We start from the raw sequence: 117,694 nt of genomic DNA, 5'->3' as shown, positions 1-117,694 counted from the left end.
CATATTCTTGAGAGAAATTCCAGTCTGGATTTAAGAAAGACTAAATGCAATCCTGCAGCCTAACACTGACAGTTCAGGAAGGGGGACTAAGTTTAACTCTAGCAGAGCAAGAAGTGAAAGCCCAGATATCTGCTTTAAGAAGGGCAAGGGGCTGGGGCAAAGGGGTGCTTGACCACTTGATCCTAAAAACCAAGCCACTGCTTCAGCCTGAAATGAGAACAGCTACCACAACCACTATGGAAGGAGTTGCACACCAAGTTAAAAGCATTTGATATAAGAACCACCTTCTGATCTCCTACATCCTTGACCTTGCCTGTAGTGGTGTGACAGTAAGGGGGGGATATTATTGAGGGCTCTGTATGTGGCTGAGCTACACAAGATTAAGTTCAGACACTTTTATTTCTGGCTGTTGAAAACAGACCTTCAATAGGAAAAATAACAATCCACCCTCCTTGGAAATCAGTACTAGATTTGGAGCTCCAAGCTTGTGTCACTCCACATCTTTGAAGCAGGTGCAGCTTTCCTGCAACAAAGAGTGTGTCCAGGAAACAAGCTCCACTCTATCCCATCTAGTCCCTCAAAGCCTTAAAGCCACCTAACAATCCTCTGGTTTCCCATGTCTTGTTTTAGGATCACCTTACACCATCTCCATAGCTCTCCACCTCCTATGCAGTCAGTCAGTAGACACAGTGGTCTGAGTTCCCCAAGATCACTATCCCAAGGGAAAAAGTTCAGCCCTTCCAATATTATGCACAATTTTAGCCCCTTGTAGGCTAAATCTCAGGCACTGAAGCACAGCTCCTGCTCTCTTCATGGGGTTAGAACACAAATGTGTCACAGGCAACTAAATCACTATTTAATCCATGACTCAGTTTGGTAAAGAGTAGTCTTGAAACTGTCATATCCAGTTATTCCATCCAAGTTTTACTTCTCAAGGACACCTCCCCAGCCAATTCTTTCTGGCTTACTGCAAGTTTGCAGAAAAGGACAATGAAGTCACTCCATCAGCATCTGCTTATCCAGCAGTAGCCAGGAGCGGATACACCAAACCATTCATGATCTACAAAGATGTTCCCAGATAAATTATCTTTCCCCTTTTCTGTATTCTTGGCACTTGGCTAATTAATTAATCTGCTTGTTATTTTCCCACTAAGCTGTGGCAAACTGGAAGCAATTAACAGAGGGATCTATTTAGTATCAGGACAAGACACAGCAGGAGCACACAGCTTGTTCTGTACCCATTCGCCTCCAGCATCCTCCTTCCTGCAGCCCACATCCTTCAAGCCAAACACAGATTTTGGATTAAAGGACACAATGAAAATTCATCAGTTTATTTTACAAGAGCTGGAGAAAAGTGACAATTCTCCCTCTTAACCTGGAAGAATTGGCCCTTCACTGCAGAACTCACTCTAAGGTTCCACTAGCAGAAAGACCAAGCTAGGCTTTGAATGGATGGAAGAAACCATAAATTTTTAGAGTGGTCCTTATTTCTATTGCCATGTGCTTGCATCCAATGTCCTACCAACACAAGGCAGCTCCAGTCTAGCACCAAATACCAGTCTTTGTTAAAAGGTGTGTTGTACAGCTGGGATAATACAAAATTTCCCATGCTGGCCTGGCTCCAAACTTCAGCTGAGCAGCTTTTTCCGTGAGTATGTCCTGCTGAGGCGAGGCCTCCTGGAAATCATGATGTGGAATGGAGACAGCTCCTGGTTGGCAGTAATTTGGACAGCATCAGATTCCTCTTCTACAAAAACAGAAAGAATACATTTAAGACACAGTTTACCAGAATTCACTGGTGATTCCAAGAGGCCAAATACCAAGTGGAAGTTGCACTTCCCATGTAGCTACTCTCTCATCATTCTTCAGCAACTTTTCTCTCCTTCCAAACTTCCCAGTTCATGCCAAGTTTCTTGTAAGCATGTCAGATTGAGACACTGAACACACAGCAGTGGCAGACAGAGGTTTTCTGCCAAAAGCCCAAGCCCCAGCACAGCATGATTTTGTTCTTAGCTGGAAGCAGAGAGCACAGGCAGTGTGCCTGAGCCCAGCCTTTGCTCTCCTGTGCTTACCTTGAACACGCTTCCTCTGAGCTGGCGGTGGGGACAGCAGGGGAGACTGGGTCAGGGCTCGAAGGCTGCTGGCACAAAGTCCACTCTTCAAGGGTGGGGTGGAGCCTGGAGAACCACAGTGAGATGCTGCAGTAAAAATACTCAACAACTCAAATGTTAAGTCTCACCACAGCCTTTATGCTACCTCAAAACTGGTATCAGTGTAAGTGATACTTTGAGTTTATCTGAAATAAACTCTAGGCTGTCACAGTGGTGTTTTAGCATTTGAGAAAGGTAAATGGCAGTCTGGAATCAGCACATTTAATTTTCTTAGCTGGTTTAGCAGAAAATCACTTCACTTGTATTAAACACAGGTAATTCACATTTCCTGGAAGAAAACTATTACAGCCACAATGATATAGAAATACAAACACAAGTCTGTAGGCACAGAAAGTCTCTCACAGGACAATCTTAAGTCTATTATTTCATGTCCTGAATATGGATTAATGTTGCTTCAAGGTCTGACCTTTTTTCTGTGATAATGTTGAGTAAGACACTGCCTCTGTACACAAATCTTTCCTTGCAAGAGAAAACACACACCAAAGCTTAGTGCAATGACTACAGAACAACACCTGCCACAGCCCCCTGTAATTTCTACAACAACACTGGATTAAGTATTTGAAATTCACAAGGCCTTGTTTACAGAGCTGAACAGCCTGTTTCACCAAGGTTAGTATCATCTGTACCAACAGCAAAAGCAGAGAGGCAGCTTAAACCTATACACCTCCTGATACATTATTGCTAGCAAGGGAATAATTTCTGGTAGCACTTTCAAGTGGCCCATCTCCACGGGACAGACACCTGGAGCAGCAATAAACACCAACATCCACAGGACTAACTCCACCAAGACTCCAGTCTGAAGCACTGAAACAGCCAAGCTTTATACTTAAGACTGTTGGCTCGTTGGCTTCAGAGCCAAATGCTGGGCAGAAACAGGCAGTGGCATCAACACAAACCTGAACAAATCACCAGCTGGATGCAACTGGGATCCTCTCCTCAAGTTCTCAAACTTGCCTTTCAGTTCCTCCAGCTTTCTGCTCTTTCATATTTCTCTGATCTCTCTTCCATCGTTAATACTCCTCATATCCAGTCTGCCTCTCCACATAATTATCTTCCATGTCATCTACAAGTCATTCCCCTTTCACCTCACTCTCCCTCAGATAATTACATGGGAAACAACTGTGCTCTTGTTTTAGTCTAACCCCTATTTTTAACCACATCTGAATTTCAGTGGAGTGTCTTTCGTGCCATTTAATTACCTGACAAAAGGAAGACATCATCATCCCCTAGACAACTGTGCTGCTCCAGTGTTTTGAGGGCACATGCTCCTGCTTTCTCAGGAAGTACAGAGTCTGTCCTTGATTTACTTCTGTTGCCCTCATCTGTGGAAAAGCCAGTGAGATCCAAGCTGCCCCTATCAGGACATGATCTCTTGGCACTGTGGTTCTCCTCCTTTTCTGGTGACAGGTAAGTAAAGACCCGCTTCCGAGATTTCAAGCCAAAAGTTCCCGTGGCAGAGTCCTCATCAGCCTTCAGTTCAGAGTCACTGGGAGATGCCTGATCCTGGAGCCTGCAAATCCCTTCCAGTTCAAATTCCCCAAGAGGATTTGTCACTTTGCTGCTGCAGTGTTCTGAGGTCCTCATTGTTCTCTCTCTGCCTGCTGAGGCCCGTGCCCAATCATCAGCACTCCTCTCGCTCTGACCACAGCTCACACCAGCAGTGCTGCCTGCTGCTCTCTTCCTCCGGGGCCAGTCATTGATGGCATCAGGAGTAGTCTTCCCCTTCTGCTTTGGAGAAGGTGTCTGGAGAACTGCTTCCAGTGGGAATGGGGAGGTGACAGTAGAGGCACAGCTTGTTGGGGTGTATGACTGGCATATGTAGGTTTGTCCTGCACCTTTCCCAGGCGTACTATGGAAAGAACGGCAGCAGGATGGGGAGACACAGGCAGCTGCTAGTTTTCCTGGGTGCTTGCTGCACCAGGTCATAGCAAAATCACTGAAGGGGCTTTCTCCTCCCTTGGCTTTGCTGGCACTTGCTTCAGGTTGAACTTCCAAGGATGAGCAAGAGCCAATTCTCTTAATGCGAAGCTTGGGCAGGCCTGAAGCTTGCATTTCAATTTCCACCTCGTAGGTGGGTGGGCTGGCAGAAGGAAGTTTGCCACGACTTTCAGGAGTGGAGAACCTGCCTGCAAGCTGAGGCTCCCCCATGCGTGCTGCAGCCTCCCGCTGCCTCCTGTCTGCAGTGCAGCGTAAGGAGTAGGCAGGAGGAGACTTCTGCACAGGAGGGGAAGGGGTCAGGGCAAATCTGGAGCGTCTCTTGAGACTTGGAGCCTTCACTCCCACGCATTCTTCCCTCAGCACAGTTCTTGCTTCCAAGTCATCACTAACTGTTGGCAAATGGCTTAGGAAGGACTCACAGGTGTTTGCACGGCAGTTCTCGCCCTTAACTGATGGCTCACAGTCTCTCTCAGCATTCTGTGCATGTTCCTGCCCTCCAGCAAAAGGCTTTGGAGACAAATGGTTTTCCAAGTTTTCCAAGTCCCCCCTTGAAGGAGACTTTTGAGACACTCTATCCATCTGTTTATTTTTCTCCAATACAGAAGTATTGGGACTGTATTCAGCAGCTTGGGACTGATGAAGCTGAAGGCTTTCCACAGAACAGTTACCACCACTATCATGACGACTGTCCTCATTTTCTCTAGGTGTTGCACATGTGAGGCTCTCTCCTCTAGAACCTGGTTCACGTTTGGCCTGCTTGGGTGTGTGAAGCAGGGACCTTAGTGGCGTGCCAGTAATACCAGGAGTCTTTTGAGAAGATGGTTTAGATGCAGCAGATTCCCAGTCAGACTCCCCAGGCTGCACGTGGGAAGCAGAGCAGCTTGTCACAGTGTTTGTGGAACTTTCATGGAGTGGAGAACTGCAGAGAGGCTCTGGCCTCACAGCAAGTTGAGGTATTTCTGTACTCAGTGAGCTGGTACATAACTTTGAACCTGGATCTTCAAGTTTCCTGGGTGTCCTTTTAGGTGCTCGAGATAACTGATCTGACTGCTCCTGAATTTCCTTTGTGAGGATTTGCCTCTGAGCACTAACTGGAGATGCTAATTTTGAGAGGTATCTCAAGGAACGTCTTGGAGTCTGAAGTTCTGTTAAACACCTTTCTTGGGTGGCAGAGGGGGAAGAAGAAGAAGAAGCAGGATTTGGATCTGTTGGAGGTAATACAGAGGCTGTGAACCCTTCACGTTTTGGTGTTTGCCAGCCAGGCTCTTTGCAAGGAGGGGAAAGTGTTAGAGCTACACAGCAGTCCTCAGCAGTTACTTGCACTGAGTGAACCCTCTTGCTGTCAGTTAGCACAGATGGAGACTTGACCCTTTGTGCAGGAAGAGAAAAGCACTTCCCCAAACATTTAGCTACATTCTGTTTAGCTGCTGGACTTCTGCCAGGTGTCTTTTCCAGCTTCTGAGGTGTCCTGTGGACAATGCGAGGCGATCTCCTTGGGAGCTTACTGGCAGAATTCAGTGGCTTCTGGGCAAATTTATGAGGTGTTTTTCTAGGAGTCTGCAGGGGAAAAATAATATATTAAAGAATCATGCTTGTTCTACTCCAGGAGTATTATCTATCCATCTTCATATTTACTTCCCAAGATTTGAAACATAAAAAACCCATTGGATGAGACTTAACAAACACTAAATCTAAGATGCTGATGAATGGATGATGATGCTGGAGAAGAAAACAAGGGTGGGAAGAAAGAGAAAGGGAGGTAGGTAACTGTTTCTACCTGACATGAGGTGAGCTCCTCTAAGTGTAAGGAATCTTTTCTTGTTCTCTTCCTTCCAGGTGAATGCTTCCCTGCAGGACTACCCATGTCAATGACTGCACCAAAGAAAAACCTCTTGGGACTCTGGATGGGGGGGCTCTCTGAATGCTGGTTAAGGCCTACAAAATGGAACAGTACAATTTAACTAACACAAAGTAACGTGCCACAATTGTTTGAGTCACGTCAGATGTGTGGAAAAGTAGTGTAAAAAGCTCATATCCCTGGCATGTTCTTTTCTAACCAAGAGTTAAAGCTTCACCAGAATTATTGTTATTTCCCATTATGAAATTAATACCCATCTTTAGAAAGAGTGCTCCAATGGTAAAAAAAGGTATAAAATACTTCAGCCTCTTATTCTATTTATAGCTTGTAGCTTTAGATAGTTCTGGTTCATGACTAAGGATTCTAATAAGTAGAATATAAAGAACTATGTGTCACCATTTTTAGGTGATAATCCTACTGAGAAAGCCTCCAAAGAAGATCCCATCAGTCATTGCTTTATGCTGCTACAGAGTAAGCTATAGGATTTCTGTCCCATATTTTACAAGGATTTCACTGTTTTTAAGGAATGCAGACTGACAATCAGTGGTATTCTGTTAGATGGGCCTGACTGGTTTGTTAAGTTGGCAGTGAATTCATCATAGAAATAGCTGCCTTACCATCCTCAAAATTCAGATTACCAATTAAAAAATAATTACTGAGGATGAATTTCTGTCTAGGGAAGATATTACATGACAGCTCTTAGCTTCTTACAGCCTCTTGTAGAGCCAAATCAAATCAAACTCAGAGCTATCCATGTCAGCTTTTCAGATCAGCAGTATCAGTCTGCTCAAATCCCACTCAGTACCTTCTACATGCTGCAGTTTACAGCTCTCCTTTTCTTGTCCCTGGTGGAGGTGCTGTGAATTTTTTGAGCTGGGCTGTGTAGTGGAATAGAAAGCACCAGAGCAGGTCCTATTCAAAGCCAGCTGTTTGATGCGTGGGCTTCTTCTCAAACCTGCTTCTGAAAAGGCAAGGACATTGGAGACTGAGCCTTCCTTCCCCCTCAGCAATGGGCACATCATCAGGAACAGTTCACAACTGCAAGGAACAGACCCTCAGAAGAAACTTCTCTATAGATAATCTGTCTCACCCAGGAAGGCAAGCAGGTGAAGCAAAGGTTCAGTTTTCTTGAGGATTTTGGAATATTTACACATCCAAATCTCCTAAAGTATGATGTCCCTCCTCATGATTACTCTCATTTCTCTTCAGCAATTATATGGAAAGGAATGCTAGAAAAAGCATGTTCAATGCAAGTTACATCCAAGTTATAAGATGGGTTAATGCTCTTGTCTCTTCTTGCTAGCAATTTCATATCCCTGCTTGCCCAGACATGCTGCTTTTTTCTTCCCTTCTGGGGAAAAAGAACAGCAGTAGCCAAAATAAAAGACACTCCCCAGAGCCAGGTGGCTGTCTGTTACAGCAGAAATCAGAGCAGGGTCACAGCACAACATGGTGAAGTTACATTAAAAACAAGCACGTGCTGGTTTGACAGTAATTATAGCAGCTCAGAATCTTATTCATCCCTCAAGTCCTTCACGTTTTTTTCATTTAAAAGGCTTACTATCTACCTCTCTTTCTTTACTTAAACTGTACAGAGCTGTTAAAGCAGTGAGCAGCAACTGGTTCTGTCAGAACAGAACAGTACAACACTTTTGGACTGACTTCTAATGAATTAGCCAAATCAAAGCACACTCATCTTATGAGCTACAACAAAGCCACCTTTAATGAAAAATCAGTGCTTACCATATATGGCCTTCTCTGGAGATTCTTCTACAACACCAGTGTCACAACCTGGATCAGAAGACCTTGAGAAACAACAGACATTTTGGGCTTAGCATACTGAGCACATGTACAGGAACAGAACTTGCCACAGAGACTGAGAAGCAGTGCTTTATTCTACACCAATATATTGCTTTGTGGGCTACTCTAAGTGAGTGACCAGTAAGCACTCTGCCTCCTATTGGCATGTAATTAAGTATGGGTAGCTCCCTAGATGTACAGGTAACAGCTCTACATGAAAGAAAATGCTACAATTCAGCCTGGAGCCCACAAAATACAGCAGGAGCCTTTTCTTCATAAGCCCTTGAGTCAGCAGCTGAACCTAAGCAGACATTAGCTGCAGGAATGAAAGCAGCCTGACTTACATGATGAAGCAAGCAGTATTTCCCCCCACTTAAGCAATGGCATTTAGCCTCCACTGTTTCTCTTACTGCCTCAAGTGAAGATCATCTTTGACTGCAGTGATACCTGGCAATTCTGCTCATAGCCATTAATTAGTTACTGAAGAAATTCAGAAAGAACTCACCGGCCTTTGATCTGTTTGTGCAGGAGTCTCCTGGACACCTGCTTGTGCAGTGGTGTTTCTGCAACTCTCTTGGTCAATAACTTGCGATGATCTAAAAATTATGCAAGAGCTGTAAAATCACACCATTATAATGCACTTGGAACAAATAAATAAATACAGTTTTGTACAGGCTTCAGCTTAAGAATGACAATAGTTATTCTTAAGTCAATACAGAACCATTGTGCTGTCTCCCAGCACTCACAAGCTATCATTATTTCAGTCCAGTGTCTACACCTCCCTCCCACTCCCTCAATATTGTACCATGTCAGACATAGTTAACCTACTGAGATAACTTTCATTATTTGTCTTTATTTCACAGGTCCTTTTTAACCAAGCATTTTTAACTTTTAATTTTCTTTATGAGATGTAAAGAGTTCAGTAAAAATAGGTTTCAGTTTTAACATCATCATTATTCACCCTCCAAACAACACAGCAATGACCTCCTTTTATCATTCAATAAAACCAGATCATAGTTGTTTCATAGAATTGAGAACACAAAAATAGGAATTTTAGCAAAAGCTCTTTCACAACAATCCTACATGTGCAAGTCATATCCTACCTTTGTTGCCCTCACTGGTGCATTTGTATTTTAGGCCTTCCACAGCAGATACTGACTGGCTTCTAAGCATCTTTTTCAGAGATCTTTTTGATGGTGAAAGTATCTCTTCATTGAAGAGATTCCTCCTTACCTTTGTAACCTCTGTGAGACAAGAAAAACAAGAAAAGATCAGATTACTAGGAAAAGAGAATAAAAAAAAAAGAAAGGAAAAAAATACAAAGGTAATTTTGTTAGGTGACTAGGGACAGAACAATATACCAGCATGGAAAGACAACGTTTTAGAGGCTAAAAAACCCTGAAAAGTTGTTTTTCCTCCTACTGGAACATGTCCTCCTCTAAATCCATTCCAGCCTTCTCTTCTGAATTTGTTATTATTTGCATTATTCCAGCAATAAGCTACAAGCAGATGCCATAGCAGAAAAAGCAGATAGTCAGTGTCCCATGTGGAACATTAGGTGCACTACAAAATCTCAACCAAAGCACATCTTGGTTCGGAGAACTAACGTGAGATTTATTTTTATGAAGTATTTGTGGGGATATATCCTATTTTTAGATATAGTTTATTCTTGCCCCCATTTTATTTTCAGGACAGAGAAGTTGGAAATAATTTCAAGAGTCAAGGTTTTCTTTTGAGGACACGAAATTTAAGTTTTCTGTGTATGAGTACACAGAATACCACATATTTTTTTCCCCTTAAAGTTTATGCACAACTCAGCAAAACTTCCTTCAGATTTCCAGCATGCCTCAGCATAATTTCATCATGGCTCAGTAAAATTTACAGGGACAACATGTGCTGAAGATGCACCTTTCCATGAACAAGCCAAAAGTCAATATACCTTGCACTGCCTCTTTCTGCAGCAAAGGCATCTGCTGGGACTTCTCAGTAGCAAGGTAAGAATGTGAGTTCTCCTGAAACAAATGAGAAATCAGCCTCAGCTGCAGTGCAATGCTATGTTTGAGTATTAACTACAAGCTCTGAACACATTATTTCAGTTTTTCCTTCAGAACAATTTGATCTCTGTACAGGTGATACAAGGCACACTTACTAAGGGAATACAGAGCAAGAGTTTTTGCAGTCAAGCATCACAACTCACAGAAAATCCTTCTGGAAGAGTTTTACCTTTCTGATGGGGTTCTTGGCTACCTTGGGAATCTCAATTTGACGCAAGTTCTGTGGTGCTTCTGTCATGCTCCTATGTCTGGCTAACACATTATTCCTTCAGAAAACACATAAAAATTAAGTTAAAATAAGATCAACAGCACAGTTATCAACCTACTGACAATTAAACTTAGGTGTGACTCAAGAGATAGGAAGTGTTTACCTAAATTCAAATTGCAAACTACACTGACACCTCACTTACTACAACACTGGATTATGATTTGCAATATAAAAAGCTATTCCTAAGGCTGGTATTGGAATTCATCACTCACAATTTGCTGATATGAACACAGAACCCCCAACACAGAGATCTCCAGTAAATCACTTTTAACTTTAAGAATATAGGTCAGCTACTGCACAGCATAGCATGCTTTTCCTCTCATGGAAGATGCTCCTGAAATCTACTTTTGCATAAGATAAAAATACAGAATCAAGACTGTATTTTTTATAGTCAACAAAAAGCTGCCTCCCGTTTGGAGTTACTACCTTCTCTTTTTGGCAGATCTGGTGCGCAGCTCCTCCAGCTGATCACCCTCAGTGCAAACAGCACTGGGAGTTAAGACAGATGATAAAGAGGGAGGAAGGCCTGGAGATTTGCTATCCAGAGTCATGGAGTCATCACTGAAGAAGTCTGAAGGCAGAACAGATGCCAGCTTCGGAGGTATTTGTGTACCCAGACCATAATAAATATCTCCAAGGGTCTTCGGTATAGAATTCATATACCTGAAGCACCAGAGAGAATACACATGAAATACACCCTTCCTCAAAACTTTGGTATTTCAGACCCAAGGTGTGAACTAAATCCTTATCCTTACATGTCCATTTAAAAACAACAAACTGAATATCAACTGAGTTTTTTAATTAGTTTACTTGCTTATCAGCTACTTTTTCTTTAACCAAAATATAAGCGTAATAAAGAGAACACGTCTAAATTTCTGAGAATTACAAAGACGCAGTAAATCAAAGCTGCTGATTGCTCTCTACTCACAGACAACATCTGACCCAAACCATAGTCCCCAGCAATACATAAGTCATGCCAAATAACTTACACTTCTAATATTTCCTCCAGAAACTTTGTGAGATAGGCTGGGTCTTCAGTCAGACATAAGATGCGCAGCATATCTGTCACCTGGAAGAGAATGTCAGCAGCAAAATGGATTAAGGTGTGCCAGCTGCAGCACCAGGTATTTTAGTAAGGAATATGAAGTGTTAGTGTAAAATCAAAGGAAAAGCAGGTTCCAGGTCCACATTTCTAGTGCCATGCAGAAACACAGCCTGGTTTATACTTTACTTGCCTCTTCTAACAGCTGCTCCATTTCCTCAGCGCTGCTTTGCAGCGAAGGGCACTGGAGGCACAACTCAAGGCGCAAAAATACCTGAAGTCGGCACCTAAGGAAACAAGTAATTATCCACCACCTCTTTTTCTACTGGAAACAGCAGATTTACTGCAAAAGGTGTGCTCAAAAAAGCAATGGGAAGGGAAGTGGTTCCTTTTGACAGCAATATTTAGTTAGCATTTCATTTGGGTGGCAAGGGAGATACCTCACTCCAGATATTGGCTGCAGTGCTTATCACACAGCACGGGTACATTTGCATTTAATGAAATGGTTTTACTGCAACCAGAGATTATCCTTGAAATATTTGTCCCAGGTAAATACTTTCCAGTTGTACAAAAAAGCCACCATTAAAAACTGCTAACCAACTCCACAGTATCTCAGAGGCTGAAGTAAATACAGTGTCTCATACTCTCTGACTTTGGTCTCCTTCTGTGAGCCATGCTGTTGTCTGAGCATTTTGCTGGTCTTGAGGAGATGGTTTCTGACTCTTCCCACACAGGCCACCTGCAGACACATAATGACAGCAAGAACTTCAAAACTGTTTCCTATCTGCAGGGCAGGTTCCTCCCTTGTCCCCCAGTTACCCCCTTAATGTATTCTTTTGGAAGTACAGGTTTTTTTTCCTTTTCTTTCAAGGAAAGGAATTACTTTTCCTTTAAGTAGCAGAGTTATAAAATAAAACAACTTAAAGCTTGAAATCACAGAGGTCTCTTGCTCACAGCTCCAGGCCTTCTTCACTTTGGATTTGTCTCTCACAGTGTTTTATTAAATTAATCACAGATTTACCAGTTTTGGTTTAAGATTACTGTAAGTCTATAAATAGTGGTAAAGATTGTAAGAAATACCGTGAACAGTTTCTCTTCCCTAACAAAGCCAGGCCTAGATTCACCATGTAATGCCAAAACAAAAGATGCACCACCTTTAAAATACAGTTTGCAAGAATGTATTTTTTAAATACTGTCTTTGAAATCAGAATTTGTAAGAAGGTCAATGTGAAGTAAAGACATCTTGCAAAATTTAGTAAAGTTCTAAACTGATAACTGAACTCGATTTTGCTACGTAATTTACAAGCATCCAGTTTTTCACTATTGTGTCCTCACAGATAGAAGCAGTCAGTGACCGTGGTGCACCTCCACATAAAACCTCCAAGAAAATGAAGGAAAGTTAGCCCAAAATAGTAAAAATTCTAACTTCCAGATCAGTAACAACCCTGCCCACATGCTGTCACCTACCTCTTTCTCTTTGGTATCTTGTATTTTCAAGAAGCTTTTAATGGCCATGATCATATTGTGGGCACACACAGATGAGGGAATTCCCTCAGCAACAGCCTTCTGGTAGCTTGCAGTCAAGTGGGACTGCAGCTCCTCCTCTGTTTGGAAATCTGCAAGGAAATGGTCTCCATTAGCTAAATGCATGTTCACCACACCTTCCTGATAAAATCCTCACCCCAGCTGAAGCAGGGAACAGAGGAGTACACTAACAGAGGCTGTCCCAGCTTCAGGCCCATGACATATTGTAAGATAAATTAGTCCTATAATCAACAAAGTTTGCTTAAAATCAGCAAACTTTCAGGCTACTGAAGCAGTGAAGAAATGCCCTTTATTTCTGCCTAATTAATAAACAGGACTACATTTTCAGTTATACCTTGGTGAGTGCTTCCCTCTATTTCTTTTGGTTAAAAAAATTTTAAAAGTAAATCCTTATTGCTTTTTTCAGATGGATACAAGGCAAGAAACTAATCCCAGAAGCAGCTGTAACATCACTTTGTAAAGAATCAGAAACTAAATGGCAGAAGGTGGGAAAAAATATCTACTCTTGCCATGCTGAAGATACAGAAACTCAAACACTGATTTGCTCCTTGGTACTGAGTACTCCATTGTTATTGTTTGTTCTCCCTTCCATAAAAATCCTCTATGACTCCTATATCAGGATATCAAGAGTTCATATGGGATGTATCAAGACAAAAAGATAACAGGACTTAACACACACCAAATGATATTTTAAGTGCTTTTGCCTTTCCTTCCACCTTTTCATCCAATCTTTTTGCTGAATGCTTCTGTGGAACCTTCTCATTCACTGCTGGTGCCACAGCATCAGGTTGAAACTTCTGAGCTTTTACATTCAGTCTTGCCACATTGAGCATCTGCAGGGATCTGGGCATGGTCTTCATCTTCTGCCTGACTGGAGTTCGGGGAACCCCACCTGCAATGCCACAAGAGAGAGTTCTAGCATCAGGCACACTGGGGCAGGAGCTCCATCCAAGGTAGAGAACAGCACTAAATTCTGGATTATGTGACCTTAGTAACCTCCTAGAGGAGAACATGGCCCAAAAGGTTGGTGTTTCTTTGTGAAATAGGCAGCATAGCAGGCAGCTACTTCTCCAAATAAAAACCCAGGCGCATATTGCCCTGCATAAGAACTTACACAGGTTTAATCAGAAGTTATATATATAGGCAGCAATCTTATGTCACAGAAATAGAAACAGCTGACAGCAGGACTTGCAGATACATGAGGCTAAGGTAAAGTCAACTGTAGTTAGTGTAGAGAAATGCAATGATTAAACTTTTCTACAAAAAAAAAGTTTTATTTCTCTAATTAGAACAAAATTGAAATATTTACTAGTAGTTGAAGGAATCCTTGTTTCAACAGCTTATTAAACTGCAGAGCTCTGCATGCTGCTTTTAACAGCTTTGTCACTCACTGCACAGCCCTGAATAACAATAATTTGGGCTCTACTACAGGACTAACCTAATACTAATAAGCAAATGAGACTGTCCCTAAATAAAAAAAAATATCTAAAGCATGGTACTACTTAAGAGTAGTACTTAAGATCTCTGGAGCTCATGCATCATCTTTTATTGACAGCACACACATAAAACCCCAAACTATACATACGTCTTTTTTTGTTATTTCCTGGTCCAGCTGCAGCAGAGGTTTCACTGAATTTTCTCTGGTACAGCTCAGACAGACTTTCTGAGAGCTCCACATCAGATTGGTCTGTACCATCCTTCCTGTTAGCACAAGGAACCTGCAGGAGCCTGTATGAAAGAACAATACAATTATCAAAAGAAGGTGGGAGTAGGAGGCATATCCCTTCCTTCCTGTGCACAGGAACAAGGTTCTCTAGATTCCAGTCTGCAGCAACATAGTGCAAGTAGCACACACTAGTAATTCTTCCAGCAGCTGTTTCCCAACACACATAGGAAATGCAGAAAACCCAAACCCTCTGAAAAGGCTGGAAACAAGCATTACATGAATGTACAATGGATATGGCACTGACCTGTAGCACAAAACTCAATGAGCAGCTTTGTGCTTTCTAAACTACCCTGCATTAGGCTCTTTTGTTTCACTCAGCAAGCTCTTTGAAGAAAGCAAGCATATTCATTCTAAATAAACACCAACTCTGAGAATACAATCACATCTTCACTATCTTGCACTGGATCTTAGCATCCCATAAAAGCTGAAATTTGTCATTTCCCAAGTAGCTTAAGGTCATTTTAAGTGACCTTTATAACTCCTTAAACTACCAAGACTTTAATCCATGCATATTGATACCCAAATATCCTGTTCCCAGTTTCTTTTGTCTATATACCCCACCATGAGATAAGCCACCAATAAACTGAGTACAGAAATAAAAGCAGCAGAATTCTAAAACTCTAAGCAATGCTACAGCCATACTCCCTTAACAGGAAGCAGAAATCCTTGATTATTGCTCAGAGACATTCAGAAAAATACCTGAATGACTCCATCAGATCTGAGCTTGCTCCACAAGCATTGGATGCAGGATACCATGCTTCCAGCACTGAAGGATGCCAGCCCCCTGTATGGGACAGCTCCCGTTGGACCCACTCTGCCACTGGAGCTTCTTCTCCTGTAAGCAAACACACATACCCAAAAATGAGAAAAGCTGATTTCTTTCTGCATCACATCACAAGGCCTTAGCTACAGATGACACAATGAACAAGTCCCAAAACTGAGACTCCTCAAGGAGAAAATCATTAACTTTATATTTTTCCTACTGCAGATCTGGAGATGATCAAAAGATGGTGAGTTTTGCATTTCCTGACACCTACCCAGACTGGCCAGAGAATCTTCCACTGACATGTCAATTTTACTCAACACACTATTCACAATCTCTGGCAGGTGAGTAGCAGAGTCCTGGGAAGAGTCTTCCACTACAGCTCCTTCAAGGCTGCATCCCTGAATTTCAGCAGTCTTCTCAGGACCAAGCACAGTCAGAACTGCAGTATCCCCAGAAAGAGGTGACAGAACAGCAGTGGAGGGGCACCACGTCTTAGACAGAGATACTTCAGCAATCTGTATTTTAAATGGAAAAAAAAGGAAAAAGAGTTTACATTATCTTGAAATACAGAGACCTAAGGAGCACAGATACTTTACAAGCAGGTTATAGAGTTACATGATTTTAAAAAAAGTGTTCTGAATTTGGCTTCAAATGAGTAATTTGCAGTGCAGTGTCTATTACTGTCTTCACAAAGTGATACTGCCAGCCCTTCTGTCACAGTTCATTTCAGAGCAGGTATCAGTTTAAGGCAAAGAGGAAGATTTACCACGTGCAGTCCTTCAGCCACCAGACTCCTCAACAGCTGATGAAACAAGGACCTGCTATATTCTCCCTGCTCAGGCTGTGAGCTCTGCAGGATCCAGCTCTCTGTGAAGAAGTGGCCAGCCTGTGCCAAGCTCCAGCCTGCCAAGCTTCCTTTCACAACAATGCTGACTGGACACTGCAGCTGTCTTTGGCTCATGGCAAGAGGTTCCAGGATCACAGCACAGCTTTCCTGCTTCTTCCCTCCTGTGCAAGGATAAAGAAAAAGTCTGAAAGCAATCCTTTTCCATCATGGTGAAGAGACAACTTCAATGTAAAAAAAGTGAGTTCCAAGATTAAAGAGGGAATATACTCTAGAGTAAGTGTGTTGCAGAACTGACCTCCTCCCCATGCTCCCAAGGAGCTGAGTGCATGGAAGCACCACTAAAGAAAGACCCCATGCATCCTGCATGCTGCTTTACAGCTGATCTGTTTTCTTTGGAAGGGGTTTTTAATCTGTGTTCTTATTTTAGCTAAATCAAATAATTGTATGAGAAAAGGGAGTACACCTCTACAAGGTGGGACCAGCAAAGAGCTCTTCATCCAAACATCTAGGAGCATGGCAAACTGAAAGGCTAAATCAGAAACATGGGCTCACAGTCCTCATATCAGAAATAGAGCACAAGCAGAACTTTAAAAGAAAAACACCTAGACTCTGAAATATGTGAAATTACTTCTACACACATTATTCACAAGGGAAGCTCATCAAGGACCCTGCATGAGATATCAGTTACTACCATGCACATCTATATTTTTCTTTTTATTACCAGGCATGCTAAGAAACAATGTTCCTTCTTGCTGGGGAAACACTGATCGATAGAGGGATGGCCTGGAGAACAAACAGTTCAAAGTCCCATCCAGGGGCAGAAGCCTGGTCCAAGGCACAGCCTGTGGCTCTGGGAACCTGGAGTCTCCAAGAAAGCCAGAAGCAGCATCTGTCCTGGGGTGACTCAAACAGTGCACCAAGGTTTCAGCTGGCAAAATGGTGCCTCCCATCTGATGAATCACTTCACACATTGTCCAGTAGCCATCATGATCCGGGCATTCAATCAGCTGAAATAAAAGTAACAGAGAGGTCTCAGGTTAAGGTTGGCAGTGAGAGAGCTTTCATGCAAACAAATAGAGATTGCACTTTTTCAGAAAACCTGGCATTTGAAACATGATCCACAGCATCTACACACGGTGCCTTCTGAGTGTTTTTATGGACTTTATCAGTCTTCATTGGAACCTAACAAAGTAAATACTATTCCCAGTGAATTAAAAGCTAGCAATATTTTCAAGCCAATTTTTTTAAAAATCTGGTATCTACACACCTGAACTATCAGGCTGCTTATCTGCAATTCTGAACAGCTGTAACACCCCTCTAAGTCAAAGCACAAGACATCCCATCAAGAAACACTGTACAGCTACTCCACTACAGATGTATCTCAGTCTCCACGTGGACGATTCCACTCCAGATTTCAGTCCCTTGCTGAAGATTATGCGGCAGTGAGCGAACCTTGGCGTGGTTCCCTCCCACCCAAAGATTACTCATGCCAGAAAGCAGCGTGGCAGATGTCCCGCTAGTGCCCACGGCTGAAAGCTGCGCCGTTTGACCCCGTTACCTGAGCCCAGTCGGCAGTGTCCACCCAGAACAGGGAGATTTTCTGTTCCACGAGCAACTCCTGCACACTCTTGGGCAGGAGCTTCTCCGCCAGCTCCTGCGCCGAGGGCGGCTCTCCAGGGGAGGAGGGGGCGTCATTCCCCGACACGAACTGCCGGAGCTCCCTCCGCGAGTGCGGGCAGGGCGAGAACAGGAACACGGCGTTCACGAAGCCCTCGGGCGGCGCCTCCGGGGGCTCTCGAGCGGCCAGCCCCGTCCTGCGGCTCCTGCGGGGCGGCTTGGCGGGGGACGCGATCTCCGGCCGGTCCCACTGGAAGTCGAGCAGCGTCTCCTTGATCCCGCTGTGCGTGAGGGCGGCGCGGGGCGCGGGGCCGGGCAGGGCGGCGGGAGCCCGTGCCCCGAGCCGCTCCGCCAGCTCCTCCTCGAACCGCTGCCAGGCGCGGGGCCCCGGCGGGCGGAACCCACCGCCCCGCGAGGCGCCGCCGCGGCCGCCGAGCGAGTCGAAGAAGCGGAAGGCCCAGCGGAGGCGGGAGAGGCCGAAGCGGCAGCCCAGGAGGGTGAGCAGGCGGAGGGCGCCGCGCTGGAGGCGCTGGCGGCGCGCGGGGCCGGCGGTGTCCAGCAGGAACACGGCGCTGTGCGAGCACGACATGGCGCGGGCCCCTCACGCCGCCGCCGCCATCGCCCGCCGGTACGGCCACTCGCGCCCTCGCCTAGCGCGGGCCCCCATTGGCTGCCGCCGAGCGCCGGCCACGTCCACTCCTCGCATCTCCCTCTCCCATTGGCGGAGAACGGGGAGCGGGAGGGCGGAGCGGTGGGGCGGCCGGAGGGCCGCCCGCTGCTGATTGGCCAGCCGCGCGGAGAGCGCTGCCATCCCATTGGCGGGAGGCCGTGACGGAGAGGGCGTGGCCAGCGCGAAGACCGAACCGATTGGGCGCCGCCACCGGTTTAAAATTTAAAGCCGGCGGGGCGCGCGTCGCGGTGACGTCACTCAGTGTGCGGTGTGACGTCACTCAGTGTGCGGTGTGACGTCAGCAGGGCAGGGCGGCGGTGCTCGCCGGGTACAGCGGGGTCCCCGAGCGGGACCCGGGGCTGAGCAGCGACTCCGACCTGGCCCTGCCCGCCCCACACCCGGCAGGCTCCTCCGGTGCCGCTAGAGGACCGCGGCTGCCCGCGGACCGGCACCTCCCCATCCCCGCCACCGCCCGCGGGCAGCAGGGACGGGGACAGCGCTGGCAGAGCCTGCCCGGAGGGTGCTGCCGACGCGGCATCCTCCTTCCCGAGCCTCCCTGGGACAGCCCAGGGCTCGTTCGGGTAAAATTCAGATTCAAATTCAGATTATATATTAAAAAAAATATAATTACTGTTCGGGTGGTCAGGCATTGAAACAGATTGGGCAGGGAAGTGGTGGAGTCACCATCCCTGGAGGTGTCCAGGAGGCATCTGGATGTGGCGCTGGGTGACGTGGTTTAGGGGTTACAGTGATAATGCTCTTTTGATGGCTAGACTTGATTGGAAAGGCCTCTTCCAACCTTGACGATTCTATGCAAAGGTGTAGGGTCAGGGCACCTGGACAGGATGCTGGCGGAGGACAAAGACCCTGGACTGCCATCAGCTGCCTTGCCCAGGAGCAGCCCCTCCCTGCAGGGCTTGAAGCGTGTCTGTCCCCGTGGTGTCAGTGGTCACAGTGGGTAACAGCAGAGGAATCCCCACAGAGCATCCCCAAACCAGTGTGTGCTCCACCCTCGCCTCCAGAGCCTGAACAGCCCAGCCCAAACCAGTGTCACCAGAACCAGTGGTATTTATAGAGCAACAAAGACAAGGGGCACGAAAGGGCCCGTTTGGCTCTGTGGTGATTGTGAACATAAGTGGCTTTAATGAGCTGGAACCAGGAGCGGATGCACTCGGCTGGGCAGGAGTAACCTGCCACCAAGAGCAAGAGAAGGACACCAGGTGTCCCTGGGAAAGTGCAGAGGGCAGCCTGCAGCCTCGGGGATGTGGGCTCCCTTCTCCTGGCCAGGGCTGGCATCTCTTGGCATCTCTCTGCTGTTTGAGCCCTGAGAAGAAGCCAGCCACACCATGTCACTGCTGTTGTCCAGCCACTGGCATCTGTCCCAGCAGTCTGCTGAGGACACTTAGCAGAGTGTGACCAAAACCTGCCTTATCACAGTCCCCCTGGACCCGAAACAAACCCAGGGCAAAGGGCAGTTTCCCAGGAAAGCCTGACAGCTTCCAACACAGGAACTGCTGCTAGCTACTCAAACCCCTTCTCCTTTCCTGCCCACCTCAGTGGATTTGCTCTGCAAGCCTATCCAGCAGAGGTGGATAGGCCAGCAGAGGTGTTGGCTGAGCCCAGGTGACACTGTTTCCCAGTGTGACAGCCAGAGTTGCTCACACCCCTGCTTCTTGTGCTGTCCCATGTTCGTGCTGCTTTCACAGACATTTGCCCTCTCTGCCTGCGCCACAAGGACACCGACTTCCCTCTCAAACAGTCCTTGGGTGCTTTCTGGACAATCATTTACTTGCTGGTAAATGCTGTTTCTTGGGAGGAAGGAGAGAGTGCAAGAAAAATTTGTGAATTTGGCTCATGTGTGGTTGTCACTTTGATCCAGATAAATTTTCTTATTTAGCTTAAAAAAGTCTTGCTTTATTTTGTCCTGTTCCCAACATTTATCTCCAAGGGATACTTAATGGTGGGGGCTGAAAAAAAATGATGAGAAAGCCCAGACCTAAGTGAACTGTTTGATCTCCCCTCATAGCACCACTCTGTCCTGCCCCGGTGGAAAGTTTGTTTGCCTTTCTGCTGAGCCAGCCTGGAAAAAAGTTTTGTTTTGTATTGACTCAGATGCTTTGCTTTCAGGTCACTCCTCAAGGACCTGCACAAGCAACAAGTCACCTTTGATATTGGGCAATGCCCAGAGTCTCACTTGTGCTACATCAAGGCTTCCAGGACTCCCCAAATCCTCATTTTCCAGTGCCTTCTCCACCCCATGTGCCCAAAGGCTCCTGGTAGTGGCTGCTTTGAGCACTGATTCTGGGGAGCACCCATTCCCTCCTATCCAGGGTGAAGCTGCCCCAAGGCCTCCAGGCAAGAGGGAGGGATTTCTGTGCTTTAGATTTTGTCTCTACATCTTTCAAACATATTTAGTGCTCATAAAAGTGAGAAACTGGGAGAGACCCAGCTGGGACCAGTACTGAACAACCCTCACCCAAGGTAACTGAGGTCTGGACACTGCCAGACCTGGTCCCACATCTCTTGAGCAGAAAGACAAATGTTCCTTCTCCCCCAGCATCATCCCAGAGATTTTCTGGAGAAACCTTGCAGCTCTTATGGGTGCTGGACATGATGGGTGAAATTCTGTGGTGGAGCAAGAGGACACCAGCCTGAAGTTTCCAACAGGACATTTAAGCACCCTGATATTTGTGACTGAGGCATGGTGACACCTGCCCTGTGTGTCCTACCAGCCTTGTAGGGTGGGTACAGTGGTGGTCTAACCCATCACAGGATGTGCCCTGCCAGCACTGCTGCAGACACATGTGTTGGCACAACCCCCTCAGCCTTCCCAGTGCTATCCTGGCCCTGGAAAGGAGCCTGGAGAGAAACTGGTCCTTTAATGGGCTCTCAACACACGGACAGCCAGTGGAGCATGCCAGCCCTGATGGGGCTGCAGTGACAAAGTGCTGATCTGCAGGTTGATAAGGAGGGGCAGTGCAGCAAGGTGAGACTATCAGGCCAGCAGAAAAGCCATTAGCCTTTGTTCCTGGCCTCCACACGTGGGAAGAGGGGCTAGGGACAGCAAGTGGGACAAAACTGCTGCCTCTGGGGTCTGCACAAGGGCTTTGCAAGCTGCTTTTCTGGAAACCCTGCCATTTCAGTGATGGCATAGATTAGAAAAGCTCTGCAGTTACTCTTTTGCTGGAGCAATCACAAAGTGTAGCTGCTGGTGGCTACAATCCCTAAGCAAGTTCCCTTTTGTTTTAAAATGCTCCTCTGTGCTGCCTTTTTGAGGTGTCTAAAGGCTGCTCTAGGGCAGGGCACAATACCAGTCCTACCACGTAGCTGGCACCAGAACAGGCAACTGTCAACAGTGTTCCAGCAATTAGAGATCGAGTATTGTCTGGGGATTTCAGCTTCCTTCTAGCTGGAGATCCTTTGTATCCTGGTGTGCACAGCCCTGCAGACACCCTGTGTAATGGGAGACCCAAAACCACACCCTGAGCAGCATTGCTCGAGGGGGAGCTCGTCCTTCAGACAACAGCAAAATCCCTTTGCTTTAGGTGTCCCCAGAAAGTGACCCCAGTCACATGGAGCTCTGCTCGTGCAGGGTGAGGGCTAAGGCAGATGGGCTTCTCTCTTTTTTCAGCGCTGTCTCTATCCTGCTGCCTGCACGGGTTCAAATGAGGTTGGAGGATGATTTTGTGTGGCCGTCAGTCTCTTCAAGACCATCCACAGCATTTTTCTGCCATCTGTCATTTTGAGAAGAAAAGCACACAAGAAAAAATAATAAACTCAAATTATTGCCTAATCAACACCAAAATCAGTGCTGCTTGCTCAGCCTGCGGGCCACAATTAGATGCCATCAGCAAATTTGGGCAGCTTGCCTGGGCTGCAGTCTTTCATCTCTGGAAGACTGACAGGCAAACCAGGGATCTGCAGGCAGAGGAAGGAGCTGGGATCCGTTTGAAGGACGTGCCTGGCTCTTTGGGGAAAGAGCACATAATTCAAAACAGTAGGAAAAATGGACTTTTGTGCTTATGTTTGTTAATTAAAGGAAAACCATACCAGAGGAGGGGCTGTTTAGGCCTCCAGCACCATCTCACAGTACTGCCCTGGTTCTGCAGCCCCAGCTCAGTTTGCCTTGCCAGGAGGATGCTCTGGGTAAATCACTTTGGGAAATGATGGAACACGTGTCACTTGAACATCCTTACAGCCTTGGCAGGGCCATCACGTGTCTCTGCATTCATGGAGGATCTCAGTACCTGGTTTGAAGCCTGCAACTTCCTCTTCTTCCTGTTCTGCACCTCAGCTGCTTTTCCAAAAGCCAAGAGCTGGAGCAAAGGGCAGTGCCTTCACCCACAGTGCCAGCTGGGGAAGGGGATCTCAGAGCTGGGGAGGGGGTGAGGGGAGCACCCAGAGCCGGGAGGGAGGGGACAGTGGAATGAAGGTGCTCCTGGCAGGGGCAGGGAAGGGGTGTGGGACTGGGCAGAGCAGGGGGCTGGACACTCTGAGTCACACTGGCCTCCACCTCTGCTGGTCCCCGTGGAGGCAGGGCTCAGAGGTGCTCGGAGCAGCTCAGAGGAAAGGTGCTGAGGCTGTCCCTCCTCCCAGGGAGGAAGGTGGGTTAGAGGAACAACCCTGCTGAAGCTCCAGTGCTCTGAAACGTGATCCTGCCGGAGGCACCTCCCTGGGCCCCACCTCGCCCTCCCTGACCTATATATGTGCCCGGCCCTGGGCGGCGCGGGGGCCGCGGCTCGCTCAGCCCCGGGAGCCCCTGCGCAGGGACAGGGAGCGCCAGGGCATGGCCAAGAACACCAACATGCGCTGGCGGCTGCCGCTGGTGTGCCTGCTCTGGGAGCTGGCCATGATTGTCCTCTTCGGGGTCTTCGTGCGCTTCGGCGCCGAAGCTGATGCGCACTGGGAGGAGGAGAAACAGGGCATGAACCTGACCAGTGACATGGAGAACGACTTCTACTTCCGATACCCCTGTGAGTATTCTGGGAGCCTAATCCTTGTGCTGGCTGCTCCCCATCCCATCCCATCCTATCCCATCCCATCCCATCCCATCCCATCCCATCCCATCCCATCCCATCCCATCCCTTCCCATCCCACCCATCCCGTTCTGTCCCATCCATCCTATCCTGTGCTGTGGCAGAGCCTGTCAGAGGTGCTGTCTCCATCAATTGCTAACAGGTTGTGCTCTTGCCTCGAGGCTGGCTTGGGGTTCACCAAAGAACCAGAGAAAAGCCTCATGGCCCTCTGGTGCCCTGGGGCTCTGTCAGCAGGGTACTGTGACGTCTTTTCTCCAGGAATAGGGCTGACGTGTTCCCAACACTCTGCAAGTTTCAGCTCTCTGCCCCCTCCCTCAGCTTTGGATCAGAGCAAGCCTTTCTGTGCACACTGAGGAACGGCTGTCGAGATCCTGTGACATCTTCCTCCTCTTCCTCTGTCCACCCCCTCACTTGTGAATTACCCTTTAGCTACTGGCATTTCAGTGCCAGAGTCCTCCTGAGCTGCCAGGTTCTCAGGGTTCTTGGGTTCTGCATCACAGTGACACAGAAATTATTCAGAAGGTTAAAGCTCTTCTGGCCAGCCAGTGCCTCTGGGTGGCTTTGATCTCCAGGGCTGGTCATCTTTGTGAGCTTTTCAGAACATGCTGCTTCTGTAGGCAATTGTTTCCAAGGAAGCAACAGGCCTGAGTCATGCATCTATTTAGAACATTTCCATTAAAAACACCTGCTAAATCAAAGGAGCTATAGCAACCTGTGGCTGCTGAGGATTAGCTAGTGGAGAGAAGGATTTGCTTACAGAAACCCGCTGCTCAGTCAGCCTCCAGGTTCATGTACGGTCGTGGCTGCCCTGGGCTCTCCCTGGGCATCTGCCCTTGGGACCAGCCCCACACAGGTTGGTGTGAAGCAGCAGCAGTGCCTGAGGGCTGCTCTTGTCACTGGTGTGCTGGGAGGACATCAGGAAAGAGTGTGTAGGAGCTAAGGAAGTGACATCTCTTCTGTCCTCATATCCCACTCCTGCTCTGCAGTGCCAAATATTCCCCCTCAAATGGCAAGATGGATTCAACACAACTAAATCAAGCTAAGGGCAGCTGCTCAGTTTAGCTTTGAATTACGTTTCTGTTTCAGGCCTGAGGAAGAGCTCACGTGCCCAAAAGCACAGCTGTTCTTTCTCCCTTATCTAATCAGAAATTTTCTCTCTCTGCAAAGATGGACAAACATGACAAGGTGGCCAAGCCCTGGAATTTTAATCCTTGTGTCCATCCAGTGCTGCTCAGAAGACTGTGGTGGTTGATCACCCGAAGATCATTTGCACCAACATATCTGTGACCACTGCTGTCCCCAGCACATGTCTGCAGTGGCAGAGGGATGAGTGACAAATGAACAGGTCCTTCAAGCCAGCAAAGATTGGGAAGGCAGGCAGAGGGAAGCTGCCCTGGTTTCAGGAAGCCAATATGTGGTTGTGTCAATGGTGCCCATTGCCAGGTCCAGTCAGTGAGACAATTCCTTCTCATTTTGGATTGCACATGGATATTTTGTAATCAGTGACTCATCTGCTCTCTAGAGGAAAAGAAATGAGATTTGTTTGTCCCCAAGAGCATTCCCAAAACCCAAACACTTATTCTTGATAGTTATGGCTATTGTCCTGCCACAAAAGCAGGCTTACAAAATCTGTAGGGCATGGCAATGCCTGTATTGCCTCTGAATGATAACAATGTTATTCTTACTAAGAGAAAACAAAGGCAAGGGTTAGAAAAAGGTCTTAGATTGGGTGTGGTTTAAAGAAAGATCTGCTCTTCCTCCTGAGTTCATACAGGGTATAACACACAATGGGATCCTCTGGGTTTTGGGAAGGCACGCAGTCCACAGCTTTAACTCTGACCTGTGTATTTCTGCTTTTAGGATGAGAGGATGAATGTATGATGCAAATGGCAGCAGATAAATCTAGCTGTGTATTGTGCTGCTTACACTGAAAAGAGAGAGAGGAAACAAATACAGCTGCAGAGGGAAGGTCTATGGGATTGTGTGGTAAAACCACAGTAACTAAGATTGGTTCTTAGGACATGTGGAGAAGTGCTTTGGAAGTGACCTCTGCTGAACAGTGCCAGCTGCAGATCTCGTCTCCTTCCTATTTAAAGAGTGATTTCATAGGGGGGACATCTTTTAAAAGCAATCAGATTAGCATGGCACTACATGGCGTAAGCCTGTCCAAATGCTCATCCTTAAGTTGCAAGGTCTTCTAAAGCACAAAAGGACAAAACTCCCAGCTTCTGCAGAGCTGCACTTCACACAACTCTTCACCAGGCTTCAGGGGAAGTAGCAGACACAAGCCCTGTGGAAATGCACCAGGACCTGATGGATTTCAGCACAGTTTCAGGGTAGAGCAGACTTGCAGCCCCAGAATTTCCTTTGCCCTGAGCTTACACCCTCTCTGAGTGCACAGACTTTGCTGGATGTAGTGCCTATAATGATTTCTGCACTGCAAAATGCAGAATATTCTGGTTTAGCTCCCTCAGTGCTGTATTTATCTGTTCTGCAGCATGGTTTTGCTGGCAGGAGTCTCCCAAGGGGGATCCCAGCCTTGGGTCTCCTGTTCTTTCCATTGGCTGAGTGGCCTGCAGTGTTAGGGTTTGCATGGTTCAATTTGTAAGTATGCAAGCGTTTCAGCTCACTTAATTGCAAAGGAATGCTTATCTGATAGAAAGGTGCAGCATTAAAAAGTACAGCAGGTTTACTGCACCAAGAAGGTCTTTCAAGAGGCTCACACAGATCTGGTTTCCCCCGGGGGAAGGGCATCTGAGGGGCTCAGGTGAGCAGCTCTGACCATTAGTGGGAAGAACTGGGTCTCTCTGGTTTGAGCACTAAAAATCTCACACGGTGGGGTTCTGCTCTCAAGGGTATTTTGCCGCTGATTTCCAAAGCATTTAAAAATGTATTTGTAAACTTTCCTCGTTCTTGTGCTCTCCTTGCTCTGAGCCATCACCAGGACCCTGCACTGAATGGACCTACCCAAAATGGCCATTTACGTGTTTTAACAAAACTTTACTGTTCATTTCACGTGATGGTTTTGAGTTTTTCACAAAAGGAGAAAAAACAATCTGAATAGAAAAACGTTTTCCTTTGTACACTCCATTACTCTCAGGTCTTCTTTTGCACACAGCTTTTAGTAAACATTTACTTTAAAGGCCGAGCCTTTTAACCAAAAGCCAATTTCTAAAAGCTGAGCCATTTTCAGACTTAGAAACATGGGGACATGAGGCAAACACACATTTTCTCTTGAATTTCCCCCCTACTGCTACTAATGTAATTAGTTTCTTTTCAAGACCAAATGCACGGGGCACTTGCAGTCCTGCTGTCCTGGCAGAGCTGACACTCCCTTCCCTCTGCACAGCTTTCCAGGATGTCCATGTGATGATCTTTGTGGGCTTTGGCTTCCTCATGACCTTCCTCAAGCGCTATGGATTCGGAGCTGTGGGTTTCAATTTCCTCCTTGCTGCCTTTGGGATCCAGTGGGCTCTCCTGATGCAAGGCTGGTTCCACTCTTTCAAGGATGGGAAGATCCTCATTGGAGTGGAGAAGTAAGGAGGAGTTGGGCTCTGGGATGGCACCTCTGGCCTGGCCAGTGGAAGAGCTGGAATGAGAGCCAAGCAGTTGGCAGCACCTGTATGTCAGTGCTGGGAACACATATCATCCACATTACCTGAATAATGTGGGGGTGTGAGGATGGGAGGAAGGTCAGTGGGAAATCTAGGGATGTCTCCTAATCACTTCTTTTTCCTCAGGTGGGATCTCTAGAGCTGGGGGTGGGTAAGAGTGATTTACAGAGAAGTTTTTCCTTATTAAACCACAATTTTCCTTCCCTTTTTCCAGCCTGATCAATGCTGATTTCTGCGTGGGCTCTGTGTGCATCGCCTTTGGGGCCATCCTGGGCAAAACCAGCCCCATACAGCTCCTTGTCATGACTTTGTTTCAAGTCACACTCTTTTCAGTGAATGAGTACATCCTCCTCAACCTTCTTCATGTAAGGCTTTAGGTAGTATCTGCTTTGTTCTGCTCCTCCCTCCCTGCCCCTCTCCAAACTGTCTCCCTTTACTATGGCCCCACCAAGCCACTGCCTTCATGAGCATTAAAAATGCAAGAATCCAGGCAGCAAAAGTAGGCAGATTGTGAAGGAAAGGGGCAGTGGGCTGTACTTCCCTGGCAAGGGAGATCTTCTGGGGTTTTATACATAAGCCTGACAATTCAGGAGCACTGGGTCCTCTGTCAAGTGCACAGACAAGCTGGGCATGATGCAGATCAGGCCTCAGCTCCAGAACAAGTGGTGATTGCAGAGGCAAACCTCTGTTTTCCCATGGCTGCAGGTAAAGGATGCAGGTGGCTCCATGACCATTCACACCTTCGGAGCCTACTTTGGCCTCACGGTGACACGGATCCTGTACAGACCCAACCTGGAGCAGAGCAAGGACAAGCAGGGCTCCGTGTACCACTCTGACCTCTTTGCTATGATCGGTGAGCCAGCCCTCATCCTGGGCTGCTGCTGCATGGGGAGCACTGGGCTGCACAGGGCTGGTTCCTTCTGTGTCTCTGGGGAAAAATGAAACCAGGATATGGAGTTGAGGAGCTCTGTATCCCAGAGATCTTCCACATTTCAGAGTTACTCAGCTCCCTTCATCAGTGGCTGGGCTGAGATGGTGCCTGGGAAAATAAGGATGCATTTTGATGCCCTTTCTCTGCCAGCCTTTCCTGATGCTGGTCTCATCATGTGGGGCATGGATCTGAGGAAGCAGGACTATGGGATGTAATTTCCCCCCATGCAGAAGAGTTTTGTTTTCAATCCCTGTATTCTCTCTTTTCCCTTTCTCTTCCTCATCCCATCTGCCCCATCCCACCAGGTACCCTGTACCTGTGGATGTACTGGCCCAGTTTTAACTCAGCCATTTCTGACCACGGGGATGCCCAGCACAGGTCTGCCATTAACACGTACTGCTCGCTGGCTGCCTGTGTCCTCACCACCATGGCCTTCTCCAGCATGCTGCAAAAGAAGGGCAAGCTTGACATGGTAAGATGGGAGCACAGAGCCCTGCACTGCCCCAGGGACATATAATGAGGTTGATCTAGGAAACAACTGGCACTCTTGTTTTGCTGAACAGACACAGGGTTTCCGGGGATGATGGTGAAACCAGCATCCAGGCAGAAACTCTGAGGCTATATTGAATAAGAAAGTGGGAATGGGTCCTGCAGGGCTTGAAGTGGGGGGTGATGCCCTCCCAAGTCACAGCAGGGACTGGACCTGCTCTTGGACACGTTGCAGAGCCCTTTTTGGCAGCGCTCCCCATCAAACAAGGCCTGCGCAGCAGCTCGTGAGCAATCAGGGGGCTGATTTGTACGTGTTGGATGTGTGGGTGACATGTCTCTGTGACAGCAGAGCTTGCATGACACACGGGTGAGACAATTTCCATCTCATCACAACTCCCCACCCATATCTGTGGATGCAAAGAACGTGTGTGGTACGGGGGAGTGGGAGTCTCTGTGCACCTGTGCTACAGACAGAAGCTGCCTGTTCTTTTCTTGTTTTTCACCACCAAGTAGGAAAATGGGCCCTGATATTTCCTCTGGAAACATTTTCAGAGCTGATTCTCCCGCTTTGCCATTTGCACCATCCCTGAGCAATAGCAATGTCCCTGAGATGCCAAGGCAGAGTGGTTGCCCCTGCAGGTGCACATCCAGAACGCCACGCTGGCCGGCGGCGTGGCCGTGGGCACCAGCGCCGAGATGATGCTCACCCCATATGGCTCCCTCATTGTTGGCTCCATCTCTGGCATCGTGTCCACGCTGGGCTATGTCTACTTCACGGTGAGTGCTGCTCGAGGGGCCTGCAGCCCTGCTCCTGCTGAGGAGACCAGAAATGGATTCACTTCCCTTTGACAGTTCCTGCTTTCCAGAATCCCTTGTGAGATGCACTTCTGTCTCCTTTTACTGGCCCAAAATGCTCAGGAAGTTTCAGACTCCCAACAGGAGTGTGTTTGGAGGATATGTTGTTAGTTTATCTTGAGCTTGGCTCACATCTTTGTCTACAAGCCTTTAGCTCTTTAATGGGACACAATATCTCTCCTCTTTCTCTGCTTATCCCAATCCTCCATGGAAGAAACTAATCCTTTCCAGGGCCACACTCAGTTCCCTGATCTCTCTCTACTTCCCTCCCCCTCAGCCTTTTTTGGAGTCTAGGTTGCACATTCAGGACACATGTGGCATCCACAACCTCCATGCCATGCCAGGCCTTATTGGGGGCATTGTGGGGGCCATCACAGCAGCTGCAGCCACGGAAGATGTGTACGGAAAGGAAGGGTAAGATGGCTTGAAAATCTTCCCTGAGAACAAATTTTACTTGAAGCTCTGTGGGCTGGGAGCAGGGAGCAAATAACAGCTTTTGTTAGTAGTTCAGAGTTGCCCAGAGTTATCCCTCAAAAACATGGGTTGTGCTGACTGTGTTGGGCTTACTGAATTGTAGCCTCATCTTATGCAGCTGACTCTTGGTGGCCTCATAAAGTGAGACACAGTCCTGTTGTTTGGCATTATTCTGGGCCACAGTGGGGAGGGAAGTGCTTCTCCCTCTCCCCTGCATTGTTTTGTGGGGTCAGGTAAGGCTAAAAGTCTGAATTACAAAGAGGTTGTTTGTATTTTGGGCTCCTCCTTGGTAAAGCTTTGCCAGGGGTCGGAGAAAGAAGTGAGCGGTGTTTTGGTCATTGGTCCACTGCAGAAGAGGGATGGGGCCAGGCAAGAGCTCCCAAAAGAGCAAGGCACCATGGTTCTTCCGGAGCTGGGGAATTCCTCCTGCCAGGGGCAATCATCACCATTTCTGCCCTCGGCAGGTTCATCAAGGCGTTTGACTTCACGGGCGTGTACCAGACGCGGACACCCAGCATCCAGGGAGGCTTCCAGGCAGCCGGCATTGTGGTGTCTCTGCTGATGGCATTCGCTGGGGGAGCCATCGTGGGTAAGCCGGAGGGCAGCGCGGAGAGGGGAGGATGCTGAAACAGCGGCCGGATCCATGTGCCGGATCCATCCTGGGGGGACGGCACCGAGCGCAGTGCCAGGGCTGCGTTTGCCCCCTTGGGTGGAGCATCCCGCATCCCCCCGTGCCCACCGCCCTGCCCTCCTCCTCTCAGGGGGCATCCTGAAGCTGCCCATCTGGGGGGACGCCGCGGCCGAGAACTGCTTCGAGGATGGCATTTACTGGGAGGTGAGCGGGCCGGGAGCGGGAGCGGGGCGGGGGGCACGAGATGGCGCTGTCGGCCCGCGGCCCGGCCCGGGGGGCTCAGGGGGCTCTGCCGCAGGTGCCGGAGGACGAGGAGAGCGACGTGTACCACATGCACAACCCCGACAAGCCCGCCTCGCCCTGAGCCGCGCCCCGCCGCCCGCCCGCCTTCCCCGCCGCAGCACCGCGCCCCGCTGCCGCGCCGAGGGATCGTCCGTGCCCCGTGACCGCGGGGCTCTGCCCTGCTCTGCCGCCTTTGTAACGAGCTGCTGTGGATATAATAAAGTCGTGTTCTTCTTTCCAGGCCTGTGCTGCCGTGTGTCAGCGGCCGAGCGGGGTGGGATGTGCGGCACAGGGATGGGATGTGCAGCACAGCAGCTGCCAGGAGGGCTCTTGGCTGCCCGGGGTAAAGCAGAGGCGCTGGGACACTCCTGGTGCCCTGGGGACAAAGTGGAGGCATGAACAGTGGCAGCACAAGCGGGGTGTATTAGACAATGTATTAGATAATGCAGTCTGGGGAGATACTTGGTTTGGGAGCTGGCACCTGAGATGACAGCACCCACGGTGGGAAGCACAGGCTGGGCTCGTTCTTTTTGAGGAGGGGATGCTGGGGTGCAGCAGCTGAGCCTTTACTCATCCTGCCATCCACGTGGGGGTGAGGGCCATTGTGAGTCCAGCTACACTTCTACACGATGGCCTCTGCCATCACCTTCCCTTGAACTGCCCTACTGAGGCCTCCATCAGTTCCTTGGGAACCTTGTTTGCACGTACAGCACAGGCTGGCAGCACCCTTTCCTCCTTTTTGGCTTCATCCATTTCTTTCAGTGTCATCAGATGGCTCTTTCCACTGTCTGGTGCTATTCTGATGGGAAGAAGACAGCCCCCATCTCTTAGCTGGACCATCAGGCTTCAGCCAGAGTTGGAGGACACAGGGATGAAAACCAGGCCTAAATTCCTGCATGTTTTCCAGGGTGATATAATATCAGAAGTAGGAAAGGAAAAGGGAGGGGGGAAAGGAGGTAGGAGGGCTGATAGGTCTCTTCACTGCATCTAGCTGTAATTCTTACACCTGAGGGGGGGAGTCAAAAGTAGCTATTCACATCCCCTTGGGATATGACACCCTCATTTTCCATGCTGGGTAAAGACAAAAACCCTTTACAACACATGTTTCTGGAATTTGTCAGCGGCTGCCAGCAGCAGCATGTTAATTAAATGTCGGCAAAGATGGAAGCAAGAGGCTCTGCTCTAATTGGACACTTTGCTTGGTGGAGCTGAAAAACATTGTGACAGAGGAGGAGGTGCCGAAACACTGTGTTCCCCTGCCATGGCGGGGACAGGGACAGCCAGGCACGGAGACGCTCTCTCCTGTACACACATTGCCTCCATTTGGCCTGAAACAACCTCACCATTGAAAAAAAAAGAGTAATAAAAGGCCTAAAATCCTCCACAGCATTGGTTTCCAGCACGGCAGCAGTGTGGCATGCAGGGAGAGGACTGGTTGGCTGAGGAGAAATTCAGAAATATCGTAGCTGGGCCAGCTGGAGCTCCAGCCTGCTTGCCAGCAAGTGGTGTATTGTATATTTCTTTTATGATGGCAAAGGCAGGTCTGACAGGGGTTAGAAATGGTCTCTGGAGAATGATCCCTGCAGAGGCTGAAGCGTACATTGAGCTGCATCCTTTCTCTAAGACAGGGATGGGAAAATGTAGGGCAAGTGTTTTCCCTGTGCTGGGATCTGCTGAAGGAGGGAGATCTCGTCCCAGCTTCTCTGCACTGGGAAAGGGATGTAACAGCCATTTTCTGCTCACAGCTTCATCCAGAGAGTGCATCAGAAGCCACCTCAGGGATGTTTACTGACAGGCACCACAGACAACGTCATTTCAGAAAGGGAGTCCAAAACTTTTCCCCACAAGTCTGCAAAATATAAAAGCAGAAGCAGACCTTTTGAGCACTGCATTTCCTCCTGTGTGACGGGACTGGTGTCCCTTAATCCCACACCATTTAAGTTCACCATTATCTGTGTCCCAGATAATCCGTGTGTCCAACCTTCATGGCCTCTGGTCTTTCCTCGCAGCAGCTCACCAGGGTCCATGTAATGGCAAAGACTGGGTGACCCTTATTGCTTCAGCAAGGTGGCCAACCCACATCTCTGATGACAGCTCTGTGAGCCCTGCGAGATGGTCCTGTCCCATGTGCACATGCTGGAAGAAGCAGCCCTGACCCAATTCCCCGGCCCTCTGTGCTGTGCCTCCTCCTCGTGGGAAGACCCCTAAATTGCCGGGGCTGCTGGGCAGCGAAGCGTTTTATTGCCTGTACTCTGGCGGGGCTCAGTCTGGTCTCAGTGCCTAAATCACTCGCTGGGGCTGGCCGTGCAGCTTTAATTCCCTGGCAAACAATGCCGGGAGCGGGCTGCCGTGTTTGAAGTGCGGCCGCGGCCCCAGCGGTGGACGGAGGGTTTCTCAACGGGGGAGCATGGAGAGCAGAGGATTGGGCTGCTCCAGCAGGCGGGAGAACATGTGAGAAAGGGGCTGGAGATACTCGCGGGGATTAGGTGGTACAAATTGGCTGGGAAGCACCGGAGCCATTGACCAAAGTTGTCCTGGGGCAGGTTCCCATGGGGAGGGGGGGTGGCTGAAACAACCTGCCTTCAAGGAGGCTGGAAGGCCCAGCCTGGCTGCTAATCCCCTGGGATCTCTGTGGCATGGAGCAGAAAAGAGGTTAAAAAAAAGGGAAAATCTCATGTAAAGGTGGTGGTTTCCCCAAGGGGATGATGTTAGAGAGAGAAGGGAGGAGGTGGGGGAAGGAACAGCATAGTTTAATCCCTCTTTTAATAGGCAGGTGGTGGGCTTTGCTCGCACTCCTGCTCCTGCAAGCTGCTGCAGAGATTTTGGCAGAAGGCCTTGCTCACCTCTGCTGTCCCCCACTCTTGGTGGAGAGGGGCCCCATCTGTGGATCTGCCTGGGACAAGGGGGTTTGCCTGCTTCCTGCAGCTGTGCCCATGTGTGTGCTGGTGTGCACGGGTGCACCTACATGGTGTCAACCCCAGATTTGGGCTGAAATGGGCTCATTGCACACCCCAGCCACTGGCCGCTGCGTATCTGCTGCTGGCGGTGTGCCCACATGTACAAAGCCACACATCCCCACGCCCTCCTTCACCTTGCACAGGTGGCACACTGAAAGGCACGCTGCAGGTGATGCTCACGTGCTGTTTGCTGTGGTGCCACCGTGCACATCGTCCCATCTGTGCCATGCACACCCAGCCACCTTTGGGCCAGCATGTCCAGGCCCGGCCTGCCCATGTGTACAAAGCCACACATCCCCACAGCCATGCCCTCAGCCTTTTTGACCTTGCTTGCAGAGGTGGCACACCGAAAGCCACACTGCAGGTGCTGCTGCTGATGCCCACACACTGTTGGCCCTGGTGCTACCTGTGCCACGCACACCCAGCCACCTTTGGGCTAGCTCGAGCGGCATGTCCAGGCCCGGCCTGCCCACGTGTACAGAGCCACACATCCCCACAGCCATGCCCTCAGCCTTTTTGACCTTGCACAGGTGGCACACTGAAAGCCACGCTGCAGGTGCTGCTGCTGATGTTCACACACTGTTGGCCGTGGTGTTACCTGTGCCATGCACACCCAGCCACCTTTGGGCCGGCGTGTCCAGGCCCGGCCTCGTAAGCCGCGCTCCAGCCCCTCTGAAGGAGCGCTGTAAATTGTAATCAGATTAGGGCAGCCGGTCGCTTAGGGCCCTTGAAAAGGGCATACGTCCCCTCATCAGTACCTAGCATTGAGTCGCACAAAGGGTCTAAGTAACTCGGCAGGGGTCGGGCCCTCTGGAGCGCAGGGGAGGGGGCTCGCCTTTCTTTTCTCTCTGTCCCTTGTAATTATGTCAATTTGCTAGCCAAATTGTTTGCTTGAGTGGACAGTGGGGGCTTGCCCCCCTTCACACCTCCCCCCCACCCCTAACCCCATTCATGTGCTAATGTGGGAAGGAGCACGGCCTCCTGACTTTGGGAGGTGGCCGTCAAGGAGCAAAGCACAGGGGGGCATGGGCCAGGAGCCCCCCATTTATGTGCCCATGGATGCCTTGGCCTTGCAGCCCCGATGAACAGGGCTCTCCTGGTTACTTTACCCCGTGGCAGGGCGTGCAATGGCCCAGCAGCCCCAGGCAGCCCTGGCTATCTCTGGCCACCCCTCACCTGTGCCACATGCCCTCCTGGGCCACGGCATCCCCAGGGCCAGGAGCCTTGCCCTCTGCACTGCGGTTTCCCCAGCACACCTCCCCACCCACTCACCTCCCAGCATTTGCATATATTCTGCCTGCAAATCCTTGTCAAGGGGACCCTCTTTATTGCCTGTATAGATCACAGGGTGTTAGTTAAGGGGCTTCTTTGTATTGCCTCAGACAGCTGGGGTCATCAAAAGTCCTGTGGTGGGAAGGAGAGACAGGAGGAGGGGGGAAGCTCTGACAATACAGACTGAAGGATTAAAGGAGCATATAAAGTTCCTATTGAGTGAGACAAGAGGCTGTTCACTCCCAAGATTGACAGCAACCAGGAGGCGATTCCCAACACAATGTCCAATTAATTCTCTACCCTCTTCGCTGCCGTCTCCTCCTCCCTCCTCTCCTGGGCTGGGGCATGAGCAGGGAAGGGCTGAAGCTAAGATCCTTGAGAAGGTAATTAATTATTCCTGACTAAGAGGAGCTTGCTGAGGTGATGGCCAGTCCCCAGGCTCACTGGGCATCCATCCCCCTCCTACAGGCTGCCATCAGTTTGGGCCACTTCAGGGTAGTTTTCCTCTCTATCACAGAGCTGTCCCACCTAAGGTCCATCTTCATGGTATGTGCTGGACAATAACCTGGGCTACTGCTGAGCCTGGAAGAGAAAGATTTAGGGCTAAAGCCAAGCTGACAGTGGAATGCAGTGAACAAGGCAGCAGGAGGAAAGCCAGGGAGCAGGGCAAGGTGCATGACCAAGATGTCTGGGCATGCAGAGCATCTGGGGAGAGGCAGAGCAGCATGTGCCAGGCCTGGGGATCCGATTTTACCTGTGTGTGCAGTGGCAGTGGTTAAAGTAGGTCCACCTATCCTGATTTTGTAGGGAGAAGTGGGTTTCTGGCAGTGAGGGTGCATTGCCACTGTTCCCTGGGCTAGCCACCCACACTGGCCCTAGTGCTAGCCATAGCAGGACACGTAAGAGATATTGTAGGATATTGCATCTCTTTGATGTACCCCATGTAGAGGAGCAGAATCTGGGCTATCATGTGAAATTTCTGCAAGCCCAGAGGGAGGAAAGCACCTTTCTCTGAGCTGGCCATCTTTTCCTTGGTACTCTCTGTGGCAATGAGGCTCCCACACATGAGTGACCAAAGTCCTTCAACAGTGACAAACATTTTCAAACCACCTCATTTGGGAGAAAAAGCCATGCAACCAGGACAGCCTGTTCTCACCACAGGGACATTTTGGCCAGCCCATCTTCTACTGCTCAGCACTGACCCCTTCCCCTCTGCCACCCCTGAGCATGGCACTGAGGATGATCGGGGTGTGGAACCAGTGCTGCCCTCCCTGCACACCTCAGGAGCAGGGGATGCCCTCAGGATGCCGGCCTGGGGCTGCCAGGGGCTCGGCACCTCCTGCCCGCTCCCTCCCGCCGCACACGCTCCCAGTGAAGTTGTTTGAAAGTCTTCCGGCAGTTTTCCCGGCCAGGAATAACAGATTAGCCATGATCTGATCAGCCCAGTATCTAAGCTGTATTCTCCCTGCTGACAAGTATTTGAAAGAGGGGAGGGGCCACTTTCAGCCCAACGATGAATCTTTCAGCGACAAGAAAAGACCCTTTTTTCTGCCTGCCAGCCGCGGGCTGCTCCGTGCCCTGTTGCTAAGCGAGACCCGGGGCTGCTGCTTGCACGCGGCCGGCTCCAGCCGGGCCCTCGGGTTAGCAGGATCAGGATATTCACACCAGACATCTTGGTTTTTTTAGGGAGGGTGTTTCTTTTCTCACCCACCTCTGCCTGGCAAATAACAGCTCGCCAGCGAGGCCCAGGGATGCTCCTGCTGAGGCAGCTTGCCCTGGGAGGAAAGGGAAAATGCAGAAGCTGCTGGAGGGGAGATTGGGGCATTGGGGTCAGGCACACAGCCCTAAATGTCTGGGGTTTGCTACCACACGTGGGGCTGTCCCTATCTGGGCAGCCACCCCACAGCCCCCACGTCCTGGTGTTTGTGGGCACAGTGGGACCGTGGGGACATGGATGTGGAGGATGCTTGGGGCTGGTGTCTGAGAAAAACCTGGCTTGGCCTCATGCAGGGGTGGCTCTGGGCATGGTATTACAGGGGAACATGTGACAGAGGAAATGGGAGGATAATCTCCCGTTTTGGGATGCTTTTTTAGTCCCTACAGCGTCACTCTGCTCCGGAGCACCGTCTTATCCTGTCAGCACCAGCCGTGTGACCCTGGGAGAAAGAAGGGAAAGCACTGAGACAAAGGCTTCCAGGCTATTTCTGAAGCTGCCAGCATGAGGTGCCCTCGCCTAAGACATGGTGCTCGCATCTCTCCTCTCCTGCAAGGCAGCGGTGCAGGCAGGACTGCGGGCTGCCAGGGCCGGGGCTGGCACCTCTCAGAGCCCTGCCCGCCCTGCCTGCCCTCGCTCAGGCACAGTGGGGAGAGGAAGGAGGCTCTCAGCCCTTCGTGTACCCCTCCAGTGACTCTCTGGTGCTGCTGCCGAGCCTCCCTCAGCAGCCCCGAGCAAAGGCATCCCGGTGTTACTGATGCACGGCAGCTCAGGCTCTTTGTGAGCAGCCCTGTGCAGGAAATCTCCCTCTCCACGGCTGTAGGAAGCCTGGAGAAACCCACTCACTCCTGCCTCAGCCCAGGAAGTCTTGCTTGACCCCAGACTCCTGCAAGCCCTCAATATCCTGATAGAGGTGACCAGGGTTCATTCCACTGACGTGCAGGAGTGTGGAAGAGACATGAAGAGAGGCTGTTTCCTTTTCCAGGGAAAAGATAAACCGCACTGGCACAGCATCACGAGCTGCTCCCTCTCCTCAGGCCATGCCCTGTGCCCAGCTGGTGCAGAAAGCCCCAGGGAAAGATTCCAGAGGGGATGTAAAAGTTACTGCTACTTTCAGCAGCACAAAAAGGAAAGAAACCCTGAGCCTCCCAGCATGTTTAAAACACAAAATGCTGGATCCATGGCTGTGATACAGCCCCTTTCTGGATCTTTAGCAGCACAAAGCAGCTGACAGATTGGCCTCTCTGGCCCAGTGAGCTCTTGCCCAGTTTGTGGAGGTCCCTCGATGGCTGAAGGGGCAGCACCAGTGCTGATGTCAAGGCCACCTCCAGTGCCATGGGCAATGGGATGGCTTTCCCAGGACCTGGAGGGTGTCCTGAGTCACATCAGAGGCATGATGACTTTCTCCTGTATTCCAGGACAGAGGTCCTATGTTTGGCATTCTGGAGGAAGGTGGAGTTATGGAGTTATGGGAGCAGGTGCTCTATCAGTTTGTGTTTGCCACGGGCAGCAAGGGTGGCAGGGGCTCTTTCCCGTTCTTGGCAGAGGGCACCCATCCCAAATAGATCCCTCCCAGCCAGCAGCTTCTGGGGGATATGCTCAAATCTCTCTAGGCTTGAGCCAGCAAAGCACAGGCAAGGTCTGCTGACTTTTGAGGCTCTCACACAGTCCTACCTAATTCTGTTACCCTTTTTCCTGGCTGTTGGCCATTCTGGCATGGGCAAGCTCTCAGCTTTGGGACCTTAGCAGTCCTCTGGTACTTCAGGCCAGATTTCTCACTCTTTGTGTGTGTCTCTGCCAGCCATGAGTCATGCTCTCCACTGCACAGACAGGTCTCCTGCCTTGCTCTGCAGCCAAGAATCACCTGTGTGAATGAGCAGTGAGAGAGCTGGGTGGGGGCTGGAGCACAACTCCCTTCATCCTCTCCGGGGGAGGCTGAATGACTTTTGACATATATCTTAGAGCTTCTTGGCCCATTGCTTGGTTAAACCTGCAAATGGCCTCTATTCCTCTTGGATAAGCTCTCTGACTCATTGACTTCACCATCTGCGATACAATGACCCAATGCTCACACCATGGACATGAAGACCCATTTTTGACTGCCCCCGAATTTCTCACTGTCATGGCACTGACCAGGTTTTTAGGAGCTCCATATGCTACACACAGCAAATCCACAGCATCAGAATTAATTGCTCCTGACTTTATTCCTTTTGTCTCCATTTTGTCTGCTGGCTTTGCTTCCAAGCCTTGGCTTTGCCTTGGATTGTGCTTGGCAGGTGCTGGAAGGTGCTTTGTGAATGAGAGCAGGAGCATCCCATATGGCTTCACTTTTCTCTGGGGAATCCTGAACCACTAAAACCAATTTACTCTGTAACTCTGGGTAGCCTCTACACTGGAAATGCTCTATAAAAGCCTTGTTTGGGAAGGATGTGGTCTGCAGAGAGATTTGACTGTCCTCCTGATGGTCTGATCATCTGCAGGAGACCATAAGGGCTTTTCTATGGCCAGGGCTGAGCAGCACCACGTCTTCCTGAGGAAGAAAGGAAAAATTGCCTTCAAGAACTAGCAGGTAAAACCTGATCTGAGAATTCATGTCCCAGTGATGAAATAAACCATTGTGCAGCAAAGAATAGTACACAATGTAAGCACTCAGGAAAGAAGAAAATAATTTTATCCTGATTTCTAGTGTCTTCCTGACTTGTGAGCACCCTTCCATACTCACACATGTCAGCAGAACACCACGGAGATATATTTATATGAAAATCCATTTGTCTCCACAGCTATCTCTAGCATTTCTTCCCCTGCCCTTAGCTCCTGTGGCTGTGGGTTGGGTTTGCCTGCTTGGTTCCAGTGCCTGTGCAAAGGGACAGCATCAGCACCCTGCGTCCAAGGGAAACCAAAACAAAGAGCCACCATGAGATCAGCATGGGAGCTTGGATGGTTTGGGAGCACACCTTGAGCATTGCAGCATCCTTTTGTGGGGGAAGGGGGTCCCCCCACAGGCCTCCCTGCAGACGAGGGCCCCCGCTCAGAGAGAAGTGGCGGCACATCAGTATGCAGGAGTGGTCGCTGCTCGCCAATAAATTAGCATAAACCACTCTAGGAGGTAAATAGACATACAAGGCGCCAGTGTGTGCAGCGTGGGCTGTGGCTTTGTCTCAGCCCCACTATTGTCACGGCCCCTGCTGCACACTGACCGAGTGGGGCCGGTGTGGTGGGCTCTTACACTTTTGACTGCTGGATAAAAGGGGGGAACATAAAGAGAGGGGAGAACTTTTTTTCGGGGTTTTTTATAAGTCCAGACGAAGTTACAGACGTCTGTTAAACGTCAATTACAGCTGAATAAAGACGTCTGCTTGAGGCTTAGTTATGGCTCCTTTCAGCCACCGAGATTTTTCCAGGGCTGGTCCGGGATGCCTTCGGCAACCTAATTTGGAGATTGTAACTCTATAAACAGGCTCTGGCATTAATCAAGGCTGGTGAAAATGCAAATGATGGCATGGAGGGGGCTTGGGGATGGGACGGGGTCCTGTGCCTTGCAACTCAGGGCAGGGAGTAAAAAGAGGGAAGCAAAGAGGAGGAAGAAAGGGGCCATGCAGAGGAGTAGAGATCCATAAATAGAGAGCTTGGTGGGGTTTGCTGACTTTCCTCATGGTGCCCTGGGAATCTGGTCTCATCAAGACTCATCTGTATCCGACTCTGCTTCCCTCTGATTAACCCTTGTGGTGCTTCTGGCCATATAAACCTGGCTGCCTATGTTTTTCCCATACCAAAGCCAAAACAGCAAAAAAACAGGCATTTAATGCTTTAACATCCTGGAGGATCACTGGGTGTTTTGGAGCATCCAGACTATGTGAGAGAGGGTGCCAGGACAGTTCAGAGGCTGCAAGGAATGATTCCTTTTGGAAGGGCAGGTCATGCTCTCCACGTCTCCCTGTTGCTTATTCTGTGGCCTGTTGGTGTTGTTTCGATTTTGTCATGGGAAAAAGGCCTCTGAGCTCTAGCTGGGTGAGGGGGGAATGAAGCCCCTGGTCAGTGTTGTCCATGCCACTAAAAGACATGCTGGTGACCACAGAAACCAAAACACACTTCAGATGGGACAAGGTACACAAGGACCTTCTTCCCTCTGGGATACATCCGTGTCAAGAGGCCAAGGGTGGAGGGATGGAACTTGCCTTGGCCTCATTGGCAGATTGTCTTGTGCACTGGGGTGGGTCAGTACCTGGTGGGGAGAACCCTCTCCTGTTGTACAGACATGTCCTAGCCAGATGTTGCAGCCCAGAATATGAGGAATAAGCCTGGAAGTCAGAGTGGAAGCAGTGCAGATGCTGAGGGCTTGCTGTCTGGTGTGTGCTGTGGAGGAAGCTCACTCCTCACTCCCCCAGGTCATGGAGCATCCTTCCCATGCTCTGCCCTGGGCTCAGCACTGTGCTGGCCCAATGTGCCATGCAGTGACTGTGGGATGGATGGTCCAGAGGAGCTCCAGTCTCCATCCTTCCCCCAGATCTTCTGGGAATTTTCTATTTTGGAAACATTTGAGAGGAGAGTATTTTAGAGGTGACAGTAGCATAGGAACCCTTTCCATTCCACTCCCTTGGGAAAGCATGTTCTCCTCTTGTTTCCATTCTTTGGGGAACATTCTCTCCCCATCTTAACCCCACTTCTTTTACTCTCTGCCACTCTCTCTCCCCCATCTCAAATGAACACACACTTTCCTGTCTCTTCTCTGTCTCCATATCAGAAAAATCAAACAGACAGAGAGGCACAGAAACTTCAGAGAGTCACTTCTCTGATTTCTTGGAGAAACTCTTGTCCATTTTCAGTAGATCCAGAGTACCAGGTTCTTCCTTGGCCCATGGGAATGGAGGTTGCAGTCCCATTTATCTCACAGACCTGCCATGGGACTGGCTGGAGGGGTTGACAGAAAGGGGGATTTATTACAGAGCACTGACACAGAAATGCACACCCCAGGTCCTTCCCCTTTGGGTGATGATTAGGAAGGAGCCTGCCCCTCCCAAACCATTATCCTGACACTGCTGGGGACTGAAACCTAATGCATTTTCCCCAGTTTTTTTCCATCCGTCCATGGCTTCAGAAATGGGCTGAAAAACCAGCAGCAAGCTTCTGGAAAACACTTGAAGGGTACCCTCCAACCCAAAGAGAATCTACAGGGTAGATTTAGGCCAGAAGACATTCTTTTTATTATGGGTTATACACAGCTGAGCAGTTTTCCTGGTGAAGCATCCTGAGAAATCTGTAGTTGGTCCTGGGGAAGTGTGAATGAGGTGCTGTGCCAAGGCTGTGGAAACCCCTTGCAGGAAAGTGGCACATGTTCATGGGTGTCTTTGGCAGGATTTGATTTTTTTGCAGCAGGATGTGGTTCAGAGGAAAGCCAAGGGAAGGACAGGAGGGTGTAACCTTGTAGGGCTGCAAAGACAGGCTTAGGCAGAGATGCAGAGCAGCAGGACCTGAACAGGAATCTGATTGTTATGGGCTAAACTGCAATTGCTGGTTCTCCAAGGCTTATGTTACCACGTACTCACATCCTTTCACCTGGGAAGAGGGGTACAGGCAGATTTTGGGGAGCTTACAGCACTTCCAAGGAAAGGAAGGTCAGACCTTGCAGTGACAAAGTGTCACTGAGCCCAGAAACCATGAGACAACAGAGAAAGAAGGGGTGGAGGTGGGAAGGAGGATGAAGATGAGAGGGTGATAAAGGGGGATGTGAATCAGGGCACAGAGCCAGCCTGGCGGACAACGCCCAGGGCTTCCCGAAAAAAATGGAGGATGGGGTGGACCAGCGACAGCTGGAAGATTTAATTGCTCCTCTCCACAGACCTGTTCGGCTCCCTCCCTCTCAGATCTGCATTTCAATATGAGAGCAGCAGTAAGTGGGATGCCGCTGGAAGGGGTTAGAATGATTAATCATTTAAAAAGCAAGATCTTAATTACAGGGTGCAATTTTTGCTATTTAAGGAGTCCATTAGTTTCCAGAAAGGAAAATATATATATATATACATTCACATATATATATACTGCAGGTTATTCTCCTTCTGAAGAAAATGGGAGGGGGAGAAACCGGGGGGCCACAGCACCCAGGCTGGCGTGGCCGCCCCTGCCTGGGCGAGGGCGTTGGTGTGCGAGGATGGCGAGGGGGAGGTGGTGTCATTTGTTCCCCGAGTGATATTTTTGAAGGGTGCTGGCTGCGAGCGTTCGCCGCGCTCAACCACGCGTTGGCACAATCTGTGCCGGAGCAGGCAGACGGCTTGTGCTCAGCCTCCCCCGGCACGGCTCCTCCTCCGCCGGGAGCGCTCGGCCGCTCTCAGCGCCGCTGACCCCTCGGCCGGAATAGCTCCCAAAGGATGTTTTGGGGGGTAATTGCCGTGATAACATCTTGTCTGCTGGGAGCCAGGTTGAGACCTCGGAAGGCTCATCCTGCCCGCGGCTGGGGCAGCTCCCATCGTGCTGGGGGGGCTGTGGGCCGCAGTGCCACCCCCGATGGGTGACGCGGGCTGTCGGGGCACAAGGGGACACCGGCTCAACTGGTGCCGGGACCGGCGGCTGCGGGCTCGGCCCCGTCTCACCCCGCGCCGCAGCCTGGAGGGAGGTGACGGGGGTTAATCGCCCACCGCCTCCCCTCTGACCCCTCTGTGGGTTTTTCTCTTGTATGGTCATTTAGCCGTCCCCTGACACAAAAGGGAGCGATTAAACACAGCTCAGGCCCTTCATGCTTTAGTGGATTAATTTGCTGATCCCCCACGGATTAAAGGTCTCGACAGGATCAGCGGGAGCAGCGGGGCAGACCCCGGCGGGAGGAGGCCAGTGATAGTCCCGGGCAAGCTCCAACCCGCAGCAATCCCCCTCTCCGGGGACCTCGCGGTGTCACCGAGCCGTGTCAGGGTTCAAGGCATCGGAAGCTCGCCTAAATAGCGCATCCCCAGCCCTCCTGCTCGCTCTGCCGAGAGCCGAGCGATGCAGAGCCGCCGCCGGCCCGCTCGCCCCGGGCAGCGGAGCCGGTCCCGGGCACCCGGCCGAGGTGAACGGGGCAAGCGGGAGCGGCTGTTCCGAGGGAAAGGGGGAGCAGCGCTGATTTTGGGGGGTTGCACCCCAATGAGGGGGGAGCGTGGTTACCTCCCCCAGGCCTGCGGGAAGCAGAGATTGCATCTGCCTTTAATTACTCCCTCTCTACATATCAGATGCTCGTGCACCTTCTGCACATGAATGCTGATTAATTGCAGGGTTAGGCTCCGAGGCAGGCCGGACCACATTATTTCTGATGTTTGCTCTTTTCACGAGGAGAATAAATGCCATGAATCCACAGTAATCAGTGGCTTTTAGCTTGTCACTCTTATGACACTCTTTACTTAGACCAGGAAATGGCAAATGTGGTGGAAATAAGAACTTTATTATCTTTTTTTTTTTTTTTCTCCCAAAAGGGAGGTGTCTGGTGAGGAGGGGGAAGAAGGTGGTAGGGGCATCTCGAGGGAGAGGGAGAAAGCGGCTCCATTTTCCCTGTGCTTGAGGAGCTGAGCTTCACCCTGTTCAGTGAGGGAGAGAGAAAAAGCAGCAGCGTCTTCTTTGTGAAAGGAGGAGGCTCGGGTGGCACATCACACTGGGGCTGTCCTGGAGCAGTGGTGGCATCCTGGGGAGAGCAGGGCTGGAGGGCAGCGGGATCTCTGCCACCCTCCGTAGCATCTGTGGCCTTGCCTGAAACGCTGAGCTTGGGCGTGCACGGCAGAGCCGCATCCGGGCACCGGTACCCACGTGTGCTGCATCCAGCCCCGGAGACATCCCTTAGCCTAACCGGAAAGGAACAAGGCTGGGGAGAAACCCAGAGGGATCATCGTAGAAAGGTCTGGGTTGGAAGGGACCTTAAAGATCATCTAGTCCCAAACCACCTCGTTCCAAGGATGCTGAGTCTCCTGGCAGGGATGAGCTCTGGGGGGACAAGCAGCAGCACCCACAGCATCTCCCAACCCTCACCCTCTGCCTTCCCTCGCCGGCAGGCCCCGTTCTCCTCCCAGCAGAGCCCCATCGGCTCAGGTGGGAAACCCTTTCACCGCCTCCCTCAATGCCCTGCTACCGATCTCATTGCCACCGCTTAGCTCAGTGCGAGGGCAGCCCTCGCCTTTTCAGCAGCGAACATCTGGCGTGCGGCGGGCGCCTGGCCACGGCCCCGGCCCCAGCCCCGGCCCCCTCCCCGCGCCGCCCCGCCGGGCTCGCCCGCAATTAGGCAGCCCCGAGCCCCTGGCCGCGGCCCCGCTCAGGTGAGCACCCGGTTCCGAGGATGGAGGTGTAATTAAGGTTAATCAGGGGGCCGGGGATCAGGGCGGTGGTGGGGAGACCCAGCGAGCCTAATGGCGGCCGTAATTAGGCAGCTGTGGAGAAGCGGTTAATGAAGACGGCAACCGTTAATAAAGCTCTTCCTGAGCAGCCTTCTGGCCCGGGTAATTGAGGGATTTGCAAGTGCCATCTCCCCCTTAACCCTGTAATGAGCAGACCCGCGTTAACCCTTCCGGGGACGGGGGCGGTGGCAGCGGGGCCGTTCGGCGCTCTGCGGGGCCGTGCCGGTGAGATGCGGGTTTGAGCATCTCCCCTCGCCGCCGGGTCCCCAGGGCTCCCTCTGCCCCGTGGCTTCCCCCGGAGCCCTTTGAGCCATGCTCAAAGCGGCTGGCAGAGACTTTTCTCGCAGATGCTGTGGTTTCCCACGCCTGCCTCGGCATTATGCAATCCCCCCCAGCCCTCACCGCCCCCCCGGCCCCACCACCCACCAGCGCCGGGATGTCATCATCAGCCCAGGCCCTGGGAACCCACATTGTTAGCTTAGTAAATAGAGAAATCCCCACTCAAGCATTGCAAATGAGGGCAGAGGGGGAGCCGGGGAACCGCGCCGGCGGGCCGCAGGGTCTCTCCCCTCTCTCTCTCTCTCTTTGAGTTGTCAGATGAATTCAGTGGTTAACAAAGAGCAAGGGAGGGAGCTGAGCTGCTGTCGCAGCTGGGCAGGGCGGTGAGAGGAGGCAGGACTGTAATGCCACCACTCCAGCGAGCAGCTTTGGCCCTGCAATACCTGCTGCAGGTGGGCAGGAGCCCGGAGTACCCGGAGCTGCTGAGTACCTGAGCATCAGTAACTCTGCATCCTGAGGCTTGTACTGCAACAGGGGTGACAGCCAGGGAAAAAGCAGGGAGGCTAGGGACACATCCCATCCTTGCTTTGCTTCTCTGCTGCTGGTTGTACTGGCATGAATGCAATTCTCCAGGGAATCTTGGGACCTTGCTGAGGTATGGGGACCCACCACACCAAAATGCTTGTGAGCATCCTGAATGTGTCAGTAAGGAAGTGAGGCAGATCAAAAGACACTGAAATGCTTTTATTTTCATCTGAAATAAAAAAAAGAAGCACAACAGAGCTGCTTTTACAGAGCGATGCTTCTGCTTTTCTGAGTGGGGCATGAAAATCACTGGTGAGTGGAGCTCTCAGCTCTGGTAGCAGTGATGCTACTTAGTCTGTAGCCCAGCAAAGCCTCTGTTGGCCCTACCAGGAGTTTTCCTTCACCTCTCACCAGGGTTCCTCCTGTTTCCCTCTAGTTCTGGGTTTCTGTATGCACAGAGAGGTGTTGGGGAGGGTACACAGCCCCCTCTGCAAGGTGCACAAGGCTGAGAGCTGGGTACATCCCACTTGGCACACGTGTGGAGCCAAGTTCTCCATGCTGAAACTGCTGCCTATTGACTCTGCCCTGCAACAGGCAGGGCAACTGGGAGTCTTTAAAATCTTTATTAAGATGTGGAGGTGTGGGTGCCTTGCTCTGCCAGTTGCCCTAGTCTAGAGGCAGAAAAGGTCACGGACTTTGTGACACTGTGAGCAGTGATGCTGTTCCTGATGTGAGCAGTGCCTGAGGTCTGCCTTCCTTCCAGAGTGCCCACAGAGCTGCTGTCCACAGGAACCCCAAGGTGGGCACAGCCAGAGGATCAGGAGGAGCCACGAGCCCCTGGCTGGGAGTGGGCACCCAGAGGTGAGAAGGGAGCACAGATTCAGGGCTGTTCTCTCTCCTAATAAAAAGCTTTTGCTTTTTATGCATCCACCACTGGATGGTCAGAGAAATCTGCCTGGGGGGGGGGGGCACATTTTCCCAGGCCATGGTGATTTTTAAGGGGTTGAAAGATCTCAGTCTTTGATTTCTAATGCTAACCTGGCTTCATTGAACTGTTTTGTTAAGCTCTTCAAATTGTGTGTTTCCATTGTAATAACATGTTTGGTTTAAAATAAAAAGACCTTTTTAAGATGATAGCAAAAATGTTTCACTCTGTGTCTTTGCCCCTGGTTTCAGCTGCTGCAGCTGGATTAGCAATGGATGCAGGAGGCTTGGGGAGCCCCTGAATTCCTGCCAGGGTGTTCATCAGAGCACTGGCAGCTCAGCCACCCTGGTAACTTGTGCTGTTAGCTGTTGTCAGGATCAAATCCTTACCCCAGCAGAGGGCAACTGCTATTACCATCAGGCAGTCAGAGGCAGAGCTGCTCAGACCCTGAGCTGGGAGTGAACCTCGCATTCTGCCCCATTTTGGGGACACAGCTGGCACCTGTCACCCTGTGCCTGTCCCCAGGTAGGGACAGTCTAGTGTGGAACTCCAGCCCTTGTCTCCAGGCTTTCCAGTGTGTCTCATGGTGCTGCAGCCGAGACTTGCTCACATTCTGACCTCTCCCCAGTCTCTTGCACTCTCCTCAGGTCATTCTCATAACCAGATTTACTGCTGGTTATACTGGGGGGACTGGAAGGAGCCAAAACCCAGCCCCATGAGACAAGCCCAAAGTGTGGACAGATGTTTGTCCTGCCCTGTAAGGCAGTGTGTGTGGAGGGGTGGGGAAGAAGATGCTGTGATGAGAGAGCAGCTTGGAGCAGTGGTTGTATTCAGGAAGAATGATGAAGAAACCTCTCCTTGCAGCCCTGCAGTTTGAGGGCCCAGATGCTCCAGATGCTTCCTACCCATGCCAGAAAGCAGCCATGCTGCAGGGTCAGGAGAGCTCCCAGGATGTCCCAGGCACACACCCAGGCACCTTGGGCAATCAGAGGTGGCTCAGCCTGCATCCCTTCCTCCCTCCCTGGTCCCACGGGCTGACCCTGCAGGGACACTCCCAGCCAAGCACTGCAATCCATCAGCTCCTCCAGAGCAGGGTCACCAAGCTGGAAGTCACTGGTGAAAAGTCACTTCCATGTATTTAAAATGGCTTTTCCTTTTTTTTGAGAAGAGCAAATTCCTATTAAAACATAGATAAATAAAGGGAAGAAAAAGACTCAGCAGAGACCAAGTGGTCTTCAGTAGCTGGTGGCTGCTGGTGTTGAGCATCTCCAAAACAACCTGATAACAAATATATCCTCTCAGCAGCAAACCTGCTTTGGCAGATCCCACATCAAATAAAATATGTAGATTTTTCATGAGAAGGTTTATTTTTTTTTTTTTGGCTCGTTGCTCTATAAAACACATTTACTCAGTCACATACAAAATACATTTATCCAGTTTCTTTAAAACAAACAAAATAACCTCTCCTCTCCATCTGGCCCTTCTCTCTGCTCCTTTCTAGCCTGGTCTGCTTCCCTATTCCTCGCAATATGGAACATGACAGGGTATTTTCAATGCTATTTTTGTCCGTTGTGTCATAGCTTATATTTAAAATAGCATTTAAATCTGCCAAGTAGTGCGGTGTTTTAAACTGCTGTCAGACTGAATTTCTCCTCCTACATACCACAGATTTCAGCTACGACTTAAAGACAGCTGAGGGAAGCTTTTGAGGAAGGGGGGAGGTGGAGGTGGTTGGGGACCAGATTGTCTGCAGGTGTGAGGACAGTCAAAGGATATTAATAGGGTAAAGGGATGCTGGAGAGGGGACACAGACCCAAAGAAAACCAGGGAAGGTGCATGGCAATGAAATTGCCTTCCCAAAGGAAGATCTTGCTTGGGACAAAAGGATGTGATGGTGGGACCAGGAGGCTGCACCCAGCAGCTGTGGAAACGGGAGGGTCTCTGTTCTAAGGGTGAAAAGAGAGACCCCCATAAATGCTCTGCATTTGGAGTTCACCTTTCAGTCCCAAAAATAGGATCAATTGAGCTTTTAGTAAGGGCAGCCCTAAGGCAGGGGAGGAGGTTGTGCTGCCTTGCTTGCATCGGGGTTTATTCCCCCTTTCTTCATAATTCAATTTTTTGGGACTTGGCTGACATCTGAAAAGCCCTGAGGTGAAGTAGTACAATCATTGTCCATGATCATGGGAAAGGACCCATTCCCCCTCTTTATGCTTTTGGGGATCTAAAAGTCAGCTGGTCCCTTCCTTCCCCACCACGAATAAACACTGCAGCCATCCCCAGCAGAGCTGGCTTGGTTGCAATCACTCTAGAATCACCAGCCTAACCTTCCCCAGGCAAATCCTGAGCCAGCTCAAACATTCACACCCCCTCTGAAATCATCTCCCTCTGAAGGAGATGCTCCAGGTATGGATCTTCTCTCCCATCTGAGCCCAAACCACCTTTGTTTCACACGTTCACACGTTCTGTGTGTTCACCCCTTTAGGTGCTGTTGTGTTCCCTTGATTCCCTGTTGTCCCTTTCACATTTCCCCCTCTATCCATGGGCACATCCCAGCAGCGAGGTGGGTCCTGAGTGGCACCTCCCACCCTCACTGCTGTGCTCTGCACCTTCCCCAGTGCCCATGGGGCCCATGCCAGCTCCTGATGGCTGCTTGATGCTCCCAGATGTCTGGAGGGATGGGTATTTCATAAGGTGTCCCCAGCCTGCAGGTGACCCTAGTTTCCAGAGAAGGTTTGGGTTTCTCTCCTGCAGCTGTCCAAGGCTCATTTCTTGCTCCATCTCTGTTGGTGTCTCACCCTCTCCTGGGACACGTGTGCCTGCCATTGAAATCTCCTACCCATCTTCTTCTGTCAACACCACCTAAGAAAGGGACAGATTGAAAATTTAGCAGTGTGTCCTCTGTGTCAATAACTCCCCCTCATCATCTCCTGGGTGGCACAGAGATCTGCTCAGCCATCTTCTCCCTGCTCCACACGCAGACTTCCTCTCCACCCTCTCCCCTTCACCTTCCCCTTCTGCCTGGAGTTTTCCACTGTTCACCCTTGCTCCCAGAGGGAGAGGTGACCCTTCCCAAAACGCCTTGGGTGTCACAACCCCTGACACATCCCTGTGCCGGCCACAAAACCACCTCTGTCACCGGTGTGCCAGGATGGCAGAGGCATCTCTGTCACACCCCTCAGCTTTCTGGGCTAACATCAGGATCCTTTGGGATCACCTCCTGCCTCCAGTTCGGTCCCATTCTCGAGCTCAGTTCAGAACAGGATGAGGCACCGTGAGCGGGGGTGCCTGCTTGGGTTGGGTTATTCATTCCCCCAAAAGGCAGGGCTGGGGAAGGGGTACGGCTGGCTCCACGATTACACCGCGGCGCGTTAATCAGCCGCATTAAAATTCCGAGACAGCTCCTGCCAAAGTGGCTGCGCGCCGTGCAAGGTGGCTGGGAAACGCCGGGAGCCGTGACAGGCAGGCGAAGGCAGACAAAGAGCTCGCTCCGTCACTCGGGGTCTGCTCCGGGAGGAGAAAACCAGCACACGCACACACCCCGCTCCCCATCATCACACAGCCCGGCCCCTCGGATGCCGCCAGAAAGCCCCAGGCGAGCGGCGTGCAATGGCCAGCGAGCCTGCCCGGGCTCCAGCCCCATCCCTGGGGATGGCTGGGCTGGATGACCATCCCGGCTGACCCCAGGAGATGGGTGGGACCCGCCACGGGGGATGGGATGTCCCGGTGGAGGGCACCCCCGGCTGTTCATCCCCCTGCACCCCGTCCCTGCATGTGTGTCCGCACAGGGTGCGAGCCCCCGGGGCGAGGCCCCCGGGCCGTGTCCCCCTCCGGAGCCGCTGCCAGCTGTAGTAATGCGTTTTGCCACAGGGTGCCACTATGGCAAAGCTGTAAGGCCGCCGAGCCCTCGGCCCCGTTGTGTAAGGAGGATACCTGGCGTTCCTCGCGCTACTCGTGGTTTCCTTCTTCCCCTCCGTTCCCATCTCCCCTTATCCACCCCGCAAGGAAACTGCGGCAAGAGCTCCCCAAATATTCATCCGAAGGGGACAGTGCTGCCGGGTGACCCTGGCACGGCAGGGCAGGGGAGGGGATGCTGCAACTGCCCTGAGGTGTCCTGAGGGTGACACAGTGGACACTGACATGTCATGATGGCATTGCTCTGTCTCCACCAGACCTGGCAGGGAGGAGAGCTTTTGGAGGCTTTGTGGGACCTTATGCCGTGGCAGTGAGTGAGGGGGATGCTGTGTAACACAGATGTCCAGGAACAATACTCCAACCGTGCTCCTGTCCTTCATTTGGGGTGCTGGGCTCTGGGGATGCAGCTCCCTGACAAAGGGGGTCTGGCTTCATTGCTAGGGAGCAAGCTAAGGGCCTGGCAAGGCTACAGCCACTCATCTCCTCCAGCTTTTCTCCAAGGATGGATCTGCCCAGCCCTGTCCTCCTGCAGCTGGGCCTGTGAACTGCCTGAGAGAAAGGGGATTCTACAACTGGGGCATCCTGTCCCATCCCATCCCATCCCATCCCATCCCATCCCATCCCATCCCATCCCATCCCATCCCACCCCGCTGTAGGACTGAGCAGGCTGGGTCCCACACCCTGAGTTTCTCTTTCCCTGGCACACTCCAATCCCTTCCCTGGCTCTCCCCAGAGTAGAGGATGTGCCAGGGGGCAGCTCAGACCTGCATCCAGAGCAGCACCCTGAGAGCCCCACTCTGCAGCCATGCAAGGGGAATGGCGCTGCTCACCTGGGGAATGCAGCTGATGAGAGCTAGGCAGGATCAGGCCACGAACCTGAGAATTTTTAGGGTGAAAAGTGTTCTGCAAATGGCAGGCAGTGGGATCCTGCATGCTGCATCCGCCACGGGCGGAGAGAGAAAGAAGATTCTGTTCTTCCCTCGCTAATAAAGTCTGGCTGAAATGACACAGTATAATCAGTGTTTACCTGGGAGTTTACATATGGTTTGTTGTAATTATAGTTTCAATTCCTGCTTTTGCTTTTTTTTTTTTATTTTTTTTTTCCTAACATCTATTTTTCAATCAGTAAAAGTAAATACTATTTTCAGCCCAATGTAATTCTTCCACTCCCATGGCCACAAACACAGCGAGGAGAGCGATTCCATTTGCGCGCTGTGCAATTGAGCAGAGAGAGGAGCCCGGCGGCTGCGGAGCATCAGCGGAGCCACCGCCGAGCAGGGACCTGGGGACATGGGGACGAGCCTCCCCTCCCCACCACGAGTCCCCCAGGGCCTCCACCCCACCTGGCAGGGCCACCTTTGCTGGCAAAAATCAGCACCAGGCCCAGACGTTGCTTCTCATCACGTCGGCATCGTTAAAACCCCAAAGCTGCCTGGTCGGAGGCAGTGGGGAAGGGATAAGAGCCATTAGGTGAAGCATCATTTATTTCAGGGCTGGCAAAGCTTTGTTCCAGCTTGGGGATTGAGTTGGCACTGAAAGCACTGCGATCCCCAAGATTTAATTTCCCCCCCCCAATTTTTATGTGTGTGATTTATAACAAATCAAGGATGCCGGTGTCAGGTCCCCTTCTTCACCCAACTATTGTCACACACACACACATGCTGATTAAAACCACCCGGCCCCCTCCTTGTCCATCCATCAGCTGCTCTGGGGACAAACTTAGACATCCCACTCCTAGCCCACACCTCAATCCCTGCATGTTCTGACACCCTGCCTTTACACCAATATCGGATATTAATTTGGTGTGCACATACCCACCTTTAAATATATATAAATATGCCTATTTATTTATACCATGCACCTAAATCCCTGTAAAAACAATTGGGAGCTTTGTCTAAAGGAGGGATTGGGCATTATTGGGATGCAGAACAAGCACGTTGCCCTAGAGACACACGGAGCGTTCCTGCCTCGGCCACTCCAGTTGAATGTTTGCCGTTTCAGGCACGGTTTGAACTCGGTGCCAAGGCGGGCAGCTGGGCAATGCTGTCAGGAAGGGACCCTTCTCCTGCCCAGAGGGTCTCAGCCCCTCAAGGGAATGCAGCAGAGACCAGAAGCCTTGCCTGAACCCCATCGTCATCGTCCTCATTTTGGGATTAAAAAATAGGCGATGAGGATGTGTCTCCCAGAGCTCTGTCTTTGGCCTCCGCTCTCCTACATGCCCTGCTCCCCACCAGGGGAATTACTGCAGTTTTTACCACCTTGAGAAAGGGCTTTTTTCACCCTGGATGCACATATTACCCCCGTGAATATCCCTGGGATCAAAGGGGAGCGTTGCGGAGAGGGTTTTGGGAGGGGGCCCTTGTCCCCAAGGCCCAGCAGGGCAGGCAGGGGCTGGGGCTGATGGGGGCAGAGAACCCCACAGCAGCCAGGGCTCCCTGGACCTTCGGACTGAGGCTCCACCAAAAAAATTCCCGTCCCAAATCATGGGCGGCTGTGCCCAATTTTAATTCAAGAGGTGCTGAGTTTGGGTTTTCCAAAATAGGAGGAAGAAGGGAGAATATTCTCTGGGTCAAGAAAAGCATCCCTCTCCCGCCACTGCCTGACACTAAAAAGAAAATTAAAACCCAAGCAGTTTTTTTAAAAATACAATAAAATAAAATTGTTTTATTTCTCACACAAAAAAAAAAAAAAAAGCTCTTCTCACCAATCCCAAACATGAATATATTTTCTTAGTATATTTCTTGAAAGTCTACCACAGTCAACCTTTTCCCCCCCAAATTAAGAATGAGCTGGTTTAAACTCTCACCCAAAATATTTATTGCAAGGAACAAAGATATTGGAATCGTCTCCAGTGTTGGATTTCAATTCTTCCTTTCAGGCTTTTATCTTTTCAATCCAAATTTCAGTGACAATAATCCGATTTTGATTGACATTAAAATTATTTATTGTCACATTGTAGCTGTTTAATAAATTGTGCCTGCTTTATTTTTTGGCTTATAAATACTGTATCTTTACTACCTTGGTACTTAATTCAAGGGAAGAAACCACTTCTGAAAGCAGGCAGCAATAGTCTTAGCTCAGGCAAGATATAAAAATGCCTTTTTACACACATGAACCTGAGGAAAGAGCTGATTCCACCTTTTTACTAATTTATATATTTTAAGTTTCTCTGGTTTATACTATTTTACTTTATTTTCCAATGGTAAAATATGCCTCTGTGAGCTACGTGTAAAACGAAGATTATTTTAATCTCCTTTCAGATACAGAATAATTATTTGTCAGGAACATTTAAAAAAATCAGGAAAACAATTCATTACACTTTCATGATCTAGATTTGAGAGATTTTTCACCATTCTGGGAGTGAGTTCATAAAAAAAAAAAAAAGGCAAAAAAACAAAGCCAGGCGACATCCATTTCAGAGTGCCATTTAAATCTGGGTCGCGTTGCAAATGATTTTCTTTTTTTTTTTTTTTTAATTTCCACAAATTACTGAAAGTTAAAAGAACCATCAGCCCATTTTACTATTAAAAAAAAAAAAGAGAGAGAGAGAGAAAGAGAGAGAGAAAATTAAAAAATAACATGGAAAAATGTATCCCTTGTAGAATAAACCTAAAGTGGCTCCTTTGCAGAAATATTTCCCTGAATGAAAAATTTCAAGCCTGTGTCCCATATTTTTTTTTAGCAGGGGGGTGCTGCCTTTTTGAGCTGGATGCCAGGGGGGTGCTGAGGTGTGCTGGAGGATGCCAGTGCCCCAGGGATGTTCTAGGGACACAGCATCTCATTCTCCTGCCTGCAGCGGGCAGAGAGGCTGTTTGCCCACTGCCTGAACACCCTGGAAGCCTGTCTGGGGGCAGCCTGCCAGCAGATAAAGGAGGGATCTGAGGGATATGCCAGGGGACAGTGGGTTTGTTCCCCGTGCCTGTGACTCTGAGAGTCAGGGTGGAGGGACCAGGACCCCAGCTGGGCTCGTGGGAGCAAGGGAGAGATGCAGGGCAAGGCAGGGAGCAAGGATGCGCTGCAGGGGCTCTCTGGGTCTGTGCATTGGGAAGTGGGGGTCTCCTGTGCCCCACTTCCCAAAGCACAGACCCAGTTCCACGCACCAAAACTATCCCAAAGCCCAAATCTACACCTTAAAATTACATGGGATTGGTTCCATTCCATTACTGATGCTCCTATTTCAGGGCAGTGTTAGGGTCCTGCGGAGAGACCCCAGGGAGAGGCGAAGCCTTTCCCATAGGGACACGGGGTGGCCTTGGGGACACAGACACTAACCCCGTGCCAGAAGGACAGTGGGGCTGCCCTGGGTCTCCCTGCTGATCTTCTGTGCTGCCTCTCCCAGTGCCAGGCGGCCGCAATGGCTCTGGCAGCCACATTTGTTTACGGGCTGAATGTGTATTAAAATGGTTCATTATTTTCCTGACTGGCAGGTTTCCAGGGTCTGTGCTAGTTAATAATTGCTGCCAATTAAACCTTCGCAAAATATGCATTGCAGGGACGGGGATGGGGGGAAACAACACGCGAGGATTTCTCCCGAGCCCACGGATGGCTCGTGCTGCTGCAGAGGAGCCCCATGGTGGCTTGGGGACGCAGTGTTGTATCTCTGCTCGCTGTGGGAACCTTCCAGGGATGGGGCAGCTGAGCCCCCCGAGATGGGGATCCTTGCAGAGCTCTCACTGAAAAGGGATTTGTCTCTTTATGGGGCAAAAATTTGCAGCTGGTGGAGGGAACGGTGTTGGATCCACTCCAGTGGCCCCCTTGACCTCGCAGGAACCAGCCTGCCCATCCCAAGCGCTGACCTGCCCACTCACCCTGTGCATGGGTGCTCCCAGGGTGGGCAGCCAGGGCTTGGGACATTGCCCCAACCCCGGGCATCCCGCTGCAGCTTCCAGAAGGTTTCTTTTCAAAGGACAGCTCCCTCTTTTCCTGTCTTTCCACTTGTTCCCTTCCGCTGCTGGAACACCCTCTGTCTCTGCAGGCCAGCAGAGCATCGCCTCTGAATTCCACCCCAATCCCAGCTCCAGGCACAGCCTGGAAATAAAGCTTTCCTCAGGGGTGAAACACAAGCAAACCCCCATGTTCCAAAACCCACCTGGGGCTGGGTCTGCCCAGCTCCTTCCACCTGTGACCTCGAGTGTCTTTTACAAGCCATAAAGACGTGAGCACGTTTCCCGACCACCGATTGAAAAGCAGCCAAAGAACAGGAATAAAGAATCATTATTTAGTGAACGCTCGCCCCACTCTTTGAAGCTGGGAAGCTCGGCAGAAAGGCTGGGTGTTCAGGCAGGCTGTGGCTCTGGGAAGGCTGGGGGGAATGTTTCTCAGATGCTAAAATCGCTCGGAGAGATGCGGGAGCGGGACTGCGTTCATGGGAAGGACGGCTGACGGGGAACCGCTGCCTTTCAGAAAGGCAAATAATCGCAGCCTAGGTTAGCTCTTCTGTCGAGAGAATAATTGTGCTTCTAAAGGCTCTGATATGATGAGCAGCACTGCTTTGAAATAGAAATAAATACATAAATAAATCAGAGATCTTGGACTGATTAAGGCAATTGCTTCCCTTGCTTTTGCAACCCCTTTGGGTCCTGGTTCCCAGAGCCAATTACATATTTAAAAAGTTTCTCTCTGGAAAAAAAAAAAAAAAAAAAAAGAGGACTTGCAACTCTAAAATAAAGTTTCTTTGTGGTTGCCTAATGAACAGCAACGGCCAGGACAGTTTACAGTTATTAATTGGTTTTAAATTGCTCCAGCTCTGTCTTGAACCATCTTTTTGAGCTGGCCACAATATATCTGTGCCCTCCTGACTGCCCCACATGGGGTCAGGGCATGCTGGGCACCGCTGGTCTGGGCCCCTTTGTGTGGGTAAGCAGCCAGCTCATCTCCCCGTGGCCTCTCCTCCTCCTCCACCCCATGCTCAGTCCTAAAAAAGCCCCCCAGGATCTGCTGAGCTCCTACTGCCTCACACAGGGTGAAGCCAATGGGGAGGCAAGCCAGGGAGATGCTGAGGGTGCTCAGCCATTACTTTTCCAAATGAATTCACAATTTCTCCAGCTCTCTGCTGTCTCCTGTGTGACTACGAGGGAGATTTGCTTTGCCACCCACTCCCCATTTTATCCCCCACCTTGGCACACTGCAAACCCCTCCTTGCCACCCAAACCTCAGCTTATTTCTAGGCTCCACATGGCCACGACATGTGGGAGCTCGGCAGCCGGCACGAGCCCAGGGACTGCCTAAGCTTCTCTTGGCACACCACACCTCACACCACCGAGCACCTCCAGGCACCGAGCAGGCAGAGAAAAGGCTCTATTCTTCACCCAAAAAACTCCCAGGGGGGTTAATTCCGCAAACAGCTTCCTTGCCATAAGGATAGGTGAAATAAATCTGTCTCCCAGCCCAGGGAAGTGCAGAAACGTCACCCCTAAAGGGAGGATGGGCTGGAGCCATGGGCCTCCTTGAATGTCTTCTCCCTGTAAACATGCATTATTGATAGCAGAAATTATGCTGGATTGGTTTTGGGATGTAAGGAAACGCTGGAGAATATTGATATTTTCCCGAGTTGCTTCCAAACCTATTCTTGGGCTTGAACGTGTTGCATGTGTCATCTCCAATGAACGGTTTTGAGCTTTAATTCAAAAAATAGAACGATGTTTATAATACTATATAAGGTTTTCTCCTGGCTGTACGCACGGGATTATATATGTGTCGGTGTGTGGGTGCGGATGTGTGTGCAGGGATGTAATGAGACAAACAACTCAATCTGGAGCCGGTGGGGAGGAGGAGCTGCACACGCAGCCCTGAGCAGCGGCTGGTTCCCTTTGGTACCAACTCGGTTTCTTCCCCAGCAGCCGTCAGAGTTGTCTGAACAAACACGTTATCACCGGGACCGATCCGTAGATAAACAGGCAGCGATGTTGTAGGTGCAGGAATACACCTGGGGGTGCGTGGGGAGGTTTGTTCTCCAGCTGTTGAATGCTGGAGATGGGCTGGTGCATGACAAGATGCCAGACGCTTTTCAGCACATCAAATCCACATCTCAGCACTTTGCAGGGCGTGGAGAGGAAACAGTAATTAAGCGACAGGACTTACACCACTTCCTCGCTGCATCCCTCTCAGCCCTGTGCACGTGTGTGCCGGCGGCCCCACTATTCCAGGTGCAGCCTCGCCCCTTCTTGAACACGGTTCTGATGGGGTTTTTTATAACAGATGAATTATTCCGCAGAAAAAGTGTTTCCCCCGTTCCGGGATTTTCCTGCTAACACCTTATTGGTCATTTCTGTTGTTCCCTGCCCAGCTCTACTGGTTTTATAAAATGCTTTGGAATAATACTGGGAATAGCAGTGTGTGGGAAGGAGAAAGGTTTTTATCTGCATGGGGTCTTCCATCTCCAGCTCTGTTTCTATGGATATCTGAGTGGAGTTTATATTTATCTCTCCCGTTTGAGCCGTGTGTGCAACTTTGGAGGAGAAGGAGGAGGCCAAAAGCAGAACCGCCCTGCTGCTTGCTCTGCTGAACCCTGACTCCTTTTGGTCAGTGGTGAGAGCATCACCCAGGTGGTCAAAATCAGCCAAAATGCCACTATAAGGCGTGGGGAATCTGCAGAAATACTTGAGCTAGAGCTTAACACAGCAGCAGGCACTGTGTCCAGCAGGGAAGTGGCCCCTCTGCCACCTCCAGACAGCAGTCAGGGATGGCAGGGCAGGAGCATCACTCCTGCTCCCCAGTTGCTCGTCCCCAATCCCTCATGCAGCTGCCCTGTAAATGGCCAAATTTCCTGGGAGCAAGGGATTTTCCATCTGTCACAGTGTCCTTTGCTGTCAGGAGGGAAGTCGGCACAGCCCTGGTGCCGGGGGGAGCGTGCCGGGTGCCGGAGCAGGTAGGAGTGGGAAGGCGAGCACATGACTCGGCCTGGCCCCGGCGCACCAGCTCCCAGAGCATTACCATGATGGCTCCATCATTAATTGATCAATCACTGGATGACAGTTAATTAAGTAGAAAATAAAGCTGCTCTGCCCAGCCTGGCATTAGTAGGCAGCGGCATTAAGATTTCTGGAGTACAAGGGGGAAATTAAAAAACAAAGGCACAGCTGGAGGAATAACCCCATCGCCGGTGGCTGGGGGTGGCAGCCTGGCACGATGTTCCCTGGGTCAGGATATGCAGGCAGCCCCTGCACAGCAGCAATGGCCAGTTCGTGGCTTCTCCCCTTCCCAAGAAACTGGATTTCACCTGCTACCCTCCGGGCATAACCCCCATTATCCATGTGCCCCTTTCTCCACAGCTCTGGTGCTGCTGCCCAGGCACTGGCCACTGGCCACCAGACCCTTGCCAGCATACAGATCTGCAAAGGGGCTTTTCCTCTCAATCCTGTTTTCTCATCTCTCAGTCCTGCCTTGTGAGCTAACCCACAGACAGGGTGGGGAAAGAGAAAGCCAGATAGAAAGCATCCTCCTGCCCCCCGTCTTATGCGCCCGGGATTGTCTTGATATGAAAAATTATGGTTTTTGTTAAAAACTATTACTAATGAGGCGTCTTTCCTGCCCTTAATTGTTGCCAAGGCGATGACCCCAGCCAGCCATCTTTAATTAACTTAGACTAGATCTCCTGAAATGAGTTCCTCGGGTAAATTGCTCACCACAGCTTTCAGGCACGGAGCTGTGTTTGCCAAGGCCACCCGCTCCGGCACGCTGCCACAGCCACCGGCAGAGGTGATGGCACAGCCTGGCGTCCCCACCTCTGCCTCCCCTCGCCACCGTTTGGCAATCCCAAGGCAAATCGGTAGAAATTCTGAATAATATGGGGACAAGGATGGAGTGACTGATGCCTGACCACAGGGAATGAGATGAATGTGGGCTTCTCCATAAAATGGGAATTCACCCTGGCTGCTGGCTTCTCCCATCGCAGGGGCTGTGGGACCGGCCGCACGGTGGCTGGCACCTCTCCAAGTGAAAATCACATTTCCTGCCTGACAGATAACGTCGGTCAAGAGAATGCCAAGGACGATTCCTGAAAATGCCATAATTGTTTTAATCTGATGGCGGATAAAAGATAATGATGCTAACAATATTTAAACGTAATTATAGTTTCCTGCGGCTGTTGGGCTCTCTGAATCCTCTCCACTCAAGTGGCTTTGTTTACGAGCGGCTCCAATAAGGCAGGGCCCACTTTCCTCCTCTTCACACCTGCACCTCAATCAAGGCAGAGGGTGGACACATGCCAGGGGGCTGGATCTCCTCAGGGACCAGCACTGGCCAACCCTGCAACCCCTCTGGATTCTCCTGTTTTGAGCCCACCATCATCCATCCTCTATCTCCTGGGATGTGATGCCTGTCTTGGAAAAGGGATTGGGATATTTGGATGGTGGCAACCACCAAAAGAGAGGGATCTGTGTGGGGAGTTTTAGGGACAGGTGGTAGAAGTAAATCCACCCCATCAGGGTGGGGCAGGCATATGGTGGCTTGTTTCTACCAGTCACCTGTGTAAGGGCTGTGGCCCCCTATAGCCCCCAGATCCCATCCCAAATTCCTCTCCGAGATGAACTCCCCAGCATCGACATAAAACAACAAAGTGAGACAAAGGGAATTTCTAGGAATGATTTGCTGATTACAAACAAACAAAAAGCACCAAAGGTGGATGCCTGGGGGCTTGCAAGCTGCAGGAGAAGAGAATGGAAGGAGAAGAAAATGGTATGAACCCCTACACTGAAGACCCTCCTGCACTGGATACTGTTACCTCCTCTCACAGAAAATCTCCCAGTCCTATGGGGGCCTGGATGCCCTGGTTGCAAAACAGCTTGATCGAGTGCACAGAAACAGGCAGTGAGAAAAGATGGGATTGAGGGGAGGCTTTTAGAAGAAGTTAAATATGAAATGGCTATTTCAGTAGCTGTAGTTTAGCCTCCTGTGTGAATCGGTCTTTGTAAATAGGAATGGAGGATAGCCAACTTCCCCAAAAGGGCTCTACGGGGGGTCCGGAAAACCACAACGTCCTGAGTTTAATGGGGAAAACAGATAGAAATGGTAACAAAGAATGGGGAGAAACAGCAATAAACCTGATTGTTTGGTAAATAAGGCTGAGCCTGTTGCCGAGAAGGGAAGTTTGAAAAGCAGCTGGGGAATGAATAACCGGTTAAAAGTTAGGAGACAAAGTGGCATAACAAACCCGAGGGGTTCCCAGCTCAGAGCAGCCAGTGCCGGAGCCCCCGCAGCAGACAGGAGTGAGAGCCTTCAGAAGTGCCAGGGAGGAGGGAGGAAGTAGCAACGGGACAATATCCACTGCTGCTCCAACATAAGACCTGGCACTGTGTAGAGGGCTACGGAAAGGAACTCATCGTGCTAATGAACTTGGCCTTCAAGTGGAGGAGGAATTCAGTGTTGAGCACAGAGAAAATAAATCCATCACCTACACGGCAAGGAAACAGCCACATCCGTGGAGGAAGAGCACTCCAAGACATGAGTGTTGAAAGGATTAGCCTGGGCACTGGCAAGAGCCATGTCAGAAATGACTCAGGATAGACCAGAGAAGATGGCGGGATAGGTGGGGAACAGGCTCACCTTGTGCCATGTGGGTCACTGCCTCATTGAGGGCATCCCACAGGGGCTGGAGGGGCAGCAGGGCAGGGCGAGGAGGCATCTTGGAGTTGTGCAATAGCTGCAGTCTGAGGAGGAATTAAATAGAGTCCAGCCTGCAGAAAGAGGGGCTCGGATGCTGCAGCTGGATGCCTGGCACAAGAAGCTGGTTTGGCAGCCACTTGGGGTGCTGCAGCCACCAAAAGTTTGGAGGGGTTAGAAAAGTAATTAGGGAGAGCAGAGAGGTGCCTGGCTGCTGGACAGGCAATGAACGAGCTGGGACTGAGGGCTCTGCAGAAAGTAGGGCAAGAGCAGGCAAGAAAGTGACCCCCTCCCTGTCACTGTCCTGTGCTCTGGCCTGGCCTGGGACACCTCTGGGGAGGGAGGCAGTCGTCTCCAGAGCTGACATTGGTTTGGGAGTGGCCCGGGATCCTCCACTTGTCCCTGCAGCATCTCTACCCTCCAGAGCCAGGCATGAACCTCGGTAGGGAACCTCTTTCCTATAGCACCAGGAAGGATCTCCTTCCTCCCAAAACGCACCTCCAGGTTTCCCAGCGTCTCGCCCCCACCCCGCCGGGACGGATTGTCACCAGTTTCCCGGTTCTCCGTGGAAATCCACTCGAGACACACAGGGACAGCTCTTTACACCACACACATCACAACGATGAGTACCCACCCTTTTTGTCCCTGCAAGGACCTAGACGCCGGTGGCGGGGGTGGGTCCCGGGCGAGTCCGGCCCCTGCTCTCTGCCGGTGCCGCAGCCCACGGCCGCAGCCATGAACCCGTGGCCGTGGCCACGCGTGGCCGGCGCGGCGCGTCTCCACGGGCTCGGCGCAGCCCCGATGGGGCGCGTTGACATCTGTAACCAAACTCCGGCTCCGGCAAAGGCAGGGCTGCCCGGCCAGGCGGAAAATTAACACTGACATTGAGTTTAATTAAACAAAACAACCAGGCTGCGAGCTGGAGCGGGGACGTGGCAGCAGCTGGAGGAGCCGGGCTGGGCGCGGTTCGGGACCCACACCCGCCGCCGCCCCGCCGGGACGAGCCGACATCGGCCTCTCGGAGCCCGGCATGACTCGGGAAACCGAAGCTGGATGGGCGGCCCGGCTTCCCCGCCGAGGCTGTCGGCCAGGGCCGGGAAACAGCGTTTTCCTCCCCCGTTTTGCCCATCTCTTTACAAAAAGACGCGCGGGGCACAGCACGACGGCGGAGGCCCACGCGTGTCCCTGCCCCGGCGGGGAGCAGGACGGGTGCCCGGCGGTCTGAGGTGCGGAGCGGAGGCGAGGGACGCTCCAAGGAGCGGATTTCGTTGAGTGGGATTTGGGGAGATGCTGACCGACTGACGGCCACCCCATCAGCGGCTGCGGCCCCGCGCCTGTCCCCGGCCCTAAACACAAACGGTGGGAAACGGTGTGATCCGGGCAGGGAGACCCCAGCAGAGCCTTTCCCGGCCAGCTGCTCCCCGGCGGGCACCAGTCGCACCAGTATCACCAGTGGCACTGGCGCGAGCCCTGCCTGGGCAGCGGAGCTCCGGGCAGCGCCGGCAGAGGCGAAGCCGTGCCCGGAGGGGCCGTGGTTTTACGCCGCTCGGCTCCGAGATCGGTCGTACGGGGCAGAGCCGTCCTGCCCGTTGCCCTCTGCCCGCTGCCCGCCGCCGACCGCCGCTCGCACCGCAAATTCCGCCGCGGAAGAGCTGGAAATAGCGCGCAGCCCAGCGCAAGGCGAGAATGGGGCGGCCTCCTCCGGCCCCGACAGCCGCAGCGCTGGTGTCCGGTGTTTGGGGCTGTTTCTGTCTGAACCCCCCCACAGCTCTCTGCCCCACTCCGGGAGTTCCCTCCAGCATCAAACACTTTCGTGTCCTATCAGCCCTCTGCATTCAAGTCCTGGAAGCTGAGGACTGATCCCTTTGCCGTCGGCCTCCTCCTCCCGGCTCCCATCCCGTAGCTTTGGGGCTTTTAGTCTGGTTATTTTATTTTATTTTATTTTATTTTATTTTATTTTATTTTATTTCACTTTTTTTTTTTTCTGGGGGGAGGGAGGGCGTGTGAAATGTCGGCTTTGAAGGATATTTGTAATAACATAACCAGCAAAATGAATGTCATATTTTTGCTCCAATGAATTGGATTTCCTGAAATATTGTCTCCGTAATGATGCCTTTAGGCTCCTCTGGATTAGATAACTCTCCAACCACATCAAGAAGGCTAATTATCCCAAAGCCACTTTCCCGGCGTTTCCACATCTATTTCACACACCTATGTGTATCTATATTCAGGGACACGGTGCTCTCACGGCCCAGCCGGGGCTGCCGCTCCACAGGGCCGCTCACGGGAGGGGACGGGCCCGCCGCGCCCGCCGCCCGCCGCGTCCCCGCGCCCGCGGGAGCCCCGTCGAGCGAGCAGCCGTGACGACACCAAGCCCGACCGCCCCGCCAGCCAATCCGCGGGCCCCGAGCGCACCCGTCAGCCCGCGCTGACCAATGAGGGGCGAGCGGCGCGCCCCGGCGGGATCCCCTCGACGGCTCGAGGCTCCCGGGGGGCGCTCCGGGACCCCCCGGCCGCGCTGGGGCGGCATCTCCCGGCGCGGGGAGCGGGGACACCGCGGGGCCGTGGGGGCCGGGGCAGCGCCGGGGACCGGGGCTGTCCCGTGGGGTTGGGTCACGCTGTCACAAGGGCGGCTGTGGGAGGGGGCGAGAGCCTCGCAGAGGGGTGGAGGCGCCAGAAGCAGAGCCCCAAACAAAGGACGGGCGGCTGTCCCGGTCCCAGCGAAACCGCAGCGCTCCGGGGGTGCGGGCGAGGCCACCCCTGCACACTTGCGGGCGGAGCCGAGGCTGCCCACGCGTGGGTGCCCCCGCCGCCTCCCACCGCCCTGCCCCGCCCGGCGCGGCTCTGTGTCCCGGCTCTTTGCTTGGGCCGGGGAGTCTGTACTTCGGGATTATTCAGCTCCTGCAAGTTTTTTGTTAGGCGGCCCTGAAAGGCCTCAAAGGCTGGGAACACCATTCTAATTACGGGGAAGCACAGCTTATTTAGAAGATAAAAAGAGACTTGTAGTCTCATAACAGCTTCTTATATCCGTCAAATAAGGATCTCTAATGACGGGGTGAGAGCCAGTGAATGCCTAAAACAAACTAAAAAAAAGGAGTGAAAATAAAGCAGCCAGGGGCTTAAGATATATTAAATTACCCTGATTAGGAATTTAGGCCGTGGCTCGAGTCTGCTGGAGAGGCTGGCGAGGGGGGGGGACGGAAAGTGCTGCTATTCATTTCTGGGGAGAGGGGTCAGTAGGTCGGAGGAGTTCACAGGGCCTGGCTCTATTCTTATGCTAACAGAGAATACAAGCGCTGGCCTGGAAAATAGAAATGAATTTGCAATAATCCGAGCCCCTCTGTTTGCAAGGCGAGCGGCTCTATAGCTAATTGCAGCCCGGCCTCCCCCGCCTCGCTGCGGACAGTTGTAACGATGCATGGGAGATTAGAGCCCGAGGGGCTTGGGGGGGTGGATTTAAGCCGTCTTTCCCCCTCCCTTCCCTCTGCCCGACGGTGAAATATTCCGGGGCAGGCGCTGGTGTTTGGGCTGGCTCTGCTCGGAGGGAGCGGGGCCAGGCAACTTCTTGAACTTCCCCGAAGCCGCGCAGGGGAGCGGCCGACGGGCAGAGCTCTGTGCCGGGGGGTGGGGAGGGGGGGTCGGCTCTGCGCGGCCCCGGGGCCGGCGGGGGCGGGAGAGGGGGAAGGCAGCGTAGGTCCCGGAGACGGGGGGACCCCCATTGAGCTGCCGGTGACAAGCAGTAAATCGGGGAAGAATAGCGCATGGAAACGCGCCGTCGGGGCCGCTGGCCGGCCCTACAGCTGCCGGCCCGTCTCGCCGCCGTGAGAGCCACGGTCTCCTCGGTGGCATTCCCGGCTCCCGCCCCATGCACCGACGCCTCCCGCCCCGCACCCGAGGAGTCCCACCCCGCAACACAGGGGTCCCACCCGCACCCCGCGGGGTTCCGCCGCCCCCCGCCCCGGGCCCGTCCCGTCGGCTGCTGGGCGGACTCGGCGGCCCCGGGCTGTTTCAGGACCCTGGACAGGGGCGGGGCCGCCGTCGGGGCGCGGCGCCGCTGGGTCCCCTCGCATCCTCCGGCCACGTCCCGACGGGCCGAGGGAGGAGTGGTCCTCCCTGGTCCGGCCCGGTCTGGAGCTCTCGCCTCCTTTTCCCCGCGTTACCGGGCTGGGATCACCCGCCGCAGCGGCCGGCAAGCCACGGGGCTGTACCGTGGGGACGGGCCGCGGTTTGGCACCGGTCGAAGCCCACCCCAACACAAACACACCCTCCACTGCGCGGGAATCGTGGGTGGGGGACGCCAGTGCAGCCGAGGGGCTGATTTGATGACTATCGAGCGGCTCGGTCAGCCTCCGCCGCCCTCGTCGGCATGCGGGCTGCTCCCGGGGCTGGGGACGCCGTGGACTCCCCGCCGTTCCCCGACGGTGAAACGGGGTGCCACAGACGCGGGGTCGCCCTGCCCGGTCCTAGCGACAAAGAGCCGGCCCTGCAGCCAGAAATAGAGCCCTCTTTCGTTAACCGCGCTCCCCTCCTCCTCCCCGCCCGTGGCTGCCCCAAAGCCGGAGCCAGAGATGCCCCGGGTGAGGGCTGTGCCTGGGGTGGGCGGCATGAGATGGTGACAGCCCCGCACCGAGACCGGGACCGGCTCCGCAGAGCCGGGCCGGACCCTGAGCCCCACACAGCCCGGGCAGCAATCCTGCCGAGCGCTGCCAACTTTGCCCTGCAGCTCAGGGCTGTCCCTGCCGTCCTGATCCTGGAGGAATCGGGCACAGGGGGATGGAGAGCGGGTTCGGGGGCTGCTGCGGGCCGGGGCCGGGGTTGCCGGGGCCGCCCCAGCGGCCGCAGGTCTCAAGGTCTCCATAAATCACTTTTCCAGACTCTTGGAATTCTCTTACTCGAGTCTGAAATTAAAAGGATGATTTCCGTAAGTGGCACACGCCGGACAGAGTCATCCCCGCTCGGCATTGTCCGTGCTACGGGGCTTCTCCCAGAACCTTCGCCTAACACTTTTGTCGTTTTAAAAGGCAGAAGATCCGAATTTTATCCGGGGTCCTCTTCTGAAAGGCTGCTAAAGCTTAAGAAAATTATATTTCAGGTTTATTTGAAAAAAAAAAAAACAAAAACCCAATCCTCAAACTTAAAAAACCCCACTACATACAAAACAAACCATATACATAATAATAATAAAAATAATTATTATAATAAAAATACTACTAATAATACCAAAACATCGGCGTTTCTAATTTCCAATTGTATACTTAGTCGATGAAAAAAGAGTCGGCATTATTTGTAATTATAATCTATTAACTGAGTTTGACAGGAATTTTCAGCAAAAAAAAAATCATTACGGGGCTGCTCTGTGAATTTTCGCTCTCCCGAGGACATACGGGCAAAGGATATACTCGGGGTTTTAAAAATTGTGTTAGAAAACAAATTCGCCGGCGCTTTTATCTCCTCTGTGATGGGACACGGAGATGAGCCAGGGCGATTTAATTTCTCAACGCCTGCTGGAGTTGGGGTTCTCCCCTCCCCAAAACACTGCCCGGTCCAGCCCCACGTCCTCTCCCCGCCTTGTCATTCCCGGCCAGAAATAAACCACCGGGGCGGAGAAAAGCTGGCTTATTTGCTAGAATAAAAATCGGGCTTATTTACAAGATTTTTTTTCTTTTTTAATATCGTGTTTATTTGGAGGAATGAAAAGTGTGTTCCTTTGCAAAAATAAAAATCGGGTGTACTTGCGGGACCAAAAAGCCGCTTTCTTTGCAGAGGGAGGAGCCGCTGCTCTGGGAGGTGTGGGACGGGGTTCTGTGCCGTGTCTCGGGGGCACGCAGAAGAAAAGGGGGTGCCTTCCCTGCCGAGTGGACCCTAAATGGGGCTGGGGTTCCTTTCCCAGCGGGTCCCCCCGGGGGCCCGCACCCAGCCCCGCAGCCGCGGCGCCAGGGCATTTCCTCGCTCTCTGCCCGCAGATGTGCCGGGAATTTGAGGGGGAAAGACTGAGCCACGAAGGTGCCCGGGCAGTGCCCTCCTTTTCCCGCTGAGCTTGAATTGCCACTCGGATGCGTTTTCCTCGCTCCGCGGCCCGTCGCACGCTGCTCGCCTGCCCTCCTCGCAAGGACGGCAGAGCTGTTCCCCCTTCAACGAAAACCCGGAGCGGTGACGGCGGGGCCCTCTGCGGTGCCAGCCTCGCCGCAGGACGGCGGGCACGGAGGGGAAGCGCGGCCGGGAGGGATCCCGCATCTCATCCCTTTCCTCGCACCCCCCTGGCCGTGGGCGCGGTGCTCGCCCGTGGGAGAAAGGCTCCGGAAGGGTGCCCGGGCTGTGTGCGAACACCCTGCGCCGTGGGGCACACACGGGACACGCACATGCACCCCTCGGTGTGACACACCCACCCGAGCGGGGACACGCGTGCGGCGCGGGGATGGCACACGCGTGTGCGGGCACGCACGGGGCGGCACTCGCGGGGGTCGCGGTCACAGCCGTGTCCACAGACGGACGCAGCCCCCAGGTTCGCAGCCGTCGTTCGCAAACGCGCTCCCGCAGGGCGCACCCCGGCCGCTGCCCAGCTCCGGCAGCCGTGGGGATCCCCCAGCCCGGGTACCCATTCCCCTGCACCTTCCCTCCCCAAATCCGTCGGCTTTGTCACTCCCTTTCCCCACTCCACCCAACCCACTCAATTAAGGGCGGTGGCGGGAGCGGGGCTGCAAGAGGCGGCGGCTGAGGGCTCCCCGCCCGCTTCCTTCCCTGCACAAGGTGAAAGAACACGAAAAAAGGTGAAAACACAGAAAGAGCCCCAAAAAGAGCCGCTTCCCGAGGTTTGGCTTTATTTATCGCTGCGTATCCTTGTGCCTTACAGCCCCGGGCAGGCTGGACGAGCCGGGTGCCCGGCGGGACAGCGCCGGTGTTGGCTCGGCGGGCTGGGGGGTGCCAGGGGGTGCTGGGGTCCCAGTGCCCGCGGCGGGGGGCGCGGGGAGCCGCAGGTGCTGCTGGCGGGAGAGACCCGCAATGGCTGTTTGGGTGTTGCATTAAAGCACGCTGCAGTGCGCACACTGCGGCCCCTCCCCCCACAATCTGCCTGTATGCTAATGACATGCAAAGAGACTCATTTGCATGTTTATCTCTGTCAATGGGCAAGCGTGGCGGGCGCGGTAATACGTTTCCCACCGTGGCGTGGAGGCCTCCCCCCCCCGCGCCCCTCACCGCCCCGCCGGGCCGGGGAGGGTCGGGCAGGGCTCTGCTCCGGCCCCACCGCCCAGCCCTGGCACCAAGGCAGGTACTGCCACAAAATGGCTGCTGCCGGGGGGGCCTGCAGCCTCCCGAGCACCCACCTCTGCCCCCCAGCAGTCCCCGGCCCCTCCGCGCCCCCACCCCGCAAACCCACCTCCGGATTTTGTGCTTAAGCAGCCAATCGGGGGCGCGGTACCCTTCCCCCCTCCGTCCCTCCTTTCTCCCTTCATCCTTCCTTTCTCCCTCCATCCCTCCTTTTCCATCCTCCATTCCTCCTTCTTCCCCTCCATCCCTCATTTTCCACCCTGCATTCCTCCTTCTCCCACTCTATATTCTTCCTTCTCTCGCCTCCATCCATTTCTTTATCCCACCTCTATCCCTCCTTTTACACCCATCATCCCTCCTTTTCTACCCTTCATCCCTCCTTTTTCACCGTCCATTTCTTTTCCACCTTTTATCCCTCCTTCTCCCCCTCCATCCTTCCATCTTTCCTTCTCCCCTTCCTTCCCTCTATCCTCTCCTTCAACTCTCCATTCCTTTTTCACCTCCATCCCTCCTTTCCCCCCACTTTGTCCCGCTTTCCCCAAACCCAGACCCCAATCTTCACTGTTTCCACGCACGGGGATATTTTTAATTTCCCACCAACCGGGGGAAAATCTTTTCCATCCTTCCAAGGGGTTCCGACTCTCGCCCGGGTGCTGAGCCCCCGGCAATTTGTGACCTCTGTGGGTCGGCCGGCACCGTGAGAAGTCCGCGGTGGGTGCAGAGCCGCGGGTGGGTGCCCCGAGGGTCTCGCCCCTGGTTCCTCTGCTGAGGGGGGCGAGAGGTGTCCCCAGGCACGGGTGGGGAGAAGCAGCCGTGCGTACATTCACGCTTGCGGGCCCACGGAAAGGACGGACACTGGAGGCACTGGTGCGAGTGTGGGTTTTTGAAATAGCCACCAAAAAAAAAAAAAAAAAAAAGAAAGAAAAAAAGCGCGGCCTCTCCCACGGCGCCGGGGTGCGCCCACGCCGCTATTTTCAAAGACGCACGTGAGAGAGAAGGGATGTTTTGCCGAGCGGGGAGCGCTCTGTCCCCGCTCTCCGAGCGAGGATGCGGCCACCCCAGCGCACCCTCGGCGGGGACGCGGCACAGCGCGACCTTCCCGCACCCCGCGGGGCTCTGGGACCGGGGGCGACTCCCGGCTGCACTGCAATACAGCCTTATATGCGCTCCATTCCGTACATAAATAAAGAGCACGTATGTCCTTATGTTCCGCTATCATTTATGGCGCCGTATTATACCACACGGTGCTACGTGACGCGATGCGACGTGACAGCGCTCGGCCCTGGGCACGGCACGGCCCCGCCGGTGTCCCCGGGCCCGCCCCGAGGCGCCGGGGACGGGCGCTGCGCTGGCCTCGACGACGGCTTTCGGGGGATGCCCTCCTGTCTCCCCCACCCGTTATCCCTCCTCCTCCCTGTCCCTTCTCAGCCTCTTATCCCCTCCTTTCTTTTCTCGCTCTCCCAAACCTTGCTCACTTCCCCGGTGAAGGTGTGTTCGCTCCTTCCATCCGCTATCTCTATTTTAGCCCTGGCAGGTGGAGGGGCGTGTGTGTTTATCCTCCCCTCCTTCACACGAAATTGTCTTAGAAAAAAATTAAACCAGCCGAAAACCTAAATCTGCCCGAGGCCCCCAGACTCGCCCCGTCCCGACCAATTTATCCCAGCACTACCCAGCCGCAGGTAGGGGAAGGGGTTTATTTGTGGGCTCAGTCAGCACCTCCCTCGGTTGCGCTGTGGCCTCCCCTGCCCCCTATCCTCACACCTGCGCAGAGGGAGGTGTGACCCAGCTGGGATGGTGCCGCTGACCCTCGGCGAGGGCTTTGCCCCGAAGCCCCGTCCCGGAGGGCAGCGGGTCCGGGGGTGTCGGTGCTGGGGAGCCCGGGGGGTGCCGGCCCTCAAAGGCCCCCCAGCCCCGCGTTCCGCTCCCCGGGTGGGTGTTCCCCTCTCGAGGGGGGCGGAGAGAGGCAGGCCGGGGCAGAGGCAGGTTTGGGAAGGCCACCTCCCCTGGCTTTCCGACTGCCCCCGCCAGGCAGTGTCCCCGCCGCACCCCGGCCGGGGGTGGGTCCGCACGCCCGGGGGAGGTCGGCTCGGGGCTCCTCATCAGCGTGCCCCAGGCAGGGCTGGTTTTGCCAGGAGTATGTGGGAACCCTCTACAGAGAGACGCCCTCCCATCTCTCCCCGAAACCTGCTGTGTCATCACGCCCCGAAGCAGAGGCAGCCCCCCAAAAGCGAACGGGGGGGGTGTGTTCCCTTACCTGAGCGCTAGCCCGGGGGAGCCACGCGGAGCGGGGGTTCTGTGTTCGGCTCGTGTTCTCCTGCCGTGTCCCGCAGCAGAAACTTCCTCCGGCCGGGGCCGGGGTCGGTGCGGGGGAGCCGGGCTGGGCCGGGGGGACCCCGCGGCCGGGGAGAGCCGCACACCCCGGGCCGTGTTTATATGTAGAAAGAAGGGTAATTTGAGTGCTTATACCAAGAACCGGGGTTGTTAAGTTTGCAGGCAGACAGCTAAACGGTGCCAAGTGCGGGCAGGGAGGGGGGTGCGGGGGGGAGGCTGGGGGTGTGTAAGAAATAAAGAGCAATTGTCAGAAGCGAACAAAAGGCGGAGGATGGAAAGGAGCTGGGAATCCCAGGGCAGAGCCCCTCGGCGTGGACTTGAACTTGGGCTTTGACACCGTCTGCCAGGCGGAGAGCGGCTTCGGGCCGGGCGAGGCGGGCTGCGGGGGGAGTGACAACAGCCCCGGCAACGCAGAGAGGGGGCATTACCCCCTCCAAACACCCACCTTGGACGCGGCGGGGGGGCACTCTGCTTCAGAATGCGACTGATCCGGGGAATAACCCAGACGGGCTGAGACCCGACGGGCTCAGCGCACCTCCCGGTGCAGAGCGGGGCGGCGGCGGGGGGACCCCGTCGGGGCTGGCCGGGGCCAGACGGTCGGGGGGGCCGCCCGGTTCTCACAGTCTGCGCCCGAGCCTGGATTCTCTGCACGTCCCGGCCGGTCCCCCCTTTGCTACTATTCAGCACTTAATTGAACATTAATGGCAGCTGGGGATGAGGTCATTGGAGCCGGCTTTTCTCACACATTTTTCATGCAAATCCGCTAAACTCTAAACAAATTTGAATAAAACCCCCTTTGTGCAGGCCCTCCATGGTGTTTTTCCACGGGCCGCTCCGCCTGTCTCCGCACACTTCATCCGGGGAGGGGGGAGCGGCGGGGAGATGAGGGGGTGTGGGGGGGTCTCTGCTCGGGCCTGGAGCTGCAGGCAAACCCAAAGAGGCTGCATCCTCTGCGAGGCTCTCAAGCCCAGATCGCCCCCAGGATGCCCACTGCACTAGCAGGGCCCTGCATTGTGCCCATCTCCACTTGCAGCCCCCCTACAGCACCAGTTCCCCCGGTAATATCCATTAGCAACAGCAGTTCTCCCTGAAACACCTCCATAGCACCAGTCTGCCCCCAGTAGCATCAGTTCTCCTCCAACTCACGCTAATCCCCCACAGCAATACCACCCCCCCAAGCACCATCAGCCCCCCAGCAACCCAAATTCCTCCCCGTACCACCGGTGTCCCCACCCAGCACCCCTCGCTGCACTTGGCAATCATTGCCTCTCTGTAAGGTGGTTTTTGGGTGCTCAGGGCTGCGCAGGGTAAGATCCCACAGCCCCCCCCCCGGCCCCCCTGCTCCGCAGCCCCCGCGCAGCCCCCATTAGCATCCCCGCGCCCGGCCCCCTGCCCAGCCTTGAACTTGGCCATGCCGGGCTGCGCTCCTTCTGCCTGCCTGGGCTCGCACAATGCCGGCCTTGACCCATTGTTTGCTTTTTTCGGATTTCAGCTGGGAAAGCGGCCACCTCGCGCAGCCTGCCCCGAGCACGCCAGGAGCGGGGCACAATGGGGAACCCTGCTCTGCAGGCAGAAGGGCTCCAAATCATTTGAGAGACATATTCATTATATTCTTTCACGGGGGTCTGTTTGCATTGGGTTTAGCGGTTACTTCCCAGACGGGGTTCAGACCAAATAAAGATCATTGAGCGGCGAGGGATTCGCTCGGGCTTTCAGGGAAATGTGCCTGATGCGGGGCACGGCGCAGCCCGGCTGCCTGGCTCTCGGCTGCTCCCCCTTCCCTCTTGATTTGCCTGGATTTATTTTGTGCCCATTGCCTCCTCCATCTCGAGACTGCACCAAATCACACGCTCGCTTTTGCAAAAGAGAGAGTTTATTTTCAACAGTGCATGGGGTTGGGAGGATTTGAATGGGACAGAATTACAGGCAGTACATTTCTCTTACAGGAACAGAGAGGGTACAACAGCAGCAGGGCTGCCTGGCCTGGAAAAGCTCATGGTCCTCATGGGCCCAGCACAGTGCCTTTGGGAAGGCTGCACTCCCACAGCTCCAGAGACCCAGGGATCAAGAGCAGCAAGGACCAAGCTCTGCTCCATGAGCAAAGCCAGGGGCTAAAAACTCCCTCCAAACTTCGCACACCTGGTATTTCACCAGGTGAGACAGTGACTGGCTCAGGTCTCTCTGCCTAAGCACTTTGGTCCTGCTCTGGGGTATTGAGGGCACTGAAGACAACGTACAGGAGTGGTGTGGGATCATCCCTTGGCTCCCTGTGTTGCCCTGGCTCCCTCCCCATGGCTGCACCGCTGTGTTTCAAAGTGATGCAGAAATCCACTGTGTTCACGAGACAAAGCTCTCTCCTCTCTGGGGCAGTGGAGAAGCAGGTTGGGACTCTCCTGGAGAAACTCAGAGCAGTCAGATGGCAAGTCCAGGCAGGTGGCAGTCAACTAGAAGAAGGAACTCACAGGCTTCAAAAGTTCCTTGTCCACTCACTGGGATCTAGGAAGGAAAGAAAGAAAATAGAGTGGTTATGATCTCTGTCAGAGAAATGGTCCAGTAGCGCTTGGCTGAGAACAGACCAACTTGTCCCTGGTGGAGCAGAACTCCAATCCTCTTTCCCTCCCCACCACACGTTTCTCATGGCTCTGGACCACCTTACCCTCTTCATTACTGGGAAAACTGTAGTCCCCAAGATGCCAAGCTTCCCCTGCACCCTCCTCAATCCCGTACCTCTGCCTGCCCCGCACACCGCCAGCCAGGGGAGGGCTCACGGCTTGTCCTTCCTCCCTAGGCTTTGGGGCATGGGATTACTCTGCATGTCAGAGCCACTAAAGGCACAGCCCTCTGATGTTTTAATCTTCGTGTTAACTTTCCCTGCCCTCGGCGCCCTTGCCTGACTGGAGAAAGTGATACCAAGCCACTGAGCTGGAGCCGAAGCTGTGACGCTCAGCCCAAGTCGCCTTCTCGGCTTTCCCCACGCCTCCCGTGCTTTGCCCCACACATCTCGCACCTTGCAGCACGTTCTCCTCCCTTTTTCCTGACTTTTTTTCATCTATTTCCTTTACACTTTACCCATGTTGAGTGTGTATTCCCTAGCCCCCAAACCAGTCCCATCCTTTCCCTATCTTCCCTTTGCTTTGCCCACAAACTGTTACATTGGAAGGAGTAAAGACTAATATAACAAATCCTTGAGTACACTTGCAAAAGGAACCATCAGCTGGCTAATTTATTCTTTTTATTGCACCAAATTGTAATTTTATAAAATATTGCAAATTTTATAAAATATTTGCAAGCCCATTTTAAGAGATAAATCTTCTGTGTGGCTCTCTAATGAGCCGCCCTGGGAGTAGCCAGCATGTGATCTGCTGTAGGTCGCACCGCGACGTTCCCAGGCTGTGACTGGATGAACCACCGTAACTCTTTGAACTGTGCAAATACTCTACACTCTGGGGTCCAGGCTGCAATTTTCATGGGTATTTTTTCTCTCTCTTAAAAATAGATCTTCTGTAACCCCTTTATTGCAATATTCATAAAGCACTTGATGGAAATCCAAGGAAAATCCCTTCCCTTCTGCAACTTTGAAGCAAGCCTAAAACTTAAGAGAGGCAGAGGCCAAACCCACCCCATGTGCTTGGGTTTGGTGCTGAGAGGACAGACCCCATGCTGCATGTGTTTAGGGAGACTCAGGCTGCAAAAAGCCAAGGCTCAGCACTTCTTTATCCTGTGTGAGATTAGGAGTCATCCTGAATGTTCCTCCAAGCCTGGAAAGGATGCTGAGGTCAGGACAGATCTGAGATCTGAATGATGGTGGGTGCTTTCTCAAGCCCAGGAGAGGAGGAGGCAGATGAATCCTTGTTCTCACCAGGGGAAAGCCTTTACTTGGTAGGTAAAGTCCCCTGCCCAGAGCTGGGACAGTCCTTGCCCTCTGCAGGGACAGGCTGAGCTTGCTTTGGCCTACAGAGAAACTCCTCTGTAGTGTGGATAGAGGGGATGCTCGTTGGTACCAGACATCACCCAGCCTGGAAATCACCCACTGCCTGCCTGGTGGGCTTGAAACTTCTGGCACTGAATAACTGAGGGCAGGAGGGGCTGGACCAACACAACTGACTCGACATAAGCTTCAGGAAAACTCAAATCTCCTGCATGCACTTTCTCTCTGGGCAAAGTTCAGCGTTGCACTGAGGGTGCCTGCAAAAAAAGGGCTCCACCAGGACCCAGTTCCAGCCCCAACACTGCCTTCCCTCCCCAGTGCCCTGCACAGGGAAAACATCACTCTGTGTGTGGATTTACTGTCTTTTTTTTTTTTTTTAACTGAATAAACAATTGAAATTATAGCTCAGCCTCTGCCCCAACACTTGCTCCTGTGCCTCCTTGTGCCCTTACAAAGCCAGCACTGAGGTTTATATGCTGATAAACTGCCCTGCCACAGCAATTCTGGGCGGTGGGAAGAGAAAAAAAAAACCCTCAAATAATGGTAAATGGATGCAGAACGCTCTGCCTAATCAGATTCCTGTCCCCTATTGAGGCCAGGAAGGAGGGACCCCACTCCTCCCCTGCCCTCAGCCCAGCCTCCGCTTCACCGGCTCACACGGAGAAACTTTCTGGACAATTTAATCTCGACAGGGTGTTACTTAGAAAAACCTTTTTCACTGTCAATTTTTTTCCCCCCTCCCTTCCACCCCCCCCCCTTTTTTTTTTTCTTCCCTCCCAGCCTTGATTGAATTTTGCAAGCCCCTGATATCTTTCTTTTTTGTAGGGATGCACGCTGCTTATGCAAATACCAGCCTTTCATACCAGCCTCCCTGGCTCAAGCCCTCCAACTTGAATGTGACCAAAAGCTGTGCTCTCCCCTGCTAACTCCTTAGCACAATTACACCTCCATTCTGCTCCAGGGGCCCGGGGAGGGGGAAAAAAAAATCATTTTAAACTAATAACACGTGCTGTTTGCTTTGGATAATTACAAGGGAGCTTCGGCTTCTAAGAGCTATGAAATATTCTGTTCAGCGGGGCGGGAGGGAGGCTCCGTGTTCCGCCTACGCCGCGAGTTTTATCTCCTGACGGAGATGCTCGCGCGGCCTCTCGAGGCTCCCTCCATCTCGTGCTCATCCTCTGCACCTGGGCAAGCATTTACATTTCCTACGGAGCAACTTGGCGCTGCTTTGGGCTACAGGAGAGAGGAGAAGGCGCCTGACATTTTCCTTATCTCAAGTTACAATTTCCTGCAAGCATCAAGATAATAAAACATCGGAGATGGGCAAGATGAGCGAAATGAATGCGGCGGCTGAGGCTCCCGCAGCAGCGCGGGAAGGGCCGGGCAGAAAGGACACCCGGGGGATGCGGCTGCTCCGCTGGCTCTCGTTTGCATCGCGGCCCTGACGTTATTGTCCTCCTGCCTTGTCTGCTGGGGAAGTTTATGTGGAGGGCTTTTGCTGGGGCGAGGAGGAGGAGGGGAGTTTTCCCCAAAAGCACCCAGGAATCTGTCAAAAGAGGGACAGAAAAGAGAAGAAGAAGAAGAAGAAGGGAGACAGAGAGTGGGAACGTCAAGGACCCCTGACTAATGAATAGCAAGTTTGCCCTTGAACCTCCCTGGGCTTTGCCATTCCCAGGCTCCAAACAAGGGCTGATGCATGCTTGGGCCCAGCTGCAGGGGGACCGGGCTATGGTTCATCTCAGACACTTTGACAGCCCGGGCCTTTTCCCCACATAGCTCAGACTCGCCTAACTACTCCCCTGGCAACAGCTCAGTGCAGGAACCTGCGCTGAGGCCCTGCCTGCTGCATACAGAAGTACGAGGAGGAGGAGGGGAGCCGCTGGGAGAAATTAGCTAGAGACTGGCTTAACCCATCAAATGCTGGGCAGGCGTTGCCAGCCCCAGCACCCTTTGCTCAGCCCCAGCACCCTCCAGGCACCCCTGGGTGCTCACTGGCCAGTATTTGCAGTGGAGCTGGAGAGGGGCAGGGGTGGGTTAGACGTGCAGAATCGCTGTGCATCACAAATCCCACGACCTGCTGCTTCACCACGACCCAGTGCCTTGGACCTCGTGAGTGGGAAGGTCCTCATGGTGCCAGGGATGTGGGAGGGAGCCAAAGTAGCCAGCTGGAAAAGGCCACTGGACACTGAGAGGAAAGGGCATGGCCTCTCCCCGGTGTGGTGGGACAGGGCATCCTTCCCTGCCAGCCAAAATGAGGGCAGGGGCTGGATGAGAGGCACAAACTTGCCCTGGATGCTCTTTCTGCATTGCAGATCAAAGGCTGAGGACGAGCTGGCCTTAGGGGTCTGCACTGAATGGCTGGAGAGAACAGGCACAAACACCCGGCGGCTCTAAAATGCGACCCAGAAACGTTCCCACATCCCAGCCCCATATAAATCAAGGGGGGAAAAAAGGGGGAGCTCCATCCCAGCCTCTGTTTTTACAGAGCATCTTTCATGTGCAGCCCCTGAGAGAGGGCTTTGCCGAGCTTGTTAAGGATGGCTCCTGCGCCAGGCAGAGAGGGGGACGCACCATATGGAGAGGAGAAAAAGAAAAGGGGACACTGAAAATGGAAAATTATGCAAAGCAGGAGGAGAGGCACTGGGGGAAAGGGGGGAGGGAGGCAGCAAGGAGGTGGGGGATGGGGAGACAGGAGGCTGGAAGTGAGCCCTGACTTGGGGAACACCATTAGCTGGCACTGGGGCTGCATAAGGAACAGAAGTTTCCTGTGACCAGGTGCAGGACAGCCCTTTGTACCCTTGGGTGCTGTCACTGGAGGGCATTTCTCCAGCCTAGCCTTCCCTGAGAGGGTCTGGGCTGTGCCAGGGCGATGCCCAGCTGGACTGTGGTGGGTGCACTCTGTTTCTGGAGCTGTGCTGCACTGGGAGACACAGCAAGATGGGGTCCGTGGTGACCTACTTCAGAGGTGTCCTGAGGACCTCTGTTACTATAGCAATGAGGGTGCAAGCAAACATTATGGCCTTTTGGACAAGAGTTTTGCTTGTCATCAATCACAAAAACCAGATTAATGCAAGGAGGTGCCAGGACATTGTAAGAAAAGGCTCTGATCAACAGCAATGATAGCAAGGGCCCAAACTGCCCTTGGGTCTCAGCTGCCCGTGCAGTGAAGGCGGATACTTGGGTGAGGGAAGGGAGAATCCAAATTCAGCTGCCAGAGCTCTTCCCTTCCCCTTGGACCCTGCAGAATCCTGCAGGTGCTGCAGGGTGAGCTGCAGGCCCAGTGCAGCTCAGGGATGCTGGGCAGGCATTCCTGTCCAGGCCTGTGTTACTGCCCAGCTTGTGCTCAAAATCCAGCATTGGCCTAACGTGGTGTTTGGAGAAATGACTCAGCTCTTCCCAACCCAGGTGTAGAGCTCCTTTTCCCTATCCTGGAAACACTGGCTACCTTTGGGGAAACACTCACCTTGTCACTGTGACAGCTTCTTTTTCCCAAAGCTACTCTGTGCTCCAAACTTGTGGCACTCTGCTGGCTCCCTGTCATGGGCCATGACCACCTTGCACATCCTCACTGGGAGCAAGCCCCCTTCTCCAGCCCATCTTCCACCCAGCAAGGAAAGCCACCCACGCTGGTGCTTGGTGCTGGTTGCTCTGTGACTCCTGCTTTGTCCCCTCTGTGCCATTCCCATCTCCCCATTCAGTGGCTTTTGTTCACAGCAGCCAGTGTTTTTCCTTCACTCTCCTCAGCATTGCTCAACACCCAGGAACACAAACTGCTCCTGGCTCCCACCTCTCATCGCTCTCGGCCCTGTCACAGCCTTTGATCTCACACTCCTATCCACCACACTGCTCCCTTTTCTAGCTCCTTCTGTCTGTTCCATCAGAAAACCTTCCCTTGCTGCATCCCAAATGGATCTCTCCATTAAACCCATCTACTGTGCTTCCCTCCACTTACCACTGGTTAATTTACCATCGGCCCCATGCTCCTAAACCCTCATATTTCAGGCAGGTGTGGGGAAGATTCCTGTGAGGCTGGTGCAGAGACAGACGTGGGCCTGTGCCTGCAGAGATGGGCACGCTTGCCCTGGCATACACGTGTTCCTGCCTGCACATGCCAACACCTACATGTTCCTGCCCACGTTCCCGCTGCCACATCCAAGGCTCTGGGATTTCAAGGGGAGCTCTTGTTCTCCAATGGGGCACGGGAATTATCTGCACAGCACGGCTGCAGGTGGGGATTTGGGCTGTTTGGTCTTACAGACACTGGACTAAAAAGATGCTGTACCCATTTGGTTTCCTCAAGAACCATGCCCTGGAGTAAGGCTGCATGTGTTGGCCAGATCCTCAGTAAAGCCCTGGAATGAGCTGTAGGCACTGAAGAGGATTCATCTAAGCAGTATTCAAAGAAAAATAGCAAAAAATAAAGTTCACGGGGGCACACGAAAAACAGAGCTTCCACCCACAGAGCAGCTGTGTGGGGCTCTGGAGACAGGCAGGCAACGTGGGAGATGTTTCAGAGCTTGCTCTCAAAATGATACATTTGCAACCGCTTCCCTTCTTCAGCCCCTGGAGGTACACTGAGCTACCTGCCCTGCAGAGAGACATTTCAATCTTCATGCACAGCACTTTGTCCTGGGCTGCTTTAAGGCTGGCTGGCCCTTGTGGCAGCATGATGCAAAAATGAGATGTGCCTTTGTGGGAGAGGAAGAAGAGGGATGTACTCTATCCCCTGGTATTCTGACACAGGCAAGGAACTGCCCCTCCTTGAACAAACCCAGGCAGAGGGGTAGTTTGGTGCTCTCACTGCAAATTCCCACCCACTAGGAATGGGTGGTGGTGTGGGGAGAGCAGATGGGATTCAGGGTGTCCTTTGGATCAGGCTGGCCTCAGCTGCTGTGCTGGAAGCTGAAGCGTTTCCAGGGAGGATATGGCAAGAACAGTGAGTCCTGCCCAAGTGACGGTCCAAAGCGCTGGCACTCCGTCCCGATTCAACCTCGCCCCAGATTCCCGCCCTTGGCTCACATCCAGGTTTCTTTCTCCTTGACCCATCTCCATCAAAAGCAGCGCTGTTATGAGGCTCTGCTCTGAGTTTCTAGTCTACAAATAGAAGCAAAGCAGCACCTGCTGCAGAGCTGAACATTTCCACTAAACTCTATTTTGATGCCTGTCCCGGCCAAAGAAATCTTTTGGGACCATGTCACTTGTAGGAGATGTTAAATATTTCAACCTCCAGCAATATGAGACACTGATACAATACTGAACTACACAATTGCTGTATGTCCCTGCACTTCCACCTTGGCTGCAGAGATGCCCCACAAGGGCTCATCTCCAGCAAATATTTCTCTGGACAGGGACAGGGAGTTGGCTGCCTCGAGTGCTGGGGCTGATGTGTTTATCGGGCAGCAAAGCTGGCCCTGCCATCTCTCCCGGGGAAGCTGTGCCATGGGAGCTGCTAAAACAGCATTTCATTTCCAAACAGGGCCCCAGAGACCTCTTGTGAGAAGGATTCAACAGAGCGAGGCGGGGTAGAGCAGAACAAGGAGACACAACCCCAGGCTAAAAACAAGGCAGACCCCAGGTTTGATGGACCTTATTGCTCTGCACCAGGGCTCAGGCTGGCCTGTCCCCTTGACTCAGTGCCAATCTCTCCTGGGCCACCACTGATGGGGAAACAGCGAATTGGGATTTTTTTTCACCTCCTTCTTCCCCCATTTTCCCTCCCCTAACTCCTTTTCCGCATCATAAGCAAAGTCGTAATAAAGCTCCCATCCCCACTGCCAGCCCTGCACCATGCTCCCAGCAGAAAAGAGATGCAAAGCCACGCTTGGAATCTGATTCCCCGGCTTTAAACGCTGCTCTGCCAGCAAAGTGCGACTTGAAAGCTCCCCTGTCACAGTTACAAAGCTCCGAACAGCCCTTCCTCGGATAATCACGCTTATCTCCAGATTAAGAAAGAGAGACCTGCAGCTGAGGCTGGTCACATGGGCTGGGATGTAGGCAAATCTCTTTTAAACAATCCCCATATAGCTGTGACCTCCACCGCAGCCCAAATACACCGTCCCTCGGTCCCACTCGAAAAGCAGCTCTGGAGACATGACAGAGCATGTGAGAGGAGACGGGGCCGGGGATGGGGGGGCGGAGGGAAACCACGGGGGAGGAGTGAGAAAGCAACGGAGGAGAGGAGGGTGAGAAAGACGGAAGAAGAAATAAGTGAAGGGAGGATGTGGGAGAGGAATAGGATGTGGTGGAGAGGGAGGAAAAGTGCATGAATGAAGGGGGAGGATGATGAAGGACAGGGAGGTCTCTGCTGCTCTTCCTGTTGGGGATTAGTTGTCCCTGCACTGTCCTCAGTTTAACTCTTCCCACTCTGTCCCCGACTGGCAGCCTAGCCTGATTATGTGACTCCAGCTGTGCCAAGCAGCCTTGGCAGGGAGAGCACGTTACCTACTTTGCTGCCACGGATTCATTAAGAGGCTTTGCTTGTGAGGGAATAGTCATCCCAATGGGGAAAGGGAAAAAAACCCTTTCTGCAGATCAACCTGGTGAGGAGCTCTGACAAAGCGCTTTCCACAGCCCTGCCCAGAGTTTGGGAGCAGAATTAAGGAGAGATAGGGACGTGCAAACAGGAGAGGAGGGCACAGGGGTGGCAGGTCAGCTGGAAGGGGTCTTTAGCATGGCCACTGCTCAGAGATGAGGCACCAGACAGGGAGGGAGCTGCAAGCCCTTTGCAGGATGCTGGTGCCTGGTTCTTCTTTGTGATTAAAGGCCACCTTGCATCTGGGTCAGGCATGGATGACACATTCACCCTCTGCGTAAATGAAAGGTCTGAGCAACCGCAGAGAGACTTTTTCCAACAGCAGGTTCCCCTCTTACATCCATGTGGGATTAGCACAATTACTTTGCGATGGAGGAGCCCAAACAGCTCTGAAATGGGCACAGAGTGCTGGGGCTGCACCTCTCTGAGGATGCCCACTTTCTGCTGGCACTGATGGGGGTTTCCAGCCGTGGCCACCGGCTGCAGCCCGCCGGAGGGACGGCAGTGCTGCCTCTCCAGCTGCTCATTATTCACCCTGCGCAATTAGGCACCGCTGATAAGTCACACGAAATTGCCTTTGTTCTCCAACTGGAAGACCTGCATTTCATGGGAATCCCTTTTTTCCAGCACATTACTGATGAGCTGCCCACTGTACCTGCTGCTGGAGTGGCAGTGAGGATTTTGGGGCACTCTTTGGGCTGGCCCTCATAGATATCCCGTGCAGGTCGATGGGGAGGTGTAGCCTGGCCCCGCCTGTGTTCCTGGACTTCTCTGAGCACAAAGGAGAGCTGCTCCTCCTGCAGCCCACCAGAGACTTGTCAGCTCTCCTCCAGGCAGGTGGCTTTGTTGCTTCCTGGCTAGTCTACCCTCTCTCCATGTCACTTCCCAGCTTCCCTCCCAGCAGCAGAGGAAAACCCAGTGCAACTACGAAGTCAGTGGGGGAAGAGACGTCAGCCCCACCCAACCAAATCTTGCTGATGCCAACAGCCACCTTACATTGTTCATGACCTTCCCCTTCCTCCCCAGCCAGCCCATCAGGAGTAAACCCCATGCTCTGCTGCTTGGACCAAGCATCTCTCACCCAGGTTCCCTGCAGGCCAGCCCTGCTCCATTGTGCATCAGCTCCTGCTCTTCATTCTTTCACTGTACCAGAACCCAAGTATGGAAGAGAAGGCAAAGCAAACTGGAGCTAATGTGAAGCTGGGTGCTACCAAGCTTCACAGGAGGTAAGCTGTGCTCCAGTAAACTTCCCAAAATGACCCCTGCTTCAGAGCAGCCTTGTGGCATGTAAATCGCTGCTCTTTCAGCATCTGGCAGCTGCTCAGATGGGACCACAGGGAAAAAAGACATCTTGGCCCATTCAAGAGTTTCTTCCCATTCTGCTCAAGAAATGTATGTGGGCTCTTAAGTCTTGTTGATTTAAGGGAAAGGATGCAAAATTAATTTAGACAGGAAATTAATTAGATGTGAACTGATGTTTACATCCCTACACATACAATGAATTCTTGTGTGAACCCACAGAATGCAGATGGATGGATGGATGAATGATAACAGCAGTCTAGGAATGACATTATGTGCTGGTCCATACGCTGGGGATGTAGAAAGACTTTTCTCTGCATTGCTAATTAATAACTATATCCTGAGCAAATGTTGATAAATCCTTTATAGAGCATGTTATCTCTGTCTCTCCAACTCCTGTTCTGCATTTCTATTTGCCTGTTTCCACTGCTCCACCCCTGGCACCCACACGCTTCACTTCCCTCCCATATTTTGTAACTGGTAGCAGATTTGACTCCCTTTCTGGAGAAAGAGGCGGAGGTTTTGTTACTGGGGCTTTGTGTGAGTGATTGCATGTGTATGTGTGTATACAAAGATGGATACAAATCCATTGGAAATAAACACCTTTTAAGGGACTTGAGAGAAAGACACACAGGGCAAAGGAGAAGAAAGAGCCTACAGACCCTCAGCCAGACAATCAGCCAAGATGAAGAGAAAGACCCAGTGAACCAAAAAAAGCCTCAGTTCTCTTTTAAACTCCCCATGATTTGCAAGGAAAGCAGCAGATCCCATGGCTGGGAAGCCGAGCTGCGGCGATGTAACCCTCACCCCTTCTCCCAGCCCCGCACAGCTCAATTACCCCAGGCTGCCAGGCTGCTCTGAGCACACCCCCACCACCCCGCATCTCCCCCGCCGCCGAGACAGCTTTCACCAATGGAAGGAGTACAAATATATTCATTGGCACCTTATCAGACATGCATGCAAAACTAATTAACATGGGGAGACATGCAAGCTGCCACCCAGCCACAAATACACACCCACGAGCATGCACACACACACGCACGCATGCACAAGGCAACCCTTGTCTAGGGGGGACATTCAAAAGGCTTTGTCACTAATTTAGGCATCTGTCTCAGTCTGGTCTGGTCCTCCTGGCTAGGCTGGAGTTGTGGTTTTTTTCCCACTCTGTTTGACAATGCTGGGAACATGCCCGGAGACCCCTCATTCAAATCACCCCTTGACAATGGTCTCATTGTGTGAGCATATAGAAAAGGGAAAGGATGGGGGAGAAGATGTGGAAGGGGGGGTAAGGAATTAAAATGTGAACCCAAGGAAGTGTTTACTAACACAAGCCTCGCAGCTGCCCCGTCTCTCCTCCACCCCCTTCTTCCGCCCCTGGCCGTTCCAATGGCCCAGCCTGTCCCCAGTTCGAGGCGGGCAGCAGGATGTCGGGACAGCGGAGTGGCTCCACGGAGGTGCCCAGAGAGCAGGCAGAGTGAAGGGATGAAGCCTCAGGGCATTCAAGTCTTTGGCAGCAGGGGGGCAGGTACAGGTTAGAAAAGAGAAGATAGAGCCAGAGATGCCTCGGAGAGGATTAGGGACTTAAAATGTCCTGGGAAGGACATCTTCATGGAGGAGCAAGAGATTTATTGGTATAACCACTCCAAGGCTTTTTCCAGCAGGAACAAAAAGTGCTTAAACCTGGCCTCGTGGATTTAGAGCTAGTGAGCAGCCTTGCTGCACGGTTTGGACTGCTCTCTTTGGTGCTGCAGCCAGACAGACACACCACAGCACGAGAAGAAAGGGGGGAGCAGCAGGGTGTTGGAGCTGGGGGCTCAGAGGATGGACCAGACTCCCTTCAGGACCCCTACTGCTAGTTATTAAATACCAGGAGAAAAAAAAAAATAGGGAAAAATGCCCCAATGCCCTGGCCACCCCCAGGCACGCCTGGGGAAGGAAATAGCGAAGGTGCAGATGGGGGATGTTCCCCCAGCCCCACCGCGCTTGGCTGGCCTTGGCAGGCTCCGTTCAGCTGGAAATGCCCAAGAGCCAGCAGAGCAAAGGCAACGGGAGCTGGGGAGGGGGAGAAGACGATGACAACGTTTTCCATATATGCAAATGCATCCATACAAGATACCCAGAGGGAGACAAAACAAAGAGACCTCAAAGAGGCTGGCTCTGAGACCCGCACAAAGCCAGATACCTCCGCACACCTACGGTGTTTGCACGTGAGGACCTGTGCAATGCAAGATGCAGTGTTGCCCAGAGGTTCCCCCCAAATGTGAGCAGATATCAGCCTAAAGAAAGCCTGGTGGAGGAGCCCAGTGAAAGCTGCAAAGACAAATGCCACAATCCCACATCCTCCTACACAAACAGGTGCACCTTAGGAGTACAAAACTATTCCCGTCCTTTAGCTTAGTCAGAGAAGAGAAAAGCTGTGATGCAAACCCACATGAGCCCTGCCTTGGTGGGCAGAGGTAGCTCAGCTCCCCCAACATTGCTCCCGCAGTCAGATCCACCCCCTAGACCTTTGTGTGATTTCCATAAGAGGAAAGCTAGGAAATTCCTGGACATTACTAAACAAGGCTGGCCAAAATGTCACACAGAAACCCAAGAATGTACACGAGGCAAAACAAAAGTCACCTGTGCAAACATTTCTGCTTAAAAAAGGGAAAGTACTGCAAGGTAAGCAAATCTGTGCTTTTTATCCAAACAAGTGGTTGTGAGCAGTTTTATTGCCACATTCCTGTGCCCCAATACACAGGGATAAGTACTCGACACACAGTGACACGCAGGGACTCGGGGACAGAGCTGTTGTTTTAATAGGGCAATGAAGACAGCGAATGAAATAAAACCCTACAGAGATCAGCTTGCAGAACTCAAGGCTGAGAAAATCTATTTGATGGTAAAAGGAAACAAGGACACTCATGATTCTGCTCTCATTTCCATGCTGTAAATTTGGGCAGCTTTTACTGAATGCAATTAAACCCTCGCTTAGGATTTCACCTGGCGAAGCTGAGGGCAGACCTTGCTACAAAGACCCACCTCTGAGCTCTTCCCCTCAACTTGCTCTGCAGAGGCCAGCAGGAGCTGTGAGAAAACGGAGTGAAAAAGCAAGGGAATTCATAGATCCCTGCCAGTGTGGCCATTTCAAAGCCCCCTTCAGCTCTGTCTTGCCTGTTCTCTGCTTCCCCAGTGATTTGCTGCTTTGCTCATGGAGCTTTGGCTGCAGGGAACAGTCAGCACCAGCATGGCAAGCACAGAGACTCAATGGTATTTGGGCATCTCCTTCCCTTCAGTTCCTCTAATGGGAACTGAAAACCTCAGCAAACCCCCAAAACATCCATTCCCTGCCTCTGGTGGCTGATCCTTCCTTTCCAAAACTATTAGGGTTCCGCTGGGCATCCCTTGCAAGAAACACTGCAAGACCCTCTGTTATCAACACCTCTTTGAGTATTCTTTACATTTCCCTTTATTTCAAGACAGGGCATTTCAAAGGCTTTTGCCCAACAGCACAGTTTAACACACTGAGTTTCCCAAGCAACAAGTAATACAACTCCTCACCTACTTGTACCACACAGGTAAAGTCACCTCAGGGCTGTGATCTTAAATCCATACATGCTTTTCCCCATGGACGTTGAGAGCTGTAAATCTCAACATTTCATTAAACAGATCACTCAGAACAGATTGCCTCACAACATAATTTCTCGGCTGGCCACTACCCACGAGCAGATGATTTTACATGACATTTATTCATGCAAATTGCCGAGGCTGTAGTCTAGTTACCCAGCAAGAGCATAAAAAATTACAGTTTAGATGCATAAATGCTGGCACCATGAGAGAAGACACGATGAGACTGGAAACACATCCCTGGGTTTCACATACAGTGCAACAAAACTTAGAGAGAGTCCTCATCAAATGGGGATTTATCAGGAATGACCCCCCCAAAATAATCCAGGGGAGGCAGAGAAAGGCATGTGCAAGGCTGCAAGGGCTACAGAGAAATGAACTTCTCCTGCTGCATGTGCAGAAACCTGCCATGGGGAGAGCACACGCAACATTTTACGTCACTCACAAAGCCTACTCTGTCCAATAAAGTGGGGAAGTAAAACAAAGCATGAAATCCAGGCATAAATTAGCATCCCTCTAGCCTAGCTTTATTTGTGCTGCTGCTGCTGTGGATTAGCATCTAGCTGGCTGACAGGCTGATAGGCAGACAGAAACAGGGAGAAATAAAAAAAATTAAAAAAAAATAAAAAAAATCAGTGGGTGTCTTTTTTTCTCTATGGTTCCTGGGATGTCTGCCTTCAAAGTGCAGGCAGTGTTCATCCCTTTAGGACCCAAATTTTTCCATCTTCCTGTGAGAGCAGTAGGCTCTGTAGGAAAGCAAATCCCCCTGAGATATTTGTGCCTGCACCCTGTGGAGCCGGCACCCGTCATCCAATGCAAGCCCAGTGCGAACCTGTCACATCCTCAGCCAGCAAATCCCCCCGGCATTCATCCACAGCTCCACTCTGCAGAGCCACAGGAGCAGCGATGGTGTGGGGCTGGGAGACCTTGAGGGTAGCACCTTGCCACGGGCACACACAGGGAGCAGACGCCCCGGGATTAGCTCTGGATCATGCTCACCATCGCTCGGGGCAGCTGCTTCCTTCACCGCTTGCAGCCACGGCTGGGTTTGGTACCTGATCCCAGATGACATGACCGGGATCTCACGCCGGCATCTCCTCTCAGTTTGTGTCAGAAATGTGTCACTGCCTGCTCCTCGGGCAGGAGGACCTGCAGAGAGCTTCCATCGGGCTGACACACAGCCTCCCTCTCCTCAGGGCTGCATGGCAAAATGAGTGGTCGTCACCAGAGACATCCCTCCTCTCAGGGCTTGGTGGCCTTGTGCCCACCCGCCCTTTCCAAGCACAGCCATGGAAACATAGCACTAAAGAGGTGCCAGTCTTGACAGCCACCACTCCAGTCCTTCCCAAACCAGCCCTGGCAAAGGAGCCTTTCTGCCCTAGCAACTTCAGGCAGCAGAGAGGAGCTGGGAAGCTCCTCAGTGTGGCCCTTGTGCACAAACCGGGGGAACTACAGCAGTAAACTTGACTGTGGTAAAAGCAAAGCCCATTTCCACCCTCACTGAGCCATTCAGAGTTTGACTGGGCTCTCAGGCCGCAGGAGATTTCTAGTCCTTGCCTGTCTTTTAAGGAGCCAAACACAGAGCTCAGTTTTTAGGCTATGGAAATCAAATTTTCAGCTGCTTTTCAAAGGCGGCCTAGAAAACACAGACTAATTCTGCACAGCCAAAAAGCAAGTCCCTCAGGAGTACAGCATGCAGCTCAAACACCCCCATGTCCCTCTGCCTGCCACCATGACTCCAACTGAGTGGGTCTGATCAGGAGATGGAAGTGTGAAAACTCCCCAAGATGTAGAGAATCCCTCCTTGGCAGAGCCCTTGCAGCTCTCAGCCCCTCAGTCAAGTGCACTGGCCCTGCTGATCACTGGTGCCACAATCCCAGTAGATTGGCATTGTCTTTGGGGCATGGAACAGGCAAAACCTTTCTTGCAGCAGGCATCTGTGGCCAGTTCTGCTTGCTCCATGCCCAAATGGATCAACACAGGCAGGTTTTTCCCAAAGGAGGCAGAAGGGCACTCTGCAGAGCTTCGAGACAGCTGCAGCTGGAAATAGCCCAAGCAGAAGAGATGCATCCCTGTCCCTCCAGCCACGCCTTCCCTGGAGTGCTTGATCCAAGTCTGGAATAAAGCACACCACCACCATCCTCATCCCACTGCACACAGCAAGACAGTCCCCTCCACATCCCTGCAGCCACAGAGGTATCTATGGAAACATCCCATGGCATCAGTAGGGAGGTTTCTTTTAGGGGCTAGGAAGGAAAGGAAGAAGGAAGAGAGTGTAGAAACCAGAGCCTTTGTTTCCCAGCACTCAGCCATGCTGTTAATTAGGTAGCAGAGACCAGCCACTTCCTACCACATCCTCAAGCTCTTGCAGCAACAGCAGGCACTCCTTTAGTCTCTGTCCTTTGGGGATGAGAAGCAGGCAAGGAGACAGAAGTCAGTCAGAGCCTACAGAAATGCAACAAGCTTCAGGAAGGATCTTTCCTTTGCAAGGGAACAGGAACCTGATGGGCTCCCCAGCCAGCACTTATCTATGTGAGCCATTTGTTTCCTCCCCAAGCTCTCAGCTTGCTCTGACACATCACCCATTCCCCTGATTGCAAGCAAAATGAGTCAGATGGGTCCCAGCCTTGCACCCACTCAGAAGCCCTCTATTTCTACCCTGCTCCTCAGTGCCACGCCATCAGGAAGCTCAGCCTGGGCACCATGCAGGACCACAACTGCCTTAAGAGCTTGGTACAGGTCCAGACTCACACATGCAGTTTGCCCTTCATTCTGGGGAGCTCCAGTACACTTCTGCATGAGCTGCATTAAAACTCACACTGGCAACAGCACGTTCAGACAAACAGCCACTGGGACCAGGGCAATACCTATGAAATGTATCACAAATGGACTCAAGGAGCACATTCCCTTGAGTCACTGGTCCAAGTGGCAGCTTGGGACATATCTGCAGCAGCCTGGGGAGATCCTGCACAGTACCACGAGGACACCACAGAGACAGCATCTCCTCCTCTGACTCTTAAGCAGAGTCTTCCACAGCGCTGCACACAGTACATGACCTCTCAGTTAAAGCAAGGACCAAATAAATTTTAAAAAGCTTTCTTTTTTTTCTGAGTCCTGACAGCATGGAAGTCAAACACTGTTTTTCAAGCTGTTCCCAGAATGAGACTGAGCCACATGTATCCACAGGCACAGCCAATCTGCATCTGTACAGCCTTGTTCCCACCACCTTCATTAGCACATACAGAGATGTACATCCCTCTCTTGTAGAATAGGGTGCCAGGGACCAACATCACCAATTAATACCTTCTGGACCACAGCCCTCTGTGCCCAGGGCCATACAACAGTGGCTGGGACCACTCCTGAGAGTTCTCGGTATGTCTAGGGGCTTAAATGAGACCCAAGCCGGCTGCTATCCAACCCAGTGTGATCCATGACACTTTGAGTTGTCAGTCTCTCTTTTCCTCTCTGTTCGAGTGTTACGCAGCATCCTGCACTGTCAGCCTCGAGCTTTGAGTCTTGATCCCCAAAATTGCTAAGATTCATTCCAAAAACCAACTAATTGGAGGAGTTTTCTTCAGACTGATAATGCCTAAGCCCTACAAGGTCTTTGACTTGTTTCCAGAGTTTTCCCTGCAATTAAGATGTCCCTAAATACATTTCTTGTTAGCATAATTCTATTAATTTTAAGTGAGAACTGAGACTTTTAAACAGTCCTTGATTACAGTTGCTGGAGCTTTGCAACAGACACCCCAAATCCCAAGGTTTGCTCTAAAACCCTTGTGAATTATTCTAGTCCAGCCTTGCCAGCTGCTCTTCTACCCGAAAGGCACCTTCCCTTGAGAGCAGGATAGTAGAAGAAGGGAAGAAAGCTGGAAAACAGCCATTTCTGGGACTACAAATGAAATCAGGAGGAACAGTCCCAAAAGCCTCTCTTAGCCTTGGCCACCAGCAGCAGCTACTCATGAAGCTCCCACCAAGTGAGAGCCAAAGGAAGAGACACATTGATCCTGCCTTGCTGGATTTTATGCCAGGCTTGTCAGCAAGGCACGCTCAGCTTTGGCTGCCCAGAAAATGCAAACCTCTCCTTTGTGTGGCTTTCTGGACACCTCCCGCTGCCCTCCCTAAATCCCAAAACCAGCAGCATCCCTTGCAAGGTGCACACCATGCCAGAGGCAGCAAAGACGTGCTCCTTGCAAGCCTCCCGGCCCCAGGCCTTCTGCCAACACCATCCCAACATGGGGCACGCAGGCAAAAGAGCTGCCAGAGGAATCCACACCGAGCGGCGCTGAGCACGACCTTTCTGCTTTACAATGGTAACCTGAATCCTAAATACTGGATTTCTAGGCACGCATTAAAGCCATGAGACAATGGAGACGGCGAGGCTGGGGCTGGCTGCAAGCCAGCTCCATGCCGGCCCCGCCAGCGCCCGATGTTTCCCATTTCCCTCTTTTTCACCATGGCAGATAAGCTAAGTCCCCCTAAGCCAGGAGGCAGGTGCATACAGAGCTCACCCCTGACTTGGGGACTGTGTGCGACTCACCCCCCATAGAAGGTGGATGCCCAAGAAGACCCAGAAAGGTGGTTGCCTTCCTCTCTCCCTCTCTCTCTCATATGAGCATTGCTTCTCCTTTAATTGGTTTCATTCATGGCGGCCCTTTGCTAAATGTAATTATGCCAGGCTCTCTCCATCTGTCTGCGTTCAGGAAGAGACATCGCTCTCACTGTTTTTATCTTCAATCTTTATTTCTGCATTAATCCCCGCTCTGCAGCTCACATGTACAACAATGTCCAGGACCTCCTGAGGACATACAGACACATAATGAAGAGCAGGATTTGTCCCTGGGTCTCTCCTGGCTGGAGGACATTTTTTCACAGGGAAAGCCCCATACCTCAGTCACTCTGTAACATCTACATCTCTCAATGATACCTCCACAAGCCAGACCTTTTGCAGACACTCAAGAGTTGTCTGTGAGCCCAGGCAAGTGGAGACGGTTTGATTTTGTCTGCATCACAGAGATGTCTCTGCCCTGTCTTCCCAAGCCCGGTACATAAAGATAGCAAGATGTCTGCTTAGGTTGACATGGACCGCTTTTCACATGGAGACAGCATCCAGTCCCATACTACCACACTCATTTTCCTTTCCAGGAATGCAGACAGGGTGAACACGTCTGAGCATAGGGATTAACAAACCTCAGCTCTGCAAGGGCAGCTCATAGCTGCATAGCTGAGGCTGCAAAGCGCCCAACACACCCAGAAGGGTTTCATCCCTGGGGATTCATTACCCAAGGTCCTTACACCTTCCTCAGCCAGGGTAGGTAGATCTTGGGGGAAAACACAATGCTAAAAGAGCTGTTGGTTTATCGAGAGACCCAACCCAGTGACACAGACCCTGGGCAACCAAGCACCATCTGGTGACCGCCGGCTCCCGACACAATAGCCCACGTTGGCATGTTTATGATAGAGACCAGAGGCGGATTCCCATTATCCCCATCAGATCCTGTGATGTGGTTTCAGGAGAAGGACCATGAGAAGCAGATGGGATGGCAGAAGAGAAAAGAACGCAATGAGACAGACAGACAGGAGAGATTTACATGAAGCTAAAGCGCATACCCATAAACATGGGATAAGTAAATAGCATGTAAGTATGAAATTAAATGCAGGGAATCCATGGCATCCAGTAATCAGTCAAATATCTCCTTCACCTCTTTTTCAGTTTATCATCGGCATTTTAAAATGAGATATTTATGCCAATAAGTAAGCCAGTTGTATATTGTAACCCTGCAAATATTGGCTTGGATCTGAGAGATTCGTCCCGACAGACAATTCATTTTTACAGTTATTTTTGGACTCCCGGCTTTCGTGGAACACCGGCTCTCTGTGTTGGATTTTATGCCCCTGAAATGTATTTACAATGCATGGCATCTGTATTGTGCATTACACACTTAAATCATTGCATTTCATTCATCGCTTGTAAAAAAAAATATTGCAATATCCTGAAGCTCTGAATACTCAAATTCAAAATATAACTGCTGCATTTTCAGAGTAATGCTATAAAATAATGTTGTATTTTTAGATAAAGGAGGTAAAATTGATCATGAGGAACATGGATTCCCAAGATCTGGGAAGAAGGGGAGTTTGGATTTCACACCACGATAAATGGGTAAAAAAAATAAAACTAAAAGCTGAAAAACCCACAAAGGTTTATTTTCTAAACAAGAACATAGAAACATTTTGTCACTTAAACAAAGGGAGGAGGGTGGGGGAGGCTCCGCATCCTTGGCTTGCTCTCTGCAATGGACAAATACTATCAGAAACAAAAAGCATGGCATAGTTACCAGGAGCTCAGCGCTTTACAATTAATGGTACATATTTAAGTTCCTTTTAGGGGAAACCTTCTGCAATTGGGGGTAAAAAAATTTCTTGGTTTTAAAGCCTTCTGTCATTGTTGCCCACAAACAGAAGAGAAAGGCGCTTTCTTTGTCATCCGGGGGTTTATGGCAACACCTTAATATGTCCTTTTCATAGGTGAAGCAAGGCACACAAAGCAGCCGCGTGCCAATGCGTCCCCCCCGCCACCAGCAAAATAAATAAATGGAGGAACGCGGGGACGGCGGCCGTCGTAATCCCTCGGCAAAGAGGCAGCGAGGATGGTCTGGCGGGGTAAATATCGCACGTCTCCTGCCAAACCCCGCGTGGGCTATTGTCCCGCCACCCCTTTTAGATGTCATTAAGGATTTTTCGCATACAACCAAACGAGCGGAGGGGATGAACGCGCTCGCCTCTTCCCCACCAGTTGGAGAAGCCATGACGAGGCGGCTGGGAGCCGGCGCAGGAAAAACACAGGGCAAATTAGGAAGTATGTTAATTCAGTTAATATCACAGAGGGGCTGGCGGGCGGTGGGGGGGAGGTGTGTGCGCAGATTTTCCGCCCGAGGAAGGAGGTGGCAGAGAAAGAACTGGGGCATGCCAGCTCCCGTTATTGTTCTGCCTTCATCGGTAATTAGCAAGATAAGGAGGGGACGGCGTGAGGGAGGCAGCGTGGCGAGGACAAGGCAGCGCTGCACCCCACCTCATGCCCATGCGGCCATCTTACAGGCGGCGCTCGCCTCCCGCAAAATGGCCGCCGGGGCCCACACTGCCTCAGGCCCGCAGCTGGCCCATCCCAGCGGGCTCCCCTCCACCAGCCCCGAGGCAGTGGGCACCCAGGAGCAGTGGCAGCGAGTAAAGGGGGCCCCAGGAGAAAAGGAGTTGCCATGGTGGACCAGAGTGCGCTGGCGAGCGGCCATCTTAACCCGGGCCCTTCTCACGGCGCCAAGGCGCTGGGCGCGCGGCACTCACACAGCTCTCTCCCCAGCCCTCCTGGCTGGAACAATCTTGGTACACTTCTCCTTCACCAGGCAGCACACACTGCTTGGGCCCTGCCCATGACCACAGAGGCAGCCGTGCCCTTGCCATGGCTTTACTGTTGGACACGAACGGGTGTACCCCACACAGCCTGCCTCACTGTGTCCCAGTGAGTTCTGAAGGATGCCAGGCACTGGACTGGCCCTGGAAGACACAGCCTGGACAGATAGAGCATTCCGAGAGCTACAAGGCAAAATGTCACCTGTCCAGCCATCAGAGAGTGAGTTATAGGCAAATTATGCCTTTCTCCTGGCCAAAACAAAATAAATCCCAAACTAAAACTGCAGCGATATCAGTAAAGAAGACATGAGCTTCCTAAAGCTTAATTTAACACAAATTTAAAACAAGGTCAGTTATAAAATGCATGGTTACACAGACAACACAGACAAAGCTACAGATACATTTCTCACTCCATGGGAGCTTTACAGTGGGCACATCAGTGCTGCTCAGTTTTCCAAATGAGCAACAACAAACACCAACCAAGGAACCCTCATCTCTGGTCTTGGGCTGCCCTCAGGACAAGACCAGCAATTGCTGACACTAAAGCAGAATTTGGGAAGCATTTCATGTGTCTTTAGCTATGATGGGACTACTTCAGACGGTGCAATAGGCACGTTGAAAATTCGGCTTCTGCTCCAGTACTCTGTGGAGAACCAGAGGGTGATTGCAACTGCATGCAGGCAGGGCCATGTTATACATCTCAGCTAGACAGTGAAACATAAGGGATGGCAGGCTAGCTGCTCCGCTCCAGGGTTGTCTACACGGAAAACCACACCATTATAATGACAGCACTATAGGTCAACTGCTGCTGCTCCTCGCCACGCTGGTGCACATCTTCACTCTTAAACTGGCTTTCTCCAGTTTAGCTTAAACTGCTTCCAGCGTGACATCACTGGTATACAGGAGAGTCCTGCCTTCTGCTAAAGTAAATACCCACGGAGGTTGTATGAGTACAGCTCCTTGCTTTAAAATCCGCCCCCCAACCGTACGTCTGTAGCCAGACCTGCCCTTCGGCTAACCTTTCTGTACTCCGCACACTCCTGGGCTGTTCACAGTGCCCGTGAAACACTATTACACCCTGCTTCCCTTGGGTGCTAATCCTGCTTGTCAACCCAAAGGCAGAAGCAGACGGTGGCTTGGCATTTTGATTACGTTGTGATCTGTTTGAACCTTCCAGATTCTTTTGATGTCTGTGCAAATTTGAAAGGGGGAGCCTTCATCCCCCACAATGAAACTCTGCTACCGCATGGTGAACCATCTCGGGACTCCTATGTCCATAGCCACTGCTGGATTTGAAGCGGGGAGGGGAGTTGCAGCTCCTCCAGGAAGAGTCTGAATTTCAGACTAACCAGTTCTGGCCCTGAGCAGAGAACACTACAGGGACAGCGTGTTGCTCTTCAAACAAATGCATGCGTAGGGGAGTGTGCGCATGCACAGAGACACCAGATTTATACAAATAGATGCATTCATAGGAAAATGCAAATAGCATCCTCTTCCATCCCAGGCTCCCTTCGAGCTCCTGACATCCCAAGGTTTCAGAGGAGTACAACGGAGCCTCAGATCAAACATTAGCCCTGCGGGGGTTCCCTCAGGGAAGCAGCCATGCACTGGGGTCTTTTCCCCGCTTCCATGTGAGGTTTCCCGACCCGGCCTTCCGTGGGTGCTCAGTTCTGACACGCGTACGACATGCGCGCGCGCATGCAGAGCCTTGCTAAAAGGTGCTCTGGGAATTGAGCTCCACTTCCTCTTTCTCCTGAATCAATTGTCATAAACCAGCTTTTGTTTTATTTTTAACAAAGCGACAGAAATAATCTCCACTCACAGCCCTTGACACTCCCACGGCCCTGTCCTTTAACAGAACAAGGTGTCCAGGGCCCCTGAGGACATGGGCACAGGGACACAGCAGGGTAAGAAAGACAAGGAGAGGCTGCTTTCTATGTGCACGGAAATCCCCTGCTCCTCTCTTGAGCCCTTTGCTTGGCAGGCAGAGAGGTGGTGGGATGGGAAGGGGACTGGATGGTGGGCAAGGCAACTTCCAACCTCTCCAACCCAATCTCCAACTGTTCCCTCCATCCCCTACCCACTGGAGTACCCACTTTCAACCTGCATTTTACCTTGCACTCTGTTCCTCTTGCTCTTCAGTGCCAGCAAGAGGTGACTCCTGCAGCACGCTTGCAGCAATCAATGGGCTGATGTGCAACCTGTGACAGCCTGAGCTCTGCCTGCTTGTGGCAAACCCCTGTCTCCAGCATGGCCAAGGACTCATCTCTCCTCCTCCTCCTCCCATCCCACATACCCAGGTTCAGGACTCAGACACATATGGAGACATTTCTTGATGAAACCTATCAGTGGGTGAGTGGCAGCTGAGCAGGTACTGAGCAAGACGTGGGGCCAGACAGCAGCCAGGGGGGAAGGCAGCGGGTGGAGGGAACGTGCCTCGGGAGGAATACTCACAAAGGGCTGCTTTCATTAATAAAACATTCCCCCCTCGGTTGCCTTTTGATTTGGGTGTAAGAATTAACCCCATCTGCCCAACAGCACGCTACCTACCAAGTCATCTCTGCTGAGGAAGGCTGTCTGACGTGTCTGCTCAATTGCCTGGCTTCCCACTGCCTGCACTCCTTGGCAGCCCAGACCCCTCCAAACAGCTCACCAGCCTCGCTGGGTCTGCCCTATGGAAGAGATCCTCTTCCCACAACATAGATTAGACCCAGTGAAAATAGGCTTAGTGAAAAGACCATTTCACTATTAATGCCACCCCTCCACAACCCCCCCCCCCCCACAGCTTCACACTCTCTCACAACCAGAAAGATTATAACAAATCCTGGTCACCTTTTGCCCCTGCTAACTACTGCTCCAGTCTTTGCACCGCATGCCTTCTACCACGAGTAGAGAGCTGGGCACAGGGAGTACTTATATATACACACACACATCTATCTAGTCAGCACTGGAGGTGTTCAGCTGCACAACACACATCTCCCTGCACAGCATCTCGCCTTGTCACAACACCCCAACCCATCCCTCTCTGCTGTAATTGCAGCGCCTGGTCCTTGGGCATCAGCAGAAAGTTGCAGCAAATCCTACGTTGGTTAAAGCACAATCTGTCCATTCAAAATTGGTGGGGGGTTGCTTTTAAATCACTGAGACATTCCTATTCCCTTTCTGTTTAAAGTAAAACCGAGATGCAGAGATGCCTTCGAACCGACAGCCCCTTCATTTTTCCAGAGGTGTGTTTTAATGAGTGACTCGCCTTCCAAAAAGGGGCCGGCAAAGGGGAAGGACGGCAGATTCTCCACACAAATTCAATAGCTGGTAGGTTGCCATGGGCTAAAGCATTTCTTTGCACACATGAAGGGAAGGGACTCCAGAGCACTAAGGGTTTTGCCTCCCATGAGTTATAGCTCTACCCTTCAAGAGCGGAATAAATGCTTTATCCCATTGCAGCCTGTGATGTATTCTACATAGATGGATTGATTTCCCCTATTGTTCTTAATAAATCCTGGCGCATGAAGAAACTCACTGCACAGCCATTTTTTCTGCCTTGTTCTAACTTGCAGGAGTAATAAGGGTCAGATGTGACTGCAGTGGGAAGCAAAGGCCGTACGTGAGGCAGTGCTTTGTGGGATGCAGTGGGTGTGCTTGCAGGGGCTTGGTGGGTGCAGGCAACCAACTCCCTTTTCCCTGTTTATTCCCCCTTTGAGTCAAAGCTGAGGAAAAAGGGAACCATGGCTGGGTACTGCAGCACTGGTGTGGCTCTGACAGGAGCAGCTACTGCCAAGCTGAGCCTGCACAAGCCTCCCAGATCTGCACAGGGAGAGGCAAGGCTCTGGCCCTCTCTGACTTGAGCTCTCAATTGTGAGAGATAAATACATATATTGTATTTTCTGATAAATGCAGGGCTGAGCACTGCACCACTGTAGAGCCTTCCTAAACACACCCAGCTCTCCGTTTTGCCCTGTCCATCACACCTGTCCCTTCCCATGTCCCAGCTGAGAGGAGTCCACACCAACACAGAGGCTCCTCTGGCTTTTTGTTTGTTTGGGTTTTTTTTTAAATCAAAATGCCAAACCAACTCCCTCTCAATGACTCCCAACGGCACAACTCAGAGTCCCAGACTGTTGTTAAAAGGTTCTCTCCCTTCCTACCATCTTTTCTACTCACAAGGTTGACAACCACTCTCTTTTACTGCTGCAGGAGGGTGTTTGCTGGACACAGCTTTGCTGGTGTCCAGCAAGGAGGCACTGCTGGGCTCCAAGAAGCAGGTGGCTCCGCACAATCCTGCCTTGGCCACCTGCCTCCAGCTCCATCCAGGCTCCCTGGATTATCGCTGCTGGTCTTCTCTAGCAGCAGCTAACAACTGGCCCTGTTTCAAAAGCCTGGCCGGGAATTTGGCTGTTGGAGAGAGGGAGGGATCAGGTAAAAGAGCTGGTCTCCCATGCATGAGTTGGACTCAATCCTTCAGCAAGACTTCCAGGGACTCACCTCTCCTTGCTCAGGTGGAGACGTCCCAGCCCTTCCCAAGGCATCCCACTCCAGGAACTCTCAGTCACATCTGATTAAGGAAAAGAGAATTTGTCTCAATTAGAAAGAGGTTCCCATATGCGTGGACGGATGTCAAGTAATTACCGCGTGTCACTCACGTTCGGAAAAGAGACCTTAAATTTGGGGCAGTGCAAACTTGCACACACAATTACAAGTGAGTTACAGACCTTGGCATGCTCCAGAGCATACGTTGTGTGGATGCTTTCAAGCCCATCCCTCGGCTGAAATACACCCAGCCACGTAAAATACAGCCAGACACAACCCCGTTCTCTAATAAGGAAATAAAGCCGAGTGGACCTGCATTGCCAGACCCCAGACAGCAACACTGTCTCTTTAATTTTCTCCCTGGCTATCTCATCCTTTGCACAAACTCTTTCCTCCCCGTGGCTTCTTCCAGCCTGGTGGGCAAAGTGGGAAAACATCATTAGGGAGGAAAAATAATTTAGTTTGTTAATCAGTATCCAGTGGTGGGAAACAAGAAAGACAGAGAGCTGGGCTGGCGGTTAGGGCTTAGGAAGGGCCAGCACAAAGCCCACCATTCATGACATCTGGGGCTGGGATTCTCATTGAATTAAACAGACACAAAGAGCAGAGGCATTTCATGCTCTCTTCACAAGAATTATCATATCTCCCTGGCACTAGGAAACCTTCAGCACGGGAGAGGGGGAGAGAGAGAGAGAGAGGGGAAAGCGGGCAGGCTGGGTAGAAATATGGGGCAGGGTAGAAGAGGCTTTGTTCCAGGGTTGGATTTATGGATGGGATGCGGCGCGTTGCTTTGCAGGGAGAGACAGGGCCCTGGCGCGCTGGGTCTAATAAGAATCAGCAAATGTGAAACAGGGGGCCCCTGTGTACCATGAAGCAGGGAAACCCACGTTTGACAAGCCAACAGAATAACCGCTCGCGTCTCGAGGCTGTGGAAGGATGCTGACGTTCCTACGAGATGTGTCGTCTTGTGTGTGTGTCAGCGAGGAGGGGGAGAAGGGGAGAGGCGAGGAGTATAAACAAGAGACCAGGCAGCATCGTTCAGTCATGAAAATTAATTAGCTGATGTGCAAACCATGGCTGCCTCTTCCTACTGCCCTGCAAGCATTCCCCATAAAGCTATGGTGTGTGCAGAGCCTGTGACTGGGAATGACAGGGGCAGATTAGGCAGCTCCTTGGGACACAAGCCTGGCAGCAAGAAACCCACAGCCCGTGCAGAAAAGGTGAGGAGGGGATGATTAGTGTCCTTGGGGAAGGGGCAGAGCCCAGGGACCAGAAGAAAGAGAAAAGGGAGAGACCGGGCACCAAGCTGAGACCAGGAATCATGTTGCTGCAGCAGCACAAATTGGGGTGGATCTCAAAAACCAACCATTAAAAAAACAGGGGCTGGTGGACAGCAAAACCACTTAGGGTTTAGATCACAAACTCTCTGGGGCAGGACCTGTCATCTCCTGCAGGCTCACACCATGGAGGCCTGTCCTTCTTGGTCTCTGGGCATTACCAGAAGATCTACTTTAAATACTAATTGCTCCATGATCAAGACCTGTGAGCTGCTGGGAGGCTCCCTACAGCATTACCTGTGGGAAGAGGGGATAGATCTCTGACCTCACATCCCCAGGGTAATTTGACCCCGTGCACTAGTGCCACAAGCAAATATTACTACCCAGTGATGAAGATGAGCAATTCCTGACCAACTTCATATATCCCATCCCCAAGCTTTCAGATCCTACTATAATATCATGTTTATTCTTTGGCTGGAACAACCACAGAAGAATGAGGGTGCCAGGGAAAAGAAAAAAAGGGAATGAAGGGATGCAGAAAGTGATCGGTAGGGAAAAAACAGAGAAGACTCTTTGACATGGAATGTGCACAGTGAACACAACGTGCTGGAAACAAAGGGATGCAAGGAGAGAGGAGAGGCTGGGATGGGCATCTCAGCAGACATGTAGGTAAAAGTTGAAAAGGAAGCACTAATTAGCACCCAGACCATCACTTTCCATTAATAGCTTGTCACCGTTTCCTTGATGTTGCTGAGAGCAGGGAAGTTGGTATGTGTGATGCTTACCTGTCTCTATCTCATTAACAGAAGTGAGGGTGAGAACAGATGTTTATTGCCTGCATTCAGATAGACAGGCCCTTTGCTGAACTGAGAGGCAGGAGAGAGGGGGAAAGTTATGAAAGAGATGCTCATGAAACACAAGCCAAACCCAAACAATGGAAACCCAAACGCAGGACACTTGGAAACCTGTGCCGATCCAGAAACGGCCCCAGGCAGGTATCAGGTTCCAGGAATTCTGGAAACACAAAACTGCTCAGTCAAATAATTATAACCCAGGGCAAATACACTGCCAGCTGGGGAAGAGTGCTCTGGTATTGGCACAAGGTATGTGCAAGGGGTTGTGACTGCATTAGACCTGGGAAAGTAAAACAAAGGGCTGCTTACTTTCCAGACTGATTTGCTCAAGGTGTCCACTCCACTCAAAAACAGACAGCCAAGCATCTTACTGAGAGCCAGAATGGAGATGCCCACCAGTAAACAAAGGAAAAAAAGAAAACAAAAAAGTGCTATTTCAGGCAAAGATAAATGTGCTTTGCATATAATCACCTTTGGAGTAATTCTTCCAGCAGCTAAAAAAGAGATTATCCTTCCTATGTAAAACACAAAGGCCTCTCCTTTCCCTCCAACATGTGGAATGGCTCCTGACAGTGACATGGGAAAGAGGGAGTGTGCAAGGCAAGGCAAGGCAAGGCAAGGACGCCAATCAGCAAGTACCTGCGAGCTGGTAGCACACGTCTGCTGGTGCGATGACGGGAGCGTGCGCGTGTGTGCACATTCCTAGGGACACCCCCGCTTCTACCAGCACATAAATTCACCACACAAGCCAAAGGTTCCTCTAGAGCAGGAGCCCAAACCTCCTTAGGAGGGAACGAGGGAAAACCAAAGGCAAAGAAAACATCAAGGCAGGGACTGAAGGAACAAAGGCTTCCCCCCTTTCAGCTTGGAGACATCTTCTTGGCCATTTAGCTCAGATCAAGTGTAGGCTCTGTTGACTCCCCCACCTATTCAAACGAACACTTTCAATAGTCTGATAGGTCTTTTCTGCTCTACAGCTTCTCTACCCCTGTGTTTGACGTCCCCAGCCAATGCAGTTAATGCCACATGCAGAAATACTGCCCTGAAGAGCCCTCGCTTAGATTGCATGGTCAAGCACTTCAAAGTTAGGAAGTGTCCAATTTATGGCTGTCCACGCAACCTTAATTCCACCTCGCCGTGCAGCCACTCTGGACAGGAAAAGAGGGAGTGAGCTAAAAATAGGCCATGACCGTGCCGTCAGCCTCGTAAGGGCATGGGCAGGGAGAGGCTGAATTAACGTCTCATGGTCAGAATGAAATCAGGTACCCCCCGACTTGCCAGCGCCTGCTTTGGTGCCTTCAACCATGTACATTTTTAATATACAGAAATCACGTGCATTCTAAACATACAGAAAAATGCATTATTTATAGCTAATAAATAATAGATTGTTTATATAAGCAAAAAGAAAAACAATTGTAGGCAAGTGTAACAAATTCCCCTTCCTCCACCCCGCACCCATCCCTGCTTCATCCTGTGCGGGCAGAGAGATTTTCAAGCCCCAAGCCTCGGCACAGATTTCTGCCACTATGAAATACAGGACTAATGTTATCTGGCAGTGGCAGAAGGCTGCTCTCCTGGGGCCGGCAGAGAAGGGGACTGCTGGGGCTGGCAGTGCCCAGGCCAATGCACCCACATCCCCTTCACTTTTCCCTCCTGGGAAAACGGAGGAGTTTTCTCCCAGGAGAAGGGTCTGTGCTGGAAGGATATGACCTAAAGGTGGAAAGGGGTGATGGAGCTGCCTGTGAACACCCTCCCACCTTCCCTGGCTGGTCCAGAGCTCTGCAATAAAGTGGTGGGAGTCCATGGTTTCACCCTGTTCCTAATCTGTTATTATTATTCCAGGGAAACAATAAATTTTAATTTTTTTTCTGCCCCCCCAAGAGGCAAGCGAAGGGAAATCGTGATTCTGAACAATTCATAATTCAGCTAAACCTGAAAGGAATTTAAGGGACAAAGAACAGGCATTTCTCGACTCGAAGAGCTTCCCCCAGACGAATTTCAAGGGCCCACAGCAAACAATGGGAGTGTCAGAGGTTCTCAAAAAGAAAAAAAAGTTCAAGAATCTTTACAATAAAAAGTGTTAGGCAACACAGAGGTCAGAGCCAGCTCCTCCTATAATAAATAGCACGACTACCCTACATTAACTATAGGAGACATTTTAATGCAGTGCCTCAGCTTCGTGCTAATTATACTTTTTCACCATATTTTGAACCTAAGAAAAAATGTCATCAGTTAATTATAACAGATGAGGGAGTGTGAAGACTTCCTCAATAAATAATGCCTTGATATCTCATATCCAACAAGCTGCGTGCTCTGCTCTGAAGGTGCCCAGAAATATGTCCTCTCAGGAAATATATCAAGAACTGATGGTCCCATAAGCTGGCTTTGTTTCCAAGCCTTGATTTTCAGCCCAATAATTAAGTGATTTTTATGGATTGGGGAGAGTAAAGGTCGTGGGACTGCCGGAATGATGCCAGAGAGAGTAAATGTTTAAAAATAAATAAATTCCTAAATCAAAATGAGATACAAGAGACCTCAACAAATTCCCCCATGGCTGCACAGGTAAGCACACAGACACAATTTGGTTTCTGGACCCATGTCCCATCTTTCCTGCATTCGTGGCATCTCCATGGGAGTCTGGCATGCACTGAAAAAGCCTGGTTTTAATGAAACCAGGCCACTGCTGCCAGCATGCCACCCGGAGCCAGCCACCACTGTCCACCTACCCCGAGGAGGAGGAGGAGGAGGAAGGGCACCGTACCCCGGCTGCTGTGCCACCCTGGGCACTGCCCCTATTGCACCCAACCCTGCCAAGGCTGCTGGGCATCCAGGGCCTTAGGTTCCTCAACTAAACCATCTTTCTTTCAGCTCCCTTCTCCACCTAGCACCCCTCACTTCCCCCTCTGAAGAGCCGGGATTTGGCGTGGGAAAGATGTCTTTGGGCTTTTCACAAATCCAGTATCCCCTTGAACCAAAACCAATTAGCCTGGCCCAAGGTCCTGCCATTGAAGGACTGTCCCTTCTTTTCAAACCCCCGCGGGCTCAATTGCTCTAAGGAGCCTGGATGTGAATGAGCAAAGCCCGCTTAAAGTGGTACTTAAGGCCAGACCAGGGTGAAGGAAAAGAGAAAGCCTCTATAGGAACAGCAAGCTGAGTTTCCAAGAGACAGCTAACTGCCGGAGATTGTGTTCTTTTGCTCCCCCCATTTTCTTTTTTTTACCCCCACTCCTTAGCTTTCGAGGCAAACGCTCCTAACCAAACCTGAGCCCCTGAATAAATATTAGAAAACACGAAAGCCAGAACCTCGTCCTGACTCTGTGCGGGAGCCCGCCTGTGGGAAGCGTGATGGCCCGGCCTCGTATGCCAGCTCTGGTCACAAACATGTGCACTCAGAGGGACAGAGGGATGGTGAGAAGCCCAAGATGATGTTTTTCCAGTTTGGGTGCTGGCAAACATCTTTCCAAGGCGACCAGGCTTGTGGGCACGAAACACCAAAATCCCCAACCTGGACAGGGCGACTCCCTGTACCGTGTGTTGGGGAAGCCAGCATGGGCAGCCTCATGTCCATCTTATGCTGGTGGCCCCTGGTGACACCCAGAGACTCAGGGTGACTGAGGGGCTGCAGTGTGGCAGCAGCAGTGCCAGGGTGACAGGCGGTACCCACACCATGAACAGTGTGTGTGCACCACCTCGTGCCAGGCGCCTCAGTGCTGATGCCAAACCAGCACCTTCCCTCCAGCCAGACACACGAGTGTTTCCAGCAGGCAGCTGTGATCCCTCCCTGGTGGACGAGCAGCACCCATCCATGGCCGCAGGTTGGATGGACCCTCCAAGCTCCTCGGCTCTGCCCTTTCTGCGGCGGCACAGACAAAGCCAGGGCAGAGCAGCAGGTAAGGGGAGGCTCTGTCCATTTGCATTGAGGGTGCAGGGATGGCATGGGAGCCAAGAGAGACAAAAGAAATGGCTGAACCCAGCCTCAGGAGTGGAACTGGCCATTGCCAGGCAGTTCCACAAAAATGCCCATTGATGGGATTTCATCCATAACCAAGCGTGCGCGCTCACATAGCCTGGCTTCCAGGGGAGCTCCTTCCAACAGCAGAGCCTGAACAGCCCCTTCTCCACCTGACTGCGAGCCTTGGTGAGTTTGGCTTCCCCAGGTATTTGGCATAAAGCCCCTTCATCTCATGCACCAAGCCAAACCCACTGTATGGCGATCAAGTTTTAGGAAATGTGGGAGATCCTGAGCTGGAGCACGCGATCTCCCAGAGCATCATTTCCTTGGGCTGAAACCCACAAACTGTATTTTGCATTCATCCCCCAATGGCACATGCTGATTCTTCTGTTCCTGTCTCCCTCTGCCCATCCCCAGCTCTGCCTGAAGAACAAAGACATCACAACCCAGCTCCAGGAACCTCACCCATGTCTGGCCTACGCTGCATCCTATTGCTCCACCAGGAGAGTCCCACTGAGAAGAGAAAGAACCAGGAATGCCGGGACATGGACTCTCATCTCAGCACGCCCCAAAAAGACGCCTTCCCTTCTGGGTTTTGCCTCTACAGGGGCAAAGACCCATCCAAACCAACAGCTACCCTAATGGGGCAAAAAGCAAAGCCACAAAGGGAACCATGTCCAGCCAAAATCCATCCCTGGCCCAAGGACAGACCCTTGGGGACCTCCCTTCCAATATGGCACTTTAAAAAAAAGACAGAAAGCAGAGACCTGTCGGTGGGCTGCCAGGGACTCTCTAGATGCAGCGGGTATGTCACAAGCAGAGATTTGCTGAGGGGCTTCATCCACTGCCTCACCCCCGACCCACACACACATGAGCTGGGGATTCTCATCCTGCTGTGTCCCCCATCACTCACTGCCACCTCCCTTGTTAATTGAGGGGGTGCTGCCTTCACACCTCCTCGAGGCACCCATAGGTTCATGCCAACAATAGGGGCAAGAATGAAGCATTAAAGCAGCAGAAAAAATTCAACCTCAATTTCTCTCTCCTGGACATTAAAGGCCAAATCGCTCAGTCCCTGTCTCAGTCCCCTTCAGGGGAACTGCTCTGGGGTAAGTGTACCAAGTATATGGCCTGCAAAAATACCTGAAAAATCAGCTCAGGAGAGGTGATTTTCTGGAGAAAAAAAAAAAAAAAATAGTAAAACTCAAGAATGGTTTCTGACCAGCTGATTGAATAGCAAGGTGAAAAAGCTTGCATCAATCCTTTGTAAGAGTTCTCATGTAGACACGGATTTCCACACTTCCATTTTATTTCATAAAATTATATATATATATATGTATTTATATATACACACACAAAGACATTTATTATATGTGTGTATATTTTTTTTCCTCAGATCCTCTTTTTATATTTTCACCTTTTGCAATTACAAAGGCCAGGGACAGAAATACCTCCTGGGTTCTGCCAGTGCAGAACACTCCCACCAAACAGATTTTCTCTAACATGCTGGTTGAATGATTCCTCCTGAATTACATTCATTAGGAATTTGAATGTTTCTTTCCTCCATCCCCCATCAAATCATTACTCCGGAATAAATGCATTCATCAACCACCTTGCTCAGTTCCCTCCTGCTTTGTTCAGTCTAGTTTTAAAGCATCTCCACTGAAACCGTTTGCACCTGACTCGATGCTAGCGCACGAAAGGGGGAAAAAAATAAATAGGAGAAGAATTGAGCGCCACTCACAATATTGTGAAAATAATTGGAAAATTATTTCTTAAAAATAGCCAACATAATAAAGGAGGGAAAGGACTACATTCCTTCCTCCCCACCTCCGATCTCTTCCACAATTTCTGGGATTGCATCGAGTATACATATTCCAGATGGGCTGGAGAGAAGGAGGTTGGTTCTTAATGACACGTCTTTCGCTGCCTTTGGAATGAATGATTCATTCGGATCTTGCCGAGACTCGGTGCCACAGTTGAGTTACATTTCTAGAAAATCCGTATCTTTAATTCTGGCGCTGCGTGTGGGACCCAGCAAATCATGGAATTACTGCTGTAACTTCGGATTAGTAACGCTTTCTAAATGATAGTCTAATTCCAGGCCTTCATGCTTTTCAGCGTTCACACTCACACAGCCTTTTCCCTGGGAGGCTTCCTGTGGAATAAGTGCTGGCGTCTTCGTCTTTCTCTGCCCTTTTTAATTTCTCCAATGACTTCTCATTAGAATATATAATAACAGCTCCTCAGAACTTTTCTTTCTCCCGGTATAGCCAAATTCAGGCTGAGATCCTTTTTCCTTACTGTGGTTATGGCGATGCTTTGCTGGCCCTGGAAGGGTGCACAGGCAGATTTAGCTTGGCGGGCCTACGTGCCATCTGACACCATTACCCCGTGCAAGGGAAGGTGGAAAACCTGCCTGCGAGGTGCGGGGGGCTCCCACCTCTGGCCGGGGCTCGGCCCCGCGGTGCTCCCCTCTCCCTCGGCAAGGGATGCCCGCTGCGGAGGATGGGGCAGGGTACCCGCGCTCCGCCTCGCCGAGCAGTGGGAAGGCGGCAGCGCCTTTCCCAGCCCTCCCCATCTCCCGCAGCATCTCCTGGGGGGCAGAGAGCCAGCTACGAGCCCGCTGCCACAGGAAGGTTTCTCTCTGCAGCCTTCCCGGAGCTGTCACGACCCGTGTGGGTTGGCGGCAGCGCGGGGATGAGCCCTGCGGGGTGCGAGCGGCCAGCGCCGTGCGAGGGGCTGCTGGCGATGCTCGCAGCCTGCCCCAGGGTGCCGGGGGGCCCGGGGGACCCCGGTCCCGGCCAGGGGCGCTCGCCCCACGCCAGCTGGGAAAACGTGCCGGGGAGGCTCGGCGGAGAGCACGGTGCTTTGTGTCGCCATGGGAACGGAATGCAGATGTGCCAATTGCTTTTCTTTTCTTTTCTTTCTTTCTTTTTCCTCTTTTTTTTTTTTTTTTTTTTTTTTTTTTATTTGCCAGACATTGTAATACATATTATGTTTCAACTTCTGGGGCTTGCAGCGGAGGTGAGGGAGGCTTTGTGCCTTGCCAAGCGCTCGGCTCCCAAAGAAGCCTCAGGGCCGGGCGGCTGCACGCTGGAGGGGTGCACCCAGCAGCGGGACCCCTTCCCCAGGCATCCCCCCGCAGCTACGAACAAAAGCAACAGCCACCACGCAAGAAAAGTGATCACATTCTCACCAACTTGACCTTCCAAAGGGAGGCCAGGATCAAATCCAAAGCCGAAAAAAATAGAGCAGGAGAGAGAGAGAGGGAGAGAGAGGGAGAGAGAGAGAGAGGGAGGGAGAGAAGGAAAGATATCCAAAAGCTGGGGGGTTTCGTGGTCTGACCAGTAGGCTGGGACGGGGGGAAGGTTTATTTGGGGAGGGTGCTCGCTCTCTCCATCCTCCCAGAGCCGCAACACTCCGCAGCCTAGGAGTGAATTTCGACGTGCGTTTAACCGATAATTAAACCCCGGATTTATTTGGCAAAGGAAGAATTGGCGCAGGGCTCGCCTCGCTGTCCCCGTCCCTCCCGCCTGCTGCCGCGGAGCCCCGGGCTGCCCGGAGCGGCCCGACGGGGAGGTCGCGGACCCGCAGCCCTTACCTGGAGCCCCCAGGGCGGCGAGTCGGGCCGTCTCTGCACTGCCGGTCCTGGTGCGGCCGCTTCCCCTGGGCGAGCAGGTCTGGAAGTCATTTCTACTTTCGGTTATCTAGCTTTATGATGGCTCCACAACACTCATACAGCTAGATAACCAAAGACAGAAACATCCCTCCGTCGGGGATGCCGGCCATCCGTCCGTCCGTCCTTCCGTCCGTCCGCTCCAAGGTGCGGGCACGGCCGGGGCAGGGCGGCCAGGAGCTGCCACCGGGAACCACACACACATTAAAAAAAAATTTAAAAAGAAAAAAAAAAAAAAAAAAAAGAAGAAAAAAAATTAAAAAAAAAAAAAAAAGAAAAGAGAGAGAGAGAAAAAAAGATAAATAGGAAGCAGAGATGAGGAGCCGGGGCAGAGCCACGGACGCACGGCGGGCTGCCGCGGGGGCTCGGAGCCAAACCGCGCCGTACCGAGACAGGTCGGGCTGTGCCGAGCTGAGCCGAGCCGAGCCAGGCCGGGCCGGGCCGGGCAGCGCGGGGCTGGGCCGGGCTGGGCTGGGCTGCGGGGGCCGATGCGAGGCGCTCGGTGCCCAGCCCGCCGGCCCGGCCCGGCGAGCGGCACTCGCGCTCCCGCCCCGCTGCCCAACTTCTACTCCCCTCGCATGGTAATCGCCCCCTTTGGGAAGTGACGTCACGCCGCGCCCAGCCAATCCCCGAGCCCTCATTTAAATCAGCGCCCCCTTTCCCGCGCTTTCCAGCCCGGGATGGGCTGCGCGGCGGGCCGGGATGGGACGGGGCGGGCCGGCACGGCTGGGCTCGGCACCGGGCGGCACCGGGCGGCACCGGCCCCTCCGCCGCTCCTCCCGCCCTGCCCGGCCTGTGCCGGGGCTGCACCGAGGGTCGCTCGCCTCCCCTACCCCCGCCCCGCTCCCTCCCGCCCCGACGTGCCCCCGCGGCACCGCCGCTGGGCCGGGCGAGAGGCGAGCAGCACCCCTGCACAGCCCTGCACCTGCAACTGACCTCCCTTTCCCGCTCCCCGGCGCTCCCCTCTCTCCTGTTCGCCTCTTTCCCTTTCCCCTCTCTTCCTTTTCCCGCTCCCCATCCCCTCTCCCCTTCACTCTCTCCCTTTCCCTGGCCTTTCCTTTCTCCCCACCTTTTCCCTTTCCAACCATTTTCTTTTCGTATTCCCGACTCCTTCTCCCATTTTTCCCTCTCCTCAGTGTTCCATGCACCCCCCCCCCATGCAGCGTACCTCTCTCACACCTTCTCCTCCCCCAGCAATGCCCTTCCCGTCCGGCCTCCGCACCTGGGGGCAGCCCGAAAGGCAGACCCTTTCTCCGCAGCCAAACGCGGGGCCCCCCGTCCCGAAACGTGCCCCGGGAACGCACCCGCGATCCCCCACAGATCCTCTCTGCTCCCCATTTCCCCGCACTTTTAATTATTTCCCCTCCAGGTTCTGCGATTTCCTGCACAGATGCTTAACGCGATGTACGTGTAGCGGCGAATCCGGCACATACAAATAATAACAGCAACAATAATCAGACTAAAATGCCAGGAGGTAAATATGATTATCTGGGGTGCTTAACTGACCTACTCCTCGCTAAAAAAAATTTAAAAATAAAATTCTAAAAATAAAAATTGTAATCCCTCGCCGCTTCTGAACATCGCCTTTCTTTAAATCCCAGACGAGGGTAAAATGTGACCTGCTACAAAACGAAGCGATCTCGGCGGGAGCAGCCGCGGCAGAGCGCTGCCTGCCGGTCCCGCCGCCTCCGGCTCCCGGCGAGCTCCGCTCGGATTATTTATTTCTCCCTCTCTTCGCCCTCCCCCTCTCCGCCATCCCCTTAAAAAAATTTTAGAAATTAAATAAATAAAATCTACGAGCTCAATCAGGCTAAAAGCTAAAGGACGAGGGCTGCCAGCCCTTTGCGAGCCGGCGCTGCTCCCGGCGCCCAGGCGAGCCCGGCCACCGCTGCTTGGCTCCCGGGAACTGCCCGTTCCCTCCCGCCTCCTGCCTAACGAGAAACGGGCCCGGCTGTGCTCTGGCCGCCCCGACGGGGCTGGGGATGGTGGGGAGAAATATTTTCTCCGTCCCCAGCCCTTCGGTGCCTTCCCCGCGGCCCGGAGCCGCTCGGGAGGGGACTTGGCCGGCGTTTATTTTAATCTATCCTGGAGACGTGGGGGAAAAATATTGCCATGAATGGGATCTCCTTAATTTTACGGCCTTGGATTTTCTCCTAATTTATCGGTTTCGCTGTTAGGGTGGTCGCTGCTAGAATGCTGGCGGCTGGGGCGGGGGAAGTCGCCCGCCCGCCCCGCTGCCTCGGAGGGCAGCCCGGGGCTGCGGGGACGGTGGCACCGAGCGGGCACCAGGGGCTCGCCTGGCCCGGGCACCGGCCTCGCTGCACCCGTTTTAACGGGGGAGGCCCCGTTACTCACCGCGGGGAGAAGCTTGGGGCGCCGCCGACCGCTTTCCCCGCTCCCGGGGCCGCTTCGGCGGCGATGCGGCCCCGCTCCAGCCCCGCTGTCCCTGCGGCAGCGGCGAGGGGGCCCAGCCGGGCAGAGCCAGCCCCGCTAAGGCTCAGCTCTGCCCGGCCGCTGCCGCCGTGCGAGATCTCCCGCCCGCCGTGCCGAGCCCCCGGGCCGCCGTGTCGCTCAGCCGAGGATGCTGCGGGTAAACCACCGCACCCCGCCGGGCTTCTCGGGGCTGGAGGCGGTCAAAGGAGGTGATTTTCTTGGCAGAAATATATATAATATTATTTTTCTTCCCTGCTCCTTTTCGGCAGTGTTTTGCTGTGCTCGGAGCTCTCGCCTTGACCCTCTCTCTCCGTGTAGGCAGAGCCCCAGTACGTGGGAGAGAATACCATGCGCTAGGGGTATTTTTGTTTGGTTTTAGGCTTGGTTATTGTGGGATTTTTTTTTTTTTAATTCCGGTTATTTTGGGGAGATTTTTTTGTGGCGGGTAAGGGTGGTTTGGGCTTTCTTTTTGGCGCAATTTTAGCAGGATGCGTACAAAATGGCTCCTTGGCACAGCGCAAAGCACCATCGAGAAGCCTGGGGACGGATCGGCGGGGCTGCCCTGGCTCCGGAGCTCCGATGGCATCACCCGGAGCCAGCTCGCGTCCTCCTGCTCTGGGCCGCCCCCGGGGGCAGCGGGACTCTGCTCCATCTGCACGAGAGAAAAGCCCCCACGGCGGCGGGCGGCCCGACGGGACGGGGAGGGCCGGCGGTGCCGGGGCTCTGGCCATGGTGCTGCACCGGCCCGGCCCTGCGGACCGGCCGCCCCAGCCCGGGCAGGACGGCCCCGCCGCCCGCTCCCTCCTCGGGTGACCCCGGCGCCAGGCACGGCGGGCGGCCCCGCTGGCCGCACCTCGGAAGAGCCCGGCCGCACCTCGGAAGAGCGCGGTCACCAGGCCGGCCCTGAATTATTTAACGTGATCGCCCAGGAACGAGTCCGCTGCCTTCCCCTCTTCTACGTCCTGCACGTCTGACGTCACTTTTCTTTAATTAGGAGAAGTTATTTTTAGCCAACCTGGAGTAACCCCCCACGCCTCGCAGCCTCGAGCTGCATCTTCTCCTAATTGTTTTTTTGGGTTGGTTTCTCTTTTCTTTTTTTTTTTCTTTTTTTTTTTTTGGGGGGGGGGGTTGCTTCTCCCCTCACCATCGGGGCTTGGCAAAGAAGCGGCAGCTCCCGACGGGCGTGAAGGAAACGCGTGGCTTTGTTTAGTAATTAAAAGCCGCCTCTGAGCAAGCCCCGGCGCGGAAAAGGGAAAGCGGCTGCGTCTCACCCCCGGCTCCTCTTTTCTCTCCGGCCGTCGGGGCCGGGACCCAGGTGGGGACCGGCCCGGACCCTCCTCGCTTGGCGGGGCGAGGTGCTCCCCGTCCGGGGCCGGGGGTGGAGGCACGTCGAAGGGATCCGGCCAGGTGCAGACTCTCAGGCCACCTGCACTGCTATGATTCGGGTTTCCTTAAGGCTGAGGCCTAAAATGCGTTTCACTTCCAGGGTGATACAGGGGAAATAAAAAAAAAAAAAACAACAAAACAAAACACAAAAGCCAAACAACAATCCCCGAGGAATTAAGCAGTCGCGGAAAGGCAGGGAGCAAAAAGGAAGAATGAATGGGGGGAAAATAGAAAATTTTAAAAATGAGGGTAAAAAACAGAAAGAAAAATAAATTTATAAATTTATAATAAACAAGGATGAAATAAAATAAAAATGCTTTCCCCCCTTTTCTTCCTTTTTTTTTTTTTTTTTTTTTTTTTTTTTTTTTTAGCAAAGGAAATGCATACAGCAAATGAAAAACGAAAAAAAATCCACCAGAAGCCGGTGGCAGATCAGGGCACAAGCAGCGGTAGCCTCGTTGCTGCTCCTCAGGGGTAAATCCGAGCAGGGGAGCGGGACGCCCTGATGTCCTCCCCCTCATCCCTAAAATCAGGCCCTGCAGCAGCACCCGCTGCACCGGGAGGATGAACTTCCTCGGGAGCTCGGGATTTCTCCCGCGGCCTAAAGCCTGGGTGTCCCGGGAGGCTCGGCCTCATCCGGGCGTTTTGGCCGGTGCCGCTTCTCCCACCGGCGGGAGCGGAGGTTTGGGGGATACCCGGCATCCCCCGGCAGCGCTGGCCCCAGCTCCCCGCCGTCCCGTCGGGGCTCAGCCCGCCCCGGGCCCCTCTCCCGAGCTGCAGCGTGCCGGGCATCCAGGGAGAAGCTGCCGGAGCAAACGCGTCCCCGGCAGCAGAAGGCGCCGGGTGTTTCCCACTCGTGCCCCGCCAAGGGTGAGCCGGGGCCGGGCAGCGGCGCGGGGCGGTCCCGGTCCCGCGTGGTGCCGGCACCTGCAGGAGCCCAACTTCCCGGCGGGGACCGGCCCAACTTCGTATCCCCCCTTCCTCTCTCCCTGCCTCCCTCCTCCCCCTCCGGCAGCCGGTGCGTCCCCCCCGGAGGACACTGTCCCCCCGCACCCTCCCGCCTCCCGGGGCCGCCCCGCCGAGGCGGCGATGCCCGGCCGCGACACTCACTCTGCTGCCGTGCGGAGGGCAGGACGGTGGTCCCGGGAGAAGCGGGCGGCGGGGCCATTCCCCTCCCCGGGGCGGGCGGAGGGGCGGGCTGGGCTGCCCCCGGCCGAGCGGTGGCTCCCGCAGCCCCCAGCCCCGGGCGCGGGCCGGCGGGGGCGGCGGAGGCGGCTCTGCCCCGGCTCCGTGCGTCTTCCCGGCTGCTGCCGGTGCCGGCTCTGGTCGCTGGCCGGGAGCTGCCGCCGCCGGCAGGCTCTGCCCGCACTGACGTCAGCCCGGCAGCCGCCTATTCACTCCAACCATGGCGGAGAGGAGGAGGAGGAGGGAGAGGGGGAGGGGAGGAGGCGGTGGGAGGGAGGGGGAGAGGAGGAGGACGGGAGGAAGGCGGCGGTGGCGGCGGGGGCTGGTGGCTGGCAGGCTCCGCCGAGCAGAAAGCGCAGCCCCTCCGCCTCACCCCTTAATTACCCCCCGAGGATGGGGCTGCGCGGGGGAGGGGGGCCGCGTACCCCCCTTTCCCCCCGGAGAGCCCCTCTGCCTCCCGCTCCCCCGGGGCCGCCGTCGCTCACCTGGCCGCCCCACCGGGCACCCCACTCTTCCCCCGGCCCCGGGAAGCGCTTCTTCGGGGGGACAGCGGGGCCAGCTCCCCCCACACCCCGACACCCGAGTCCCCTCTTGGCGGTGCCCCACATCCCTTGAGGAACGGACCCGGTGACGGCGGACAGCGAAAGGGCTGAGGCCGCCCCTAAACCTCCTCTGGCCCGGGCAGCTCCCACCGGCCCCCGGCCGCCTTCTCGGCCCCGCACCGCTGTCCAAATGCTGAAAGGACCCGAGACTGCCCGGTCCGGCCCGACACGGCTCGGCACGGCACGGCTCGGCACGGTACGGCCCGGCGTGGCACGGCAAGGCACGGCAAGGCACGGCAAGGCACGGCCCGCCTGCGGGGCACAGGCTGCCCCCGGGCCGAGTACCCTGCCCTGGAAAAGGGGTCTCTCCTGTAGCCGTGCCGGGCCGGGCCGGGCCGTGCCGTGCCTTCCCCGACGGACAGGCCGAGCCCGGAGCCCGGGTCACCCCGACAGCCGCAGCGCGGGGCTCGGTGGCCACAGCGAGCTGGAATGGGGTGCGGGCACCGCGCTCCTCTCCCCTCGGTCTCTACCTTCCCTCTCGTCTTTACAGAATCACACACATTCTGCACCGCCAGCAGCCTCTGCTGCAAGGCTCAAAAAGCCCTCCCCAAAAACCCACAACCCCCCCACACCCCAATCCCCTCCTGGCACACCTTTACTCCGCTTCCGACCTCTCCTCTTCCTTCCTGCGTTTAACCTGGCTCCTAATTTTTATCTCCGATTCACTCCACCGATGCCCCGGAGCGGCTCTGGGGAGTCTCTCGCCGCCCCGATGAATACACAGGGATCCCCAGACAGGTTTTCTATGTAGGAAAAAATAAACCGATCGAGCCCGAGAGATCTGCAACAGCCGAACACGCCGCCTCGCCTTTACATTCGTGTTTTTAAATTCCCCCGTTATTTTCCTTTTTTGCATCTGCGAGTTGCCACGAAAGGAAATACAACCCCAAATGCCACCGCCAGCAGAAATCGGAGCTCGTTGCCAAATTCCGTAGTATTTTATTTTAAAAGCAATTAACACCATTTAAAAAAAAAAAAAAAAAAAAAAGAAAGCGCGTCTTCTCCTCTTCCCGGGGAGTGTAAGAAATCCTTTTGCTCACCCAGAGTCGAAAACCTAATGGCATTGTCGTTAAACACGAAAAGGAGAATATTAAGAAATTGCAACACTCCCTCCCGAGCGCTCCCCCCCTCCCAGTTTATTTGCCCTAATAATTAATTCACAAGAGCTTAACTTCGGTGTAACCCCGGCGGTCTTTTCATTAAAAAATCCCCGCGTTTCCTATTGAATTAGCTCTGCTCCATTGTCGCTGAAATGAAGACGCCAAACCAACTTTTACCCTGAGCATTTTCTCACCAGCCCAAAGAAAAGTCCCTCTCCTTTTTCTTTTCTCTGATTTTTTTCTTTCTTTTTTTTTCTTTCTTTTTTTTTTTTTTTTCTTCTTCTTCTTTTTTTTTTTTTTTTTTAATTCAAGCACCCAGGCGATGGACGTGTCCTGCAATTTAACTACTTTCAAATTCTTTGTTCGGGTCCCACCGGGGCTCTATTGTCACCCTATTGAGAGAGCTTATTGCCAAGTCAAGCCTGAGCGAATTGAGACACGCACGGGAGGAGCCCCGGGGGCTGGGAGCTGGATCCGTGGGGCTGCTCGGCCCGGGGGGACCCCGGCCCAGCCCCGAGGGAGCGGGCACGGAGCGGGGCAGGAGCTGCCGGCAGCCCCGGGCCGGGATCACCGGCACCGATTCCCCAGGAGCCGCAGCCTCCAAAGCAGCCCCGGCCCCGCAGAGCCCGGTGCTTGTGATGGGGCAGCCCCGGGAAGGGGCTCCCCCCGGGATCGGGCTCCTTTGAACCCTCAAAGCGTCCCCCGCAGCAGCGCCCTGGCTCAGGTACCACCGCTGCGGGCACGAGAGGGACTTACCTGGGGTGCCCGCGGTGCCGCCAGCTTCCCTCCTCCGCTGGTTCTCCCTTAATCCCGAAAAGGAGGGTCCTCCTCTGCTGTCATCCCACCCCCGACCCCTCCAGCTCGGAGCCGGCTCCCGCCTGTCTCCTGTCGCCCTCTTCAGCGCTCACTTTGGGAGCTCCGGGGCTCGCTTCCCGAGCAGGGAAAGAGCGGGATGTTGGGGTGCTTTGCTTTTCTCTTTTCCTTCCCTCTCTCCCGACTCCTCCCCAGCCTGAAAAAGGGGTTGCGAGCTGGAATAGGGGGGTACGAGCTTCACGGAAGGGTTATTTCAGGAGAAAAAGAAGCTGAAAGAGCAGTGCTGGGCACGGATTCCCACGTAAGCCCGTACGTCACCTATAAAAATTGCCCGTTTCTCCCGTTTCTTGGCTTCGGGGGGGCAGCTGAGACATCTCTACCTGTGGAGGGAGGGGGTGAAACACCGTTTAAACCGGCACCCTGTTAAAAACGTCCTGCTCCAGCTGGGAGGGGAAAGCAGAACCGCGGGATGCTGGAAAGCAGGGGCTGCCTCTCTGCATCATCACCCGCTGCCCCGTGGTGATGTTTGGCCTCCCCCTGCTCCCCCAAAACACCCATCTGGAGCCCGTCTCAGCCTCTCGATGCCGGGGAGAGAAGGAGGTTCACGGGATCCCAGGGCGATGGCACGGGAGGGCCGCGGCGGGGACAGGGGTGCACTGCGGCCATCGCTTCCCCTCCTCGCCGCGTCCTCCTCTTGTGACCAACGGCGTCTCCGCCGTGTCCCGGGGGAAGAGGAAGCCCTTGACCCTTGGCCCCAGGGGCAACGGGGTTAAACAAAGTCCCACCGCCCCATTATCCGACAGACAGCTTTGAGCTCCCGGCGGGGAGCGGGGTCTCCAAGAAGCTGGCGAGAAGTCGCAGCTCCCACCGCCGGTACCGGACCCCGACGGGGCGCACCTGGGATGGGGATGCTTCTCTGCATGACAGACAGACATAAAAACAAAAAACCTAGGGAATGAAAAAAAAAAATTAAAAAAAAAAAAAAAGACGATACACACCCCATTCCGACTTATGCATTGCAGCCAGCTCTGCTGAAACGGCGGATTTTTGAGGTTATTTCGGGTTGTTCACAGTGGTGATTTTTTTTTTTTTTTTTTTTTAAGTGGTGCCGTGCCTTGCCGAACCTTCGTGCCCACACTCAGGTGAGGCACAGGCAGCCCCGGCCCGGTCCTGCCTGCAGACAAGGCAGTGGAGCTCGTTGTCATCAACCCTCCCCAGAGCGCTGCCGCGAGAAACACTTAGAGAATTTATTTTTGCTATTTACGCTTTGGAGAGAGGATAATTTTTTTTTTTTTTTTTTTTTTGATGGGGAGGGTTTGGAATTTTTAGAATTTAATTTTTTGCGAACACGATGAAAATAAGGAAATAAAAGACGCCAAATAAGAGAAATCGGCGTTAACACAATGCATCGGAGGGGAGAACAAGTGCACCCAGGTCCTTTCCTAAAGCCACCCGGGAGCCGGGGGTCCCTAAACCGTTCTTCCCTTTACTCCAGGGCAGCTCATGGCTCCTCCACCCCGGCCAGAGCACCCGCAGTCTTGGAGCATCTCTCCCCGCCGGCTCCGCACCCCGCGCCCCGCGGAGCTCCCGCAGAAGGAGCCAGGAACCCGGAGTCGCCGGCGTGGAGGTGGCCGAGGACAGGCAGCCCCTGCGGCTCCCGGCAGGCTCAGGCAGAGCGGGTGCCTCCCGCTGCTGGGTGAAACTGGCTGAAGCACAACCGCACATCCAACCCCAAGCTGGGGGGCGGCAGGGACTTTGCGGGGCACCGAGGGGCTGTGGAACGCGTTCCGAGCCGCAGAGCCCTGCACGGCGCCCTGTGTGCGTGTTCCTCACATCCCGCACCGCTCCACGCTGGCTCTGCCTCCTCGGAGAGCGGAGGGCAGCAGCGGCCCCTCACCTGCATCCCCCCGAGCCCGCACCCCCGTGGGAGGGTGATGAGGAGCTGGAGTGGGTGGTGAGGCGCACCCGGGCCGTGGAGTTCCGCAGGGGCCGGGAGGGCCGAAGGGGAGTCCCGGTGCCCGCTGGCCCTGCCCGGTGCCGCACGGGGAGCGGGGAGCGGGACGGGACCCGAGCGGTGTCCGCGCCCCGACGGCCCCGGGGGGCCCGGCCCGGCCCGGCCCGGCCCGGCCCGCAGCGGCGGGGCCGCAGCGCCACCTGGCGGCTCGGCACGGCCCGGCCCGGCTCGGCACGGCCCGGCTCGGCACGGCAATGTGAGCGCTCTTTGGGCTGTGCCGAGAGCCACTGTCCGGCCACAACAGCTCCTGCGGCGTCCACGCAGCCTGCACGCACCTGTCCGCACCTTGGACCTCCTGTTTCCCTTCCTTGTGAACCCACATCCCATCCCTTCCGTCCCATCCCTGGCACCCTGAATCCCC

General features: G+C 52.8%; 2 protein-coding genes and 2 long non-coding RNA genes across 13 annotated transcripts; 1 reads left to right on the top strand and 3 right to left on the bottom strand.

The window, feature by feature from the left end:
• Positions 1-1,315: 1,315 nt before the first annotated feature.
• On the bottom strand, positions 1,316-18,314 carry TICRR (TOPBP1 interacting checkpoint and replication regulator). Its single transcript, XM_054642222.2, has 22 exons — positions 17,574-18,314; positions 16,737-17,022; positions 15,935-16,176; positions 15,440-15,683; positions 15,102-15,237; positions 14,262-14,404; positions 13,356-13,568; positions 12,599-12,747; positions 11,776-11,870; positions 11,325-11,418; positions 11,079-11,158; positions 10,516-10,752; positions 9,991-10,087; positions 9,707-9,779; positions 8,871-9,011; positions 8,273-8,363; positions 7,711-7,772; positions 6,773-6,928; positions 5,887-6,044; positions 3,371-5,666; positions 2,073-2,177; positions 1,316-1,747 (listed from the first exon to the last, which is right to left on the bottom strand). Exons 1-22 carry the CDS (start codon positions 18,219-18,221, stop codon positions 1,629-1,631), a joined length of 5,865 nt encoding a protein of 1,954 aa, XP_054498197.2. The 5' UTR covers positions 18,222-18,314; the 3' UTR covers positions 1,316-1,628.
• A 4,476-nt stretch (positions 18,315-22,790) lies between these two features.
• Positions 22,791-30,852, top strand: RHCG (Rh family C glycoprotein). Its single transcript, XM_054642243.2, has 10 exons — positions 22,791-23,275; positions 26,688-26,874; positions 27,167-27,317; positions 27,658-27,805; positions 28,189-28,355; positions 29,012-29,149; positions 29,505-29,641; positions 30,166-30,290; positions 30,463-30,536; positions 30,631-30,852. Exons 1-10 carry the CDS (start codon positions 23,089-23,091, stop codon positions 30,694-30,696), a joined length of 1,380 nt encoding a protein of 459 aa, XP_054498218.1. The 5' UTR covers positions 22,791-23,088; the 3' UTR covers positions 30,697-30,852.
• Positions 30,853-45,910: 15,058 nt separating this feature from the next.
• LOC143695169 (uncharacterized) lies at positions 45,911-71,502 on the bottom strand. The gene is made up of 2 exons (XR_013184149.1): positions 70,663-71,502; positions 45,911-49,490 (listed from the first exon to the last, which is right to left on the bottom strand). It is a non-coding gene; the product is annotated as an uncharacterized LOC143695169 (long non-coding RNA).
• A 1,092-nt stretch (positions 71,503-72,594) lies between these two features.
• On the bottom strand, positions 72,595-116,333 carry LOC129126473 (uncharacterized). Of its 10 annotated transcripts, none has more exons than XR_013184171.1 (8): positions 116,318-116,333; positions 115,638-115,699; positions 115,263-115,515; positions 114,000-114,460; positions 107,726-107,980; positions 105,952-106,452; positions 97,994-98,063; positions 72,595-73,235 (listed from the first exon to the last, which is right to left on the bottom strand). It is a non-coding gene; the product is annotated as an uncharacterized LOC129126473 (long non-coding RNA). The 10 variants fall into 10 exon arrangements; XR_013184172.1 differs by lacking the exon at positions 116,318-116,333 and adding an exon at positions 115,874-115,892; XR_013184174.1 differs by lacking the exon at positions 115,638-115,699 and having other exon boundaries at positions 116,318-116,332.
• Positions 116,334-117,694: the final 1,361 nt, after the last annotated feature.

Source organism: Agelaius phoeniceus, chromosome 13 (assembly GCF_051311805.1).
Source record: "Agelaius phoeniceus isolate bAgePho1 chromosome 13, bAgePho1.hap1, whole genome shotgun sequence".
NCBI classification, from domain to species: domain Eukaryota; kingdom Metazoa; phylum Chordata; class Aves; order Passeriformes; family Icteridae; genus Agelaius; species Agelaius phoeniceus.
Note: the sequence above shows the minus strand (reverse complement) of the source record. Positions and strands in the feature narration are given on the sequence as shown.

Coding starts and splice junctions, on each gene's coding strand:
- RHCG (XM_054642243.2), top strand. CDS start 23,089: ATGGCCAAGAACACCAACATGCGCTGGCGGCTGCCGCTGGTGTGCCTG. Junction 26,875..27,166: donor ATCCTCATTGGAGTGGAGAA/GTAAGGAGGAGT, acceptor CCCTTTTTCCAG/CCTGATCAATGCTGATTTCT. Junction 30,291..30,462: donor CGCTGGGGGAGCCATCGTGG/GTAAGCCGGAGG, acceptor TCCTCCTCTCAG/GGGGCATCCTGAAGCTGCCC.
- TICRR (XM_054642222.2), bottom strand. CDS start 18,221: ATGTCGTGCTCGCACAGCGCCGTGTTCCTGCTGGACACCGCCGGCCCC. Junction 10,753..11,078: donor CTGGAGGAAATATTAGAAGT/GTAAGTTATTTG, acceptor CTGGTGCTTCAG/GTATATGAATTCTATACCGA. Junction 2,178..3,370: donor TGATGTCTTCCTTTTGTCAG/GTAATTAAATGG, acceptor GTGGTTCTCCAG/GCTCCACCCCACCCTTGAAG.